This window comes from Mastigoproctus giganteus, chromosome 4, assembly GCF_048544385.1.
Source record: "Mastigoproctus giganteus isolate SK-2022 chromosome 4, ASM4854438v1, whole genome shotgun sequence".
NCBI lineage: Eukaryota > Metazoa > Arthropoda > Arachnida > Uropygi > Thelyphonidae > Mastigoproctus > Mastigoproctus giganteus.
Window position 1 is genome coordinate 18,975,566 of NC_143578.1, and position 144,179 is coordinate 19,119,744.

The following is a 144,179-nucleotide window of genomic DNA, read 5'->3' on the forward strand; positions in this document are numbered from 1 at the left end:
GAATCTTGCAAGATGATAATGCTCTGTGTCACCGGGTTATGTACAAGTCGTTCGAGGAACAGAGTGAAGATATCACCACTTTTATGGGTCTCCACGTTTGCCTTACCTCAATCAAACTGAACACCTGTGGGATGTTTTGGAACGGGAAGTGAGGCGTATGGACACGAAACCATAATCTGTTCCCGTAGTGTGGTTGCAGGTCCGTATACAGTGCTTTTTTTGTAAAACAAATAGGAGCCGAGTATTCTTTCTTTGCTATCGGAAAAATGTGGATAACGCACTTCCGCGAAATAACAGATGATTCTTTATGGGGTAAAAGAAAATCACTTTTCTAATTCTCGAACGGGGCACTTACAGTTGATTCACATGGGTGTCCAACCTACGGCCCGCCCGGAAAGTGAACTAAAACAGCATTTAAAGTTTTGTTAATTATCAAAAAATTCTCATTAAATGTTTTGTTCATTAAATGTAATTGTGTATTGTACTTAATTAAATTTTTGAATAATTTCAATTTTACATGCAATAAGATATCAGAAATGTAACGCACTAAAGAAAATTTGAATTTTTTTGAATATGGCCCCGCTACTGGAAAAGATTGGACACCACTGCAAAAGTTGCTGTTGGTATAGGTATATTTGGGTCTAACGGCTCCTGGGATTTCTCCCATCTCCGCATATGGGTGTTACCTATACAGTACTCTGGCGGGTCCTCCCACCTACTTTCCTGGGATTTCAGTGGCTTGAACCTAAAAAAAAAATAAATAAAAGTGCTGGTCGCGGTTAGTTATTAGCGTTTGTTAGAATAATTTAGAAGCTTGCGAGGGGCTATACGCTGAAATAATATTTCCTCCTAAATGGGTTGGGCAAGAAATTTTGATGTGGCTAAATTTGGACATGTGGGGCTGAAAACGCTGTGAAAATCAACAGAAAAGTGGGCGGGGGATGAAGACGGAAGACTGGAGGGGAAGTAAGGGACCGACAGAGAGGATGGCCCCGCGATTGCAGTGGAGCAGGCCCGCGCTCCACCAGAGGGGAGAGATTTGGGGAAGGGAAGGAGTGGAGGAAAACCCACAGGAAGGAAAAGAAAGCAACGTTAAAGAGAGAAACAGTGTATGTTGAGTCATATGACAACCTTGGATGTCCTTTAGTCCAAGTGCCCAACTGGGCAAGATGGAGTTCTTCTGTGGTGTCTCTGAACAAGTTGAGTCACAGTCTTGGTTGTGTTTCCCTTACTCTGGGCCATTGAGGGATGGCTGTTGTCTCGTGATTGATATTGTCCTATTCATGAATTTGTGAACTTTTGGGATCGTTGTCTTGTGAACAGACTTTGCGCAAAAAGTGTGAATGTTTTGTAGGTCTCTTCCTCTTGCAGACCGAAGTCTTCCAGGTTTCGAAGAAGGGAGTGAATCTTGGTGTATAGTTGACATCTGAGGTCCTCGTATTGGTCACACTTTTGTATACCAGGTGCTCCCAGGACTCCTCCTGTCCACAGGAGCACCTCGGAGTAGCTGAGATTCCAAAGTCATAATGTCTCTTTCTAAACGAGTCATGTCCGGTCAATAGGTAGGTGTTTTGGAGTCCGGGCGAAAAACAGGCTGGGGAGAGTGGATAAACTTGTCCGACATCCGGTATAAACTTCTTAGTAATGGAGCCTTTGTTAGTGAGGTTCCAGCGATTTTGCCATATTGATTTCGTGTGTTGTAAAATCCGTCTGTTCTCCACGGTTTTGGAATTTTTTGGCTCTGTGGTGAATCCTATATGAAAGACTATTTATCGCTTCACAGAGAGTGAACTGCAATCAACGTCGCAGCTAATAAATGTCAGATGACTAATCCCTGCGCCGGAAGGGAACACTACACATTCCACAGTACGGGTCGGTACAGTAGCTTGTCTATTGTAAGTCTATGGCAGAGGGGGAGGGGAAAACCTAGATATTCATGATTTCTTCACAAAATAGTTCAAAATAGTCAATTTTGTATCACATTCAGTCTCAAAATGTTGGGACAGTATCACAATCCAAAGTCACTCAGGTGCAAGCTCCCTCCCGAGTCAAATGCAGGATCCAAACGTGTTGACCGGAACGACTTAGTCACCCTCCCTATTTCCTTGTTGTCAGCGGCATGGTGACCTCTCTGCCAACAAAGGAAACAGGTACAAAAACGCTTGTATTCTGCTATATAACCCAGTGAATGTAAAAATAGTCTCACCTAGGAATCCGCTAATGTTTCTTTAACACTTGATACACTTTGCCTGAAACAGAAAGCACTTAAACCATATGTTAAGACACAAAATGAGGAGCTGGAAATAACGTGTCCACGCTGAACGGCTGCCATATTGGTCTCTCCTGTTGGTGTTGGTACTGGAAAAGGTTGGGCACCACACCAGTAGAAGGTGGGCCAGAGCCCATTGGGAATACCCCTTGATGTGCTCTCTCTTCACCAGCGCGACTTCTCCGTGTGTGGGACAGGTGGTCGTTTAGGTTTTATCCAGGTACCGCTAAGTTATACAATAATAATCACTTTAGCTCTCTTAATTTAGGCGATGTTATGTGGATGTTGTTTGGAACACTCATTTTAAAAGGTATGCAGTATTTCCTATTATTCATAATAGTCATTTGGTTGAAATTTTTTTTTTTTTTTTTTTTGGTAGTTGTTGGCGCATCGGTTTCTGTGGCCACAATGCACTTCTCAAGGTTTTTGTAGTACTTTGATCCAAGCCCGAGGCGGGATTCGAACCTTTGGGTTACCAGGCAGGCACTTTACCTACCGGCTAGCCCGGTCGGCATTTGGTTGTAATATGGTTTATTCTTTTTAAAAAAGTCGATCAAGAGGATATTCCGTTTTGGAACAGAAGCCGACTGTTACCAAATATGTTCAATGTTTGCGGCAACATTGAACATATTAACATCGAACACTCACATTTATTAATTTTTACGGTTTCTGTAATAAATTTTAAGGGATTACACAGGTAAAAGTCCAGAGGAGAAAGGTCTGAGGTTTACGGTGACCATTCCAACTTCCAATCCAATTTGAAGAAATCGTACATGCATCTATTTTCTGAATACTCTGCTGTAACGTGCAAATATTCTTCTTTCTGCAATCATTTGGGAACTTGCCTTGCTTATTGTTTGCAAAATCCTCAATATGGACATATGGAGATTAACGTCTCCTGTCACTATGTTTTATAAGAATAAAATCAAATCTGGATTGTTTTCGATCATTAAAATATGTTTTACCGATTAATCTCGGACCACAAATTGTAACTTCATTAGAAATCATGGTTATGCTGAAATCAAAAGTTTCTTCGGTAAGAAAAATTAATAAAATACACTCGAACAAAACAAATATTTAATTATTTATTTGTATGAGGTCGACAAAGTATTGCAATTAGATTGAACAAACGTTCCAACTGTAATCAGCACTTTGTGAAAAAAATGGCCATGACACTTAACACGTTCCACAACCACGTGCACAACGAATGAAATGATTGTATTGGACATTATAAACTCGGAAACAGTGTAATGAGTATTTCTTGATCGGCGTAAATGTGGATTGATAAATTGATGAGGGACTCATTCGACAGCTTTTTGCTTTCAAATATTCTTATTTTACCATAAGAAAATTTGAAAGTATGAGCCTCTCCCTGAGTGGAGCATTTTTGCTCCTTTCAGGGACAGGCTCATACTTTCACTCCGGGGCTCCTCAAATGTTTGTCTTGTTCTGGTTCATGTTTGCTTTTCTGATGACTGATTCCTATCGCAGTTGCCTTCTCCCTTTCTTGACAGTTTTGAGCAATGAGAAGACCATACAAACAATACCTCAACTATCAAGGGCCCTGAGAAATGAAGAAATAAAATGTGGAACTCTAATTGATTCTGCACCATCAGCTACAGTTATGGTAAGTTAATAATTATAATTCTGTTCTGGTTAGTGATCTCCATTGTTTAACCCCAGGGATCGATATTTCAATGCAGAATGCCCTCCTGGAACATTGGTTCTAAAGGCCTCTCTGACTGAATTATAAGGCAAACGGGAATTATATTCCGTAATAAAGACAGATGAAATCAAACCAGAGTATTCCTGCAGAACATTGAGCAGATAACAAACCAGTTATCAGTTTTTAAGGGAACTAATGGATGAAAAGTGATCCCTACGGCCACGAATGAATAAACATTGTAACGAACTGTTGTCTTGGTTAAAAAATAAAACGTAGTACGAGAGAAAATCACATCGGAAAAAATGTTTTGTGTCTGCAATTCAGCCCCGGCACGATAAGAACAAAAATATGACGAAAGCTTTGTGGAATAAGTGTAAACTTCAGGGATTCTGTAAGGCATTGGGTGGGAAAATTTTAGTCTTCCTGCTTATAAAGAAGCAATACGTGTTCATAAAATTCTTCAACTTCATCCTTACTATGGTGATATTTGTAGGAGGGCAAGCTCGAATAATTTCTACAGAATAACCACTCTTTAGTTCAATATCAACAGCAAGCAACTATTTTAATGCTTTCTAGTTTTATGATTGAATCGGTTGGTCTTGTGTTGATCAGGAACCCAATTCCATCGCATCGTACATTATTTCATCCTTCGCTTCTGACTCCATCTTCTGGTTTGATCAAATCTTCAAATTTTCTTTGAAACTGACATAAACGAACATGAGATTAAATAAAAACTGCGACTATAGCTTACCCGACTTCCCTGAACCAAGAATTCAAACTCATCTACAGAGATGAACGCCTGGCAGTTCAGTAAGCCAAAACCAAGGAAGGCAGCTGAGTAGAAAAGACCAGGAGCAGAGGTTTCCCAACTGCATTGGGAGGAAAGAAAAAGTAAGTCCCCCGGTATTGACTCTGTACGATAGTTAAAATACGAACAGGACTGACGATCTTAAACTCGTCTAAGGATAGCATTGAGTTAGGTAGAGTTGTTTAATAGAAAGAAAAAAAAAACAGTGTTAGACATAAAGAGAGACAGAGATGAGACAGAATGTGTTATCTTTCTATGATTCAAAGGCCTTGTGAGAACAAAGGTTTAGGAAATTTGGAATTACAGAAGGGAATCTAAGTAAGATGTAGATTATATTATGATTTTAAAATTTATATGACGAAAGAGACGATATATTATAGACATTAGCATAGGCATACGATGCAAGAAAGCAAGCTTATGCAGACTATAGATTACCCGACATACCTTATATGTACGATTTGTTCATTACTCACAGAAGGAAGTTCAAGTAAAATGCATGATATATGTTCTGATTTAATATTGATGTGATTAAGGAGAGATTATGTAAATATACACTGAGTGATCACTGAATTATGACCACTCCTTTTCAAAACTGAATGCGATCTGTTGACCACGTAAGGTACGAGAGTGCGGAGTTAGCCGACCTACATAGCATGGATACGTTGAGTGGGTCAGTAGGTAGTCAGATTCCGAGCGTGATGGATAAAAGTAAGGATTTATCGGACGTTGATAAAGGACAGATTGTGGGTTCTCGACAAGCTGGTGCCTCGATTTCATAAACGGCTAAACTGGTTGGGTGTTCGAGAGGCGCCGTAGTTAAAGTGTACCGGGACTGGCGTCGAAATGGTCAAACAACGACCCTACGGAAAAACTGGAAAGGTCAGCGAATGGTTGATGTTAGAGATGAGCGCCGGGTCCGACGACTCTTACAGGCTAAAAGTCGGATCACTGTTGAAGCGTTGACTACCTAATACAACTTGGGCCAACCGGGAACAATATCTGGCATGACCATGCAGATTATGATATTAGGGTCCCCTGTAAATGATTACATCTACACATATTTACTTTGTCTGTAAATTGCGTGTGTTCCCTGGTCGATATGCCTGCTGCTGGACGAAATAAACCTCAGTTTCTAGGGGAAAAAACCTTGCTATCTGCTTCTGAGACCGATTAACTGAGCCACAGAGTGAAAAAAGCCCACTAATATTTTCAAAAAAAGCCCACTAAGGCATGACCATGCATCGCACGCTCGCAAGTATGGGCTATATCAGCAGAAGACCCTAGGAAAAAATCTCCTAACCAAAGTTCATTTTCATAAAAGACTCGCCTGGTGCAAAGAGCATAGAAATTGGAGGTTACGAGACTGGAAGAAGGTGTGCTAGTCAGGTGAGTCACGTTATTTACTCCACACCGTGGATGGTCGTGTAGGGATTAGGCGTCAGCAACATGAGGCTCTTAATAAATCATGCATGGTATCATACAGGCCGGTAGAGGCTTTTGTATGGTGTGAGGCATGATTCACTGGCAGGAACGTGGACCCCTGGTGCATCTGGAACAACGTATCAGTGGTCTCCGCTATCATCAACTGCTTGCTAACTGTGTACACCCTGCTATGTTACACTTTTTCCCGAACGGCGATGGTGTCTTCCAAGATGACAATGCGCCTAGCCATCGTGCACTTGTTGTGTAGGAATTGTTTGTGGAGCACAGTTCTGACTTCCAGCATATCGATTGGTCTCCAAACTCCACCAATATCAATCCCATAGAGCATGGGTGAGACACTACGGAAAGGCATATCAGGCATCTGGATACACCAATCACCTCCATACCTGCATTGCTGACCGCATTGCACACAGCTTGGTTGGCCATACCTCCCGAAGTCCTCCGACATCCTGTTGAATCAATGCCATGTCGGATAGCTGCTGTACTGAGGGCAAAACGAGGATCTACGAAGTATTAGGTAGGCGGTCGTAATTCAGTGATCACTCAGTGTATATCGTTTACTTAGAATGCTGTATTAGTTCTTTGTGTAAAGTTGATATTGAAATGAACCTCTGTTATGTTTTAAATAAAAACTGTCTCTTCATTCACGAGAAGTTTACAAAGCTCTCAAGAGAATTCACTGAGAATTTACCTGATAAGGAAAATAAAAGAAACCTCATAATGTAGCATCTACTGAGAAGAAAAAGAGAAATTAAATTAAGTACAGTCAGTCAGATAGCTTGTGGGCCTTGGAGGAAATGAGGAACCAGTGTTCTCTTTTTAAGTATTATAATAACTGCCACATTGTGGTTCCAAGTTGCAGGGTTATTGAAAATTACAAAAGTATAAATAAATACGCAAACACCACAATTCCCACAGCTCATGAGTATGTACTTATTGCATAGAGAATTATACAGCACCCAACAGCGTGTACTGAAGAGCGTACACTTATTATCCTAGTTCACATGTGGGATTACGCATTCTCTTGATTTAAGCTTGGATCATTGGAAATTATTACTGGAACAATGAATGACATGTGATATTTTAACATTCTGGACAATTCCTCTCTTCCTTAAGGACATGTAACAATATGGAGAAGGCCGTTTTCTGTTTCAGATGCTCTCGCGGTTAGCACCGTGGATACAATTATTGTAGTCTGCACATCAGGTGGAAAAGGACTGGATTCAAATCCTGTTAATAACACCATTCTGTTTGTCAATCCCTGGTGTAGGTTGCATGGTTATATCTCATAACACCTTTGATCACTAAAGTTCATCCATGTCTCGAGACATTCTCAGTGATGTAAGAAAATTATTTTTCATTAATATACAACGCGTTAATATCAATAATCTTGTAGAATGATTAATAAAAGGATTAACCGAGAAACGTCGAGAACGGTTAGGTAGGAACCATAGCGAGATTAGTATACTTTACCCTCGCTAGATGGTGTTTAAAAAATATATATATACTCGGGAAATATGTAAGAATGAAGGTTGTTCTAGAAAACGGAAGTTGTATGATTAAATGAGGAAGAAGAAAAGTTGGTTCTGTTAGTTTGAAGTTGGACAGTAAAAGGATATAGACTGATTACAGCACGTTGAGAATTATAGAAACCAATTGAGAAGAACAGTGCCCATGGAAGTATCTAGGAAAAGGCTTGCAGCAGACACAGAAAGTCTATGAGTCGAAGAGTGGAGAGACTCTGATAGAGATGAGTCATTAATTAATCTAACCGCTCTCTCTTTTGAATGGAATCTAGAATCCTGAGAGAGGTTTCAGGGCACCACCATAGATTTCGGAACAATATTCTATGGTAGTTTGAATTTGCGATCTGTACAGAATGAACAGCTGTTTGGGAGAAAAGAAACATCGAGAGCGAAAAATAAACAGTTTTTAGATGCAGAGGAAGCATTATTTATGTGCTTATGTTCAAGAGAGAGAGAGGGATTAGAAGGGATGGTAATTCTCCCCCAAAAAATATGATCTTGTCTAGAAATCGGTGTGTCATTGAAGATAATCATAGGAGCAGAAGAATCCTATTGCGAGATATAAGACAGGACTGAGTTTTAGAAATAATCACCTAATTTATCTTTGTCTCACTGGAGAAATGCCTGGATATCAGCATTTAAGGAATTGGAGTGGATATTCGAGGGCCTGTAACTGTGCAGGACAAGGTTTCTGAAACTGGAAGGTACAATGCAATGTGCTATTATCAGCAAACCTATGGACAGGTTTATGGATATAAAAAAAATTCTTCTTAGGATCATAACAATTTGAGTATAAATTACATAACTACCCAAAATATTTGCGTAGGAGCTTTGCTGAACAAAAGAACACCTCTACACTGCCCTACCGTTAATATCCGAACACCCCATCATGGATGGAGAAACAGGTCCAATGCAAGCAGCACATCACAGAGCCAGCTATAAACATGCACATTGTTCTTCGAACAGACAATTGCAAAAGTTGGCATGCAAGGTGACACGTTCAACAGAATTGATCATTTCAATAGCTGAACAGAACTGATCACCTCAACAAATGCTAGTCGCCGATTAACATGGCGTAAAGAGTGGGAATCCTGTACTATAGAGCAGTGGAAAACAGTCATATGCATAGACGAGTTGAGTTTCGCACCCTTCCAGTCTGATGGCCGTTCCTGGGTGTGGCGAATTCCAGGGGAACATTCCCTTCCTGATTCTATCCTCCCAACAATGAAGTTTGGTGGAGGCAGTGTCATGGTATGGAGCTCTTTTCATGGTTTGGGCCCATTAGTCGTCATCGACAAAACCATGGACAATTATGCACTTCCAACATTAAGTTCAATACTTCGGGGAAATCCCATACCTGTTTCAGCACGTTATACTCGCCATGCCATACTGCTCGGGTCGTGCAGTATGGCATGGCGGACATGGGTGTGGAAAATTTGAATTGGCCAGCTCAGAGGATTGATCTGAACCGCATCTTTGTGATGCATTGAATCGTCGGACATGTGCAGGTCGAGATCGCCCAAAGAACAAGGCCGAATTGTTGACTGGGTTAAAGGCCGAGTGGAGAAACATATCACGTGACATTTATAAAACGCTGGTTGAGATTATGTCGCGAAGATTGAATGCAGTCATAAAAGCAAAACGTTTCAGCACAAAGTATTAAATGACATAATAAAAGCTGTTTTTTTGTCCAAAGGCAGATATCCGGATATTAATGATAGAGCAGTGTATATTACATAACTATTATTGTTTATTTATTTATAAACAAATTCCAACTTTCTAAGAGAAATTAATACCATACCGAGTCTTCCGGGATAGATCACAGCAGTCATAACTACCAGTAGTGGGGACACCACTATTGGACACCATGTGAAGTGCACAATAATGTTTTAATAGTATATTATCTTAGATTTTGTCGTATTGCAAAAATTCATGTAAATTTTATTATTTTTTTAAATCTTTTTTATTTCAGGTTAATGATTTTTAATGAACTTGGAATAACAGATCAGCTTAAAGGAAATATGTTATTCAAAGTGAAGTTAAAAGCAAAAGTTTCCAAAAACCAGTCTGAAAGTCAAATGATTCAACCCTTAAATTTGGGTCACTTGAAAATGTCAGGAGCATTGCTATTAAAAAGAATCCGGTTTATACCCATAAGATGGCAGAACCCTACATGGAACCGTCATCGTCTCAAAAGAATGGAACATATTGGTAACTTTACTTATAAAAAGATTGCTCATTTGTATTCGATTAATAAAATTCTGATAAAATTTTTTATCAATGCTGCTCCACTGTTTCATGGTATTTAAATTACTTCTTATCTGCCAAGCAATTCAGCACTGCTAATCGTTTTAATTTGTTGCTGATAATAAAAGAATCTGTTCTTGATTCTGCTTCTTTTGCAAACTAATATATTTCGAGGCATAGGACATCACTATGACTGGATGGTAATAATATTCTACCAAATGGAACCAGAATAAGTACATAAATATTATCACGTAAAGATAGGGAGGTTACATTCTCACTGTATAAGGCAATTTGAGCACAACATTTGGAACACTGGGTTCAAGTATGGAGATCACATCTACAAAGTGACATTGAGCTTCTTAAGTGTCCAAAGATAGACAACTCGCATGGTGAGATCTGAAAAAGGGCAACTGTATGAGTTGTCTTCAACTATGTGGGCTACAGAACTTGGCAACCTCACGCACCTCAGAGGTAACCTGATTGAGATTTGTAAGCCCCTCAGAAGGGTTAGAAAAATGGCGAAAGTTTCCCTAAATTCCCAATAGAGGAAGAGGTTTAGACAAGCTTGTAGAAAACGTTGATTTACTCAGCGTTGATTGCTGGAATAAGTTAACTTCGTAGCTAGTTGAGGCTCACAGTTTGAATAAATTCGTAGATCAACTGGATTGCTATCCATGTGGCTATTACTATTATCATAATCGAACCGCTCAACCCCTATACAACAAGAGACATACATCTACTATACAAGGGCGCATGAGTCACGGACTGAAAAAAAAAAAAAAAAAAAGCATGTAAACGTTCCAGGGGAATTGACAGGATTGGAACCTAGGGATTTTTTTCCGTCATGTGTGGGAGGACGGTGATTATAATCACTAGCCAGAATTTCTCAAAGTTTGGGGAAGCCCCCAACCCAAGGAAACATGTTTTTTCGGGATAACCTTGTTATTTTCATGAAGCACTTTTTTTTTAACAAAAAATGGTCAAAGCGGCCCTCAGTACTTTATTCGTAGCTATATTTTATGTCACTTATGTTTATTTGCACTTGTTCTGGAATTTTGGGGTGAATGAAATTTATGAAAACTTTTAAGGGGGCTTAAGTTATAAAACCTTGAGAATCTCTGCACTATACACCTCGCGAACACTCCTCCAGTGCGTAATTTGATAACCATTCTGCTGACCGAAGAAGTGGAAGTTGTGAAATATGTTACTAATATAAAAGTGAAAGCCTCTAGTTGTGGATGTAACCCTCTAGAAATTTAAGTAGAACCAGTATCAGAGCTTCCAAATTCCATAAAAGCTCGTATGCCAGTTGAAGAGATTGCAAAGAGGACAATTTGTAATCAAAGGTGGAAAAGGTTCCCCTTCAAACATCATATTTTGAACAATTTCGTTTTTCTTGATGATTGGTGTTCTACTGGTGCTCCCCTCTTCCGTCGATTTCTCCTTTGTGGCAATAGGCTATCGCGTTGTAAAGGCATCCACAATATGAGATACAATTAAAACGATGCATTTTACACTACATACGTAATTCAAATTTATGGGTTAACTATGGTGTATTTACGCCGATATTATATAGTTAATTACCTAATCCCATAAGGAATTATGACGTGCATTTCGTTTTCTAACACAGTTTTAATTAATGAATTCACAATAACGTGTGTTTATAAAATAGCTCTTCTCATATTTAAAAGTTGTAATAATCTTTATACCAGAAGATTAATCTTAATCATTTAGTTGATACTCTTCTAATTCTATAGTCCGTAATCGCATATTTCCATTATTGCTTAATCTTTTAATAAGCATTAGTCCTAAATCGATTAATTTTAATAGTCTCGGATCAATTTCATTGATTGAACTGTAGTGCCACTGCTCACACAACCAGTAATGTAATGGCTGTATTCACCTCTCAGCACAAAAACTACAACAAATTTTAACAACCTTCCAAATCGAAACCCAAATTTATTTATTTGGGGACAGATATGAAACTTTGTTACAAATCATACGTATTTAATGTCATGACTTCATGTGTTTTCTTTTATTTGTATCGCGTATTTAAGAAAAATCCAAAATAATTAAGGTTACATTAGAATATTTAGCGGCACAGATTAATTTTTGAACAATACAGAATTAATTTATTCACTAAATATTGAAACCTAATTACAAGGAAAAAAGAGACATTTAAATAAATGAAAGCATCAGATTTTACAGGAAATTTCTTTTTCAGATTCTTTTTTCATTCTGGGTTCTAGTCTGAGTCAAGGAGTTACAAAAATGATAGTCCAACACCATATATAGAAAGGAAAAATGGAAAATTGCAAGGAAATTCGCTTTCCATTTTGCCACTTAATATTGTGATTCTGTCATATTGTATATACATATTTATATTAAATGTAATTATTTAATAAAAATTAACTAAAATAAAATTTTTCTTTGTTGACCTAAGAAGGAATTGACTTAAAATGTTTTTTTTTTATATTACTTGTTTATCAATTTAATACAGAAGTGGTGTATGGAGTTTTGAATAATTTTGGTAACTTTTTGCGATGGCTCGTTTGACGATCTGTGTACAAATAATATTTTTGTGCCCTTTAATGGAAATATTGGAATTCCATGTATTAAGATAACTGATATTAAAATTAAATTGGTTTCTTTTATCAAACAATTCCATAGTATCAGAATGAGGCTCCTTTTGTTTCCTATTTTTCTCTTTATGTATCTAAGTTTTGAGTACAAAGTTAATTGTCCAACGAACCCTTCCTTCAAATTCGACTTTGTCTGCACACATTAATCCATTTAATTTTATTACGGCTTATTTCATTATCTTAATTTTGTCGCGAGCACTGCGTTGGAACTCTCCTATCTATTTTTACGGAAGAATTTTCTGCCTCTACACTCCTTTTTAATAATCAATTTTTTTGACTCCATTCAGTTTCCTCTTTCACATTTTTCTTCTTAACTATATGTAGGCATAGAAACTCAGTTTACTGATACATAATCAGTGAACGTGTTAAGATAATAATGGTTTGAGTAGGCTCAATGCATATGGAATCTTCCTCTTACTCATACTATGCACATGAGGAGGCATATATTTAGATTAAGAAAGGATGGTTTCAGATTACATGTGAGGAAATTTGCCTTCGGCCAGCACGTGATCAATCTTCAATATGCCGCAGTAGATGTGGGTAGTTTAAATACTGTAAGTTTAATTTTGAATAAGGATTTCTTCCGTCAAAGGACAAAAATTTTAATTAAATTTAATAACAACAAAAAATTGCTTCTCAACGCTACAAATTGAACTTATAAGAAATTGTTATCAGTTGTACAAATTGAAGTGATCGACATGTTCTTCCTCTAAATTTGTTATTTCTAATACTGTTGGTCTCTTTTCCTCGTTGGGCCATTTTTGAGACGATCATTTATGTTACAAATGTAATCCTGAATGCAATTAGTGAGTATGCAGAGCCGGACAAAGGTGGGGCCCATCCCCAACATTTTAATGGCGCAACCGACCAGTTATAGTCATGTATTTTAGAATTACTTCATTTTTTATTTAATTACAGTCGGGCTTCTGTTTAACGAATTTGTTTATAGCGAATGTTTCCGTTGAATGAAGAAAATTTCCAAACAAAGAACAAATTACGAGAGACAACTTTGTACGCATTGTTCTTACCTCTGGCCTACAGGTAATTAGAAAGAGAGAACAGAGGGTGAAAGGGATTATTGATCCACAATGTTAGTAGTGTCTGTAAAACCTATCAGTCGCAGAATATACCGAGAATTCCAACTAGTCAATATGCTTTTCATAGCCATCAGAGTATTTAACACAGCAAACTACATGACATTCTAAGATATTTATGGTACTCCAACCTTTTTAATTTTATTACATTTAATATGGAAATTATTTAGTCGAACATAGGGAAAGATGAACTATGTTCAAACGAATTTTCTTATGTTGTTGCTAAGATTTGCAAAACACATTCGTTCCCTTAAGTGTAGAGGAAGCTTGAAAACTTCAACATCCTATTCTGGATGTTGAAGTTTCTGGATCCTATTTCAACACTTGTGAACATAACCATCCTGCTAGTCTGCACGTGTAGCACAGTGGTATCGTCACTCTCCTCCCCACACCGTGTGGAAAAGGCCCGGGTTGGAATCCCAATCAGTGAAGCGAGGAACTTTAATGGGCCATTTTGACTCAGTGGCTGAGTTTGTCGATCTCCTGCGCAGACAGGAACTGGGTTTTTTTTCGTCCAGCAAAACAGGTAAATCGACAATATGCAATTTATAGACAAAATACATACATGTATATGGTTATATATTAGAAATAGTGGGTGGCCCTAATATAATAATTTGGTTTTTTGATTTGATAACCATCCTGCCGACTGAAGAATTGGAAGTCGTGAAATATGTTGCTAATATGAAAGTGAAAGCCTCTAGTTCTGGATGTAACCCTCTAGTAATTTATGTAGAACCGGTACGAGAGCTTCCAAATCCCATAAAAGTTGCCAGTTGAAGAGATTGCAAAAGGGACAATTCGTAATCAAAGGTCGAAGAGGTTCCCCCGTCAAACCTCATAGTTTCAACAATTTGGTTTTTCTTAATGATTGGTGTTCTACTGGTGCTATCCTCTTCCGTTGATTTCTCCTTTGTGACAATGGGCTATCGCGTTGTAAAGGCATCCACAATATGAGATACAATTAAAACCATGCCTTTTACACTATATATGTAGTTAAAATTTATGGGTTAACGATGGTGTATTTACACCGATATTATATAGTTAATTTCCTAAACCCATAAGGAATTATGATGTGCATTTCGTTTTCAAGTACAGTTTTAATTAATGAATTCACAATAACGTGGTTTTGAAATAGCCCTTCTGGTGTAATCTTTATACCAGACGATTAATCTTAACCATTTAGTTCATACTCTTCTAATTCCATGGGACCTTAATCGCTTATTTCCGTTAGTGCTTAATCTCTTAATCGCATTAGTCCTTAATCGCTTAATATTAATAGTCTCGGATCAAAATCATTGATTTAACTGTAGTGCCACTGCTCACACAACCAGTAATGTAATGGCTGTATTCACCTCTCACCACGAAAACTACAACAATTTTAACAACGTTTAAATAAATCAAAGCATCAGATTTTACAGGCAATTTGTACAGTGTGTTACTGCTCTTAAAACGTCTTGTAAAATGCGATCCCCTTCATCATATTCCTGGCATAAAAGTTTTGTTTATGTTGCGTTATGTAGTACATGCGTCGCTTCTTCTATGAAATCAAACAATCAGAATCAAGCTCAGCAAACGTATTTCAACTGCTGCCACCTCCAGTCGCATCTTCTGGATAAGGGATCAAATGATGATGGACAGACTAGGTTGGTGTGATTAGAAAACGGAAGCCAGCTGGAGATATGAACGTGAAAATCACCAAGGAAAATTACCTCACTCTTAGGAAAGTTGGACTGGAAAAAGTCAACTTGCAAAGAGAGGAAGTCCAAGAGCTCCAAGTGATTAGTGAATTTGGGAGAACGGTACAGACAACAGATTAATTTGAGACAATGAGATAGAGAGAGACTGTAAGCTAGAGAAGATCAAAGAGAGGAGATTCCAAATTGCCAAGTCTCTGACAGCTAATATCACAACGGACATATGCACAAGTACCACATTTGAGGCGAAAGGAATCATACATCGATTCAACTACTGCTCAATGAGATGAGCAGTAGTTGAATCAATCTATAACTGAGATTCTGTCAGTAAAAGCATATGGGGTTTGGCAGACTACAAGTGGAAATTGGCATCGTTGAGATTGGAATTGAGGCAAGGTATATTTGTGAAATTAATTAGGAAGTGCTTCGGAGGTTTAGGTCTTTTCGCAGATAAGCTTGCTGTATTAGTTTGACAATTCACGATGTATTCAATTGTAAGAAAAAGTAGGCGGGACATGCTGTATGAAGTTATGAAATTTTTGGATATGGCGTACACATGGTAAGAATATACCCAGATCCTTGAAAAAACGTGGCCTCGACAATGCTCCCCTCATATACACTACTCGGGCTCCCTACAGTCATTATCTGGCAGAGTAGTGTAGCAAGATTATACACTAGCTGATCCCGAGGCCTCGTAGAGAGTTACCAATAGGTTCGGTTCGGTGAACTAACTAGCGGCTGGCCTGCGAATACCGTTTTAGAGCTGTACCCTCGAAATGTAAGGAATATTACATTATCACCACGATGTTCATCATAACCTCAAAATCATCAATCACACTGCATGATGAAAGAGTTAGGAAATAGTTGAGCGGAACTTAGATCTAGAGACTAAACATGGGTTCCACCACTTCAAGCCTCCAATAAGCAAAGCAGTGGTATTGCACCGGTTGATGGGAGTCATCTACCATCTAGAACTGGCTGGTAACATAGAGGGCGGCATTTCTCCATATGGTGTGGACGCTACAACTCGATCCCTGCTTACGTTGGTTCACACCTTGGTGGTCACCCACCATGTACTTGTAAAAGGAGGTTGTACCCAGGATTACTAACAGTCCCACCATCGTGAAGGTACAAGCAGAGACTTTGGCTGTCTTAGACCGTCCGGACGTCGCCGAAATTGGGTCCACTTGACTTGAGTGTCACCCGAATATCAGTTCCATCAGCGTTTTAGACCCCCAGTAGCAAGTACAGCTAGTCCGGCATATCTGAGAGAATGTCTGTGACAACCTCAAGGACCACAGTTTAAGTAATTCATGTTCATCATTATCCATCCACGTTTCACTTAATATTGTAGGCATACAGTTTTTCTCTGTACTATATATATATATATATATATATATATATATATATATACAGGGTGTTTCAGTTAAACGTTTCAGAACTTCTAAGAGGGGTAGGGTACATCCTGACAACTCGAAATCATATAGCAATGTGGGGTCAGAAATGCTTTCCTGAAGCGGTGTTGTACACAGAAGCACCATAAAAAGAAAAGAGACCGTAAGTGAGAAATCGTTTTAATAATACATGAAAAGAAGCAAAAGGTACATGGATTAAAGTAAGTGTTCGAAGTTTCTTCAACCTCGTATTGCTTTCGCACAGTGGTACCTTAGAAAATGTGCTACAAATCCCCTTTTTCCTGCTGAAGTGTTGTTTTCCGATGAGGCATCCTTCACAAGGGAAGGAATTTTCAACACGCATAACGACCATATCTGGGCGGTCGAGAACCCGCATGCAATACGACGTCGTGCAGCACAGATTCGATTTTCGGTCAATGTATGGGCCGGTATTATGGGAGATCACCTCATCGGACCTTACCTGTTACCGTGTCGTCTAACCGGACCTATCTACTTGATCTTTCTGCAGCAAGTATTGCCACAACTTTTGAGAGATGAACAGATTTCTGCATCGACGCAACAGACAATGTGGTTCCAACACGATGGAGCCCCTGCCCATTATAGCGGAGATGTTCGTAACTACCTGGATGTCACATTTGGTCAACAGTGGATCGGACGTGGTGGTCCCGTGCGTTGGCCTGCTCGGTCACCCGACCTATCATGTCTTGATTTTTATTTCTGGGGTCATATGAAATCGCTAGTTTATGACACCCCTGTTGACAATGCTGAGGAGCTGGTTGCAAGAATCGCAGTAGCTGCCGAAGAAATTCGAAATTCGCCTGGAGTATTCCAGAATGTTCGGATGTCCATGCGTCGGAGATGTGAGGCGTGCATTGTAGCCCGTGGAAGAAACTTCGAACACTTACTTTAATCCATGTACCTTTTGCTTCTTTTCATGTATTATTAAAACGATTTCTCACTTACGGTCTCTTTTCTTTATGGTGCTTCTGTGTACAACACCGCTTCAGGAATGCATTTCCGACCCGACATTGCTATATGATTTCGAGTTATCAGGATGTACCCTACCCCTCTTAGAAGTTCTGAAACGTTTAACTGAAACACCCTGTATATATATATATATATAATTATTTCATTAATTTTTTTATATATTTTTACCACTTACTGTTAATTTATTTAGGTAACAATATGTTACCCTTGGGCCTATGACTGCGTATACAAATCCATGGAATTTGAGTTAGCTCGAATAGAGTGAGATAAACTGACTAATACTAAGTTAGTTGCAACAAGTTTAATATAAGGGTTCAAACTTATGTACATACATTATTGTAATTAATAATAAGGGTTAATTTCACACTAATTGTCCAGTACAAATAAACTCCACAGTGATGCACAGTTACCAAAGTTTATATTAAATCTCATTTATTCAAGAATAATTACAATTGTCAATAGTTTTAAAGAAATCAATTGATGTGTTCTCCTTCCATCTTACAGGTTAATCAAATCATTCACAGACACGAATACAGAGTACTTTATTATGTCATTCTCTTTAGTTCCAACATTACATAATTTCTCTCCCGAACTGTATCTTTGACTGGGTATAATAATGATAAAGTACTCACTGTTAATTGTCGCCTTCTCCCGGTTGGGCTAGCTCCTTGGTTTTAGGACGAGTTTCCATTATGGTCTTGATTTTCGGAATTCCTTTGTTCTGTACTTCCTCAAAACAACTCGCCGCCCAACAAATCCTTATATACCCCATTTGGTCCTAATTTCTCTCCCCCTTATTTTAATATAATCCCCGATTAATTCCTTCGTCCTTCTCCGTTTCTCTGTATACTTCTCCTAGCTAGGTCCTTCTCGAAGAATTCTGACCTGACCTTCTTTCTGTAGGTCGAAGTTCACCATCCTTCTGAGAAATTTGCCTCGCCCTTAAGCACTTTCCTAATGATTAATACCTGATCCTATTTTAATCATTCGTTTGCGTGTTCAGTTAAATGTTTACTGAATCAGTCTAATTTGTAAGAATATATTCCAATGTTATATGTATATATTATTATTATTTTTTTGTTACTAGTAAGCCAAAGCTTACAATATCAATATTTTGAATTGCTGAAGATTGTGTCCGTTTCGATATCTCGAACATGGTCCCTTAAACTTTGTACGTTCATTGACGATATATATGTACACTTTGTATGAAATTTTGCAGTTCACCCTGTAGCTTCTTATTTTTCAAGCGATCTAGTTCAGCACGAAATTCAATATTACTAGTAGCTTTGCCGTGGTCAAATGTGAACTCGTCGAGTGGATTTGTAATATATAAACCCTTGCAATGAGGTCACTCGAGATAACGAACGAATACTAGTTGCTGTTGATGAGTTTTCTCATAAATATATACAACTTTGTCGATGGTCCCTCCTCGAGATTTATGTATAACCAAAGCACAAAATAAAGCAAATTGTGCATGTCTACCTGTTAATTTCCGATTGTTCATCAATGGAATCCAGGTTGATCGTTTTATAACAGGTACGGACTGACTAGGTAAAAGTTCATCTTTCCGATATTGTTTATAACAAGATTGAAGGTTATGTCCTAATTTTTATTCAGGGAATTTCATCTATACTCCTTTAACTGTTTCGTCGTCTTCAAATTCGAAATATACTAAAGTACCAATTGCGCCATTTACCAGTCCATCGACCACATTTATATAAGAAGAAACCATGTACGGTTTTCCTTTCAATAATGGTAGTGCAGGAAAATCATATAAAATGAGACCATAAGTAAATCTAATAGTAATAAAGGTCATCTTTGTTCTTCATCTAATTAGCTCATCTAAAAGTAAATACTGCTTATTTAACTTCAAAACACAATCGTGGAGAATATCTAATAAAAAGAACATTGAAGTTTGCCAATAAGAATAGCTTACAAATTTCTGATAATGAACCGACAAAAACCCTTTTATTTGACTGATCAAATACACCGGAATGACTGAATCACTACTTCTTATATTTCTATAAAAACATAGAAAAAACATTTGAATTTTATCAGAAAATGTTTACTCGTGAAAGAATTTTGGAAAAAATTATAACTAGTATCACAGCAATTGCTAATATATTTGAATGTAGATGGCGGTTGGTTTTAGTGAAAAGCCTCTGAACCACTACAAGGTACCAACCATATCAGAGGAGTATTCTCTTTGGTTATCCAGGAGAAACCTCTCTGCATCCACAAGCATATTTTCATAGTACTCCTGGAAGCAGATAGTAAACTGACTGGATTCCTAAAGGAAAATTAATATTTCTGTGACGATGATCACACATTCAGAGGAAATCTTCAATTACTGATTATCACAAGGACAAGAATTTAAGTAAAACTTGTGAAGATATTGGTATATACAAGGGAACTGCATTCATACCTATTTCATTGTCATTTTGTTTGCTGTCTGCATCCATATACAAGGGAACTGCATTCACACTGATTTCATTGTCATTTTGTTTGCTGTCTGCATCCATTTCATTTTCAGGAGTTGCGCTAAAATCTACACAGAGGACTTCCAAAGTAGACATCGATAATTATAGCACAGATCCCTTTCTTTTGATTTCAAATCTTCATTTCTTCTTCTTCTTGTCCGAAGGGGTTAAGGAGTGTTGCTGCTTTCAGTCGAAGTTTCTTCTCCTGAGTGGTTATCAGGAATTTGAATAAATTGCCTCTTGAATTCCGGCCATTGCCCTGTAAAACGTTATTTATTTTTAAATTAATTAAAATTTTCAGAAATGAATTTAACTCTTAAATGTAATAATCGATTTAAGTATTCAATAATTTATTTTGGAAAAAAAATTGCACAAATAATTAATATAATTTATATTCATTATTTGTGCAAATAATGAATCACACTATCCAGTGTGAGAATTTGATCTATATAGTAGATATTTTATTATAATGTTCAAAAATGCCCTTCATTTTAAAGTGGCTTTTCTAAAAATTATTAGACAATAAATGACTTCTCTAATCCAAAATTTGAAAATCAAATTTTGGTTTTTTTACAGTTTCATTAATTTAATAGTGTGATTATTAATTTTCTTCGTAATCATACAAACTGTTGATAATACTCAATATTTCGTGGACAATAAAAGGAAAACATTCTACCCAAAGTGAGTTTGATATTAGAATTTAGTAAGAGATTTATAAAATGCAATATCCTTACCTCAAAGACTCCATTAAGCGGAAGTGTATTCTTACCTAAAGTGTAAAGTGTGTTTAGGGTCAAACGGCACCAGTGGTTTCCCCCATCTCCGCGTAGTTTACATTGTGGTGTGATACAGTTCACTGTAAAGGCCAGAGATTTAAAAGTATATGGATCTTGAGGTGTGTGATGCTGTGTACCGTTGTTCTTCTGGCCATTTAGCCACCGGACCCCAGCTGAGGCCCGACGTTGCCCACACTTCGCCCCGTGGAGGCAGACCAGGTACACTAGTATTACAGTTATTTACTCTGGCAGGCCCTGCCACCTAGTTTCCTGAGATTTCAGTGGCAAGGACCTTAAAAAAAAAAAAAAAAAAAAACTGTTTGCGTGGGTTGATCGCTAGATTGAAAGACCGAAATGTGAGCGAACTTAATTTGGAGCTATTAAATTTTGACCTGTGGGATATACGCTGGCGAGCAGGTAGAGAGGGAGAGGAGACTGAAGACTGGGGGGAGAAAGACAGAAGAAATGGGGTCGATAGAGGAGGCGGCCCCATTATAAGTCAGTGGGGCATGCCCATGCCCCACCAGGAGGAAATCTGGGTTGGCGAGTAGGGGAGAAGGCAGGAGGGAAAAACCTCCTGTCTCCTCCCCTACCGCCGAGGGAGGGGGAAAGAAAGATGGGTCCAGCAAGATCGCCGGCACCGATTGCCATTATGGCTGGCATATGCAGAAAGCTCTGCTGTCTCATTGGACTGATTGGAATTCAGCTGAATAGAAAGTCACTCATGAGGCTGTGTCCTGTCCGAAGGAGGTCCACATATCATATCATGGTTGTTGTTGTGGTGGTGGATGCGGGAGAGTCCGCCTTCTTGTGAAGAGGTCTTGCGCGTATTGATGAAGGCACTATAAGTATCTTTTTCAGTTAGTATCAGATATTCCTGGTCTCTTAGCATTATTTGGGTGGTGGTTATAAATCGGCAGCGGAGATCCTCGTACAGTGGGCAGTAACATCAAGTGCCCCCATGTCTCGCGTCGTCCGCAGTGGCATAGGGGGGTGTCACTCAATCCGAATCCATGGAGTTTTCCTCTTATGGCGCCATGGCCGGTCAACAGGTAGGTGGCGAGTAGTCCAGGAGAAAGCCAAGGTGGATAGTTTGGGTACACCAGTTGTAGATCAGGAATAAATTTTTTAGTTATTTCAACTTTGGTTGATGTCTGCCAGCGGGTTTGAAAGCTCTGGCTGAGATGTGTGAGGAGACGTTTGCGTTCCAATTTGTGGTCAGTTTCAGGGTCCAAATTGAAGTTCAGATGGTTAGCCTCACGTCCCTTGGAGAGTTGATATATTAGACCGCGGAAGACTATTTCAAGGTCTAGGGGAAGAGTCCTTGTCAGGGCCTGGAGGGCGTGTGTGCTTACAGTATTGCAGGCTCTTGTTATTATAAGTAATATATACCGTTGCGTGGTGTCCAGTTTTCTTCTGTTGACGGCCGTGGTAGCCTTCCGGTACCACACGCCAGCGGCATACGTTATGGCAGGCAGGAATACGGCTTTATAGAATAGCTTGAGGGTTCTCCTCCGCAGGCCCCAATCCTTGCGGGAGACCCTCATGAACAGAGCAGAGTATCTTCTGATCTTTTTCTGTACGTAGGTCAGATGGGGGGTGAATGAGAGGTTATTATCTAGGACAACCCCGAGGTGTTTTAGTTCCTTTGTCAGCTTAATTGTAGTTCCTTGGATGCGGATTTGTGGTGGTCTCCTGATGTCCAGGTTACCTTTTAACAGTATTGAGCTGGTCTTGGTTGAGGATATACGGAGATTGTTTTCGTCGGTCCACTTCTGTAGGGTGTCAATGGCGCGAGTAGCAGAAGTTTCTAGCCTGGCTCTGCTGTCCTCTCGCAGTACCAGGGTCAGGTCGTCCGCGTATGCCTGAGTTGCCACACGACCTAGGTCTAGATTTAGAAAACCGTCGAGAACCATGTTCCAGAAGAGCGGGCCCAAGATTGAGCCCTGTGGGCAGCCTCTGAAGATCTGTCTGGAAATAGAATGATATGGAGTTTCTACAACAACCATTCTGTTGTCAAAATATGTTTTGACGCATTGGTATAGGTTGGCCGGGATGTTGGCCTTCCGGAGCCTGCCGAGGACGCTTGGCCACCACAGGGTGTCAAATGCCCCGGCAAAATCTATTGCGATTACAAGTAGATATTTATCGTTTGTTGTTTAAGCAGCTCTGGTAATGTTTTCCAAGGCATCCAGAGTGGAGCAGCCCCTCCTAAAGCCAAATTGATTTTGTGATTGTAGGCCTGCAGCCATGTAGCAAGTTTCGATTCTAACTAATTGTAAGAACAAGCCCATAAGTTTGGGATGACATTTATTAAGTGAAATTTTCAAATAACTGATCTTGAAGGATGTATTTACTTCGCCGTCCCTGGTTTATTGAACAGCTCCTTTTCGATAAAACACAGCCAGTACAACGTTAGCGTTATCTGTAAAGAAAATATAAATTAATGAATGGCCTATTTCCTTCTCTTCTTTCCAAGTTTAATAAATACAAGTTGTTCAGGAAATGCAAAATTTCTTTTCCGGAATTATTAGTTTAAATGAAATATAAAAATCCATATAGATAAAATATCCAAGAATTATTGAAAACCATGCAATCTAGACATATTGACTTACCCATTCTATTCCAAAGATCTGAAGACATCATCGATCTGATTAAAGTTAAAGCAAAGTGATTTCTGAGTTACTGACCAATTTATATACGTACCATATGGCATTTAACTAGAAAAGAAGGATCTTCATTGGATGAAAGGACAATGAAGTTCATTGGATGTTACACTATCCAATGGTCTTTGATTCGTGGCATCGATAGCTATATGACGTCAGATTATTAAAGTAGTGTGAGGTTCAGTGTACACGTCCTGTTTCCACTGAGGGATATTATGTATAATCTGGGGTTCAGGGTACACTTTATTATTTTCCCTAGGGACACGGAAATTGAAGATTGTATCATAATATCTTTCTTTCCACCCCTTCAGATATAAATTGCCCATCGTATGCATATTGAATTTATCTTCCATGAACTGAAAATCTATTTTCTAACTTTACTATATTAACTGATATTCTTAGAAACTATATCTATGAATGGTAGATCCGTGAAAATATGGTATGGGTGATACCTATAATTGGTACTCATGATTGGTGTGTAGAAAATTATGCCCTCTTCAGTATTCCCACGCTGATTATGCAATCACATGCAGTCATTTGAATTATACGGTGCCTTGCCCCAGGCGCTGATAGATGGGCTACTGCATATATATGCATGTTAAGAAAAATGTGAATAGGTACAGTGGTAAGGTTTAAGCATAAAATATAGAAATGGAAAAAAATTAAAGTAATAAAACGTTACATGTAAAGAAAAGTATAAAAATAATTTTTTACCGCAATTAAAAAACCATAAAATAGTAATAAAATTAAGATGAATTAATAGTAACAGATAACGTTGTATCTGAACGAAAGGCAGGTCGGGGAATGAGAACTAATGTTGCGTGTAAAAATTAAGAGGAACATATGTAGTCAAATTGTATTGGGAAAGGGAAATAAAGCACAGTAAAATAGGACAAAAGAATTGAAGAAAAAGGAGGTGAAGAGTGAAGTTAATTAATAGCATGCACATTGCCCTGGTGTTACCCTAACAGCTCAGTGGAAAAAAAACGAAGTGTAGAAAGCGAAAAGATATAAAGAAAATAAAAGAGTTTTTATAATACTGAATTGAAATGTAAATATAATTTTAAATAATTCCCGTATGAAGCAATAAAGAAGATTATATGAGTAGAGTTAAAAGTATTAACAAAGAAACAGTTTCTAAAATAACAAGCAGAAGATGGAATATAAAAATGAAGTTAAGAAATTTATGGAATAAAGAAACAATTTAGATCGTTCAAACTGAAGTCATGTAATGTTTTTTCTCTCAAAGTAGTGGAATTACCACCATAAAATTACAACTGTATCGATACCAAATTGAAATATATTACAAACAAATGTTTGTGCGATATATGGAGAAATATTTTGACACTGAAGTTAATACGGATACTATTTTTTTATCAGTTTAGTACAGAAGTGGTGTGTGGAGTTTTGAATAATTTTGATTACTTCTTAGGTTGGCTCGTTTGACGATCTGCGCCCAAATAATATATTTGTTCCCTTTAATGGAAATAGTAGAATTCCATGTATTAAGATAAATGATATTAAAATTAAATTGGTTTCTTTTATGAAACAATTCCATTCTGTCAAAATACAAAATTTTTAATTAAATTTAATAACAACAAAAAATTGCTCCTCAACGCTACAAATTGAACTTATAAGAAATTGTTATGAGTTGTACAGATTGCAGTGATCACTTTTTCTTCCTCTAAATTTGCTAGTTGTAACACATTTGGCCGCTATTCCTCGTTGGGCCATTTTTGAGACGATTATTTATGTTACAAATGTAATCCTGAATGCAATTAGTGAGTATCGAGAGCCGGACTACGGTGGGTCGATTGGGTCTCATCCCCAGCATTTTAATGGCGCAAACGACCAGTTATAGTTATGTATTTTAGAATTACTTCATTTTTTATTTATTTACAGTCAGGCTTCTGTTTAAAGACTTTGTTTATAGCGAATGTTTCCGTTGAATGAAGAAAATTTCCATACAAAGAACAGATTACGAGACACAACTTTATACACATTGTTCTTACCTCTGGCTCTTAGGTAATTAGAAAGCGGGAATAGAGGGTGAAAGGGATTACAGTACTGTTCCACAATGTGAGTTGTGTCTGTAAAATCTATCAGTCGCATACCGAGAATTCCAGCTAGTCAATATGATCTTCATAGCAATCAGAGGATTGAACACAGCAAACTATATGACATTCCAAGATATTTATGTTACTCCAACCTTTTTAATTTTATTCCATTTAATATGGAAATTATTTAGTCGAACATAGGGAAAGATAAACTATGTTTAAACGGATTATCGTATGGTGTTCCTAAGATTTGCAAAACACAATAGTTCCCATAAGTGTAGAGGAAGCTTGAAAACTTCCACATTAAAACTGGATCCAATTCCAACACTTGTGAACATAACCATCCTGCTAGTCTGCACGTGTAGCACAGTGGTATCGTCACTGTTCTTCACACACCGTGTGGAAAAGGCCCGGGTGCGAATCCCGTCATGGACGCGAGGAAATTTAATGGGCCATTTTCACTCCTTGGCTGAGTTTGTCGGTCTCCGGCGCAGACAGCCACTCCAGAAACTGGGATATTTTTTTTGTCCAGCAATAAAGGCAAATCGACCATACGCAATTTATAGACAAAATACATACACCGCAATCGCCGTAAACTAGACTCCATACAGCGTTCTATGCTCCTTGCCGTAATAAAGGCGTGCCGTACAGTAAACACCCCAGCTCAACAGGTGCTAGCTGGATGTATACCCCTACACCTAGAGGTAACAAGAAGAGGATTATATCAACGATTGAAGAAAAGTATTCCCACCAATACAGCAGGCATCACTCTTAACCTTGATAACAACTCCAAACAGGAAAGGAAGAGAATCTCTGAAATTATGTACAGGACCTGGCAAGAGACATGGGACACCACCAACAAAGGATTGATAAACAAAAAGTTCATTGCCTCTGTGAACCTCATCAGTCCAAAGCCTCCTCCCTGGTACTCACTAGGCCTCCATACTACATTTCTATTTACAGGCCACGGACCCTTTAAAGCGAAGCTAACATCCCTAGGCCTAGAAGAAGATTCGCTGTGTCACTGCGGGGCTGAAGAAACGTGGGATCACGTGATGTATGATTGCCATGAATATGACGAGTTCCGGCTAAGATTTGCCATTAAAATGCAAGAAAATCCCCGGCATTTTGAGCACCTGATTATAATGGACGAGCAGCGCTATACTGCCTTTACAGAGTTTGCTCTGTCTGTCCACTGTGAGACGGGTTAGGCACCCAAACACCACCCATTGAAGATCAAAGTAAGAAATTCCTAGATATGACAGTCCTCTCAGGGGAAGGAAAAAAAATAACACAACATACTTCGTTCGTCCCAGAAGTGACAGAACATACACCAGCACAGCTCAGCTGCTACCTTTAGGCCTCCCTAGCCACGCTCCCTTGGGTGGCCCTTTGCCTCCACTCCCTGGCGGGAGGGGGAGTTCATCCCTAGTGTCCTCCCTCTTCGCCACCGCTCTTTTTCACTCTGATGGGGAATGGGCCTGCTGCACTGACTTGGGGTCATCTTCCCTATGGACCGGGTATCTCTATCTTTTCCCCCACTCTTCAGTCTCCCTCCCCTACTCTAACTTACAACTAGTGTCTGAATCAACTCCAAATTGCTTGAGCCTTACACCCAAAAAACTTAACATCAAATCGCCCAACTAGTACTCCCTTTGTTTTGGCTGACCCCTATCTATAGCGTTTATTTATTTATTTTTATTTAGGTCGTTGCCACTGACATCTCAGGAAGTTAGGTGGCAGGACCTGCCAGAGTAAATAACTATAATAATGGTGTACCTGGTCTGCCTCCACGGGGCGGAGTGGGGCAACGTTGGGTCCCATTAGGGGCCCAGCGGCTAAATGACCAGATGAACAACGGTACACGACACTACACAAATACAAAATCGTACACTTTTAAACCTCTGGCATTGACAGTGTTCTGTTTCACACCCACAATGTATAGCACACGGAGATGGGGGGAACCCCTGCTGCCGTTTGACACTAAACACACTCTACTACATATGGATGGGTATATATTAGAAATAATGGGTGGCCCTAATATAATAATTTGCTTTTTTGATTTGATAACCATCCTGCTGACCGAAGAAGTGGAAGTCGTGAAATATGTTCCTAATATGAAAGTGAAAGCCTCTAGTTGTGGATGTAACCATCTAGAAATTTAAGTAGAACCGGTACCAGAGCTTCCAAATTCCATAAAAGCTCATATGGCAGTGGACGAGATTGCAAACAGGACAATTCGTAATCAAAGTTCGAAGAGGTTCCCCCACAAACATCATATTTTGAACAATTTGGTTTTTCTTGATGATTGGTGTTCTACTGGTGCTACGGCCACTTTCGCTTATTTCTCCTTTGTGACAATAGGCTATCGCGTTGTAAAGGCATCCACAATATGAGATACAATTAACACGATGCCTTTTACACTAAATACGTAGTTCAATTTATGGGTTAACTATGATGTATTTACACCTATATCATATAGTTAATTACCTAAACCCATAAGGAATTATGACTTGCATTTCGTTTTCTAATCAGTCTTTATACCAGACGATTAATCTTAATCATTTAGTTCATACACTTCTACTTCAATGGGTGCTTAATCGCTTATTTCCGTTAGTGCTTAATCTCTTAATCGCATTAGTCCTTAATCGCTTAATATTAATAGTCTCAGATCAATTTCATTGATTGAATTGTAGTGCCACTGCTCACACAACCAGTAATGTAATGGCTGCATTCACCTCTCAGCAGGAAAACAACAACAATTTTAACAACATTCCAAATTAATGTTACATTAGAAAGTTTAGTGGCACAGATTAACCTTTTATATTAACGACTGAATGAACAATACAGAATTAATTTATTCACTAAATAATTTGACCTAATCACAAGGACAAAAAGAGACATTTAAATAAATGAAAACATCAGATTTTGCAGGCAATTTGTACAGAGTGTTACTGCTCTGAAAACGTCTGGTAAAAGGTGATCCCCTTCATCATATCCCTGGCATGACATTTTTGTTTATGTTGCGTTATGTAGTACATGCGTCGCTTCTTCTATGAAATCAAACAATCCGAATCAAGCTCAACAATCTTATTTCATCTGGTGCCACCTCCAGTCGCATCTTCTGGATAAGGGATCAAACGATGATGGACAGACTATAAATTGGAAAAATTCCAACATGCACATTGGTTGTTAGTTCTTTCTTCATCAGCTAGAGTAGAATCATGAATATTCAGAGCCTTGGAGGCAAAAAGAGCAGAAATTTTAAAAACCAGTTGGAAATATATCATTGCATCCCCGTCCGAAACCTCCACTAACGCACGTGCAATCAAAATAACCCACTAGATCAACATATGCAGCGGGCATAATTCTTCTTAAAAAATCCATTCCACTGATAAAATCAGAAACGGACAACATGGCAGCAGGAAAAATATCCCTTTTATTGTATAATCAAATGAAACAGTCCGCAGGTTTTATCTTCGGTATTTTATTGTTAAGAAAAAATATTAAATACAGTATACTATTGCATGTGCAATTATTTAAATTTTTCTTTCAAATGCACTAGGAAGGAAAATGGTATTGTTTCGCTAAATAATTATGGACTAAATAATCGACCAATTTTATTACAGTTCCACTCTTGAGCTGAACTCTCCGGAAAACAAATACGAAACACTTTTTACTAATTTCCTTATACCTTGGATGTTATTATTATTTCAATACTGATTTTCCACTCTAAATTTCCCATTTTCTTAAACCATGCTTGTCCTACACAAAATCTGCAACCAATTATTGATGCATTTAGCCAGATCTTTATTGAAGCGTTGTTAATGGATTCTCATGGTATACAACCACCAATTTTGGAGAAAATTCTAAAGGGAGTTTCAACACTTTTCGCCTACTAATAACCACAGTTTTGAATGTTTCTTTTGTGATTTTTCAACTTGATTTCGTTTTAGAGTAGAATGGATAAATGTCGATTTTTTTTGTTCATGAACTAACGGTGTGCAGTTACTTATTTTTTTCATGCCAAACTTTAAAGACCGTTGTATCCCTTTTCCCCATAATTGCTATTCTCGTGATAATCTTTAACCTGAAAATCTCTAGACCCTCGCGAAATTCCCGGAAGAGTTGGTCCAAAGTGAACACCAAAACAAAGACACTATTAGAGGTATAAACAATAAAAGGTAATCGGGAACCATGAGTCCCCAAGATTAAATATTTCCTAGTAGGGCTTCTCAAGTACCACATCTGAAATTCGACAGTACATGTAGGTGGAGAATATATATTTTTATTAATATTAACAACAGATGTATATGTTACAAAAAACTCTGTATATTTATGAAAATTAAATTAAGAGAATGTGAGAAAACAAAAGGAAATATTTATCTTTTAACACAAAAATACTGTCAGTATATTTTTTTTTTATGTAAACCCCAAACAGGAGAGTTTCTCTGGGGTTATTATACCCATATGCAGTACTTTGCATTTGTCAAGGTTAAACTTCAGTTGCCACTTCTTAGCCCATCTGCCCAAATTATCTAGCTCCTGTTGCAGTAGCACACTGCCATTACTGTCATTAACAACCCTGCCAACCTTTTTATCATCTGCAAACTTCGACATTAAGCGTGATATACCTTCATCAATATCATTGATGAATATACAAAAGAACAGTGGACCTAACAGCGAAACAAGTGGGACTCCACTAATAACATTAGTCCTCGAAGAGCAGCACACATTGATTACCACCCTCTGTTTTCTCCCACTTAACCTTCCTTTTATCCATTGTAGCAACTTACCCTTAATACCATTCTGCTCCAATTTGTACAATAGCCTTCCATGCGCAACAGTGTCAAAAGCTTTCCCGAAATTCAAATATATGAAATCAACATTATTTTTTGAATCCAGTTCCTTTGTAACCACATCATAATATCCTATCAAATTTGTCAGACAAGGCTTTCCCTTAACAAACCCATGCTGTGTCTGAATTATTGCTGCAGTCTTGTCTAGATGATCCTGCAATGCACCTTTAACCAGTGATTCCATTATTTTACCCGGAATTTTATCCTATCAAATTTGTCAGACAAGGCTTTCCCTTAACAAACCCATGCTGTGTCTGAATTATTGCTGCAGTCCTGTCTAGATGATCCTGCAATGCATCTTTAACCAGCGACTCCATTATTTTACCGAAAACAGAATTTAAACTAACTGGTCTGTAATTACTCGTGTCACACTTCGATCTCCCTTTGTGAATTGGGGATACATTTGCACTTCTCCAGTCCGTGGGAACCTCCCCTGAGTCCAAAGAAGTTCTCATAATTATGGCTAAGGGTTTGCTTAGTTACTTTGCCGCCTACTTAAATATAACTGGATACATCCCATCCACCCCAGGTGCTTTTCTTTATATAAGTAAAGTCCTCCAGGGCTCGCCCTGGAGGACTAGGTTACCCAAGGTTCGCCCCTCCACACCTATTTTCTCCTACAGTCCAGACCAGCTTCCCGGAGGCAGTGATAGAAAGTGGGAATGTTGGTGGCCTTCCCCAGGCTAAATGTTCAGAAGTACAACAACCCTCACAAAATAAACACCCTGCCCTTATACCGTGTAACAACGCACAGTTAGAAAAACCTCGAGTGTTGCCAGACAAAAAACACACTGTCACTATGTTATAAAGAATTCCAGAAATAGCGGTCATAATTTCAAATTACAGGTGTTCAAGTTTAGATTAGATTGTATTAAGTTTACTTTTAACCAGAAAGCCGTTGATTTCAAGAAAAAGTTACCGTTGTTTATGAAGATATGACTTGGGAAAGAATGGGAAAGAAAGATGTGACTTGGGAAAGAATTTTGGAAGAAACTATAACAAGTATCACAGCAATTGCCGATATATTTGAAGGAAGATGGCGGTTGGTTTTAGTTAAAAGCCTCTGAACCACGACAAGGTACCAACCATATCAGAGGACTATTCTCTTTGGTTTTCCAGGAGAAACCTCTCTGCATCCACGAGCATATATTTCATAGTGCTCCTGGAAGGCAGAGAGTAAAGCGACTGGATGGCTAAAAGAAAATTAATTTAGAAAATATCAATATTTCTGTGACGACGATCACGCATTCATGTTCAATTACTGATTATGACAAGGAAAAGAATTTTAAGAGAGCTTTTGGAGGTATTGGTATATACATGGGAACTGCATTCTTTGTCATTTTGTTTGCTGTCTGCATCCATTTCATCATCAGGAGTTGTGCTGAAGTCTAATTCACTGGAATACCCAAAGGACTTCAAAGGAATGGTCTTGTTGGTGATTTCAGTGGAATTACAATGTCTGAATGATTATCACGAGTGGGAATACTCTGCCTCTTGAATTGCTATCCATTACCCTATAAAACGTTAAATTTTTAAAATTAATAATATTCAGAAATGTATTTCACTCTTAAATATAATAATCAATTTTAATTGAGGAAAGACAGTTGTTGAATAGATGTGCGAACCGTTTTCGAAAACTAAATTATTTTGAAAAAAATGTGCACGACAAATGAATATAATGAAACTACGCAGTGTGAGAATTTGATCTATACAGATGATAACTTATATATAATATTCTAAAATGTTCATCATTTAAAGTGTCTTTTCTGAAAATTATTAGACAATAAATGAGTTCCCTAATTCAATCCAATTTTTCAGAACCATGCGAAAATAACCGTTACATTAATTTAAAAGTTTGATGAAACACTTGCCTACTCAATCTTCCTCGTAATCAAATGTTCACACAAACTGTTGACAATACTTAATATTTCGGGGACAATAAAAGGAAAACATGCTTCAGAAAATAATGTTGATATTAGAGTTTAGTAAGCGATTTATATAATATAATATCCTTACCTGAAAGGCTCAATCCAGCAAAAGGGTATACTAATCCTAAGAATAAGTTTCGAATGATATTTATCAAGTGATATTTTGAAATAACCGAACTCGAAGGATGTATTTACTTGTCCGTCCATGGTATATTGAACAGCTCCTTTTCGATAACACATAGCCGCTACAACTTTAGCGTTATCTGTAAAGAAAATATAAATTATATTGGCCTGTTTCCTTTAAATAAAATTCATTAAGTTAAAATAGTAATGAATTATTGAAAATCATGGAATATAGACATATTGACTTACCCATTGTATCCAAAAGATCTGAAGACATCATCGATCTGATCAAAGTTAAAGTTAAAGCAAAGTGATTTTTGAGATTCAACTGACCAGTTTATATAGGTTTCAATCGAAAAGAACATACCAGTTTATTGGTTATTACATTATCCAATGGAATTTGATTCCTGGCATCAATCTGTATATGACGTCAGATTATTAAAGTAGTATGAGGTTCAGAGTACACTTCCTGTGTCCCCTGAGGGACATAACATTTAATCTGGGGTTCAGGGTACACTTTATTATTTTCCCTAGGTATGCGACAAACAAAGATTATCATAATAGCTTCGTTTACTTTCCACCCCTTCTGATATAAATTGCCTACCATATGCACTTTACATTTATCTTCCATGAATCGAAAATTTATTTAACAACCAGCAGAAAAATATACAAATTTATCACAGTATATATTTAGGCAACTGCCTCCAACTCTTCAACAAACACAACCAGATTTTTTTGCAATACACTGTATAAAAATTAAGTAGTTTGTGTTATGTATGTATAAAATACTTTTGCTATAAAGTAATATGGGTTTATATTATTATGCCATTTGTTAATAGCTATGAAAACGGCTTTATGAAGGTTTATAGCTAATTAAAAAATGAAAAGCAAATGTTTAAAAGGTTTATAGCTATAAAATAATCTGGATATCCGTTATCAAGAAACTTAGGTCTAAATTTAATAAGCGTGTCTATTATATTATAGTCATTGTTACATATTTTACTCAGTCTAATGCATTCAGAACAGAAACTGTGATATTTCTGTGTATTCGTTTAGAAATTTTAGAATACCAGTATGTAAGTTTTTTTTGTTTTAAATCCAAATTCTTTACGTTTATCGTATACCTTAGTATACAATGTATTATAATCTATGTAGCTTTTTTTGTACTATTTTTATTAGTACACTCTATCTCTAAATCTGGAGGGTAATAGTTAATAGCTTCTGTAAGAAAGTTAGGTTTCTTTATCACTATTAAATTATCGATATAATTTTAAGTATTCAGTTAGTATTAAAGTTTTGCTCAAAATGATGCAGATAGAGGTTGGCTGCAAGGCAACAACTACAACCTCCCATTGCCATACCTATATGTTGTTTTTTTTTACTACTGCTATTAAAAATGTAACTCTTGAATCTACATAAATTTAATAGCCCTTCCCAGTAATTCTGTTTGCAAGGTAATATATTTTTATATTCTTTGTAATAATTATTAAACACTGTTTTTAAACTGTTGTGTGAAATACTGGTAAATAGATTTTTAAAGTCGAAAGTATTTATATGTTCTATTGTATTGTTATTAGTATTTCAATATTCTAATATTGGATTATTATTGAGAATTATTCTAGTCGTACCTATATTGCTTAATATAATGTTTATTAAGATTCTAGTTTTTATGTGGAAGCGTGGAATAACTATTCCTACAAGACGTAATGAATCTATATCCTATAGGAGATTTATGGAATTTAGAAGAATTTAGTTTGGGTTTATTAATTTTATTTTTTATGTATGGCTAGTATTTTCCTTATAATAGTAATTAGCTACTAATAATATACTGTATATATAAATATTCTATATATACAGTATATTTGAAGTGATCCGATGATTTCCTGATTATATTTAAATTATAGAATTTTTTCTCGCATAAGAAATGATTTAATTCGTTTTGTTTTTTAATTATTCTGTCAAGGTATTACTCTGTTGAGTAATACCTTGACAGAATGTAAAGGTATTACTCAACCTTTACATTCTGTCAAGGGTATTTTTTAGATTGATTAGCATATATTAAATTACCCTGTTATTTATTATGCAAAGACTATAATATGTAATCATTCGGGATTTGCAGGTATGAATCTTACTCCTATCCTCACTGGTCTTTTGTAGTTTCGTTGCATATTTTCTCATGAAAACTCACATATGTTTTTGAAAAGTGTAAAAATACATTTAGGCGATGTTCTATGGATGCTGTTTGGAACACTCCCTTTAAAAGGTACGCAGTATTTTCTGATATTCATAATAGTCGTTTGGTTGAAATATGTTTTTTCAAAAATTCCATCAAGAGGATATTCCGTTTTGGAACAGAAGCCGACTCTTACAAAATATGTTCAATGCGTGCGGCACCATTTAGCATCTTAACGTCAAACACTCATATTTGTTAATTTTTTTTGGTTTCTATAATAATTTTAAAGGGTTACTCAGGTAAAAGTCTAGAGAAGGAAAGTCTGAGGTTTACAGTGAGCATTCCAACTTTCAATCCAATTTGAAGAAATCATACATACATCCATTTTCTGAGTACTATGTTGTAATGAGCAAATATTCTTCTTTCTGCAATCATTTGAGAACTTCCTTGCTCGTTGTTTGCAAAATCCTCATTATGGATAAATGGAGATAGACGTCTCCTGTCACTATGTTTTATAAGAATAAAATCTAATCTGGATTGTTTTCGATCATTAAAATATGTTTTACCGATTAATCTCGGAACACAAATTGTAATTTCACGAGAAATCACGGTTATGTTGAAATCAAAATTTTCTTCGGTAAATGGGAAATTAATAAAATACACTCGAACAAAAGAAATATTTAATTATTTATTTGTGTGAGGTGGACAAAGTATTGCAATTAGATTCAAATTATATTGAACAAAATTTCCAACTGTAATGAGCACTTTGTGAAAAAAAGTGGCCATGACTCTTAACACGTGCACAAAGAAAGAAATAATTGTATTGATCTCTTCTATAAATATTATAAATACGGAAACAGTGTGTTGAGTCTTTCTTGATAGGCATAAATGAAAAAACGTATAAAAATTACTCCATTGATTTATTTATAACTGAATTATGATAAATTGATGAGGGACTCATTTGACAGTTTTTTGCTTTCAAATTTTCCTATTTTACCATAAGAAAATTTGAAAGTATGAGTCTGTCCCTGAAAGGATCAAAAATTGCTCCTTTCAGGGAGAGGCTCATATTTTCACTCCGGAGGTCCTCAAATGTTTATCTTGTTCAGGTTCATCTTTGCTTTTCTGTTGACTGCTTCCTATTGCACTTGCCTGCTCCCTTTCTTGACAGTTTTGAGAAATGAGAAGACCATACAAACAATGCCTCAACTATCAAGGGCCTGAGAAATGAAGAAATAAAACATGGAACTCTAATTGGTTATGCACCATCAGCTACAGTTATAGTAAGTTAATAATTATAATTCTATTCTGGGTAGTGATATCCATTGTCTAACCCCAGGGATGGAAATTTCAATGCAGAATGCCCTCCTGGAATATCCACTCCTGAGACATTGGTTCAAAAGGCCTCTCTTATTGAATTATAACGCAAACGGGATTTATATTCCGTAATAAAGACAGGTGAAATCAAACCAGAGTATTCCTGCAGAAAATTGAGCAGATAACAAACCAGTTATCAGTTTTTAAGGGAACTAATGGATGTAAAGTGATCATTATGGCCACGAATGACTAAACATTGTAGCGAACTCGTGTCACATCGGAAAAAATGTTTGTGTCTGCAATTCAGCCCCGGCACGATAAGAACGAAAATATGATGAAAGCTTTGTGGAATAAGTGTAAACTTCAGGAATTCTGTAAAGGCACCCACAATATGAGATACAATTAAAACGTTGCCTTTTACACTACATATGTAATTCAAATTTATGGGTTAACTATGGTGTATTTACACCGATATTATATAGTTAATTCAATAAACCCATAAGGAATTATGACGTGCATTTCTGTTTCTAATACAGTTTTAATTAATGAATTAACAATTACGTGTTTATCAAATAGCTCTTCCCATATTTAAAAGTTGTAATAATCTTTATACTAGACGATTAATCTTAATCATTTAGTACATACTCTTCTAATTCAATGGGCCCTTAAACGCTTATTTTCATTAGTCCTCAATCTCATTAGTCCTAAATCGGTTATTATTAATAGTCTCGGATCAAATTCATTAATTGAAATGTAGTGCCACTGGTAATTCCTCACACAACCAGTAATGTAATGGCTACAACAATTTTAACAACTCTCCAAATCGGAACACAAATTGATTTATTTGGGGTAGAGATATGAAACGTTTTTTACAAATCATACGTATTTAATATCATGACATCATGTGTTTCCGTTTATTTGTATCGCGTATGTAAGAAAAATCCAAAATAATTAATGTTTCATTAGAAGGTTTTGTGGCACAGATTAATTTTTGAACAATAGAGAATCAATACAACATGAACAATTCAGAATTAATTTATTCACTAAATATTGTAATCTAATTACAAGGAAAAAAGAGACATTTAAATACATGAAAGCATCGGATTTTATAGGCAATTTGTACAGTGTGTTACTGCTCTTAAAACGTGTGGTAAAAGGAGATCACCTTCATCAAATTCCTGGCATAAATGTTTATTTAATGTTGCGTTAGGTAATGCATGCGTCGCTTCTTCTATAAAATCAAAGGATGCGAATCAAGATAAACTAACTTAGCTTCATCTGGTGCCACCTCCAGTCGCATCTTCTGGATAATTGATCACATGACGATTTAGAAACTATAAATTGGAAAAATTCCAACCTTCACATTGGTTGTTAGTTCTTTGTTCATCAGCAAGAGTAGAATTGTGAACATTCAGAGCCTTGAAGACAAAAAGAGCAGAAATTTTAAAAATCTGTGGGAAGTATTTCATTGCATACTCGTCTGAAACCGCCACTAACGAACGTGCAATCAAAATAATCCACTAGATAACCATCTGCAGCAGGCATAATTCTTCTTAAAAAATCCATCCCACTGATAAAATCAGAAACGGACAACATGGTAGCAGGAAAAATATCCCTTTTATCGTATAATCAAATGAAACAGTCCCCAGATTTTAACTACAGTATTTATTGTTAAGAAAAAACATTAAATATACTATTGCATGTGCAATTATTTCAATTTTTATTTGGGATGCACTAGGAAGAAAAGTGATATTGTTTCGCTAAATAATAGACCAATTTCGTTGCAGTTTCACTCTCTTGAGTTGAAATCTCCCGGATTTCAAATTCAAAACAGTTTTTACTAATTTCCTTATAACTTGGATGTCATTATTATTTTAATACTGATTTGCCAGTCTAAATTTCCCATTTTCTTAAACCATGCTTGTCCTACACAAAAGCTGCAACCAATTATTGATGCATTTAGCCAGATCTTTATTGAAGCGTTTTTAATGGATAATCATGGTATGCAACCAGCAATTTTGGAGAAAATTCTAAATGGAATTTCCACACTTTTCACCTACTAATAACCACAGTTTTGAATGTTTCTTCTCTGTTTTTCAACTTCATTTCGTTTTAGGGCAGAATGGATTAATTTCGATTTTTTATTTCTTTTTTTGCTCAAGAACTAACGATTTGCACTTATTTATTTAGTTTTTTTCATGACAACCTTTAAGGACCATTTTATCGAAGTGTAGGGTGATGGTCGTATCAGAACAGTCACCCCTTTCCCCATAATTGCTTATCTCTTGATAATCTGTATCCTGAAATTCGCTAGACCATCGCCGAATACCAGGAAGGGTTGGTCCCAAGTGAACATCAAAACAAAGACATATCAGAGGTATAAAGAATAAAAGGTAATCGCAACCATGAGCCACCACGATTAAATATTCCGTCGCAGGGCCTGTCAGTTACCACATCTGAAATTCGACAGTACATGTAGGTGGGGAATATATATTTTTATTAATACTAACAACAGATGTATATGTTACGAAAAACTCTGTATATTGCAACAAAATTCTTGCACTACAAAATTTATATTTCTGGAGATATTTCTTGTAATATGGTTTTACTGCATGGCTTTCCAGCACGCATATTAGTTGTAATCAGGTTCACATATGAAAAGAAATATCTTCGAAAGGTGTCTTTGTCATATTTATCATTTAATTGGAAAAACATGGAAGGGATGTGATATATTACAAATAAGTGGAATTTGCATACGGTTAAAATACTCAGAAAGGCACCTAAGGCCGCGAGACAATTAATTTTATAATCGGTAAGCATTCTGATTCAATATTTTTTGCTTTATACATAAATACTTTGTAATGATATTTATTTTCATGCGCTCGAATTTCAAGAAACAGAAGTGGTTTTCTTCCATTTTTAGGCTGTTTCAAGAATATTTGTTAAACAGATAATCAGTTCATGGAAGATAAAGTTAAAATACATACAATGAACATTTTATATCTAAAACAAAGTGATTATAATAAAGCCTTTGGACGTCATGTCCACAGGGAAAATAATAAATTGTACCCTCAACCTCAGCTCCTAAATCATGTCCTTTAGTGGAAACAGGAAGTGTACCCTGAATCCCACACCACCTTTAAGCATCTGACGTCATATAGAGATTAATACCAAAAATCAGGGAAGCCCATTTGATTGGATAGTGTAACATCCAATGAAATGGATATTATGCTGTCCAATCTGCCATGTTGTGCATATATAACCTGGTCAGTTGGAACTCCGAAATCATTTTGCTTTCGATCAGATGTCTTCGGATCTCCTAAATTCAATGGGTAAGTCAATATGTCTATACTGCTTAGTTTTCAATAATTATTTACTATTTTAACTATATAGCTTTTATTTTAAGTATTAAATTTAATTTAATCTCGCCTCAAAATCTAATAATTTAACGAATTCAAAACAAAATTTGAATTTCCTGAAGCAATTGTATTCAGTAAACTTGGAAACAAGATAAGTAATCACTCCATTAATTTTATTTTCTTTGCAGATAATATTATCGTTGTACCAGCTATGCTTTATACAAAGGAATCTGTTCAATATACCAGGAACGGGGAAGTACATACATCCTTCAAGATCGGTTATTTGAAAATATCACTTGATAAACGTCATCCCAAATTTATAGGCATATTCTTGCAATTAGATGAGAACACACTTCCTCCATCTGGACTCTTTCAGGTAAGTATATTACATTTTATAAATCGCTTGCTAAACTCTAATATCAACATCACTTTCGGAAGCCTGTTTTGCTTTTATTGTCCCGGAAATATTAAGTATTGTATTAAGTATTACGAGGAAATTTGAGTAGGCAAGTGTTTCATCAAACTATTACATTAATGTAACGGTTAATTTTCGCATTGTTCTGAAAAATTGGATTGAATTAGGGAAATCATTTATTATCTAATAATTTTCATAAAAGACATTAAATTTGATAAATAATTTCGGATATTATAGATAAGTTATCTTCTGTATAGATAAAATTCTCACACTAGATAATTTCATTATATTCATTTGTCATTCACATTTTTTCAAAATAATTTAGTTTTCGAAAAACGCTTGCACATCTCTTCAACAACTGTCTTTCCTGAATTAAAATTCATTATTATATTTAAGAGTGAAATATATTTCGGAATATTATTAATTTTAAAACTTTAACGTTTTATAGGGTAATGGACAGCAATTCAAGAGGTAGAGTATTCCCATTCGTGATAATCATTCAGACATTGAAATTCCACTGAAATCACCAACAACACCATTCCTTTGAAGTCCATGGAGTATTCCAGTGTAGACTTCAGCACAACTCCTGATGATGAAATGGATGCAGACAGCAAACAAAATGACAAAGAATGCAGTTCCGGTGTATATACCAATACCTCCAAAAGCTTTCATAAAATTCTTTTCCTTGTGATAATCAGTAATTGAATCTGAATGCGTGATCATCGTCACAGAAATATTGATATCTGCTAAATCAATTTTCTTTTAGCCATCCAGTCACTTTACTCTCTGCCTTCCAGGAGCATTATGAAATATATGCTCGTGGATGCAGAGAGGTTTCTCCTGGAAAACCAAAGAGAATAGTCCTCTGATATGGTTGGTACCTTGTCGTGGTTCAGAGGCTTTTCACTAAAACCAACCGCCATCTTCATTCAAATATATCGGCGATTGCTGTGATACTTGTTATAGTTTCTTCCAAAGTTCTTTCCCGAGTACACATCTTTATAAACAACAGTAACTTTTTCCAGATATCAACGGCTTTCTGGTTAAGAGTAAACTTAACACAATCGTATCTAAACTTGAACACCTGTAGTTTGAATTTATGACCGCTATTTCTGGAATTGTTTATAATATAGTGACAGAGTGGTTTTCGTCTGGCAACACTCGGGGTTTTCTAACTCCGGGTTGTTACACTGTATAAGGTCAGGGTGTGTATTTTGTGAGGGCTGTGTTATACTTCTGAACACTTAGCCTGGGGAGGGCCACCACCAACACTCCGAGTTTCTATCACTGTCTCGGGGAGACTGGTCTAGATTGTCCGAGAAAATAGGTGTGAAGGGGCGAACCTTGGGTAGCCTAGGCCTCCAGGGCGATCTCAGAAAAAAAAAAAAATAAAAATAATTTTATTTAAACGGTAATTTGGGAGTACAGAGGAGTGGTATAAAAGAGAGGCTGTGGCAAAAGAGCCCTTCTGGTTGGAATTAGGAAGCCCATCCTGATTCAAGGACAGAATTAAAATAGAGTAGAAAGAAAAAAAAAATAATAGGGTAGTTGGTTCAGCAACCTGGAATTAAAGTCCAAGCTTTACTTGATTAACATTATCCATTTGAAGGATTCTGGACTGCTGAATAGAGATGTAAACTTATCCAAGAAGTTTCATGTAGCAGGAAGACTTATATTTAACAGAATATAATCCTTGTTTTACAAAAAGATAGTATTAGATTATTTGCAGTGGTACACCCGAATGATCTACAGAAGTTATCATTAATTGTATTTTACAGTGCCGAAACACATATTGTAATTTTTTTATTTATCATTAATATGAATTACTATTTTTGAGATTCGTTGCGTTGGTACACTGAGGAAAATTTATCGTCGAAACTAACAAAAAATTGCAGACTTCATCCAAACAAGTGAAACATTCATATTTTGATTTTACAATTAATGAGCAAATAAACTCGTGGGCTCCACAATTTCTCAATCTGTTTTTCTCCAAAATGTTTAAATATAACTAATATTTGGCATTTGTCTCTGGTATTCGAAGAAAAACATTTCACTGTTCCAGTAATATGATGGTCACATCCAGAAAGACAAAGAGACTGGATTCTTCGAAGGAAATCAACTGTACCCACAATTCCTACGTCCAATAATTTTTTTTTACATATTTTGCATATCCTTGGGCGGTAACAGAAAAGAAATTTCTCATTTTATTTTTATTAAGATTATTATAACATTTAAAAACGCTTAAGTATTATAATAATCTTAATATATTTAAATAAACTTGCAAATTTGTAAAAATGCATACAAATTATAATCAAGTTTGATTATAATTTTGTCATTTTTACAAATTTTAATCTGTAATTTTGATATCACTAAACTGTGCTTATTGTCAGTAATGTGATTTTGTGAACTGATTGTATACTTGAACTACCTAACACCTGTCTGTTCAAAGAACGCCAGTATGGATTCCGTCAGTATCGATCCTCTGGGGATATTCTGACTTGGAGCTCACATCTGGTGAGTATGGGCTTGGCACACCCTGGGTCCTGATCTGGATATCATCATTCTTCTCTTTCTTGGTGATTTCCTTCTATTTCTCTCTCTCTCTCAGGGTAACTCAAAAAAATATTTTTTTTTGGCTGGTGCAGCATAAGACTCAGGCTTCCTTGCATCATATGGCTAATAATAATAATAATAATAATTTATGGACTAATTCAATGGAAAAGTTCGGTGAAACACAAGTAGTTGCTCTTGACATTTCAGAGGCTTTCGATAGTGTTTGGCATGAAGGTCTTCTAAACAAGATTCCGTCTTATAGTTTGCCAACTATTTTTTGTAATTGGTTATTCAGTTTTCTGTCTGATCGCTCACTGAGTGTGATGGTAGTTGCCTCTCTGTCTTCTAACTTCTCCACTAATGCCGGTGTCCCCCAAGGTTCAGTTCTTTCCCCCAATCTTTTCCTCTTGTATATTAATGACCTTCTTCCATTGACTGGAAATCCTATCCATAGTTTTGCCGATGATAGCACATTGCATTCCACTTTCCATTTTGATAAACCTTGCCCTGCTCAATCAGCTTCAACTTCTCAAAATTCTGCTACCAATTCCTTAAAACCGATCTCCAGGTATTTCCCCAGTGGGGCAAAGACAACGTAGTTGATTTCAATCCTTCTAAAACTAAGTCTTGTGTTATATCTCGCAAAAAGCATTCTTCTGCTCCTATTCTTGTCTTCGGCGACACTTCGATTCCTAGGCAAAATGATATAACTCTTTTGGGGGTTACCCTGACTTCTAATCTCTCTTGGCACAAGCACATTACAAATACTGTTTCCTCTGCATCTAAAAAAACTTGGTTTTCTCTTTCGCTCTCGGCGTTACTTTTCATCCAAACAGTTGCTCACTCTGTATAATTCGCAAATCCGCCCTGCCGTGGAATATTGTTCCCACATCTGGGGTGCTACCCCCAAAACGTCCCTCAGGCTTCTTGATTGCATTCAGAAGAGGGCAGTTAGGCTAATTAATGATTCATCTCTAACGGAGACTCTCCACTCGCTTTCTCATAGACGTACTGTTTCTGCTGCATGCCTCTTCTACAGATACTTCCATGGGCACTGTTCTTTTGAATTGGCTTCTATAATTCCCGCTATCTCTTTAAAAACAGTCCGAACAGGTGTCACCAACATCCATTTACTGTCCAACGTTTTATCTTCCTCGTTTATTCATTCAACTGCCGTTTTCTGGAACAACCTTCCTTCATAGGTATTTCCTGAAAACTACAGTATACAGAAGTTCAAGTCTAATATCAACTAATATCTTCTTTAATCTTCTCAAACTAAGCACGGTACCAAGTACTATAGGCTCTAATACCTCTCGTGTTTGGTGTTTACATAAAAAAGATATATACAGTTAGTATTTATGTGTTAAAAAATAAACATTTCTCTTATTATAATTTTCATAAATATACAGAGTTTTTCGTAACATATAAATCTGTTGTTAATATTAATAAAAATATATATTCCCCACCTACATGTACTGTCGAATTTCAGATGTGGTACCTGCCAGGCCCTGCGACGGAATATTTAATCTTGGTGGCTCATGGTTGCCGATTACCTTTTATTCTTTATACATCTAATATGTCTTATGTCTTTGTTTTGATGTTCACTTTGGACCAACTCTTCCTGGTATTCGGCGAGGGTCTAGCGAATTTCAGGTTAAAGATTATCAAGTGAGAAGCAATTGTGGGGAAAAGGATGACTGTTCTGATACGACCATCACACTGCACTTCGATAAAATGGTCCTTAAAGGTTGTCATGAAAAAAACGAAATAAATAACTGCAAATCGTTATTTCTTGAGCAAAAAAAGAAACAAAAAAATTGAAATTAATCCATTCTGCTCTAAAACGAATTCAAGTTGACAAACACAGAAGAAACATTCAGAACTGTGGTTATTAGTAGGTGAAAAGTGTGGAAACTCCATTTAGAATTTTCTCCAAATTGGAGGTTGCATACCATGAGAGAATCCATTAACAACGCTTCAATAAAGATCTGGCTAAATGCATCAATAATTGGTTGCAGCCTTTGTGTAGGACAAGCATGGTTTAAGAAAATGGGAAATTTAGACTGGCAAATCAGTATTAAAATAATAATGACATCCAAGGTGTACGGAAATTAGTAAAAATTGTTTTGCGTTTGAATACCGGGAGATTTCAACTCAAGAGTGAAACTGCAACGAAATTGATAGATTATTTAGCGAAACAATATCATTTTCCTTCCTTGTGCATCTGAAATAAAAATTTAAATAATTGCACATGCAATAGTATATTTAATTTTTTTTTCTTAACATAAATACTGTAGTTAAAACCTGGGGACTGTTTCATTTGATTATACGATTAAAGGGAGATTTTTCCTGCTACCATGTTGTCCGTTTCTGATTTTATCAGTGGGATGGATTTTTTAAGAAGAATTATGCCTGCTGCAGATGGTTATCTAGTGGATTATTTTGATTGCACGTTCGTTAGTGGCGGTTTCAGACGAGTATGCAATGGTATACTTCCCATTTTTAAAATTTCTGCTCTTTTTGTCTCCAAGGCTCTAAATGTTCACGATTCTACTCTTGCTGATGAACAATGAACTAACAACCAATGTGAAGGTTGGAATTTTTCCAATTTATAGTTTCTCCATCATCATTTGATCCCTTATCCAGAAGATGCGACTGTGGGTGGCACCAGATGAAGCTAAGTTAGCTTATCTTGATTCGGATTCTTTGATTTTACAGAAGAAGCGATGCATGTATTACATAACGCAACATAAACTAAACTTTTATGCCAGGAATTTGATGAAGGCGATCGCCTTTTACAAGACGTTTTAAGAGCAGTAACACACTGTACAAATTGCCTGTAAAATCTGATGCTTTCATTTATTTAAATGTCTCTTTTGTCCTGGTAATTAGGTCAAAATATTTAGTGAATAAATTAATTCTGTATTGTTTATGGGTTCATTCAGTCGATAATATCAAAAATTAATCTGTGCCACTAAACTCTCTAATGAAACATTAATTATTTTGGATTTTTCTTACATACGAGATACAAATAAAAGAAAACACATGAAGTTATGACATTAAATACGTATGATTTGTAAAAAAGTTTCATATCTGTCCCCCAAATAAATCAATTTGTGTTCCGATTTGGAACGTTGTTAAAATTGTTGTAGTACAACAATTACACAACAATCCTGATTGTGTGTGCAATGACCAGTGGCACTACAGTTCAATTAATAAATTTGATCCGAGTGTATTAATAATAACCGATTTAGGATTAAGAGATTAAGCACTAATGGAAATAAGCGTTTAAGGGCCAATGGGATTAGAAGAGTATGTACTAAATGATTAAGATTAATCGTCTAATATAAAGATTATTACAACTTTTAAATATGAGAAGAGCTATCTGATAAACTCGTAATTGTGAATTCATTAATTAAAACTTTATTAGAAAACGAAATGCACGTCATAATTCCTTATGGGTTTAGGTAATTAACTGTATAATATCGGTGTAAATACACCAAAGTTAACCCATAAATTTGAATTACATATGTAGTGTAAAAGGCAACGTTTTAATTGTATCTTATATCGTGGGGTGCCTTTACAGAATTACTGAAGTTTACACTTATTCCACAAAGCTTTCATCATATTTTCGTTTATATCGTGCTGGGGCTGAATGGCAGACAGAAAACATTTTTTCCGATGTGACACCAGTTCGTTACAATGTTTAGTCATTCGTGGCCATAGAAATCACTTTACTTCCATCAGTTCCCTTACAAACTGATAACTGGTTTGTTAACTGCTCAATTTTCTGCAGGAATACTCTGATTTGATTTCATCTGTCATTATTATGGAATATAATTCCCGTTTGCCTTACCTGCAAATCGTAAGTGATTAAATTAAACTCCATTTATCTTGACTCTTTTTTTATCTCTATTTAGCATGTAAACATTTGTTGTAAACCGGCAGAAAATAGTTTTGGGCAGATTTTCTCCTTATCGGACGCCTTTTTCTATGTGGATCTGAAATTCATCATTCATAACTGACCTGTAATGATGCTGTTGCCATTAATAAATAAAATATTAAAGATGCTATTTTGATGATGTATGTAAAGATGCTGCTGTTGCCTTTAATATATTTATAAAATATTGACATATGCTCTGTCTGTACCTTGGTTGATTAGGGTAGACATTCCCACCTGTTGTTCCGCAGAAGGATTAACGGTGTGCCGCGAGAGATACAATTTTATAAAATGATGATAGTTATAAAAATTCAAAGCCAATTAGTACAACCGTGAGAAATTTTATTGGTTTGTAATTTTATTATACGAAAATTTATCAGTTTAATTGGAATGAATTCTGTAATCGCTAACCTGGTATAGCTCTTTGCGATTCCCACCAATCTGATTAACTTTTGTTGGAAAAATAAAAATCATGTTTGCTTTCAAACACTACTCGGGATGAAATAATCAAAGTGGTAAAGGAATTGTGGGGGTGGCGTTTTAATGATGAAACAATCTATCTCTATTTATCCCTGGCTGGGTCGCCAATTGTGGGGGTGGGGTTTCTATCTTATATATATTTTTATATTACCTTTTATTTTGTTATTATTTGTTATTTATATTCCCCACTTTGCATCTGACTTGTTTGTTCTCAGAAGATTACCTGACTCGTAGGGGACCTTAATTACTTTAAGTATTTCTCCACAGGATTGGCTGAGTTTCGGAATGACAGACTCCAACACATGAATGAAAAATAAAACAATGTTTATTAACATATCATACAGAAACTAATAATAGTGACTTGTTATTTCATTAACCTTTATATGTGTAAATATTTTGTTCAAACTCCAATGTTTTATCATCAGATATCCTATTCTAATACACATTATTATTCATTATGCAATGGTGTCTCTTCGTGTTCTTTACAGGGACTTGGATAGGTCGTGGTATTCACTTCACATAGATTCTTCCAACTCTTCTTCTGAACAGTCTATATAATACACCAACAACTACCAGCCAATGAACTGGCTCACAAAAACCTTCAGAGTTCGTGTCTCAATTTGTAAGAAAATTTCATTTATTCAATTAGACACCCTTTCTGCAATCAGGTTAACAGGAAATATTAATCAATTCAATTTAACATTACCCTTCAGGACCGTTAATCCCCTATACCTTTATATATATCACTTTTAATTAGCCCCTACTCAAATCAGAAATACTCTCCACAAATCAACTCATTATAAATCAAAATTCCAACCTTTAACTTCATATATAATATAAAAACCTTTCCCAACTTTAAACAATTCTCAGTTATCTATTATACCCTCTCCTTCCATCAAGCATTTATATGAGGGGCTTCATTTCAAATTTAGGCTACGTCTGTTTTAAATACATTACACCTTTATACATATATTCATTGCTTAAATCTCCCTCCTTAACTATATATATACTTATTTCTCCTAAAGTCCTCTCCTTAATAAATTAGGTACACCTATTTCGGTAAACTCTATAGCACTTACATGTTTGGCCTGGAACTTTCCTCTCTGCTCGGCTTCCTTTCATATCGGTCATTCAGGTACTGGAATGCGGGGGCGCTCATTTGGGGGTCTCGGTGATTTATGGTGTCTCCCTACCGGATACTGCGTGGCTGGAATCAATCAGGGTCGTATATTCTTTACCGGTCAGCATTTCTTCTTCCGTGGATAGAGGAGTTGTCTAGTAGGTCAATGGTTCGACCACTCATTAGACTGGCTTTGCCTATATAATTTTCAGGATGTGATTCTTCCTTGCTACGGCTTCCATGCTTACAGGTGAACATTCCTACGGGCTGTCGGGATATGCAGAATTTCTATCACTGCTTCCATCTACCTCAGGTCTGCAGCTATCACCCAAACTAGACTGCTGCTCTGCTTTGTATCGTTCTCCAACTCCTTCCAATCATTCTCCAGACCGCTTCGAGAACTTCTTCCGACTCCCCCGAAGACTTCTCCCGAATCCTCCGAAAACGTCTTCCGAATCCCACGAAACTTCTTCCGAATGCCACGAAAGCTTCTCTCTGAATGCCACGAAAACTTCTTCCTAATCTCCCTCTCAAAATTCCCTCCACTTTCTTCCTGGCCAATAGGAGATCTGCGCATCCCTTTTCCTGTGCTCTCATTTGTCTCCTCTCATCTTCTGTGGGCGGGTCTTCTTCCCAACTTCCGTGGCCTAGAATATACGAGAACCATCTAGAACGAGAGGCGGAAGTTCAGGTTAACTGAGAAACGTCACAGCTCTTCCCGTGACCTCACGCGCGCACACCTGGTGACGTCGCCCACCTCTAATGGCGTTTCACCGTGAAATTTCTAAGAGAGCCAACTTAAGTGCTCTTGGCCCTTACTATGGTGCATCTGCCTCTGTCTTAATGGGGATTTGTCACGGTTATTTACTTTTACTGACTCGTCAAAGAATTTCCATACAAACAAACTACAACTAAACAGGGAGTGACTGGAAGGTATTTTTGAATTCCAGTGCTACTTAACTGATGTTGTTTTTACCAGAAAACCACTATTCATATTACAGTTAAATTCTCATAATATTTAACAATTTTTATTAATTAATGTAAGGACGGGTCCTTACATAGCATTCCTCTTCCCCTAAAAAAAATTTATATTCCATATATAAATTTTTTTCCTTTCTGTCCTCAGACGGATATGACCTTATCCCAGATCCACTTTATCGACAGCCAATCTCCTCTAATTGCCTTTCTATATTTTCTAATTACACTTATATACCAGACATTACTTAAACTTATATTAAGCTTCATTAACTACTCCCATCCCATATTTTCGTCGAATACTGCTCCTAGATACATTTGCTGCATCCTGTTTATTTCCTTTAGTTTGTGTGCCTTCTCCTCACTGGAAGCTTCAGTTCTGTAATTTCCTAATCCTTCGATTCCTTTAATTTCTGTTGCTCCATTTAATTTACGATCCTTCTCATCACAGCCATTCTCTCCCCCTTCATGTGTTTTCTCTCCCGAATGTAAACCGACCCTTTCTCTCGTTTCCAAAATTCCTACGTGTAACACCCTCCCCTTCTCTTGGCACCTTCCCTCATTATTCCTATTTGTTTTGGTGTTCTTATTTAATTTCCATTTGTTTTGTGTAACCAGAACTTTATTATCTGTGCTTGCCTTACACCCTTCTAATTCTTCCCCACTAGCTTCCTTTGGAGTTTCCCCTTTCTCTGGCTCATACTGGGCTCTGACGCCTGCCTTTCGCCTCCTGTCTACCTTTGGACTCGCCTGGGTATTACTGCCGAAGGTAATGCGGCCATTTCTCACATCTATTCTGGCTCTTAATTTCCTTAGTAGGTCCGTGCCTAGTATTGCGTCGTGTCGACGACTGTTTATTCTGTTTGCCACAAAATATGAATGGGCCACCAAGTTATCACACCCCTGTATTCTTACCTTGTCTCTGACAATATAATCGGTGTGAATTTCTTCAGCACCTACCCCCTCCAGAAGAAAATCGCGGCAACATCTTATATCTCCCTTTTTCGGCCTTTTGCAGTATTTAATGAGGTAGTCCCACATTAAAATAGACCTCGAGGCTCCTGTGTCCACCAGAAACTTACCTGGTACCCCTCCTAAGCTGCCTCTCACATATAATAGGTCGTTTCTACTGCCATTAGCACTTACCGCACCTAAAGATATGGCCTTTCCTTTGGCGGTGTTTAAGTGTAATGATGGCCTCCCGCAGCGGGCTTGTCTAAAGGATCCATGTCTCTTGACTACGGCATTGTTAATGCGCTCACGTTCATTCCGATACCCCCCTTGTTTTGCGCAATGCCTTTCCTCCCTGTGCTTGTCCACGTTTCTGGGGTTTTTTACGTGTGGGTACCTGTCTCGTTCCCAATACTCTTCCCTTTCCCAGCTTTCTTTAGCACTCTGTTTCACTTTGCAGTAGCGGGTCCAATGGTCTGAGTTCTGGCACTTATAACACCATTTTCGACTGCTATCCTTGTCTCCCCCCTCGTTTGTTCGTGAAACTATACCCAATCTTTGTTTTACTTCCGTTTGTTGCTGATTTTCTCTAGCATCATTGCTTAAAGAGAGCCTTTCCATCATCCACTCCATCTTTCTTTCGATGCTATTTAAATGTTTAGCTAACCCTTCGATTTCGCTCCCCCACTCCCTCGATTCCTTTCCTGTTTCAGGCTGCTTTCTGTCGGTTATCGCGTTTATCTCCTTTGCCCCCGTATTTCTACTAAAGTTTTCAAGTCTTTCTTCCTCTAATGAGTGTGAGTACGCTTCTGTTAATGTTTCTGGGTTTTTCCTTAGTACTTCTTTTTTAAAACTGTGCCTGAGCCCTGTGATGAACTGCCCAGTTAGTATTTTTTCGAATGCCTGTTTCTCCGATTCCGATGTTTCTGTGTTTAGTTTTAAATTTAGGAGGCGCTGGTGGAATTCGCTTACTGTTTCGCGAGTGGTTTGCGTGTATCCTCCCAACTTTCCTACGCTTGTTAACAAGTCATTCTTTTTCCCAAATAATTTTCTTAATGTCTCAGCGAATCTGTGGAGCGTTACTATTTCTTCTGCCACTGTAGCCTGCCTGTATTTTTCTAATGCCTGTCCTTCTAATTTAAATTCCCCTATAGTTATGACATCCATATCGCTTAGCTCTTCCTTATCCTTAATTAACTTTAACTTATTAATAAATTTTTCCACTCTTTCACCTGATTCCCCCTTGAATGGTTTCAAATACTTGCTGTATTTGATTTGTCCTGACCCCCTTGCTACTCCGCTTACCATTCTCACCTCAGGTTTTTCTTGGCCTTCATGTTCGTCACTGTGGCCCCCAAAATTTTCGCAGTCCTCGCCGCGTTTCCTACCCTTTCTTGGCATTTTTTTTTTTTATATCTATTAATCTCTAGCTATCAACTTTAACTAATCAATATGTCTGCCGATTAATCTTTCTACAATTCTTTAACTATATTAGATAATCCAATTCAATCTATCATTAACATTTACCTGATTGGTCAATAATCAATTAGTAAAAGTTCAACACCCAATAATTATAAAACTCCTTAAGTTTTACCTATCTATCCTTGAAGTTTCCCTGTTCGGTCTCACTAATTAATTCAATTGTACATAAATAATAATTTCCAGTTCAACACTAAATCAATACTTGCCTCTAAAATCCACCATTATTTACTTGTTCAATCTAAATTCATTCAACAATAATCAACTCAGTAATACATATATAATTCTAACTTACGCTTTCTGGCTCGCCAGCTGAATTTTACAGTTTCAGCAACTGATTACATATATATATACATGTATGTATATTTTCCTGTCGTTCTGAACTCAGCCTTCCATTGTGCAGAATTATCCTGGCTTTCGCTCGCCAATTGTGGGGGTGGCGTTTTAATGATGAAACAATCTATCTCTATTTATCCCTGGCTGGGTCGCCAATTGTGGGGGTGGGGTTTCTATCTTATATATATTTTTATATTACCTTTTATTTTGTTATTATTTGTTATTTATATTCCCCACTTTGCATCTGACTTGTTTGTTCTCAGAAGATTACCTGACTCGTAGGGGACCTTAATTACTTTAAGTATTTCTCCACAGGATTGGCTGAGTTTCGGAATGACAGACTCCAACACATGAATGAAAAATAAAACAATGTTTATTAACATATCATACAGAAACTAATAATAGTGACTTGTTATTTCATTAACCTTTATATGTGTAAATATTTTGTTCAAACTCCAATGTTTTATCATCAGATATCCTATTCTAATACACATTATTATTCATTATGCAATGGTGTCTCTTCGTGTTCTTTACAGGGACTTGGATAGGTCGTGGTATTCACTTCACATAGATTCTTCCAACTCTTCTTCTGAACAGTCTATATAATACACCAACAACTACCAGCCAATGAACTGGCTCACAAAAACCTTCAGAGTTCGTGTCTCAATTTGTAAGAAAATTTCATTTATTCAATTAGACACCCTTTCTGCAATCAGGTTAACAGGAAATATTAATCAATTCAATTTAACATTACCCTTCAGGACCGTTAATCCCCTATACCTTTATATATATCACTTTTAATTAGCCCCTACTCAAATCAGAAATACTCTCCACAAATCAACTCATTATAAATCAAAATTCCAACCTTTAACTTCATATATAATATAAAAACCTTTCCCAACTTTAAACAATTCTCAGTTATCTATTATACCCTCTCCTTCCATCAAGCATTTATATGAGGGGCTTCATTTCAAATTTAGGCTACGTCTGTTTTAAATACATTACACCTTTATACATATATTCATTGCTTAAATCTCCCTCCTTAACTATATATATACTTATTTCTCCTAAAGTCCTCTCCTTAATAAATTAGGTACACCTATTTCGGTAAACTCTATAGCACTTACATGTTTGGCCTGGAACTTTCCTCTCTGCTCGGCTTCCTTTCATATCGGTCATTCAGGTACTGGAATGCGGGGGCGCTCATTTGGGGGTCTCGGTGATTTATGGTGTCTCCCTACCGGATACTGCGTGGCTGGAATCAATCAGGGTCGTATATTCTTTACCGGTCAGCATTTCTTCTTCCGTGGATAGAGGAGTTGTCTAGTAGGTCAATGGTTCGACCACTCATTAGACTGGCTTTGCCTATATAATTTTCAGGATGTGATTCTTCCTTGCTACGGCTTCCATGCTTACAGGTGAACATTCCTACGGGCTGTCGGGATATGCAGAATTTCTATCACTGCTTCCATCTACCTCAGGTCTGCAGCTATCACCCAAACTAGACTGCTGCTCTGCTTTGTATCGTTCTCCAACTCCTTCCAATCATTCTCCAGACCGCTTCGAGAACTTCTTCCGACTCCCCCGAAGACTTCTCCCGAATCCTCCGAAAACGTCTTCCGAATCCCACGAAACTTCTTCCGAATGCCACGAAAGCTTCTCTCTGAATGCCACGAAAACTTCTTCCTAATCTCCCTCTCAAAATTCCCTCCACTTTCTTCCTGGCCAATAGGAGATCTGCGCATCCCTTTTCCTGTGCTCTCATTTGTCTCCTCTCATCTTCTGTGGGCGGGTCTTCTTCCCAACTTCCGTGGCCTAGAATATACGAGAACCATCTAGAACGAGAGGCGGAAGTTCAGGTTAACTGAGAAACGTCACAGCTCTTCCCGTGACCTCACGCGCGCACACCTGGTGACGTCGCCCACCTCTAATGGCGTTTCACCGTGAAATTTCTAAGAGAGCCAACTTAAGTGCTCTTGGCCCTTACTATGGTGCATCTGCCTCTGTCTTAATGGGGATTTGTCACGGTTATTTACTTTTACTGACTCGTCAAAGAATTTCCATACAAACAAACTACAACTAAACAGGGAGTGACTGGAAGGTATTTTTGAATTCCAGTGCTACTTAACTGATGTTGTTTTTACCAGAAAACCACTATTCATATTACAGTTAAATTCTCATAATATTTAACAATTTTTATTAATTAATGTAAGGACGGGTCCTTACAGAATATTTTGAGACAAATAAGATGTCGTGGAAAGATTGCTTAAGCTGGTACACAGCTGCAATGACCGAAAGAGTTAAAGGATTTACATCAAGAGTTCCTTCTGGTAATCCAGTGCTTTATCATATTGTCACGATATTATAAAGAATTTAATAAAATCCAAGTCATTAAAATCAACAGTTTATTTGCTAAGAGTTGAAATTTTTTTGCGAATAATTCTTACTTGGTAGATTTAATGAAGGATAGTAAAGCCTTGGGGTCCCTCTCTTCTGTTGCCGCCGGTTGGTTGCCCCTGGTCTACCTTCCCGTGGTGGTGGTGGCGCATTTCCGACCTGCTGACTCCGGGTAGCCAAACAGCCAGTTCACTTATGGCCATTTCTGCAGAATCCTCTAATTTAAAAGTGAAACGAGGCGGAGATGAACTAACTTTCCAGGTGCCGCCCAAGACAAATACATACAGTGACTCACCAAATTTCAAGGCACGAGCCATGACACTGCTCAGAAACGCATCCACAACAGATATCTGCGTAATGTATATCCCGCTGGTACCCACAATTGATATCATTACTGAAGCAGCCAACTGGGCAATCCCCCACTTTCATCCCTCAACTCACCATATGGCCATCGGAGATTTCAACCTCCCTCCACAGCTCACTGCCCACAAAAAGATCCTTGTTGACTACATGAAGTCAGCAAATATACACCTCATCGATCACTGCCCTACTAGAGTAGAAAACCATCTTGATTTGCTATTTACCTCCTTAACATGTATGATTGAAGAACCACCTGAGACACACTACAAATATGATCACGACCCAATCTACGCAAAAGTAATTATTCCTGCTCGTGGACCAACAGCCCGAAAAAACGTTCAAACCGACGTCATCGTCAACACAAAGCTCCATAACATCCAAAAATGCCTGCAAGCCGCCACCCTTATACCTTGGCATGTCCTTGAAACGTATGACGTCTCGCTTGTTGTAACACTATTGACAAACTGGATGAACACGATTGAACAATATTCCAAATCAAAGAAGATAAAGATCTTATCTTCTTCCAAAGCCTGGAGGAATCCAAATGTACTCATGGTCTTTCTGTTAAAGCAGCAGCTACACCAGATCTGGAAAAGAACTCAAGAGACTTCCGACCTGATACCTTATTCAAGAGCACGAGCGCAATTCAATAGGGAGAATTCACGATCTATAACAGCACACCTGGGCGCCCAACTTCAAAAAGGGAAAATCCTATACCGCTTCAGATCCCATAGCTTTCCTAGTCAGCTGGACCCAGCTCAATGGGTCATATCACCAGATTCAACACGCCTCCAGATCAACTAAACTCTCGTTTATGTCCCGACAATGAATGACAACAAGACATCTTGCATTCCATCACCATCTCTACACACCAGCTGACAGATGCGATAAACTCCCTTCCAGCGACAGCAACCGCGGGGCCCGACAAAATGCCACAATTCGTGGTAAAATGCCTCAGTCTGTTCATCCTCCAACCGCTCAAGTCTATCTTCAACGGAATTGTAACCACAAGAAATTTTCCTAAAGCCTGGAATAGGTTCCTTTTCAGACCACATCCAAAACTTTGAAACCCCACTCTACACAGGCACTGTCGGCAGATATCTAACTCTTCAACGCTCCTGAAAATCCTGGAAAAGACTAGGCTGCCCACCTTAATGAATCAGATTCTTGGAGATAAGCCGCCACAGATGTACTACGGAATCCGAAACCGATGCACAGTGACGAACCTCCTTGCAACCGCATGTAATATATTGTCCGCCGTTGAACAACAAGAGGAACTCGCAATCACGGACCTGGATATTAAAGCTGCCTTTGACGCCATCAACGTGTCGGCGCTCCTCCGCTTACTGGAAGACCACTATCTAATCCAAGGTAATATTCTCTGGTTCATAGCATCACTCCTCTATGATAGGTTACTGCAAGTCGGTGCCTATGGACAATCGCACAAAAAGGCAATTTCTGCTGCTGTTCCGCATGGAGGAATCCTATCTGGCTTATTATTTAAAGCTACCATTGTGCCTCTTGTCCGTAACAATGAGAAAATCATCACGTATGCAGATGATATAAAAATTCTAACGCCTATTGCTTCAGACAATTACCTTGAAGTTACAGCAAGCATTAATAATGTGTAAATACTGTCTATATACTATACAGGGTGTTTCAGTTAAAAGTTTCAGAACTTCTAAGAGGGGTAGGGTACATCCTGACAACTCGAAATCATATAGCAATGTGGGGTCGGAAATGCTTTCCTGAAGCGGTGTTGTACACAGAAGCACCATAAAAAGGAAAGAGACCGTAAGTGAGAAATCGTTTTAATAATACATGAAAAGAAGCAAAAGGTACATGGATTAAAGTAAGTGTTCGAAGTTTCTTCCACGGGCTACAATGCACGCCTCACATCTCCGACGCATGGACATCCGAACATTCGGGAATACTCCAGGCGAATTTCGAATTTCTTGAACAAGAACGCCAAGTTAGTAGGATGGGTGATTACACGAACGCAGAGTTAGCCGATATGCATTTGGCGTACGGGGCTGCAAATTGTAGTGGGCCAGCCGCACAGCGTTTGTACGCGGAACGATATCCGACGAGGCGTATTCCCAGTCATAATTTCTTTGCAAGACTGCACCAGAAGTTAGCTGAGAGAGGTTCATTTGAAAGAGCTGACAGGGACAGGGTGAGAACAGCACGGACTCCAGCCATCGAACAGAATGTACTGCAGCATGTACAGGGGAATCCAAGAACGAGTACACGAAGTCTAGCAAACGCAGTCGGGGTTTCCCATTGCAGCGTCTGGAGGATTCTCCGAGAACAATACATGCATCCGTTTCACGTGCAGCGTGTCCAGACACAGTAACCGGAGGATTATGCACCTCGTATTGCTTTGGCACAGTGGTACCTTGGAAAATGTGCTACAAATCCCCTTTTTCCTGCTGAAGTGTTGTTTTCCGATGAGGCATCCTTCACAAGGGGAGGAATTTTCAACACGCATAACGACCATATCTGGGCGGTCGAGAACCCGCATGCAATACGACGTCGTGCAGCACAGATTCGATTTTCGGTCAATGTATGGGCCGGTATTATGGGAGATCACCTCATCGGACCTTACCTGTTACCGTGTCGTCTAACCGGACCTATCTACTTGATCTTTCTGCAGCAAGTATTGCCACAACTTTTGAGAGATGAACAGATTTCTGCATCGACGCAACAGACAATGTGGTTCCAACACGATGGAGCCCCTGCCCATTATAGCGGAGATGTTCGTAACTACCTGGATGTCACATTTGGTCAACAGTGGATCGGACGTGGTGGTCCCGTGCGTTGGCCTGCTCGGTCACCCGACCTATCATGTCTTGATTTTTATTTCTGGGGTCATAGGAAATCGCTAGTTTATGACGCCCCTGTTGACAATGCTGAGGAGCTGGTTGCAAGAATCGCAGTAGCTGCCGAAGAAATTCGAAATTCGCCTGGAGTATTCCAGAATGTTCGGATGTCCATGCGTCGGAGATGTGAGGCGTGCATTGTAGCCCGTGGAAGAAACTTCGAACACTTACTTTAATCCATGTACCTTTTGCTTCTTTTCATGTATTATTAAAACGATTTCTCACTTACGGTCTCTTTTCTTTATGGTGTGTCTGTGTACAAAACCGCTTCAGGAAAGCATTTCCGACCCCACATTGCTATATGATTTCGAGTTGTCAGGATGTACCCTACCCCTCTTAGAAGTTCTGAAACGTTTAACTGAAACACCCTGTATAAACACAACTGCTGAAATGGCGAGTTGCAATGCCCTTCCATTGCAATCCGAAGACATATCAGTTGATCGCTGTGTATCCACGCAGCACGTATCCGACACAACAATAAATTTACTACACTGCTCGACAAAATTAACAGAACAAAGGTTTTCAGGAGTATTTTATTGTGAACAGGGTCGGCTAAAGCGAATATTTGATATAATAGGCGTCCTGTATTTAATAGGAATCAGTCGACCAGTTTACAGAGCCGCACACTATGCAAATTATTCATTCCTATAAATACATGGGTTGCTACCGTATCCTTCCTTTCATTCCAGTTTTATGACTTTCTCAGTGGGATAGCCACATATCCGGTACTCAGGATGACAAGCTACCGTTGTTCAGATAATTCTTTGAGATGGCGAGTCGTTGGACAACTTGAAGCCGGGCAGTCTCAGGCGGAGGTAGCACGTTGGCTTAATGTGTCCAGCAGTGCCATCTCGGCACTATGAAACCAGTTTCTTTTGTCCAGGCAGCAAAGCAGGAAAGTCGACCAGAGAACACGCGCAATTTACAGACAAAATACACACGGGTAAAAACTATTCATTAGGGTCACCCGGAAAGTCATTTCATCTACCCATATTTATTGTGTCAGTAAACTGCGTGTGTTCTCTGGTTGATTTGCCTGCTTTACTTTAAAAAAAACTCTGATTACTGAGGGAAATAAAATCATGCTTTTTACTTCTGAGACTGACTAACTCAGCCACGAAGTGAAAAAAGTCCATAGAAGTTCCTAGCGTCATCGACAGAATTCGAACTTAGGTCTTTTCCATACGGAGTGAGGATGCCGATGATCCTGCCAACTGTGCTACTCATGAGGGTCTCAAGTGGTGGAGGAATATCTCGAAAGTGAAGATTTCCAACGATTGGCGTGGCCAGCCGTCGTCACCGTAATAATATCGTTACAGTGGCTACGGGCCAGCACGTTGCCTAGACTTAAATCCGATCGAACATGTGTGCAACGCCCATGGGCGTCGCATTGCCCGTAAACAGGTAACTCTTTGGTGAATTGGTGAGCTAAGGTCTGCGCTTGTTGAATAATGGGATTTCTTGCCAAAGAATGTTATAGACACCCTTATATCACGGAAGGTTCACCGCTGTCAGGCCTGTATAGACGTATATACGTTGGAGAGGAGTATAAGCCATACTGATGTCATGGGGCATATTTTCGAGCATCTTGTATCGACTTCTTTAATGTGAACTTTTTGATTATTCTTATACAACCCCTATAAATGTCCCTTATAATTGTCCGAAATTTCTCGCTGTCCCTTCATCTCATCTTTATTCTATGGTACACCAATCTAACAAATTTTGTCCGGCTTCATCGCAAGCTGCACGAGTTACACCACGTTTTCTATGTGTTCTGTTAATTTCCTCGAGCAGTGTAGTAGACAATCGAGGAGAAAGTAGTAAAACTGTGAATGCATGATTCCGCTATTGACGAAGTTAACATACTTCCAGTTTGGAGTGATTTTGGGGTTCCGAATAAGCAATCGAGCTGTAGGTAACATTAACACAGAACGAAATATTCTTAGGTCGACTATTCGTTATTCGATCGACAAACTGAAGCGGACTGCAATTAAAACCGTCACGAAACAACCTGGCAAACTTCAGAAATTGGAGGAATGTGACAGAAGAGCCATGCAATTGAGCCTATCGGAACGCAGGTGGAATTTTCGAAGCAAACACATGAAACACAGAAACCTTCAGTGAAACTATTGGGACACTCATGCCACCACAAGTACAGTGTGCAGGACGCAATGTAATAGGGATTGACGCGGGCGTTTTCCGTCCATAAGGCACTAATCACCTTTGATAAAGTTAGACGAATGCTAGCTTGGTGTATGGCCTTCCATTCTTGAACCACAGACCAACCGAAATATGGGCTTTGGAGTGCCGATTCATAGCACATGTTCTACTAGTTTGAAAGTCATAAATTGGAATGCGAATGTCAGGAGAAAGTAGTAGTAGTGGCATGTGATGCAAGAAAGCAAGTATATGAGCTTATGCAGCACCAGCCAAAAAATCACACCATTCCATCCAAATGCCTGTCCAGTTCCTCCTTAAATTTATTCAAACTATCAACTTCCACAACGACAGATGGAAGTTTGCGCCAGCAATTAAACAACCGCTTGCTAAAGGCAAATTTCCGCACATCTATTCTACATCTGTCTTTTCTTAATTTGAATTTATGCCCCCTTAGGTTCGTAATCTGAACAAGTGGAAGGATCCCATCAGAATTCAGCGTGCTCAACTCATTCAAGGCCTTATACACCTCAATCAGATCACCGCGCAGGTGCTTAGTCTCCAGCCACTGCAATTTGCAGAATTTAAGCTTCTCTTTTTAAGAGGATCCCTTCATCAATCTTGTTGCCCTTCTCTGTACACGCTCAAGTAAATCTACATCCTTCCTAAAATGAGGCCTCCAGACCTGTACGCAGTACTCAAGGCGTGGCCTGACCATTGCCTTATACAGAGGGACAATCACCTCCTTCTTCCTGCTAGCAAAATTCCTATATATCATTGACAAAACCCCATGACCTGGCCTGGCAGCCTGTCTGCTTGCTCAGAAAACTTCATATCTGCCTGCACAATTACTCCCAGGTCTTTTTCATTTTCTACCACCTTAAGTGTAGTACCACACAGTTGGTACGTTTCTCTGAGGTTATTTCTACCCATATGAAGTACTTTGCAATTGTCAAGGTTAAACTTCAGTTGCCACTTCTTAGCCTATCTGCCCAAATTATCTAGATCCTGTTGCAGTAGCACACTGCCATTACTGTCATTAACAACCCTGCCAACCTTTGTATCATCTGCAAACTTCTACATTAAGCCTAATATACCTTCATCAATGTCATTAATAAATACACAAAACAGTGGACCCAACACCGAGCCCTGTGGGACTCCACTAATAACATTAGTCCTCGAAGAGCAGCACCCATTGATTACCACCCTCTGTCTTCTCCCACTTAACCTTCCTTTTGTCCATTGTAGCAACTTACCCTTAATACCATTCTGCTCCAATTTGTACAATAGTGTTCCATGCGCAACAGTGTCAAAAGCGTTCCTGAAATCCAAATAGATGATATCAAAATTATTTTTTGTATCCAGTTCCTTTGTAACCACATCATATTATCCTATCAAATTTGTCAGACATGACTTTCCCTTAACAAACCCATGCTGTGTCTGAATTATTGCTGCAGTCTTGTCTAGATGATCCTGCAATGCACCTTTAACCAGTGATTCCATTATTTTACCCGGAACAGAAGTTGAACTAACTGGTCTGTAATTATTCGTGTCACCCTTCGATCCCCCTTTGTGAATTGGGGATACATTTGCACATCTCCAGTCCGTGGGAACCTCCCCTGAGTCCAAGGATGCTCTCATAATTATGGCTATGGGTTTGCTTAGTTGCTTTGCCGCCTCCTTTAATATAACTGGGTAGATCCCATCCACCCAGGTGCTTTTCTTACGTTTAAGTTCAACAATTGCTCTCAGTTATTACAAAATGATTAAGTATCCTGCTACAATTTTATAACCTTCTGCCATTTTCAAACCTTAATAATTCCTCACGTGATAATGTAGATGCAAAATACTAATTTAGATTTTTTTGCTACCTGAGCATGATCATCAACAGTCGAACCATCGGTGTCAAGTGGACCAATCAGATTCAACCCCTTCCTTTTAGAGTTTATATAAGTAAAGGAATCCTTGCTGTTTTTCTTAGCATCTTTTGCCAAGGATTTCTCGTAATCTGCCTTCGCCTGCCTAACCTGTTTTCTGATCTGATTACAGACAAGCTTATATCTGCCATAGGCTTCTGAGTCGCTTGATAATTTATAAGCATCCCATGCATTTTTCTTCTCTGTTACGAGTCTCATTAGTTCATTTGACAACCATTTAGGCCTAAACCTTGAACAATATTTCTTAAAAGGTATGAAACTTTTAGTAGCATCCATGATTAATTCCTTGAATGCTTCCCACTTAGAATTTACTGTTGGTAACATCGTCAGTTGATCCCACTGTACAGAATTTAAAAACTGTCGGAGACCACTCTACTCGCCTTTACGGAAGCAAAACCCCCTTCCTTTACCCCTGATGGTAATTAAATCTTTAAGTAAATCCCTCATCAGTACACTGTGATCACTGCCACCTAGTGGTTCCTTTATCTGCAAATTCTTAATACACGAATGATCACTGCTGATAACCAGATCAAGAGTATTACTTTCTCTGGTTGCCTCTCGAACATGCTGCTGTAGAAAACAATCATCCAATAAATCCACAAAACCTTGCTAGTGTGTAAGTGACCAACCCATCAGTTCCAGTCAATATCTGGGAAGTTAAAATCCCCCATTATAAGACATTCAGATTTACTAGCCCACTCTATTTCTCTGTACAATTGTTCATTGTACTAATTCAAGTCATTAGGCCTATAACACACTCCCACTGTCAATTTTGATCTTCCAATGCTTATGTCACACCAAAATGACTCACCAGTGCACTGTTCATCAATATCAACTGGATGCACTTGTTTTGATTTTATGTTTTTCTTAATTAGCAGCATAACACCTCCTCCCTTTCTATCCTGTGTATCGTCGTATCAATATAAGTTTTAACAGACTTTGCAAACTAGGCCAGACTTGGAGTAGTGTCACATTTGTGTATTTCATGTATTTTGTGTTGTTGATATGTGCTGGACTCTTGGCTACCTAGAAGCAGCGATCACCGGGAAGGCTGCTTCCAGATATTCATCCACACCATGGGAAGGTGGGACAGTTGCAGTAGACGGGAACCACTGGAATTTGCTTCAGAAACGTCACCTCAGGAAAAAATAACTTTGTCACCCTTCCCCTAGCTCCAGTGTCCCATCTCAGTTGCCATAGGTTAAATACGTTAACCGAAAAAATGATAAATTATCATCAAATAAAATAGTTATGTATTTCACTTATGATTTGAAAGGAATTTGTTTCCCACTAGTTTTTAATTTAGGTAGCCTTCCTATAATCCAGCTTGCATTTTAACACCATCACAACTGTCTTGGTATCCGACATCATAGGTATGTTTAAAGGCAACACTAAATTAAATCTTGTACTACCTCTCCCATCCTTTGTGCATTAAGACACTAAATAACTCAAAAAAATGTAAATTCTATTAATTTAAATCCAAAACTCAATCATTGAGAATATTACTTAGATAATTCTTTTATATCGTTGTCTATGAATAGCTTCGATATTTTCGATAATGAACCGAAATAAACCTTTTATTTGATTGAAAAAAATCACTACTTATATTTCTATTAGAAAAGGGCAGAACGTGGATCACACACTATCTGATTCTCAGAGAATAAATATCATTTGAATTTTATTCGAAAAAGTGTAAAATACGTACTCGGGAGAGGATCTTTGAAAAACAAAATAATGGTGACAAATATCACTGTAATTGTGATATATTTGAATATAGATGGCGGTTGGGTTTAGTGAAAAGCCTCTGAACCACGGCAAGGTACCAACCATATCAGAGGGATATTCTCTTTGATTAACCAGGAGAAACCTCTCCGCATCCACCAGCACATTTTTCATAATATTCCTGGTAGTACAGAGAGTAAAAAGACTGGATTCCTAAAAGATAATTTTATTGAACAAGATTAAAATAAAATTCATTTCCTTTTCTAAAAAGGTCAATTTCTTTTTCTCTTTCTTGTCCAGAAGTCTTAAAGGAATGGTACTTGTTGCTTATTTCAGTGGAATTCCAATGTCAATAGTTATCAAGCCCCACTTAGGAAGACATTTTTCAAGTGAAATTTTCAAATAAGCATTCTTGAAGGATGTATTTACTTCGTCGTGCTTGGAATATTGAACAACTCCTTTTAAGTAAAGCACAGCCGGTACAACGTTATTGCTATCTGTAAAGAAAATACAAATTAATAATCTTCAAAATGAAATTAAAAATGTCTTTTTCAATATTTTAAATTAATGAATTCAGATTAAATGAAAGTTATTCGGAAATCATTTAATATTCTAAAAAAAGAAAATCTACAATAAAATTCTTACACTTCAAATAGTAAAGAATTATTGGAAATCATTCATATACAAACTGTTAAACAAACTTACCCATTGTATTCAAGATAGATGAAGACATAATCGATCTAATCAAAATCAAGCTGAAACCTAAATGATTTAATAGTTACAACTGACCAACTTATATAGGTACCAAATGGCATTTCATTGGATATTATAATATCCAATGAAATGGTCTTATGTTGATTCCTGGCATCAATCTGTATGTGATGTGTATTATTGTAGGCAGTCTGAGGTTCAGGGTACATTCCTCTTTCCACTGAGTGACATCGTTTTGAATCTGGGGTTCAGGTTTCACTTTATTATTGTGCCTGAGGACATATCTAGCAAAGGAAGATTAGACATATTTTATTTCTTCCAGTCTGGTATATTTTTTACTTTATCTTCCTTGAACTGATAATCCATTTAATAATGAAAAGCAAATCATGTTCACTTCTGACGTAATGTGTTCTGAGAAAGATATTTGTGGAATAATATACAACTGGGTTCAGCGTACTTTTCTGTTTAATTATTCAGCAGAAAAATTAATGTAATTACAAATTATTTATGTATAGAGCGACAAATATTGAATGAAAATGCTTACTGAATATCATATACGTCATCTCGCGGTCCTGGCTTACTTTACGTTTATTCTAACCATATGCTCATTCCACTTATTTGTAATATCATGTCGTAGAACTTTCATGTGTTTCCAGATAAGTGACAAAATATGACTTTGAAACATTTCAAAGATATTTCCTTTCATAAGTTAACCTGACAACGACTAATTTTAATGGTGAACAGAGAGTCAATAAAATCCTATTGTAATACATATATCTAGAAATATAAATTACACAGTAGAATAATTTTGGTGCAATAACATTGAAAACCGCTTTAAAAACTACTTTCGAATATTCTTTTATGGTTTCTCTGGCTATTTTATATCATAGTGAAGTTTGTTTTATGCTTTATTCTGAACACTGATTTCCAAATGCTAATTAACAAATAAAATAATAGAAACTTAACATTTACAAAATTAATTGATATTCTATGAATCGTAAATAATATAAAAATAATGTCCGTTGTTAGAATGGAAAATGAAGCACTTTCCTTCAGGGAAAAGGACAAAATGAAAAGGGGTTGAATTGAAGGAATGAAGAACTTTCTAACACAATTTCAAAGTAACTCTGAATAGAATGTTTTTATTCAATTAAATTTTAATTATAAATCCTGATATTTACGTTCTTTCAATTTTTTCTGAAATGTAATTTAAACATTTTTCTTAAAGATTGAATTTAATATGTTTCTTTTTCTCAAGAGAAACACTACTTCACGCTAATAACGGTAGCAGAAAAAAAGAGAATAAATATAGAAATTCAGAATAAAAATAAATCAGATAATGGGACGCCAACAAAGTAAATATAATTGTAAAATATATATCAGGTATGTGTTGCATCATTAAATTTTCACAGACTGCTAAAATTCGATCTCCCACAAAAGAATTCTTGTATATTTTGCATCCATGAGATTCTAACGGTGTGCTGGTTTCTTCTGTTTTTCCAGAAAACAAGATGAAATGTTTGCTATAGGATTTGAAAAATAAGAGAGAGAGAGAAAACAAAGATGACCAGACACAGGAACTGTGAGGACAGTTCATTTTCTTCAAAGAATCCAGTTTCTTTTCTCTCTCTTTGCCTTCTTGGATTTTACCATCAGATTTTCTGGAGGACACTGAAAGCTTTTCTTAGACAACCAAAGTGCAAACATACCTCTCATATGGTTGAAGTGGTTCAGAGGATTTTCACTAAAACCAACCGACTGCCTAATAAAGAAGTCCCCAATCTTGGACATATAAAAGTTGATTTTACTAGATCGACTTCGGAATTTGATATAGGAATTATAAGGAACTGGAAATCAATTTAGAAAAAATGCAAATTTAAATTATTTTATAAAATCGTTATATTTCATAATTTTAGAAAAACAATGTACAAACTTTACTAAATCTAGTTAATTGACTGATTTTCGTGGCACTCCGCATACTTGTTTTTAAGAAAGTTTTTTTTTTGCATTTTAAAGCAAAATAAATAGCTTGTATCTTGAGATTCTGATTCCAAATTTGCAATTGATTTTTCCCTATCGTCAATGTTTAGTACATATTCTGAAATACAGAAGGTGTGAAATCTTCCAGCATCGAGCTGTTCCGTTTTGTGATTTTCTTGGAATTGGAACCTCTTCATTGTGGATGTCATAACGAACTGTCGATTTTATACTGTGCTCTGGAATATTGCACAGACACAGAAATAACAGTGTAATATTATGCATTACAGCACACCAGGAATACAGGCCTAATTTCACTGTATTCAAAAGGGTTGGGGAAAAAATAAATGGAGAAAATGTGGAACCCATGAGTTGCCTTTTCTCATTAATTTTAATATCGAAATATGCATGTTAAACTTTCTTGTAAAATCTGTAATTTTTTTTTTGTTTATTTCGGAGGCTGATTTTCTTCAGTTGTAGCAGGAGAAATAAGGACTGTTGTCCTGCAGAAGCCACGATATTATCTGAAAAACAGTAAAATGATAAATGAAAAATAAAAATTACAATACCTTTTTCAACTCTATAAAATGCAATTACTGATAAATTCTGTACATCAACTGGGCGCACTGTAGGAAATGATCTAATACTATCTTTTGTAAAACTAAGGTTGTATAAAAGATAGATCATTTCCTGCATGCATTCTGTTATATACAAGTCACCAACAAAAGGAAACCTTTTGAAGAAATTTATATCTCCATTCAGCGGACCAGAATATTTATACCGGATTGTGTCAATCAAGTAAAGCTTGGACTGCATTCCTAGCCTATTAATAACATTCTTTCTCTTGCTTAGATTACACATATGAGGGGACATAAATTCAAATTGAGGAAGTACGGTTGCAGGACTGATGTGCTGAAATTTACCTTCAGTCAACAGGTGGTTGAGTCTTGCAACAAACTTTCATATATTGTTGTGGAACTGGGTAGTTTAAATAAAATAAAGGAAGAAATAGTCACATTATTGGACTGGATGGATCGTGATATGGGAAAGATTTTTTTTGTTGTTGTTTTCTTTTGGCTGATGCTTTATAAGCATGCTTTTTAGCATCTTTTGCCAGTACTAACTCTAATACTAATGTCACGTTCAATGGCTTCCACCTGAAAGAGCACCCATCACTACTCAGTCTAGAACGCCATTCGGCCTTCAAACGACTCGACTACAATGAGCAGAAGTGATGTGAACTGGTTCAATGGGAATAGAATTTGCAACCATCTTCCAGCAACCCACTGCGTTGGGCGCGATAACATTCCTTATCTGGTCAGAACTGGCTGTCCTTTTCACTAAATATATCCTTCAGATACGCCGATCCTGCCATTGAACAGTGTTCCATTTCATGGCCATCGAATAATTGCCTTCCTCTTTCTGCTTTGACCAATAGAACTACTTTTTTCTCTCTGTCGTAGGCTGAAAACACCTTATTTCTCTCCAATTTCATCACTTTTACATAAGACACAATTTTCTTCTCTGCGTTATTAAAGGAATTCAACATATTCATTCTATATAATTTTACTACGTGTACGCGACATTCTCCTGCATCATCTGAGATACTGGTTGGAGTTACTTCTTTCCATAAGTGAGAAAATGATTGTAGAGGCCAATGTTGCTCCGAATGACACTTGGTTTTTGTTTTTCGAATGGAGAAATAAATATTCTGAAATATTTATCAAAGTGATAAAAATTCTAGCACAAAACAAATCAATAAAGAAACAGGTGAATATGAACTGAGCCGTGAATTCAGAAGCAGTTCTGGTTGTTAAGGAAAACAAAATGAAACAATCGAAAATCTTACAGGTACACTTCTTTTATAATGTAATGTGTATTTTGTCAGTAAATAAAATTGAGCAAGCAATTCTGGTCAGTTAATAACTTTTATTCACTAAACTTCTGGAAAAAATTGCAGCAAAACACAACATACAAACAAACCGAAATATGCAACGCCCAACAAACACAAACTGGAGCAATGCAGGGATAAAATAATTAGAAATAAAGTGTCCTATTGATTTTGTGCGTGTTGGGAGCTGCCCTTGTACGTAACAGGGCACACACAGATCTCATAGAACGAAGCTATGCGTCATGCAAGTTGAATATATGAAAAGATGCCCAGAAATCGCATAGTTTTAGAGAAAGACTCCGGTATTAAGAAATGTCAGTAAGAGTGATTAGTGTCTGTTTACTCCTCATTTCTATCAGTTTCACACATAGTTCAAAGAGTGATGACCAGTGTCTCGGTAAGTACATATTTTAATTTACTAGCACAACACGAAAGCTCTTTCTTTTTAGTGTCATTAATATATATTTCAAGTATCCCTAGTTATAGTCTTGTACACGTTAATATTCTTAAATTATTTTTAAAATGCCTTAAGCGTTATAAATCACAAGCGTGATTATTATCAATACATGCCTTTGTATTTAATTGAAAAACAGTTAAAGAATATGATAAAGAGACTAAATTCGCCAGACCTTGAATTTCTTTATAATAAGAATAACATTGCAATAAATATTTAATGGTCAAAAAATTAGACACTTTTATTCAATAAAGGTCCTTTAGCAGGGCCACCTTTTGCCGACACATTGTCCGTACTCGACACATAATTCCATTATAAATCTAAGAGAGTCTAGCTTCCAATTTTGTCATACTTCCATCAGGATGTTTTTGTCAGGTGCTGTACTATGGTCGTTATAGAACGAAGAATGCGAATAGCCCTTTCCTTCATATTTCCGATATTCCCAATAGATTCAGATCTGGAGAATGAGGCGGACAGGGTAGATGTTTGAAAATCTTGGGAATGCGCCTCAAATGATTCAGACACATTTTTGCACGGTGAATAGTTGCGTTGTCGCCTTGAAAGAAACCTTTGCAATCCAGGTAGAAATGAAGGGTGAAGTTGGTCCAATGAAATAGAAATATATTTCTTTGGAGGAAACACGATGTTCTAATGGTATAAGCAGACCCAGTCCTTACCAACAGAACATGTCCCATACCATATATCATGTCCAGCTGCTTGAGTGGTGGATGCGAGTGACTGGGAAAAATGGCTTCATGAAATGCAAAAAAAAAAAAGGACAAGTATTCAGACGACATTATTTTCCGCTGTCCGTGGGCGGTTGTTGAAGGTTCCAGTCCACAATTGCATCTTTCAGTTTTTTGTAGATAGAAGAAATAAGAGTCTTTTCAAATCCCAGAAGGTCTAACTTCCACAGCATAGTTCGGATAAAAATGTGTTTTTCATTATCTGAATGATTTTTTTTCATCCTTTTGTGCTCTCTATTCTGATGCAAAATTCGCTTTAAATTCCTGAGGTCTCGTTCTTTGAGTATAAAACTTATACAATGATCGTAATGTGGCCAAGTTCGTTTGTTTCTGAGGAGAGAGTTACACAGTCTCCTCCACTCATCAAGAGGTTAGAATGATGCTATCTGATAGAGGCAATATTGTTTTTCGTTAAATTTGTATATATGATCACTGACATAGTAGTAGTAGTAGTAGTAGTAGTAGTAGTAGCGGCATGTTATGCAACAAAGCAAGTGTATGAGCTTATGCAGCGTCAGCCAAAAAAAAAATATCACACCATTCCCTCCAAATGCCTGTCCAGTTCCTCCTTAAATTTATTCAACCTATCAACTTCCACAATGACAGATGGAAGTTTGTTCCAGCAATTAACCACCCGCTGGCTAAAGGCAAATTTCCGCACATCTATTCTACATCTGTCCTTTCTTAATTTGAATTTATGCCCCCTTAGGTTCGTAATCTGAACAAGTGGAAGGATCCCATCAGAATTCAGCGTGCTCAACCCATTCAAGGCCTTATACACCTCAATCGGATCACCGCGCAGGTGCCTAGGCTCCAGCCAATGCAATTTGCAGAACTTAAGCCTCTCTTGGTAAGAGGATTCCTTCATTCCCCTCACCAATCTTGTTGCCCTTCTCTGTACACGCTCAAGTAAATCTACATCTTTCCTAAAATGAGGCCTCCAGACCTGTACCCAGTAATCAAGGCATGGTCTGACCATTTCCTTATACAGAGAGATAATCAACTCCTTTTCCCTGCTAGAAAAATTCCTATATATCATTGACAAAACCCCATGACCTGCCTTGGCAGCCTGGCTGCAGTGCTCATAAAACTTCATATCTGACTGCACAATTACTCCCAGGTCTTTTTCATTTTCTACCACCTTAAGTGTAGTACCACACAGTTGATACGTTTCTCTGGGGTTACTTCTACACATATGCAGTACTTTGCATTTGTCAAGGTTAAACTTCAGTGGCCATTCTTAGCCCATCTTCCCAAATTATCTAGATCCTGTTGCAGTAGCACACTGCCATTACTGTCATTAACAACCCTGCCAACCTTTTTATCATCTGCAAACTTCGACATTAAGCCTGATATACCTTCATCAATATCATTGATAAATATACAAAACAACAGAGGACCCAACACTGAACCCTGTGGGACTCCACTAATAACATTAATCCAAGAAGAGCAGCACCCATTGATTACCACCCTCTGTCTTCTCTCACTTAACCATCCTTTTATCCATTGTAGCAACTTACCCTTAATACCATTCTGCTCCAATTTGTACAATAGTCTTCCATGCGCAGCAGTGTCAAAAGCTTTCCTGAAATCGAAATATATGATATCAAATTATTTTTTGCATCCAGTTCCTTTGTAACCACATTATAATATCCTATCAAATTTAAATTTGATAGGATATTATCAAATTTTATTTGGAGATTTTCTGTCACCAAAACGAAACTGAAACTAGGTTTCGAACAAAGAGAAATACAGTGCATCACAATGACAGTAGTACTCAATAGACTAATCGGTCTCCTTGTGTTACGTTTTTAGAATGTTTTATCTACTAAAAATATTATTTTACATCAGAATTAAAAATAGATCAATGAGCTGTCTGATAGTTTTTTTTTAAATATCGGTTTCCTCTTTTGTTTTCAGATAAAATGATACTTGATTTTGATCAATGTGCCTTAAAAATGTTGTTTTATACAGATCCACGTGGGAAGGAATCACTGAAAATGTGGAAATGTTCAGCTGTACCAAAGCTTCTAGAAGATCTCTATCATGGAGATTTATCTGTTGGAAGTGATATAGTTATTATCTACGCTGAAGAATCAGGCAATTACTATTCCTTAAAATATATAAATAATTATTTTCTGTTTGAAATATCTGTATGATTATTTACAACAAAACATATTCCTAAAAATAGACAGTCAGTATTTTATACATAAAGTCGTAAATTCATACAACTAGAAGCAAAGAAAACTGAATACATAATAAAATATCATGAAATGAATTAGACATTAAATATCATTATCAATTCATAACTAATTGTTAAATTTTACCAACAAACATGTTACGAATCATTTATGAATAAAATCGATTTTTAAAATATTTTGTAAGCATATATAAAGGATGAGCAATTATTAGTCATCATCAATAAAACATCAACAGTTAATAACAATAAAAATAAATCAAAGAATATGTAATGTATTGCAATTATGAACCCAGGCTTTACCGGAGACCCCTCACAAAAACTATCCTGGAAACGAGCCATAATAATGGACAAGACAATCCCTCACAATAGACCAGACATAACCCACATCGACACAACTGGCCAACACCAGCAACATCCAGAAAAGAGAAACAGAGGTAAAGATCAGGAAGTACACAGACTTAAGACAGGAAGTCAAGAATGTGGCAAGTAGAACAAGTAATTAATGTTAGTAAAGGCATATGATTCAAGAAAGCAAGTTTATACAGACTAAACCAAAAAAAAAAAAAAGTTTTCCATTTCACCCATCAGTTTGCTCCAAACGTTTGTCTTGTTCTGCCGTGAATTTATTTAAGTTGTCAACTTCCCCAACGACAAATGGAAGCTTGTTCCAGCAACTAACCACCCGCTTGCTAAAAGCAAAGCGGTAGTTGAAGCTGCGATCATCTCGATCACAATGTCTACCATCAACATGATGCTCAATAGCCTCTATAAGAAACTATCAGTAGAACGACTCCCAGAGAACGCTTACATTGAATCTAAAAAGCCGTGATTCTGGACACCTATAGGATAATTAGAGTTCCTCGAACAATAGTAAAACCGGATATAATAACCACGGTTTACACTTGTTAAAAGTTCCCTTCCCAGGGTGGAAATTCCCCTCCAAGTGGAAGAAATATAATAATAATGATAAGGTTTAATTATTTTTACTTGTTTTTCCTATTCAGAGTTAATATTTTTGCAAGATTAAGTGATTTAGATGGCAGTGTTCTCGAATATAAAGTTAATTTGTTATCGATATTTAATCATATTGGATTTTTGTTCTGTTCGAATATATTTATTGTTCCAAGTAATAAAAATCGCCATTTCATTTTCTGCAGATCCTGCCATGGTGTCGTGTACAGCTGCAGCGTTATCCATGCGAGGATATTCCCACACACTGTTTAGTATTGAAAGAGGACTAAAGATGATTTTAGAAATTTATGATTTTTATAATCCTGTAAAGCGTTATTCTTACAATATTGATAAATTGTTCATAATATTTCTGGCTGAATGTGAAAACACTGCTGTGGAGGTTTTAAATAAGGTAAGGTTTCATGTTAATATGCTATGGTGTGTGCAGTATATTGTATCTGTAATTGTGTGAATTCTTTTGTCTTTTATTTTCCGGAATAAAAATACAGGGTTAGGGGAGAAAAAATCAATGAGATCCACAATATGTAATGCATTTGTTTGCCTAAAAATTGTATAAAATATTTCGTATATGCCTTTCTTTCTTATACTTTATAGTTTATTTTTAGGTTCCTGTTTATATTAAATATTTCATCAGATGGTTTGTTTTCGTGAAGGTCAGGGATCATGTTGACAGGTTACCGATGAATTTTACACAGAGTATGCCTGGGATCTACTACGTTGTATTCGTTTCGTTTAATTCTCGCATGATCAAAGGTGGGAATGTAAGTAATTCAAAGTAATTCCATAACCGTAATGGAAAATAAAACAGTCTATAATTTTAATAATTCTTTTAATTACACTCTATTAGAAAATATGAAACCGCAAAATCGAATACGATGGTATTCCTTCATACCGCCATTTTGTATTTCCTGTTTCAAATATGAGTTGTAATAATATAGTGTAATTCTATATTATACAGTATATTACAAAATACATATATATAGATAAATTGACTACACGTTTAATGTTTCAGGCGTCAGAATCTAAAAGTGGTATCAAATTTATAAAGAGTTACTTCATCGAGATATTCAGAAGACCTTGTTTCCCATCGAACACAGTGGAGGTTGGCAAAGAAGTTCACATTGCAATGGATTTTCGCTCGTTAAAATCATCGCTCTTCTACAATTGTAAAAATTTAAAGGAGGTTGAGCTGAATGCAGCTTCGGTAATTGTGATTATAACGAATATTCCATTCACGGTAATTATTTGAATTTCGAAGGCTGTAAGAAATTAACCCCAAAGCCGAAACGTGTTTGAGCTATTTATAAGTTTGACTATTTATAAGTTAGAATTATAAATATTGGTTAAATATCATTATTTTATCATAAAATCGATTGCAATATATTTCATTTCGTTTAAGCTTCCCTACATGTTTGAGATATTTCGCAACAAAAATGGGAAGTTGATTAAAACTAGGGGAGAAGATGCGATTGCGATGATGACTTTAGCAAACATCTTAAACTTCATGTAAGCAGCACCTACAATCAGAAGGTATTACGTATTGCATCAATGAAACACTTTCCAGTGATTATGTTAATTATTTTTGTCTTTAACGATACATAAAAATAAAAACATTAACACAGTACACAGTCTTTGACGGAAATTATGAGGTTTCGAAGATTGTTTGCTTATTCGAAAAGCCGATACAACACAGAAAATATTCCATAAGTAATATATGTTGAAAATGGAGATAATCAAGGTGTAACACTAACGAAAAGGAATATATTGTTTTAGCGGAGTTCTATTATAAGCTAACTAAGCAAGATATTCACTTTCACAGGTATGGCTCAATATCACAATAGAAATCAATTAAAATAGACCAGATTTCTAATGCTTTCAAAATTCTTCTTTGAATGCTTCCGTAAACCAAGAACAAAACTTCCAGCAAAGTGTCAAAAACAAGATCACCGAAAATTGTTAATACAAACAGCTTTAAATTTTCATCAATATAAACTTCTGGTTTTCAATTCTAAGGAATCAAAGAATTGTTTTAACAATCTTCAAAATACATATTTAAAATTTAGCCTTTGCTAGCTCCGAGAACATATTTTTATATTTTAAAAGACGAGGAGACAAAAGCAGAGACATCGTCATCATCAGCCATTTTCAATCCACTGCAGGATGAAGCCCTCTCCAGCAACTTTCCAGTTCCTTCTGTTTTGTGCAATGGCTATCCATTTACTACTCATAGACTCATGAATTTCATCTATCCATCTCCATCGTCGTCTTCCAGGTTTTCTTCTAGCTCCTCTCGGGTACCATTCAGTTATTTTCTTAGCAAATCTGTCATCATATCTTCGAGATATGTGTCCTGCGCAAGACCATTTTACTTCTTTAGTTTTGATAAGAATTTCCTTGACTTGAGTTTACTGCCTAATCCATGTGTTTCTATTCTTATCTAGCAGTCTGAATACCAAAATAATTTGTTCCATTCTTCACTGTGTCGTTCTCACATTCTCTTCTATTTTTTGGGCGAGTGCTCAAGTCTCACTTCCATAAATCATGGTGGGGAGTATGCATTGGTTCATTATTTTGCGTTTCAGACAAATTGGGATAGAAACACATGGATTGGGATAGAAACACACATATATTTCCTGAATGTATCCATCCAAAATTTATTCTTCTCTTGACTTCCAGCCACTTATCATTATTATAGCTGATGACTTGTCCCAGATAAATATATGACTCTTCTTTTTCAATTACTTCTGCTAAAATTATTATATCCCTTTCTGTGACATACTTGTTCATCATTACTTCTGTTTTAGCCTCATTCATCTTTAGTCCAAAATCCTTACTAACTCAGCATAACTGACTCAGATTTTCATCCAATTCTTTGGGATCGTGGCTTATGACCACAATGTAATTTGTATATCGTAAACGGTTTAGGTACTCTCCATTCACATTGACTTCTTTCTGCGATCAGTCTAATCTTCTGAAAGTTTCCTCAAGGGCAGGAATAAAAACTTCGGAGATATTGTGTCTCCTTGTCGAACTCCTTTCTGAATTTTAAATTTCCTACTGTCTTTGTCTAGTCTTATAAATAAGGTAGCATTCTCATATATTTTCTTCAAAATCATAATATCTGGGGTATCTATGCCTTGTCTTTCCAGTGCCCGAAACATTGCCTTATGCTGTATGGAGTCAAATGCCTTTTCATAATTCACAAATGCCAGGAATAATGGTGTTTTATATTCATCTGTTTTCTCCATTAGGTGTGATATTACGTGAAGGTGATTCGTAGTTGAGAATCCTGTCCTAAAGCCAGCTTACTCTTTCGGTTGTTTCTCATCAAGTGTTCTTTCTAATCTGTTTGTAATGACCCTTGTGAACAACTTGTAGATGTGGGATAACAAGCTAATTGGTCCATAATTTCCAATTGCTGATTTATCTCCTTTCTTATGCAGCAAAACTATGATTGTATTATTCCACCACATAGGCGTCGCATCTTTTCTAATGCATTTTGTGAAGAGTCTTGCCAGTTTTTGTGGCATGTCTCTTCCTCCCAATTTTAACAACTCTACGGTAACTTCATCTTCCCCGGGGCTTTCCGATTTCTTCATTTTCTTCAACGCACATTCCTCATTAAGAAGGATATCGGGGATGTTGCATGTGTTACTAATTTGCGATCCATCTTCCCCACTGCTGGCATCATTTCTACGTTCATTGTATAAATCCTTATAGTAGTCTTCTGCTATTTGAATTATGCCTTCTCTGCTATTTATAAGTACACCATCGCTATTCTTCAGTTTCAGTATCATTTGTTTTTCTGTGTTATTGCCCATGGCTGCTGATTTAAGTCCTTTCTCTTCTCTTAATGCCTGTTCCACTTTTCCTGTTTTAAATCTTCTTATATCCTCTCTAAGTCTCTTTCTAATGGCTAAATCAGAGACATTACTCAGTAAATCGTATCGATGGCTTTTTATGTACCAGAACATAAAACCGGCTTGCGAAAACACGAGTTCGTTAAATGTCACTAACAAAAGTACAATCAAACAGAATAAAATACGTTGTGAATTAAAAGCACTTTAGTTTGACACTGGATATTATCCATCATTTAATAATGTCCACTTAATGGGCAAAGTTAATAAATATAACCTAGCAATGCAAAAGAAGGTATTTGCGGTTTACTTAAAATAAATTAATTAAACAAAACGGCCTGACTACAGCTGCTTTAGTTCGGTCAGGATAAATTTATACTCAGAGAGTACAGTTCGAAGCAATGAATGAAAATCAATTTTAATAATTTTTAGTTGTATAATTTAACGTATAATTATTTTAATTAAAATGATTTATTTTATAGATATAAAGTACTGAAACCTACAGTGGGAACTATGGCAGGCATAGAAAATAACAGTTTTGTGGGAATCAGTAATATGTTGTATAACCAGGTACGTATTATTATTACCTTACACGAACAAACAGCGAAGATTTAGCTCTATAAATAAACAAATGTTGATTCTCATTACTGATAACCCTCCATACACATGTGTTTTATTCGTATTAAAAATGTATGCTACAACTTGAGTCAATCTGACAAAATGTAAGACGCAGGTATTTCGTAGTCAGACGCATGATTTCTAATTAGATATAAATATATACTTATAATACTTACTATTTAAATATAAACCCTTCTGATCATATATGTACAATATATTTCAGAAATAATATCTCACCAAATGCTATTGTTTTACATTTCATTATTAATTAATTAATTAAACTATTGATAGCTACATCTTATAATTAAAGAATATAATTATACCCATATTTTTTAGGAAGCTGATATTTCGATCCTCACATTGGCTTTAACCTATGATAGAAGTTTGGCAGCTGAGATCCGTTTTCCAATTCACATTACTTCTCTTGCATTCGTGACCAGGAGTTCCCAAAAAAAACTCTCAACAAATGCAATTTTTCAACCTTTTTCCTTGACAGTGAGTCCTAAATTAGTCTTTAATACGAAATAATACTTATAATTGTACCCATAATATTAATAATTTTAATTGATAATGAACATTACGATTTTAAGACAATAATATAATTTTAAGAATCGTAATAGTAGTTTTCTGATTGCGATTTATTTTATTTTAAATCAATATTGCATTGGACATGAATAATTTTAAATTATGGCGGAACTTCCCAACACACGTACATATAATTTTATTAATTAAAATGTAATGAAAACAAAAGGGAGATTCCAATGGAAGTGTTGCAGCATGAGTTGGAATTGTCTGCAAGGTGGTCTTCTTGCCTATACTTTTGTATCGCGACTAACGCTAAATGAATACTTCTTTATTCATCAATGGTGATAATTCAGTTTAAATCCAAAACAAGTGAAGTGTTTCCATCATCCTGGATAAAAAGTGGAGGTGACAATTTCAGCGACTTCTTTATTATTTAACGTCTTTGTTCCTCTTAAATTATAAAAGCCAAAATAGTAATAAAACTGAGATTCTTTTATATGACCTAATTATACCGTTTAATGTTTCCAGGTATGGGCTTTCCTCCTAACCGCTTTGGCAGTTAGCAGTGTATTGGGCTATTTCATTCTGACAATTTCATTTCACCTTCGTAGAGGTCAAAAGAAGACTTTACTTGAAATCTTTTGGATGCTATTTTCCACTCTAACATCAAAAGGTAAGTGGTCTCTCTTTGGTAATCATGGCGGTTATTATGAAATATCTGACAATATTTAAAGAAAATTATAAAGATATTTTTTCCTCCTTATTTTCGTATATGACATATTGGTTTCTTGTTGGAGAAATTTGATTTCAGATAAAAGGTAATATAACTGTTAAAGTTTGAGTGACTTCCTCTCATACTTGGGTGTATAACAGAAAGTCTTGGTATTTTCTAAAAAAAAGTATGAAATAGGCATCTAAGATAATGAATCTTATTGCCAAAAGGGCGATAAGATTCATTCTTTTTCAATGGGATTTTACAAGTCCCATTGATAAAGAAACTTTGTGGAATCATTCTAGTAATTGATACAAGCTTCCGAGATTATTGCGTTGACTAAGTATGTTAACGCCTAAAAGTTTTAAATACTACTAATGTTTAGGGTATAACTTTGAAAGTAGTTTCCATCTAGTACAATTAACTGAATTGTGACCGGAAAGAGATGATCACAGATCAGCCCTCTCCCATTGAGTTATGTCTGAACACATTGGCTAAATACTATTCGGTAATTGGACCAGTCTCGGTAAATCCGAGACACAGTGGTAAGTTTCAACTACAGCAGGGTGGCAATGTCTGAGATATTCGTTATAGCATTTCTTGGGGGCGACTGTCCTACCGCATCTGAAATAATTTAAGTTTTTCATCTTGCCCATTGCCGAATTGATTTGGATTAGATAATCAATTCGGCATTCAATTGATTTGGATTAGAAAGAGCTGAAAGAGTTCAGTCCATAATCGCTGCTGTCCATAAAGACAAACTGAAACTCAATCTATTATATTAGGGCCACCAGCAATTTCTTACCTATACCCATAAATGTATTATGCTGTAAATTGTGTGTGTTCTCTGGTCGAATTGCCTGTTTTGCTGAACGAAAAAAAATTCAGTTTCTCTGGCAAAACATTTTGGCTATGTAGACCTGTGTCCATGACGACAGACTGCAGGCAGAGACGTTAAATGTTCCGGTTCGTAACAGGGTGGAGCAATTTTAATGGAAACGTAGACACGTGAAACACACCAACCTGTGGAGAAGGTAGATTAAAGTAGAATTCGGAAAGTCACTAAAAATCTGATAAGTTAACAACCTAGATTCTAAAACATGCACTTTTCCTAAATTTCTCCTGGATACACCAATCCACACAATTAATAATACTTACAAATAGTCGAAATACTATTTTAATTATAAATTGCACGCTTTTTCAATTATTTGAAATTCAAGTTATTTGCATTAAAAAAAAATGCTTAAATATATTCAGTTCAGTTAATAATCTGACGCATATTAGCGCTGTCTAAAACGAGAAATTTTATAACCGTTCAAAATGCAAATCCTCCAGTTTAAATACTTTTGTTTCACAGTCATTTTCTCTTTCAGGGATGAAGACATTCTTTCACTCTCTAGCCTTTCAGATTTTTGCCTTATTCTGGTTGATTTTTGCTTTTATAATGACAGAATCATACAGCGGTTGTCTTTTGTCATTCTTAACGATTTTGCACGACGAGAAACCCATAGAAACCATACCTGAACTTGAGAGAGCGCTGAGCAAAAATGAAATGAGCTGTGGCACCTTTCAATATGGTTTCTTAATTAACTCCGTCATGGTAAGTCAAGTTTGCTCTGAGCCCATTATTTTGTAATATACAAGTAGAGTGGTACTTAAAAATGTAAGAATAAATAAGAAAAAATCATGTAAATAAATCCAAACGTTTTATTATATATTGAAATATATCAAGGATACCATTGATGTGGATTTTCACTAGAAACACCTACCTAATACCTCATGAGCAACATTTACCCTTAATATAACCCTATAATTCTTGTCATTGACTCCACAAGTGTTTGAACAAGTTGTGGCACTCTGCTGTGACACAACTTGTTCAGAAATAAGGTCTTAAAGTATATGGCATCACTGAATTTGAATCTACTACATTGGTAGAAAGAAAATGATTTATCTCATCAAACTAGTACAAAGCAGATTTTGTATATTTGCAGCTTCGTTTGCAAATATGCAAGATTGTATTGGTTAAATACACTTGTCGAATATCTGTACAAGAAGAGATATTCACATACGTCACCATATTAAAACGCTATTATGGTCCCATTCATTTTGAAAACGTAGTGCACGCCTGGATAGTAACCATAAATAGTAACCATTATTCTCCAAGAAATATTGGTACATTTTTTGAATTTCTTTTATTTATTTTTTTTCAGCGTTCTACCAGTAGTGTTTTCAAATTAATCCGAAGTAAAATTGAACGTGATCCGTCATTAAATGTTCCAAGACCAAAGGACTGTATTCAAAAAATTTTGAATGAGAATTATTGTTGCATTGCGATAAGACGTTTTGTAGAATATTCTGTTCAAGAAAATGGGCCGGAAAACATTTGCTTATCAAAAAGACAGCTTTTATACTATTCCTCTGGGTTACTACATTCCAAAAGCCTATTCTTGTTTGGAGACATTTTCAATTACGTAAGAATAATACTTTTCTTAGTATTCACTAGTTTTGAAATTTATAACTAAATTAATATGAACAGAATAAATTTTTCTCTATTATTTTATTTCTCCAAAAAATATTCAATATTCAGCAAAAATTTTGAAGCACGATAGTTTACTGCCACAAAGATAATACAGGCTTTAAATTTCTCATGTTGTGAAACCAATGTTTTCTGAATTTGCAGGATAATGCGGCTACAAGGTTCTGGAGTGATACAACAGATAGTAAGGATCAATCAGTTTAAAGTACAGCTGAAAGGAAGAAGAAAAAACACCAATATTCAGGAAGGAAACAAGAGACTCCAAGCTTTAAATTTAAGTCATCTTCAAATGGCAATGGGTTTATTAATATCAGGATATATAATTTCATTAATTTCTCTTCTGCCTGAAATCATATGCTTTAAAATATTATCTCAACTGAAAAGTAAAATATAATACTTAAAATTTTTCAATTGAAGCCTTGAAATTTTTAATTACCACAGTATAATGTAATTCTAATTATAACGTTTTAATTTAAATTTCATGAAAATGGGATACGTTTACAAGTGGGTATTAATCAGAAGAAAGAATAAAGGGGTCTATAAAAACTGAGGATTTTAACTAATTATGTGTTTTAACAGATAATAAAATGACTTATACAGATCCATTAAAAATGACTCTTTGGTTTTTGTAATACTTAGCAAATAGTAATTTGATTCGATATTATAGAACATGGAAAACCTGAGAATATATTTACAGTCCCTCGTGGCCCAAAATTCCGGACGTAATTGCGCACGGAATTTTGAGTATTGCGTACCAATTATATTAAGGAAGGCAGCAAAGAAGGCAAGCAAACCGTTAGCCCTAATTATGAAAGAATCCTTGGAATTAGGGAAAGTCCCTTTGGAACGGAGATGTGCGAATATATCCCCAAATCACAAAGAGGGAGGGATCAAAAGAGTGACATGAGTACTACAGACCTGTTTCCCTGGAAGTCCTTAACTTATACTCCAGGGAAAATAATAAAGTCACTGGTTAACACAAGGTGATATAGACCGGAGTGCAATTATACTTTAGCCACAGCGTGGGCTAGTCATGGGGAAATTTTGTCAGACTAATTTGACTGAATACTATGATGCAGTAACAAAAAACTGGATACAAAAAATAATTTGGATATTATATAGTTCGATTTCAAAAAAGCTTTTGATACTGTTGCACCTATTAGACTGCTGTACAAATTGCAGCATTGTGGCATTGAGGGCAAGTTCCTCTTTTGAATAAAGAGTCAGTTGAGTGGGAGAAGACAGAGTTGTTACCATTGGACAATACTCTTCATAGGCTAATATTATCAATAGAGTCCGCGAAGGTTTTTTGCTGTGCCCACTGTTGTTTCTGCATTAATGTTATTTATGGAGGTATGTGAGGGTTAATATCTAAGTGTGCAGATGATACAAATGTTGGTAGGGTTGTTAATGACAATAATTATGTTATCCTGCTGTAAAAAGATCTATAAAAATTAGGAAGTTGGACTAAAAAATAGCAATTGAGATTTAAGAGAAGTTAATAATTGTCAGTGAAGAACACAATCTGTACTTAATATGCATACTGGTGCCATACTTCTCAAAAATCATATGGTTTAGTATTTAAAAATCAAGTGATTTTCGCTGGCCATGCTTTAGTGCCTGAACCTAAATCGGATATTGTTGTTCTAAACAAGAAACTAGATATTAGTCATCTCAAGCCTGTGTCATCAGTATTCTTGTAACCGCATCGTCTTTTTCTTTCTACATTATATCCCTGCACTACCCTCTTTTGCAGACTTGAATTCTTCGTTAGTGTACTTCGAAATACAGTACCTCTTCGTTACTGTACTTCTGAAAACCTTCGAAACGTTCGGAACTGCCAATTTATTAATAACAACAGACTCAAATTCCAAATCACATTTAAGGCAGAGTGGTGTATTGAACAACCAAGAAAGATTATTTAAGAGTTCATCTTTGAACACAATCTGACTATTCATAATTTTCCATATTTTCTCCAATATCTGGGAGAATGTAATATAGACCTAACTTGTCTACAAACGGCATTCATCTCTCAAAAAAGTGCAGACTGGAAAGTAAATGCTGACCTTACAAATAATGTTCACAGTCCTATTACTTTTAACATCTCTTTTGGGACATTATCACCGTGGGTAGCACAGTTGGTAGGATCGCCGTTCTCTCCGCACTGGGTAGAAAAGACCTGAGTTCGAATCTCGTCAATGACGTGAGGAATTTTTATGGGCCTTTTTCACAACGTGGCTGAGTTATTTGATCTAAGGTGGGTGTAGCATAGTTTCTTCTCCCGGAAACTTAGGTTTTCCTTCCAGCAAACAGGAAATTGACCTCAGAACATATGCAGCTTTTTTACAGACAGTACACACAGAGAAATATTGCCCAGAAGTATATAAAAAAAACAAAAAAACAGGGAAAGCCAGCTTCAAATCCAAAAGCCTACAGACTAATTTCGTTGATAGCAAATTACGGAAAATTATTTGAAAGACTACTTGCTCTAAGAATTATAAACCTCTTCGAAAACAGTAAACTAAATTGTTACAAACAGGTCAGGTTAAGAAAAAAAAATATTGGGAAGATGCCCTCGTGGATCTCGTTTATCACATTGAGACCTCTCAGGCTAATTATGATTTAGCCATTTTTATTGACTTCGTGGTCGCTCTCGACTCCTTGTAATGAGTAGTATTCTGGATAGACTCCTCAAGGCCAATTGCTCCCAATGACTGTTCTACGTAATTAGAAGCTACATTCAAGATATCGCAGTCATCTCAAAACAACAGTCTCTAACCAGAAAAGTCTCAAGAGGGTATCCCCAGGTTCTATCTTTGGACCCTCATTTCGAATATAGTCCTAGGCAGTTGGTTACTTTTTAGTTTTGGGAAATGCCGAAGGTTTGACTCTCATCTTCACAGGCAAATCTCGCTCGGATCTCGAATCCCACGATAACATAGTCCTATCTGTTTTTGCTTGTTTGTCTTATTAGTCCAAGAAAGATCAGATAGGAGGACGTCGGCGAGAGATTCGAGATTCGAAATTTTATACCCATAACACCCATCAATGATGGGTGAATCCTATATTGATGTGACTGCCTCTACTGGTTCACTGCTGAGGATGGAGGAGAACTGGCGGGTAAATAATGGTGAAACAACAAGTGACCACAGATTGATCACTTTTGAATTGAATTTAGAGACTCCAGTTAGGAGATGGATTCAACCAAAAAAATTTCGCAATGTGTGGGTAGACTGGACGAGATTCCTTGCCCTGTGGCAGACTATGATAAATCAGACTGATTCGTCACGTATGACTGCTAATGAGAAGGCCGAACAAATAACTGTAACTATGCAACGCGTGTGTGAACTGGGTCTTTGAAGGAGGAGACAACTGCAGCGACCAGTGCCTTGGTGGTCTTCAGAGCTTTCCTCAATGAAGAGAGAACTTCATCCAGCTCGAAAGAGTTATCAGAGGCAGAGGAGGAATTTTTCTGCTAATGATATTGAAGGACTAAAAAGACAGTACCAATCCTTAGAAAAGTTGTATAGCAAGAAAATTGTTGAAAATAAGGCCACCTGGCAAGAATTTGTTAGGGAGAAGGGGTCCACAGATCCGTGGTCTCCAATATATAAGCTTATCACTGAAAAAATACATAAGGTTAAATTGTCTATGATTGTGGATTTAAATGGGGATACCACGGGCTGGCAGTACTCTGTCTCCTAAATTGTTAATAGTCTGCTCCTTCTGGATGTGGAGGATAGTGAGCGACAATTAATAATGAAACAACAAAATGAGATGTATAGTACTGTTGGAAGCGAGCCTCCTTTCTGTCTCGTCGAGCTCCATCTCGCGGTTCAAAGTACTAAAGAGGGAAAAGCCACAGGACTGGACTTTATTGAGACGATAATGATCAGGAAAATATGTCAGATGAGTTCTGACATATTACTAGACCTGTATAATTCTTGTCTTACTGGAGGTGTTTTTCCAGATGTCTGGAAGGGGGACAATGTTGAGAATGATCCTCGAAACCCCTGAAGGCCCATGAATGACCCTGACACTTACCGTTCTATAGTCCTGCTCCCTGTGATGGGGAAACTGCTGGAGAGGATGGTTCTTGGCCGTTTATGGCCCACTATTCTGCTCAGAGCCTGGACTCTCAAAGGCAGTATGGCTTTAAGGCGGGCTCCTCCTCGGAGACTGCAATTGCCAAGTTGATAACTTGGGTTAGTGAACAGACAGGGTGGTACATCTTGGGCTTGTTCGTGGACTTCAAGAGGCGTTCGAAGTCTTGTGTTGGGACTCTGTCCTCTGCAGGGCTCAGCTGCTCTCTGTCTGGGGAACGTATTCTCAATTTTGAGAGACTACTTCTGTCGAAGACAGATTGTGGTTAGAACCTCCAATACTGACTTCACAGGACCAGTTAATAGGGGATGCCCGCAGGGTTCAGTTTTGGGACCAACACTCTGGAACTGGGTGTTGGACGAGTACTTGCACTTGTACTCTGTGGAAGATACAGAACTGATAGCTTATGTTGATGACCTCGTTGTCCTGGTGAGTGCCGACTCCCAAAGACAATTATAGGAAAGAGTTGACACCTGTCTAACTCAATTGTTAGATTGGGCAGATAAGCACAAACTACAGGTATCGTGACAAAAGGCTGTTGCTGTACTGTTGAGGGGAGGCCTCAGCTGGACAAGACCACCAGTTTGTAGATCTGGAGACTTATCAGTAAGAGATGTCAAGAAAACGATGTACCTGGGGGTATGCCTGGGAGAGCGATTGAGCTTTCTGCCTCATGCTCAATATATAAGGAATAAATTAAAAAGATTGTACGCCAAGTTCCACGAGTAACATGCGTAGATTGGGGCATAAAGGGGGCTACACTCCACCTTCTTTTCGACAATGTCTTCGTCCAAATCCTGACTTACGCGGCTGGGGCTGTGGGTAGATCGCGTAGATCATTCGCATGTAAGACGACTGTTAATATCGGCACAGCGTTTTGCTCTCTTGGGCATTGCCAGAGATGCCGCACGGTAGCTTCAGAGGCGCTGTGTGTCTGGCAGGAAAACTGCCTTCAATATTTGCAGGTAGCAAAGAGCTGCTTAAGGTATGCAATAAAAAGAGGCTTATCATTCCAGGTTTTTGGTGAGCAGTCTTACCCGGTGGGTCAGGTGGGGCAGCAGCATACTTTGACATCAGAACAGAAGGGAGTTAATGATGAACTTGATTTAATTCGGCAAACACAATGGACGACATCTGAAAGAGAGAGACATTTGTTTGCCTTTATGCCTTCTGTTCATATTGTAAGTCGAGGAAGACGTTCTTGTCTGCAGTTTGGGTTGCAGTCCTGCTGAGTACTCACTATACATGGCTTAAAATGAAGATTGTACCAGCTGGGGCTCTCTGATACTAATAGATATGCTTGCGGAGAGCCAGAGACGGGCCTCCATATAGTCCTTGAGTGGACATTATATATGGACTTGAGAGCTCGGTTGGAGCAAGGGACGCTGGCTCTTGATCCTTTAGGATTGAGTGAGTTAATAGAAATCAGTGATAACTATAGCTATTTTATAGAATACATTAAATCTGTATTCACTTGAAGGGCAATGTCTTGATAGTAGCGCCCTACCTCCCCGTAGTGGTGACGGCAACTCTTGGAGGATATGTCATTGCTCCATCTCCTCCATGAGGCCAAATGGTCTGAAATAGAATAAATAATTCACTGTTATTTGGTTGACCAGTTGGTCTTGTTTTATTATAAAATAATCTACTAACAAATTGTAATTATTTAAAACAATGAGAACTGTGTCGCATATGGGAGAGACCCAGGAGGCAACATAGGATAAGAGCTCCCCAAATAACAAATGACCACTTGAGACCTGCGTGAGTAGAACAGTTGGTAGGATCGCCATCCTCCCAACCCAGTGTTGAAAATACTTGAGTTGGAATCCTGTCGATGACGCGAGGAACTTTTACAGGCTTTATTTTTCATTACTTGGCTGAGTTAGTCGCTCTCAGAGGTAAACACCATGGTTTTTTCCCTCAGGAATCAGGTTTTTGTCAGGCAAAGCAGGCAAATCGACCAGAGAACACACACAATAAACATGGGTTGATAAAATGACTTTCCGGGTGACCCTAATGAATAGTTTTTACCAATGTGCATTGTGTTTGTAAATCGCGTGTTCTCTGGTGCATTTGCTTGCTTTGCTGGACAAAACAACTACTTTCATAGTGTCGAGACGGCACAGTGTGACACATTAACCCAGAGGTTCCAAACTTTCTCGGTTCACGGCGCCCTTACAGTCCCAGTAATTTTTTCACGTCGCTCCTACGCCAAAAGAAATACCTAACACCGTGGTTTAGGACCTTTTAATATATAGCTCTATAATAATTTTATTCTTTATATAGAGGTACTAAATAAAGATCAATTATAGATCACCATAAAATTAAAAAGAACCTTTATATATTGTACCATTTTTATAAAGAAATAAATACATAAATTTCGAAACATAATAATAATAACTTTAAGTAAATTAAATCCAAATTACACGGCGCTCTAAAAAATGTTGCGTGATCCCGGTTGAAAACCACTGCATTAAGCCAACCTGCTACCTTCGCCTGCGACTGGCCTGCTTCAAGTCGTCCAATGACCTGCAATCTCAAACGATTATCTGTACAACAATGGCTTGCCATCCCGAGTATCAGAGATGTGGCTGTCCCACTGACAAGCCATAAAACTAAAGTGAAATGAAATGATAGCAACCCATGTTTTTATAGGCATGAATAATTTGCATACTGTGCGGCTCTGTAAGGTGGTTGACCGATTCCGATGGGATATTCGGAATTCGCATTACAGGACGCCTATTATATCAGATATTCGCTTTCGCTGCACCTGTTCACACTAAAATATTCCTGAAAAACCTCTGTTCTGTTAATTTTGTCGAGTAGTGTTGTTTATTTATCGTTATTTGTCATTCGTGTTGATTGAATATAAAGCGATCGATATGCCTTCGGATAACAATGGAAGGGCATTGTAATTCGCCATTTCAGCTGTTTATTTAGAGTAGTACTTGTGTTTATTTATTTAGAGCGGTGTTTAAATAAATAATACTCTAATATTTAGTGTGGTGTTTAAATAATACTCTAAATAAATAAACAGGTGGTGTTTATTTAGATTAGGTGACTCTCATCAACCGGTGCAATACCACCACTTTGCTTATTGGAGTGGTGAAGTACGTATTGCTTGAAGTGGTGGAACCCATGTTTAGTCTCTAGAGCTTAGTTCCAGTCAACCCCTCCCCATCTCTTCCATCATGCAGTATGATTGATGACTTTTAAGGTTATGATGAACGTCGTGGCGAGATCCAATATTCCTTACATTTCGAGGGTACAGCTCTAAAACGGTGTTCGCAGACCGGCCGCTAGTTAGTACACCGGACCGAACCTATTGGTAACTCTCTAGGAGGCTTCCGGATCAGCTAGTGTATAATCTCACTGCTTCAACTCTGCCAGATAGTGACTGGAGGGAATCCGAGTAGTGTGTATGCGGGGAGCATTGTCGAGGCCACGTTATGTCAAGGATCTGGGTATATTCTTACCACGTGTACGCCATATCCAAAAATCAGTCCTCAATGGATTGAAAGCTCGGAGTCATATCTGATTCTCCAGGCTTTCGCTCCAGGCGTATTTCTTCGAAGGCGTTCAGTGTCGAGAGATCTCAACAGGATGCAGCACAATGGTCCTGTTGATGCACAGCTGGTTAGATCTCTTTTAATATCCTCAAGAAGTGAAATTTTCTCGTTTTGTTTTTTTTTTTTTTTATAGCAGCATCACTACTTTCTTTCTTTTATGTATTTATTTATTAAATTATTTTTTTTTTATGAGCCCCACTTCTTTCTTTTTTTATTTTTGTTTACTATTACAGTCGATTCCGGTTATTTGGGACACATCGGGACTAGTGCATTTTGGCGCAATTATCCGACGTTTCACGTAAAAAAAGTTAAAAATACAATGGACCCGCACTTTCCAATTGGTTCACTGTACAATCAAATCACGTTACGATGGAGTCAACACAGTAAAATTCCGTTCACCTTACGATGTGTAGTAAGCGCCGGTCATTGTGATCACGTTTGTGAATTGAATTTTAATTCTACTAAACAACGATTCTAATTAGCGAAAATCGGAGGAATATTATCCACAGGCTATAAAATTAAATATATATTAAGCACAAATTTACCCTTTATTACCTTACCCATTAAAAAATTAAATGATAAGATAATCGGAATATTTAATACGCACTGGAATATGTACTAACTAGTTGACATTTCTGTTCACTGATATTTATGGGTTAAAATTTAAAACAGTAATAAGTTAAGCAATCAATAACAAAGAACATGGCACACACAAATTTCAAGTAACACAATAGGCGCAGGTGAGAACGGAGTAGAAGGGTGAACACATTTCACCATAATGACCCACAGAATTCCAGCTGTCGGTATTATCACAAATTCAATAAGATCGAATTTACTATCAGTTTATGATAGATTTCACTAACAGAAAAGCCCAATAAACAGGTGACTGCTAATTGTTTTTATTTTTTTATGGTTGTGACCTCCAGAAATCCAACCAAACCACGTGGTACGGTCCGGGACAATCATAGGGTAATCTTTAGTGCTCCGATCTCCTGTCCCGATTAAACTGCATATTGTCCCGATTAAGCGAAATAAGCCCTGGATATTTTCTCGATTGGTTTTTGTTTTTTTAAGATTTGCCCCAAATAAACGGCTGCCGTTTATTTGGGACACTAATGACCCTGCACAGATTGTTCATTCACCTACAAGAATACCGGACAATCCTAATCATACAGCCAATACGCTTGATCTTTTTCTCACAAATAACGCTTCTACGTACAGGTTGGAAGTGAGAGGTCCTTTAGGCACTTCAGATCACAACTTGGTGATTGTCTCTTCTCCAATGGAACCTTTATCTCATGGCTATTCCCAACCTCGTGTTGTTTGGCGGCTCCGTAGCCAGGTGGGAAAGAGCAGCAGCAGTGTGTAGCACACGCTTCTTGATTAGACCGGGGTTCGAGCCCGTGACCACCAAATACGGAGGATGTGGAAAGGTCAGGGAATGACCGCCGCATATCATGGAGCAATATGGCCTTAGTTGCTAAATGCTCCTAAAAAACAAATAACAACAACGTGTTGTTTGGCATTACAAGAATGCAAAATGGGATGACCTGCGAGATTTCTTTTCTTCTTTTCCTTGATCTGATTATTGTTTCAAAACTTCTGATGTCAACGTTTGCTCAGAACGTGTCAGTGAAATTATTCTTGCAGGAATGGAATCCTTTATCCCACACTCCACTTTAAAATCTCGTCCTTTATCTAAATCTTGGTTTTGCAATAAATGTGCTAAGGCTGTCCAAGAGAAGAATGTTGCATATCGTAATTGGCTTGTTTCTAATTCTTCAGTTTCATTTTCTGCCTACACCAATGCTCGCAACAATTGTAAAGCAATTATTAATCAGTTAAACAGGCTAAGAGTAGAATTAAACAGGCTAAGAGTAGAAAACTTGCTTCTTGCCCTAACGGTAGCCGAGCATTCTGGTCTCTTGCCAAAGCTATTGGCCGCAACTTTTGCCCATCTCTGCTCCCACCTCTGTCCAAACCAGATGGTTCTGTTGTCACTTCAGCCAAGGATAAAGCTGACCTGCTAGCATCCCATTTTTCTTCCAGCTCATGTATTAATGATCTTGGTAAAACACCTCCCACCATTCCCAACACGCTCCATTTAATGCTTCCTGTGGTCTTCCGTCAAAAGGATATCAGAAGGATTTTGATGAATCTTGATGCTAATAAAGCTCCAGGTCCTGATGGTATTTCTCCACTTGTTCTCAAAACCTGTGCTCCTGAACGTACTCCTATTCTTTGCCGCCTTTTTTCACTTTCTTATTCCAAAGGTGTTTTTCCTTCTGCTTGGAAATTTGCTCATATCCAGCCAGTTCCTGAAAAGGGTGACAAATCCCTTCAATCCAGTTATCGTCCCATTGCAATTCCTCCTACTCTTTCTAAAGTAATGGAGAAATCAATTAACCGCCAACACTTAAACCACCTAGAAACCTTCCGTCTGATCAACGATTGCCAGTATGGATTCAGTCAGTGTCGATTCACTGGTGATATTCTGGCTTATGTTACTCATTTGTGAACAAATTCAATGGAAATGTTCGGTGAAACACAAGTAGTTGCTCTTGACATTACAAAGGCTTTTGATCTTGTTGGGCATAAAGTTCTTCTAAACAAGCTTCCATCTTATGGTTTGCAACTGTTTTTAGTAATTGGTTATCCAGTTTTCTTACTGATTGCTCACTGAGGCTGATGGTAGATGGCTCTCTGTCTTCTAACTTCTCCACTAATGCCGGTGTCCCCCAAGGTTCCGTTCTTTCCCCCTCTCTTTTCTTCTTGTATATTAATGACCTTCTTCCATTGACTGGAAATACTATCCATAGTTTTGCCGATGATAGCACATTGCATTCCCCTTTCCATTTTGAGAAACCTTGTCCTGCTCAATCAGCTTCAACTTCTTGAAAATCTGCTACCAATTCCTTAAATGCCGATCTTCAGGTAATTCTCGAGTGGGGCAAAAACCACTTAGTTGATTTCAACCCTTCTAAAACTCAGTCTGTTCTTATATCTTGCAAAAAGGATTCTTCTGCTCCTATGCTTATCTTTAATGACACTCCGATTTCTAGGCAAATTGATATATCTCTTTTGGGGATTACCCTGACTTCTAATCTCTCTTGGCACAAGCACATTAGAAATATTGCTTCCTCTGCATCTAAAAAACTTGGTTTTCTCTTTCGCTCTCGGCGTTACTTTTCTTCCAAACAGCTGCTCACTTTGTATAAATCGCAAATGCGCCCTGCCGTGGAATATTGTTCCCACATCTGGGTTCGTGCCCCCAAAACCTCTCTCAAGCTTCTTGATTCCATTCAGAAGAGGGCAGTTAGGTTAATTAATGATTCATCTCTAACAGAGTTTCTCCACTCGCTTTCTCATTGACGCACTGTTTCTGCTGCATGCCTCTTCTACAGATACTTCCATGGGCACTTTTCTTCTGAATTGGCTTCTATAATTCCCGCTCTCTCTTTCAAAACAGTCGAAACACGTGCCTCCACCAGCCAACATCCATTTACTGTCCAACTTGAAACCCACAGGACCAACGTTTCATCTTCTTCATTTATTCATTCAACTGCCGTTTTTGGAACAACCTTCCTTCATACGTATTTCCTGAAAATTACAGTCTACAGAAGTTCAAGTCCAATGTCAACAAATATCTTCTTTCGTCTTCTCAACCTTCAACCCAAGCACAGTACAAAGTACTATAGGTTCTAATACCTCTCGTGTTTGGGGTTCACATAAAAAAAAAAAAAAAAAAACCGGTGGCTGAAGTAACCATAATCCACTGTATTTTTATTTATTTATTAATTTTTTTAGCAGCACTTCTTCCATTTTACTTATTTTTTTATTATTTTATTATTATTTTTTAATTAATTTATTTATTTTTATTTTTTTGTATTATTATTATTATACATGTTTTAATTTATTTTCTTCTGCTTCATTTATTATTTCATTTTTATTCTTGATCATTTTTTCCCTCTGGAATTGGCCCCCCAGAGGATCCTGGCCTGCCTTCTGGCAACATCAGGTGGGTCAGAGTCTCTCTTGAGGCAGTCCGTGTTTTGCTGGGACTAGCCCACCTTCTCGTGGTGTGGACGAGTACCCAGAATCATCTGTCCAGGTGACTCACGCTTCTGGGTAGTCAAGCGGATTTGCAAGAGCAGAGCTTTTCAGAGGCTGATATTGGGGTTGTTGAATAGCTGGATGGTGTTTGCTGGAAAGAATCTTCCGAGGCTATCCAACTGCTTAAATGCCGCTTTGAGTTGCGGTTCATTATCTGCAACTCGTCTTGGTTTTTCGCCGGGTATTATTATCCACTCTCGGGCTTTCGATGCATTTAGCCGTCCCGTTAAAAGCTGAGCGAGCGTCATTATGTTTCTTGACGTGATTATTTGTTTCCAGGGAGTGACCTCGAAATTGGAGAATAGTACAGCTCTTGAGATGGTAAAAGGCTTAGCTGAAGTTGTTGAATAGCTGGATGGTGTTTGCTGGAAAGAATCTTCCGAGGCTATCCAACTGCTTAAATGCCGCTTTGAGTTGCGGTTCATTATCTGCAACTCGTCTTGGTTTTTCGCCGGGTATTATTATCCACTCTCGGGCTTTCGATGCATTTAGCCGTCCCGTTAAAAGCTGAGCGAGCGTCATTATGTTTCTTGACGTGATTATTTGTTTCCAGGGAGTGACCTCGAAATTGGAGAATAGTACAGCTCTTGAGATGGTAAAAGGCTTAGCTGAAGTTCTGTTTAGCCATCTCAAGAGCCAGTATTCGAGTCCTGGAAAGGCTTTGATACTGCTTTCGGGAGTTAAGGGTTGAAGTCGAAGGAGAATTTTTTTTTTTTTGGTTCAGAGTTCACAAATCGTGGTAGAGAGATGAACTTAAAAAAATTTGGTTCGTTGGTGTGTGCGCGTGGTTCCTGAGCTGAAAAAAGAAGGGACAGGAATAAAAAATGAAGTACAATAGGAAGTAAATATATAAGTTATAAGAAAGGAAGAAAAAAGACAAAAGGGATTCATGAGAGAAAGAATCCTAGAATGCAAATCTGGGAGGGAAAGAGTAAAGGAAATCAAGAGTAGATCAACAGTAAAGGAAGGAAAGAAATCCAGCCGAGTGGGATATATGTCCAATCAAGAAGAAATCCAAACAGATGGGAATACATACGCAAACAGAGGATCGGAACCGGTCAAAGCTTCCCAGCAGTGTATGAGTTTTGAAAATGTTTCTATTGCTGTGTATGAATCCTGCGAGTCCAGTACTAGAGTGCGGAATGCATCCGGCAAAAAAAGACCACGTCATATGAGAATCTGATCGCACTGTGGAACTATGGTGGAAAAAAAGGGAAATGAAAAGTTTGCCAAAAAGAAATCCCGACCTTAGCGACCAAAAAAGTGAGCCACCAGGCGAGAAAGTAAGTCCGAACCAATTTATTTAACTTTTATTGTTGAGTGCCGTATAAAGGAGAAATTAAGAGAACATCCCGAGCAAAAGGAACTCTCCGCGTAATTGAAATTTTATAAATATTTCTGTTTAATGCTTTGTTACCCAGAAATAAGTTAATACGTACCACTCACTGCTGAGAGTTATCAATGCAAATTGGGTAGAAAATTTCATGCCTAATAAATTTTTAATGTTTATGTTAGATGCCTTTGTAAGATGTAGGTCTTACAAATTGAAACGAAAATATTTGCTTTGCTAAATAAATCCAGAACGGGCGATGGAAAGTGAGAATTAGCATTAATGCCCGAGTATTAAGTTAAAGATGGTAAATATTAAGATTGGATATTTAGTTTTAATGCAAATAAGGTTAAAGTTTGATGGAACAGTGGATTTAGGAATGCTTCAGACGTGGGAATTAAAATAGTGGCTAAAAGGTAAACAAGTAATTTAAATAATACATGCGCACAAACAGAGCGTAATGGTTAGAGAACTGTGGCATTTGAGAACTGGGTAAAAGGGTTGCTAAGGGCCACAACAAGGGACCGTGAAATCGGATTACAAAGCGTCTTTTTTGATCTAAGCCACTGTTAGGAAGTCAACAGGAAATCCGTGGACGACCAGTGTTTATACCAGTTGAGGTGTAAAGAGAAAGAAATTTTATTAATAGAGAAACCTCAAGAGTAAGGAGGGATGACTAAGAATGTAACTAGAGAATAACTAAGGTAGAATGGGTGATCTATATTGAATATTATTGAGGTAAGGGGACACCAGTTATAATACATTTCATGTGTTAAATGCTAGAAACAAATATACAAAAAGGGCAATGAGAGTTGAAATGAGTTTACTGATGTAAGTGATAAAAATTGGTAATGTAAGAGAATTATTGAGTAATTATCGAGGATTCATTTTTAGTAAAATAAAACTGATGGTAATAATTCGAAAATTGAGAATAGTTGATCAGAGAGTGAAGTGTAGTGTACTGTAGAATGGTTCGAATGTATGGAAATTGGTATGTAATTATTTGTTTCTTTTATGGAAATGCTGTGTATAATGTTCATTAAAGGTTTGTAAATATTTTGTAAATAAATGTGTCTTTAATGTTCAGCTAACAGCCGCTATACACACCCTACAATCTAGAACTTTCTGTGAATTGCAGAGAGATTTGCGCTTGTGGGGTGGGATTGAAATTTCGGTAGGGTGGATGTCAAAACAAATCGAAACTAAAAAAAACAGAAGACAAATAATAACATTTTATTTTTTTATTAGTCATGCAATAGTCATTGTCTCCAAGTAGTCATGAAAATTAGGAGATAAATATGTTATTTGGAGTGGCAATCCGGATAAAATGAAGCATTGCAGGGTGAAGCTGGTCCGACACGACAGAAAGATATTCATTGCAGGTAACACAAATTTCTAACGGTATGAGAGAACCCGGCCCATGGAAACAGAACACACCTCATACAATGATACCCCTCCATCTTCTCGAGTGATACGACAGTTTGGATGCAAGGCTTCATGAGTTTCACGCCCCACATTCATCTTGCCATTCGTGCAAAAAGGAGTAAATCGAGAGTCATTAGACCGCATGATCTTTTCCACTGTTCATCTCTCCAGTCTTGGCGTTGGTGGCAGCACTCTAATCGAAGTGTTCATATTTTACAGAACAAAGTCACTTTCGTGTAGGACACCAAAACTAAATCTCGCATTCTTCACCTCCCGCCCATAGTTCGGTTGGGCCTTTCTTTGTCTAAATTGAATGTTTTTTTAGTCATTTGCTGCCCTGGACTCTCTATTCTGATGCACAATTTCCTTTAAATAGCTACGGTTTCGTTCTCGTAGTACCAATTTTCTGCAAGATCTTTTTCTTTTGCAGCTCAGTTCTTCTTTCCGTTTCCACTCATTGTATATTTTTGAGATGATCACTTTTGATAAACCAGTGGTTTCTTTCGTTTTGTCAATTGTGGTTCGTGCTAAACCTGCTCCAACAGTAATCATTTCTGAAAATCTGAAAAAATCACCTGCCTTCCCCATTACCGGACCGATGTAGAACCCACAGAAGAGCGTACACTATCTACTTGGTACCAAGGACGTTGTGATCGTAGCATGTGACACCTTACATACCAAACATTTGCACATCTTGAGTTTAATTATCTGTTTATGTCAATTGCGAAAGGTTTCTGACTTTTGATTTTGTCCAGTGAGCGTGTAAGTTTAGTATTCTTTTCGAAAAATCCATATGGGAGGTAGTACGAGTACTCCGGAAACAGTAAATAACATTCGTATTCGTGAACACTCATTGCATTTCGAAAGCCTAACCGAAATGAAAAGAATGTTTTTAATTAAATTGAAGAAGACAAACGTTGAATATTCACACGCAAAATTATCATTATATTTTCAAAATATGCGGCGATGTCTCATGTGCATGGTTGGTTTTGTTTTTATAACGCCAGTAAAACTAATGGAAATCAATATATGTAGATATAAATGAATGATTCATGTACAGTTTCACTTTGGAACTTGAATACGAAGCTAGATTAATTCTATGAGTGATCATCTCTCGAATGTAAATCGCCTGTAAAGACAATGATGGAACCGATAGTCATTTCACTCATATGCTTAGTCTCAATTATATTTCGCTGCACTAGCTTAGAAGGTAAGCCCCAATGTTCTAATCCTGCATTATTTCATTCATCTTTGCACATAAATATTGAAAAGAGTTAAAAAAATTATATTTTAAAAATAAGAGGAATATGTGCAGGGGATATGGGTACTTTTACACGCGGAAAACAAAACAGATTTCTTAAAACGGTCAGTTTAATTTTGAGGAATCGCGATCAACTTTGGAATGAACAGCACCTAGTCCCTACAAAGGCAAGATTAAGGGATGAACCATATCGGTTCGTTCCCTCTAGCGTTAACGTAAGCAAACAATTCATTCTTTCCTGCTATTCTTTGCATTTTGAACCAGTGACTTCTCAAAGTCTGCCTTATTTGGCTTTACCTCCTAATGACCTGATTGCAGACCAGTCTGTGCTTACTGTTGGTTCCTGTGTCCTCCCGATAATTTATAATTATCCCATGCAGTTTTGTTCTCTGTCACTGGTCTCAGATCACCTGATATCCATTTAGGACTAAACCTTAAACAAAAATGCTTAATGGTATTTGTGATTACGCCCCGGAATTCTTCTCATTTTGAATTTGCCACAAAATATCGATGTACACGGTAGGCAGAACTGCATGTCATAAATTCGCCAGTGGCTTCCTAAAGACAAAATAATCGAAACTTTTCTTCGATTGATTCTTCTGGGAGCATTAAGCTAGTTGCAAATTTTCCTAGGACGAAAGGACAAACGGGCGGGGTCCATCCATCCTCACGCAGGAATTCCAACGACGCGCGTTGCCAATTTCTTCTCACCTTTCTTTCGTTTTCTGTTGCATAGGTTAGATTGTTTGTAATTCCAATTTGAGGAGGAGGGAAAAGTATCCCGCCATTAAATTTGCGTATGCTTGCAACTGATAAGGCATTTTTTTATTCTTTAATTCACCTCACGCCCTCCATTTTATAAAATATGTAAGCTAAGTGTTTATGTAAGCTTTAAATAAACAATGTTAAATGAGGTTAAGCATAATAATAAATTAATGCATTCTTCACTTCGTTTGTCTTAAATAAATAATTATAAAACTGTTTAATCTATAAAAACTTATACTTCAATAATTTATTATTTAATAATTTGCACCACACTCAGCTTGTTCTTTTGTACAGTTATTTTTGAAAAAGAATCCAACGAACTTTGGAAGTGCTCAGCTGTGGCAAAGCTCTTAAAAGACATCTATCATGGGAAAGAAGCTATTGAGAACAGTATAGCAATCTTCTATTCCGCGAAATCAGGTAAATAAATATGCTATTTAATTAAATGATATTATTTGAAGTCTCATTCTTCTACATTGCCATTTGGTAGCAAAATAAAAGCATTGCAAATTGAGATTAAAGAATCATTTTCAAAGCTGGAAACGGAAATTTCTTCCTTTGTTAGAATGTTGGATAACTGTTTCAGTTTTAATATATTTTTGATAATGTATGTCATGATGTGCTTCAAATAAGATTCCCCAAATTTCATGAAACTTAATTAATTAAGTACTTAAATTTTTCACATCGTATGAGCCGTACTTTCAGAATGGTTTCAGGCTGGAAACAGTTGAAAAAAGTTGATATAAAGATCCATCCAATCCTGAACGATTACGCGGTTATGGTTGCTTGAATTTAAAAAAAAAAAATGATGGACTTTTTAATGGTAAAAATATTAAATACTCCAGAGCCAATTTTTAAAATTAATAGCGATAACCGGTCACAGTGAAAGTACATGTTTATAATATATTTTTTTATTGTTCTCAGGTCCTAATTCCATCATAAAAGTACGGCCCGCACATTATGTGACTGTGTGTATTATATACTATAAAAACCAAAACAGCGAAATTACGTTTAAAATAAAAACCAAAGATATAAGGAAAAGTATTTAACAGAGACGTTTGAGTGGAGGAAGAAAATAGCCTAAGAGAGCTATGTTGGGTCAATGAATTCTTAGAAATTTGGGCCATAAATGAGTAGCTATCATTGATATCAGTATCTAATACTATTATCACGAAATTTTCCCCATTCTGTGGGAAAAAGAACATCATAATACGGGTACTGGCAAAAAGTGCACAGGCTGTTGCTACATCCGGCTATTATTTTATTATTTTACTTTTCTACTTTAAGGGATTTTATTTCTACCCTATTATGGGTTCTGCTACCAACAGCATGTAGTGTTTGGTTGCGTCCACTTCCGATTATTATTATTATTATTTCCGGTTGGTCGAAGAAATCTTTGACTATCTGGATTCCATATCAGTGTTTTCTGGGGGGCCTATTGCTGTTAGGCTCTTGGGTCGATATTTGTCACCATGCTGGTGGTTGACGAAATTATCGCGATGGTCGTTCCTTTTTACGTATGCCAGATTTCTTTCACTTCTTTTCCTCGTTGGTTTTCTGGAGATTGCTGGTGTTGGACACCGCTATTTGGATCAGATATTTTCCTACTTGTGGATGAGAGTTATGTCTCATCTGATGTGCAGGACCACCTTGTTCCTTATTATGGAACGGTACCAGTATAGTTTGTGAGTAGGAATCTCATGTATGGCCTGCAGTTCGTATTTGTACATGTAATACGGTACATTTTCTTTTGTCAACGACTATTTTTTATCTAGATTCTAATCCTGTCGATCTAATCGTGTCCACGAGTGTACACCGTCTGTGTTTTCAGATGGAGTACAGCAGAGCATCCTACGATGATGTGCTGGATTATTACCGTTACTGGGGCCAAGTGGCATTGTCGACATGTGTCATCTGTCACTATGGGGGTCCTTGGTATTTCCGTAGTTTCTTGTGTTGGTTATCTCGTGTTGAATGACGCGCATGAATCCTACAGTCTCGAAGAAGGGCCTCTCGCTCATCAGTCATCTAATAGAGGCTAGCTTATCTATGTAGACTTGAACATCTGTAAGATATGAAATCTTACAAGAAAAAAATTTTATACACGCGAGAGATTAATTAAAATAAAGCTTCTGGTATAACAATATGGGGCGGCGAAACCTTACCAGTCACAAATATTATTTAAGATAATGGGTCACTCGCTACGGATTAAATTAGACAAGGTTACAAGAAGGGAGGGGTAAGCATGAGAAAGACTAGTAGCAGACGGGTACACTTCGGCTCCTAGTACACGAGAATAACCCAAAACAACGGGAACAGGTAGCAGCGCCTGTTGGGGAATAGGTGTGAAAACGGGTAGCTCTGGAGAAACAATAGTGAGGACCGTATTGTCGGATCATTCCTTTCATCGGTAACACCGGGAGACGAGACAAGACGAGCAGTAAATACTTGACAAATGCTCGGATTAAAATTAAGACTGGCCTCTGGCTGTCCGTGATGGCAAGTTTTGTGGATCTTGTGAAGTAAAGGTGCTAAGTAGAACCAGTTGGTTGTGGAAGTGGTCGTCCGACTTCAAAGGGACAGACAGCCTGGAAATATTTTAAATTTATCAAAATGAGAAGATGGATCGAGCATTGAAGGGACAGCATGGGAAAGGATAACATGGGTGAATAGGACAGAGAGAAAGGTTTCAGAGAATGAGAAGATTGGTCAAGACACGGAACAAGGTTCGGCTTGAAATATAGGGGCGGTACGGAATTGAGACGAACCAAAATAGAGAACTGAAGTGAGAGAAGCGCCCTCTGACATTTCCTTCTTGTGAATCAGTTTTTAAAGAAAAGCTGGAGCGGAGAAGTGGGAGAGAGAGAAAGGTAATGGAGAAAATAAGGGAATGGAATGATAGAAATCAGCGAAGGCAAAAGTGACTGCAAACGGAGGAAGCCCCTTTCGATGAAGGCACCGAGTTCCGATGTCCCAGACGGTATGAAGCAGCCCCTGCATCAAAACTAACAGGCAGTGAAGGCAAAGTGCCAGCCCGATCAGATGGAACGAAGCCGCGGAATTAGAAGCCCGAATAAACGGAGCGAAGCCGCGAATGGAAAGTAGCCCGATCAGACGGAGAAAGACCACAGAAGGAAAGAGTCCCCATAATGACGGAGTAGGACCGTACGTCAAAGAGCTAGCCCACACCAGATGGAACAGTGAGTTTAAGCAGAGTAGCAGAACTCTGACCCACACGAAAATGCTCTGGAAGTCCTGAGATGAATGCCCTTGGCAAACGATGATGACAGTCCCAAACAAGGAGCGGAAGGCCCCAAAACAGAGAAGTTCGGTTCGTAAAAATTAAGTAAGTGACTAGTTATATAGTATTCTCACTTACCTATAAAGGACTGTAGGAACCCTAATATCAGATTAGTAGAAGTTTAGAAAGATACTAAGGGAAGGATGTAAAAAAAGATAAATATATATACATAAATATAGGGATAAGTCAGATGATAGTTATGGTTTTGATTAAGGTATTATTAGACATATGTAGAAAGGCAAAGGACAGAAATTTGATATTTCTTATTAGTTATTGTCTACCATATACAGGGTGATTCCTACCAGCGCGACAAACTTGCAGGAGGTGTAGGGGGCACAAAGACGAATCGGAATCACATAGCATTGCAGGGTCCGAAATGCCTTCGTCATGCAGCAGAGGACGTTGAACGGGAGGTCGCGTGAACAGCGATCCCGCTGGAAGTCAGCATTTGCGAACCGGTTCCCGAGGCAGTAGGATGGACGAGTATTCAAACGTTGAACTGTCCGACATGCACCTCGCGTATGGAGCTGCAAACGGGCGCGCCGATCTGCGCTTGTACCAGGAACGTTTCCCGCACAGGAGTGCTCCACATCATACGATTTTCGCACGTGTGCACAGAAGGTTACATGAGACTGGTTGTTTCACGAGAGGTACCATGAATCGAGAGCGAACAACGAGGACCCCAGACAATGAGGAGAATGTCCTGCGTCTTTCAGAAGGCAATCCGAGTACGAGTACTCGAGCGATTGGCCAACGATTGGGTATTTCCCAATCCACTGTATGGAGGATACTGTCAACGAACCAAATAAGTTCATACCATCTGCAACGCGTCCAATCATTGGAGCCTGCGGATTATCCACTATGGAGGACTTTTACTACTTGGTTTCTTCAACAGAAACGGTTCGCAAATGCTGACTTTTAGCGGGATCGCTGTTCACGCGACCTCCCGTTCAATGTCCTCTACCGCATGACGAGGCATTTCGGACCCTGCAATGCTATGTGATTCCGATTCGGCTTTGTGCCCCCTACACATCCTGCAAGTTTGTCGCACAGGTAGTAAATCACCCTGTATGCATGATAAATTTTGGAAGGCAAGGCTCGAGAAATACAGAGAAAGGAATAGTCTTCTTAATGTAGATAACCCTTGGGACAAACACTAGTCCAGAAATTGATGACAAATATACGATTTATCTTTATTAGAGATAGTTTGTGAAGCTATATTCCCACAGACGAGATAAGGGCACTAACTAAATGAGAAGTTAAGAGTGAAATTCCTAAATCAATTTATAAAGTAAGAATTTGACTAACATAGGAGAAAGGGTGTTAACTAAACCTCTTAAGTATTTATTAATCATGTGTGAAGAAAGAAGAAACTTTAGCAGTTTTCTTTAGGGATATTAATTATGTTGTGTAGAAAGAAATAACCCTTCTAGTGTAAACCAAATGTACTTAATTGCATATATCTGATAGGCAAATTTGGATAATATTAGTATGTGCCTGAGTTTTGATCAATTTATCATGTTGTATATATATATGTAAATAAACTATGTTATTTAGTAATTGGTGTGTTTGTTATTTTTGAACACTCAGCCTTTCCGGAGGTAATTTTATATAATTGAGAAGTTCCCTTGAACCTGAAATTCTCCTGTTAATCCAAAGTCAGATGTGTAAGTGGGGATATAATCCAAGGGGTCTATATATTTATTAGGGAACAAAACAAGATATTTAATATTAACATTAAATAAATCAAAAAAGTAGAAGAAAAGATAACCCCCACACATCATTACAATGTCTGCCATGGAGTGCCTTATTCGCCCAATTTTTTCTATGATTCGCCAATGTTCTGCCATTCAGCTTTGAATTCAGCAGGCTCGTCATTCTCTGATGGTATTAATCTCCTTGTGTTCTAATTGGTAAGCCTGCATCATCCCAGATATTCGTAGGTTTCTCCCTCTGCCATGGCGTCAATCTCTTCAGCCGTTTTCAGCTGATAATTTCGGCCGACTGGATTTCCCTGATGCAATCCATCTGTTTGCATTTGTCTAGGCCAAATGACGTCCTGATATCAATGTATCAATGATATCAAGTCCTGAACTGTTCAGTGATTAGGTGAAAAACAGGAGATGAGAGACGAGAAAAGACCAATTCAAATAAGAGAAACATAAGCCGAACGCTCAACCTTAGAAACACGCAAAACCAGTAAAAACAAAGAACATGATCTGTAGATGTGATTCGAGGAATACTGTCATAAATTCCTATCTTCAATGATGATAAGGATTTTTATCGGTTTTTTATTGGCTGAGTAAGGTAGATCCATATAATGGTTGCACTATCTTTCGCCCTGTAACTTTTGTTTTTCATCCAAAAAAAAAAAACTATTACATCAGGGTCTCCCAGAAAGTGAATTTATATACCCATATGTTATTGTGTCTGTAAATTGCATGTGTTCTCTGGTCGATTTACCTGATTTCTTAAACGAAACAAACCGAGTTTCTGGAGGTAAAAACCTTGTTATCTACGCCGGAGACCGACTAACCCAGCCACGGAATGAATATGCCCAACAAAAAAGTTCCTCGTTTTATCGACTGGATTAAAACTCGAACCTTCTTCACCCTGTGTAGGGAAGACCGTGGTGATTCCACTGTACTACTACACGCGTAGAGGGATTTTTTCCAGCAAGTATCAAACGACCAAAGTTACAGACACAATATAGCCTCACCTCATATAGCTTTAGTGGTTTTTGCACACTCTGACCGCGAACCTAGCCATTATTTTCGAAACTTTAATAAAATTGGTCTGTTTCGTTTCCACAGATCCCACAACGCTTTCATGTACAGCGGCTGTGTTATCCAAGCAGGGTCATCCACATATGCTTTTCAGAATGGACGAGGGACTTGTGAGTTTCATCGACATTTATAACCCATTCAATGTTCAGCAGCGGTACTTTTTAAATATTCATAAAGTATTGGTAATCCTTCTTTCGGACACTAAAGACAATACTTTGGAATTTCTAAATATGGTAAGTTTAATTCGAATTTCAATCTGTCATACATTTTCTTAAACGTTTAGGAGTGTCATTTTTGTGTGTTTGTTTTTTGTCAATTTTTTTTACTCTTTATACCAAAATAAAATGAGGGAAGTAATACAAAAAAAGTTTTCTTAAATGTGTAAATGTAACCTTATTTTGTTTTTAATATTAATATGGTTAATGCAGAAAATGATAGAAAATTGGATGTCTATATTTGAAATGTTACGTGCAAACTTCTAACCATTTTCCAGGACATAATTGCATTAATTCAGTCATCTACTTGGATCAGCTGACCTAGACAAACTCTAGTCAGAAAACGTCCTTACTGATTTATTATATCATACGAATACTAAATGTTTAATTGAAATCCCAAATTTATAACGTCATGAATTTAAAGCGAATCTGAAAATCTTACATTTAAATCACGCCAAGAGCAGATTAGCAAAATCGTAAAATGGCGATTCCCTGAAGACGTCATTACTTTCAAAATAGGCAGAGCGGCCATCTGAAGACCTAGCAAATGGAATGCTGTGTCTCAGTCGCTGGAAGGTATAAACAGAACAGACGTCAACCTATAGGTGACACCATATTGATCTGGAATAAAGACGTCAATAAAATGGACTGAATTTCCTGTCCAAACTGATTTTGGACACCCTGAATCTTCTCGCTTTGAATGGCCAACATTGTACTCATTGAAATTTCTAGAGCTTTACTATTATGATCAACTATAAAATTAACTTTATACATTTTGTTGGGGCACCCTGTATTTTAAGAGAAATACTACACACAAGGTCCCTTCCAACAATCTATAAGCAATACACTGCGAAGCCAATCCAACTGGTCAAGAACCGAAATTCCCAAAACGATTTTATAGCCATTTTAATAACCTCCATCGTGCTAAAATTTCTTGAAAAAGGGCTATACGTCTCAATATTCAAAAGTGCTTTTATCAAACTCCATAAAAATTCTACAGAACGAAAAACGGACAATAATCAATCTTTTGGACACGTTAATCAGAATTTCCTTATGAGCACATCACTTCGACGAGTCCAAAAAGGAAGGATTCTCTCTGCTGCGATGTTTACCTCGCATTTGCGTGACGGAGTAATCTCGATATGTCATCATGGATATGTTTATCCATTCTGATCACCTACGACAAGTCCCCACAAATCTTTGCTAGTACGAGTACTTTAATTCAACTGCCCTGAAATTTAACCACAGCAGCGCAGCCCAAATGTCATTTAGAAAGATAAAACAGAAGGAATGAGGTTACATTAAAAGTTTTCAACGCTAAAATTCAAACAAAAGTCAAATCGAAAAAAAGACAAATCAAAAAATTACTGCTCACTATTAAGGCGAATTAAGAAGTAGCATCTTCAAGATTCCACACGTCACTCATGTAGAAATTTCTGGGAGTTATGCTTCTTGATTTGTTGTGAGTGAGACAGGGACCTGGCAATGGTGGGGGATTTTGCAGGTACAGATGACACGCAGGCTGGACTCTATTACTTCTCAGGAGCACTTTATCGGGAATTCTTATCAGTGTTAATGAATCAACGATTGGATCTTCATATATTATTTGTTGGCAACTGTCAGATCTCTCGGGAGCTGAGGATTGGTTGTCGTTGAACTGAATCTCAAGATCTATGAACTTGAAATGCAAATATCGTAAAACTGCAAAACACTACATTAAACTGTGGTGTGCGGGTTCAGTGAAAGGCCACGTAGCTGAATTTGGAGGGTTAATTTGTATGTCATAGTTTGAAAGATAACATTCCAAATTTGTAGGCACTTCATACTGAGAGTGGCAGTTCTCTCCCATTTAGCCTTTAGTATAATTATCGTGAGATCCTTTTCTGTTATCAGCATAGGTTACCACAGCGTTACCAAAACGTCAGCACACATTGGGTCACCTTACAGAAGATTTTGCATTCCTCCAATCACTTCATAAGAGAGGAAATGGTCATTAGTTTTGATAATTAGCTCTTGATCATCATCATCAGCCGTTTTCAATCCACTGCAGGATCAAAGCCACTCCAGCAACTTTCCAGTTCCTTCTGTTTTGAGCACTGGCTATCCATATACTACCCAGAAACTCATGAATTTCATCTATTCATCTGCGCGTTTGTGTTCCAGGTTTTCTTCAAGCTCCTCTTGGGTACCATTCTGTTATTTGCTTAGTCCATCTGTCATCATGTCTTTGAGATATGTGCCCTGTCAAAGACCATTTTAGTTCTTTTGTTTTGATAAGAATGCCCTTTACTTGAGTTTTCTGCATAATCCATCTGTTTCCCTTCTTATCTAACAGTCGGATTCCCAGTATAATTCGTTCCATTCTTCGCTGTGTAGTTCTCAGCTTCTCTTCCATTCTTTGGTGAGTGCCCAAGATTCACTTCCATAAGTCATGGTGGGGGGTATACATTGGTTCATTATTTTACGTTTCAGACAAACTAGGATATTGCTCTTCAGTCAGTGACTATATTTCCTGAATGCTAACCATCCAAAATGTATTCTTCTCTTGACTTCCAGCCATTTATCATTATTGCAGCTAATAACTTGTCCCAGATAACTATATGACTCCACCTTTTCAACTACTGCTCATTCAATCATTATTTCCCTTTCTGCGGCATACTTTTTCATCAGTACCTTTGTTTTAGCCATATTCATCTCTTGCCAAAAATCCTTACTAACTCTGCATATCTGATTAAGATTTTCCTCTAATTCTTTGGGATCGTGGCTTATGACCACAATGTCATCTGCAAATCGTAAATGGTTTAGGTACTCTCCGTTCACATTGACTCCCTTCTGCGACCAGTCTAATCTTCTGAAAGCTTCCTCAAGGGCAGCAGTAAACAACTTCGGAGATATTGTGTCTCCTTGTCGAACACCTTTCTCGATTTTAAATTTGCTACTGTCTTTGTCTAGTCTAATAAAGGATGTAGCGTTCTCATATATTTTCTTGAAAATCATAATATATGGGGTATCTATGCCTTGTCTTTCCAGTGCCCGAACCATTGCCTTATGCTGTATGGAGTCAAATGACTTTTCATAATCCCCAAATGCCAGGCATAATGGTGTTTGTTATTCATTTGCTTTCTCCATTAGCTGTGATATTATGTGAAGGTGATTCCATAGTTGAGAATCCTGTCCTAAAGCCAGCTTGCTCTTTTGGTTGATTCTCATCAAGTATTCTTTCTAATCTGTTAGTAATGGCCCTTGTGAACAATTTGTACATGTGCGATAACAAACTAACTTGTCTCTAATTTCTGATTTATCTCCTTTCTTATGCAGAAAACGATGATTGCATTATTCCACTGCTTAGGCGTCACACCTTTTTTAATGCACTTTGTGAAGAGTCTTGCCATTTTTTGTGTTATGTCTCTTCCTCCCAACTTTAACAACTCTACAGTAACTTCATCTTCCCCCGGGGCTTTCTGATTCTTCATTTCCTTCAATGCATGTTCTACCTCACCAGGAAGAATATCGGGTATGTCATATGTGTTGCTAATTTGCAATCCATCTTCCCCACTGCTGGCATCATTCCCTCGCTCCTTGTATAATTCTCTATAGTAGACTTCTTCTATTTGAATTATGCCTTCTCTGCTCTTTATAAGTACACCATTGCTATTCTTCAGTTTCAGTATCATTTGTCTTTCTGTATTACTGCTCATGGCTGCTGATTTACATCCTTTAGTTTCCCTTAATGCTTCTTCTACTTTTCTTGTGTTAAATCTTCTTATGTCCTCTCTGAGTCTCTTTCTAATGGCTTTGCATAACTCAGTATATTCAATTTTCTCCTTGTCAGTGTTTATCTTTCTCTTCATTTTTCGCCTTCGATTCATCACGACAAGTGTTTCTTGACGAATTTTTTTCTTCTTTGGATTTCGTTTTCCTCTATAGGTTTCTTGGGCTTTATCACTTTCAGAAATATGTAATATTCCTCATCGATATCTTGGTCCTAAGCAGACTGCAGAAGCTCAAACACGTTCTTAAGTTCCAGTACATATTGCTTTTTCTCCTCTTCTGTTATCTCAAAGACCTTTGTATTATTTACTCGAGTCAGTTTTTTCCTTTCCTTTCCTACATCTATATCAAGTGTTCATCTTACCATTCTGTGATAAATTCCAACATTTACCTTATTCAGGATGGTAACATCATTCACAATATATCTTATGTTAGTGAGGATGAAGTCGATTTCATTAGTCGTTAATCCATTTGGACTTTTCCATGTACACTTTCTGTTCACCCTTTTTTTGAAAAAAGTGGTCATGACTGACAATCCTTGGGATTCTGTAAATTCCACAAGTCTTTCGCCTCTTTCATTTCTTTCACCAATTCCAAAATTTCCTATAGTTCCCATTTCTGCGCTGTTTTGTCTTTTCCAACCTTAGCATTGAAGTGCCCCATAATAATAGTGTAGTGAGTTTTCTTCTCAACTAGAAGATTCTCAATTTCGGTGTACATTTCTTCAACCTCTTCATCATCCTGGCTCGATGTTGGTGCATAAATAATTATAACCTTTAGTTTGTACCTGTTAGGAATCTTGAGTATTTGTCTCAACACCCTTGGTGATGTACTTTTGAATTCCAAAATGTTGTTTTTTAAATCTTTTGGACCAGAAACCCAACTCCACCTTCACTACTTTCGCAGGTTCCATTGTTGTACAGCAGATTTACACTTGATAAACTTTAAGAGATTTATTTTTTCTTCTTGTTTCGGTATAACCGATGATATTCCAATTCACATTTTCTAATTCCTTTTCCAGTTCTAATATCCTGTCTTCACCGATGCGTGATTTTACGTTGTAACAGGCTAAGATCAGTTTCCGTGCAAGTCAGCCTGGTCGTACCCAGAGATTCTTAGCATCCTCTGCTTCCACTCTGATCCTCTCGCTGCCGTAAGAGGGGGAGTGAAAGCCGCTGGGGACTGAGGGCCATTTGTTTTGTCGTGTTGTCATATGCTGGAGGGTTTGGTCTTTTCCTCTTCACACTGACCAGGCATCTTGAAGAGAACCACTCTACACGTTCGTTGCCACCTAAGTGACATAACAGAGCTTACCATCGAGAAGGTGAGCATGAGTGTATTTTAGGGAGGGACGCCAACCGGACTTCTCCTAAATCATCTGTAATAGAAAGATATTGGATTCATCAGTGTTTTAGACTGAGTGTCTGATAAAACATAGAATACCTGTTCCCCTCTAAGCTCTCACCAAACCTAATCACGTGAATCCTTTCCATGATCCTTTGCACAATCATCTCTAAGGACTTTGATGTTTTTGTCTTCCCATGATGCTTTGCGCTCAACGAATTTCGTTATTTTTTATTTTATTTTAAATTTTCCTGCTCGATGGCAGCACATCTATATTTTAAAAACAATTTTATGGTATTTGAACCCAATTTTTAAATGAGAAGACTATTTTACGCAACATGTTGATGTTACTTTTTGCTAATAAATTAATTAGTGCTATTTTGAATTGTTCTTTTTATTTTAAAGTATTCATGAACAAATGAATGGTATTATTTCAACATAATTAAAGTAATCATGAGCAATATTTTTAAACAATGGTATTTTTTCAGTTGAAAGTGATTTTCAATATAATTTTTAATGAAGACAGAATTATAATGAATGAGGTCTTTTATGGAACACTGTTAACAAAATTATTTACAAGGGAATCATTATTCTGAATAAATCTTGACACATCTTTCTTTTCAAGGAGAGTCAACAATTCTCCAATTACGAAAATTATGAAAAGTACTATAAAGGTAAATATCTTCTGTCCCAGGGTTAGTGTTGTTTTACCTGCAAGAAAGAGAACATGTTAGAAGATTATTATAATCCTACTGTGGTGGGGAACTTTGCTAGTGTTAATGCTTCACAAAAACATACAAAATTACCCAAACATAATATAAAAGAATGGTTATCAGGGCAGCCACATATGTGAGGCACAGCCAGTAGCGAAGAAATTTTCCTCGTAACCAGATAAAAGTTTTAAACTTGGGTTCGGAACCCAAGTTTAAAGTCGGTGACCATGTCGTTCTTAGTGATGATGGCCATAATTTTCGAAAAGCATTCAGAGGGTCTGAGGAGGTGGTTTTCATAGCTCAGGTAATCAAAGCACCCTGTAGTATATAAGGTTAAAGAGAGAGATGGTGAGGTGACAGAATGTACATTTTATGAGCATCAGCTGCAGAGAGTCAGTTTTGATAACGAGGTACCTGAAAATGTGTATTTGATTGAAAAGGTACTTGGGAAGCATACAGTGCATGGCCAGAGACAGTTACTTGTGAAGTGGCTTGGATACCCTGCACCCTACAATACGTGAGTACAAATCAAAGTTGTTTTACCTAACCTTACCAAGTAATGCTAGTATGGACTTGTATCCTGATAATACCCAATCACGTTTTAAAGTTCAATTACCCAGGGAAATTAAACTGAGTGGGAAGTGGGAGGTGGCACTTTTTGAAATCTATATGCCTGGAGTGTTGAACAATATCACAAAATGATTTGATTAATTTCATGTACTTCTTGATGATTCTGACTCTGATCAAATTTTATATGTGCTTTCTTTAAATTATAAAGATTGCCAACATCTTTTAGATGAATTGTACAGTGTTCATCCCCTTGTTTCATTTATAGTACACACAAATACTGCAACAAAATATCAATTTTCAGTGAATGTGCATGGAAAAGGCAAAATACAATTGCCTGAGGAATTAGTAAAATTATTTGGACTTCAAAAAGGAGGTGTACGCGGAAAAGGCTGCCGTGTATTTACAGAATCATATGTAGGTGAGAGTGTATTACCTATCAAAGGTCAAATTTCTTTCGCCCCAAGTGCAAGAAATGTTTTTACTTTTGTTACTGGTGGAATTACCCGATGTGTGTGCTTCCACATGGAAGCTATAAATCCCTCTCTAGTATTCTTGATGCAATGTTGAGTGTCTGCCCAAGTTTAAGTGGGAATATTAATTCAGACGATACCCTGACTTTACAAATACCAGAAAACGTTTCATTAGTGATTTCGCCAGATTTCCCTGGTTTAGGTCTTATGCTCGGCTTTCACCAGATTGGCACTAAATTGAGTGGAGCTCTCAGCTGGAAGTACCCTGCAGATATAAAACGGAGTGTCTCAGCGTATATTGTTCATGCCAACCTGATTCGGGACCAGATAATAGGCGATACGTGCACTCCGCTGTTACGTGTTGTTCCCTGTATTGAAAGAACACATTTACATACGGAAACCTAGACTACTACCCCCCTTTTGAGACACCGGTTTCGCACCGTGTCCATCAGTATCTGTACAGACAGAGGACAGTTTCTAGTGTTTAGAAGTGAGAAGACTTTAGTGAAGCTGCATTTTCGCAAAGATGAGTTAATATATTGATTACTACATGGAACAAGCAGGAGATTGCAATGCATTTGTCAGACAACGTTTGCAGCGTGGGTACGGACTAGGAAGCATTTTTCGTTCAGCATTCTATTTTCTAACACCACTTTTGAAACCCGCAGCCTGGTTTGTGGCTAAGCATGTTTTAAAAGCAGAGCAAAACGTGATTTGCAATGTTTTGCAGGGGGTGCCCCTCACACAATTCTTTATAAACAGAGCATCGGAAGTTGGTTGGTCAGACCATTTCAAACAAGGTGCTGAACCAAAAAGAAGAGGAAAAAAGGGAAGTGCAGAGATATTTTATAAACATGGAGCTTATGATGTCGGAACTAGACCTATTTCAAAAACCTGCTATTAACCTATTTATCGAACGTTCATCTTATGCGAATTTTCAACCACCAAGCAGTGTAGATAATGGTGGTTCCATTGAATTTGTTATTCCAGGTACTTCAGAAGTATATTTAGATTTTGAAAAAAAATTTTACGTCTGAAAGTTCGTGTTACACATTGTGACGGGAAAGCGATAGATGCCAGTTCTGTGAGTGTGGTGAACATTTTTTTTCATTCCCTTTTCAGTCAGGTGGATCTGTTTTTACAAGATAAATTAATCAATGCATTGCCAGATACTTATCCCTACAGAGCATATTTAGAAAAATTTCTGAATGACGATCGCAGTGCCAAATGTACCCAATTAACAACACCACTGTAACATTCTTGGGTAGGTGAGCAAAGAATTTCAATTCTATACCTACACTTCCTCGGTGATGAGTGTTGAAGTGTTCGCCCACGGCATTATGGTCAAGAGAGAGGTCAAATCCATACAACACGTTACCTTCTAGGTATTCTTTATACGAAATATCATTTCCCACATCACGTGTCCACTTGTTTAGTGATTTGAAGAGAGAGAGAGAGGTATGATCTCGTGAAGTGACCCTCTCTATAATTAGGTGTGAGAGGTTGACTTGGATGTCGAATACTATCAGCTGTCACTACCAGATAACATAAATTGAAGTGGGCAAAATTGAATGAATTGCGACTGCACGGACCATTGAATGCTTCACTTGCAACTAGACCTATAACTAATCGAGGTGGAATGTTACCCAGATAGATGTTGTGTCTTGTAGAGTCACTCATACCTTTAGGAATCGAGTAATAGCTGACTTGCACCGTGTTTATGGGATAGTGAATAGGATTTTTTCAAGCACAGTCAAGTGGGCTAACAGAAGTTTCGGATTTAATCTTACTGTGTGCAGAAAGTGGGTTGTTTCCTGAATATGAACTCTGCATTTCATGTCTCTAGTGATGGCCAATAAAGAGAATTCTGGGTTACTTCGCACTAGATGAATATGTAGTGACATATTATTAACAATATATCTTGCTGGTGACATGAATCCAGATGAATCACCCCAGAAATTCAACACTCCTTGATTTTGCTATTGTTCCTGCTGTTTACACATCCGACATTCTGTCTTGGTAAATATTTCACTGACTTCCGCAACATCATCTTTCACAATAGAGTTCTGTTGTTAATTGGGCACATTTGGCACCGCGATCGTAATTCAGAAGTTTTTCTAAATATGCCCTGTAGGGATAAGTATCAGATGATGCACTGATAATTTATCTTGTAAAAACAGATCCACCTGACTGAAAAGGGAATGAAAAAAAAATTGTTCATCACACTCACAGATCTGGCATCTATCTCTTTCCTGTCACTATGTGTAACAGGAACTTTCAGACGAAAAAATGTTTTTTCAAAATCTGAATATTCTTCTGAAGTACCTGGAATAAAACATTCAAAGGGGGCACCACTATCTACACTGCCTAGTGTTTGAAAAGTTACATAAGATGAACGTTCGATAAATAGGTTAATAGCAGGTTTTTGAAATAGGTCTAGTTCTGACATCATGTGCTCCATGTTTATAAAATATCTCTGCACTTACTGTTCTTCCCTCTTCCTTTCTGGTTCAGAACCTTCTTTGAAATGGTCTGACCAACTTCCGATGCTCTGTTTAGAAATAAACGTGTGAGGGGCACCCATCCAAAGCATCGCCAATCACGTTTTCACCTGCTCTTAAAACATGCTTAGCCACAAACCAGGCTGCGGGTTTCAAAAGTGGTGTTAGAAAATAGAATGCTGCACGAAAAATGCTTCCTAGTCCGTACCCACGCTGCAAACGTTGTCTGACAAATGCATTGCAATCTCCTGCTTGTTCCATGTAGTAATCAATATATTAACTCATCTTTGCGAAAATGCAGCTTCACTAAAGTCTTCTCACTTCTAAACACTAGAAACTGTCCTCTGTCTGTACAGATACTGATGGACACGGTGCGAAACCGGTGTCTCAAAAGGGGGGTAGTAGTCTAGGTTTCCGTATGTAAATGTGTTCTTTCAATACAGGGAACAACACGTAACAGCGGAGTGCACGTATCGCCTATTATCTGGTCCCGAATCAGGTTGGCATGAACAATATACGCTGAGACACTCCGTTTTATATCTGCAGGGTAGTTCCCGCTGAGAGCTAGACTCAATTTAGTGCCAATCTGGTGAAAGCCGAGCATAAGCCCTAAACGTGGGGAATCTGCTGGAAACACTAATGAAAAGGTTTCTGGTATATGTAAAGTCAGGGTATCGTCTCAATTAACATTTCCACTTAAACTTGGGCAGACACTCAACATTGAATAAAGAATACTAGAGATGGATTTATAGCTTCCATGTGGAAGCACACACATCTGGTAATTTCCACCGGTAAGAATAGTAAAAACAACATTTCTTGCACTTGGGACAAAAGAAATTTGACCTTTGATAGGTAATACACTCTCACCTACAGATGTATCTGTAAATACACGCAGCCTTTTCTCCGTACACCTCCTTTTTTGAAGTCCAAATAATTTTACTAATTTCTCAGGCAATTGTATTTTGCCTTTTCCATGCACTTCACTGAAAACTGATGTGTTTCAGAAGTCTTTGTGTGTACTGTAAATGAAACAAGGGGATGAACACTTTTCAACTCATCTAAAAGATGTTGATAATCTTTATACATTAAAGAAAGCAGATGAAAAATTTGTTCAGAGTCATAATCATCACCAAGTAGTGTACATGATTTTCATCATATCCTTTTGTGATATTGTTCCACACTCCAGGCATATGGATTGCTGAAAGTGCCACCTCCCACTTCCCAGTCAGTTTAATTTCCCAAGGTAACTGAACTTTGAAACATCATTGGGTGTTATCAGGATACAAGTCCATACTGGCCTTACTTGGTAGGGTTAGGTAAAACAATTTTGCTTTGTACTCAAGTATTGTAGGGTGCAGGGTATCCAAGCCACTTCACAAGTAACTGTCTTTGGCCTTGCACTGTACGCTTGCGAAGTACGTTTTCAATCAGATACACGTTTTCTGGTAGCTTTTTTTATCAAAACTGACTCTCTGCAGCTGATTCTCATAAAATGTACCTTCTATCACCTCGCCATCTCTCTCTTTAACCTTATATATTACAGGGTGCCTTTTGATTACCTGAGCTATGAAAACAACCTCCTCGGAACAATTCCCTCTGAACGCTTTTCGAAAATTATGGCCATCATCACTAAGAACAACATGGTCACCGACTTTAAACTTGGGTTCTGAAACTTTTGGATGGGCTCTATACAATTTAGTATTCACTATTTCTTCATTATGCATGGTGACATCTGCAGGGGCCATACCAATAGATTTGTGTGCAATTTCATTATAAGTTTGCACTAATTTTTGCAGCATATGAATATATTTATCATTTTTTGAATATGTAACCCATTTATAAATTTTGCTTTCAATGTACGAATAAATCTTTCTGCCATAGAAGCTTTCTTTTCACTTCTTGTAGTGTAAAAGTAGATATTTGTAGATTTGAATAATGCACGCACTTGTTTATTAGTAAATTCCTTTCCTTGGTCACTATTAATATTAAACTCTTCTTCTTTAAAAATAGATTTGAAAGCTTTAACTACTTCTTGGTCAATTTTAATGGTCTTACCCAACCATATCGTGAAAAGCAATCAATACACACAAGAAGAAAATGAACATCGTTATTTGCTTTAGCAAGACTTGAATTTCGACTAAATCACATTGAAATGTATGGTGAAGACCAGGAACTTTCATCTGGTTACGAGGAAAATTTCTTCGCTGCTGTCTGTGTCTCTAATATGTGGGCTGTCCTGATAACCATTCTTTCACAGTATGTCTGGGTAATTTTTTTTGTAAAGCATTAACACTAGCAAAGCTCTCCACCACAGTAGGATTATAATAACCTTCTGACATGTTCTCTTTCTTTCAGGTAAAACAACACTAAACCTGGAACAGAAGATATCTTTATAGTCGTTTTCATACTTTTCGTAATTGGAGAATTGTGGACTATCCTTGAAAAGAGAGCTGTGTCAAGATTTTATCAGAATAATGATTCCTTTGTAAATAATTTTGTTAACAGTGTTCAATAAAAGACTTCGTTCATTATAATTCTGTCTTCATTAAAAATTATACTGAAAATCACTTTTAACTGACAAAATACCATTGGTTAAAAAATTGCTCATGAATACTTTAATTATGTTCAAATAATACCATTGAATATGGTATTATTCATGAATACTTTAAAATAAAAAAAAAACAATTCAAAACAGCATTAACTAATTTATGGTCTGAAAATAACATTAATGCGTTGCTTAAAATAGTCTTCTAATTAAAAAAATTGGGTTCAAATACCATTAAGATTCCTTTTAAATATATGTGTGCTGCCATCCGGCAGCAAAATTTAAAATAAAATAAAAAATTAACGAAATTCGGTGAGCGAAAAGGATCATGGGAAGGATTCATGTGATTGGTGACGTGATCATCTTCAAAGTTTCGACGGTGGTGTGACGAAACCTGTGTGCGATGGTGGTGCCGCCTAGTGGCAGCAATCCCAATTAAAATCGGTTCAAAGTGTTTCAATGGGTGCGCTCTCTAGCGGTGGGGAGAGTGTGCAGGTGGTAGACTACCTGCTATGAAATTCTGTTCAAATTGTTTCGACAGCAGCGCCCTATAGCAGTGGGGAGGGTTGGTAGACTGCGCCCTGCTCAGTTTGGTTCAAAGTGTTTGGATGGCAGTGTCACCTAGTGGGGAATCAGCCAGGTTATGAAAAAACCCATAAAAATACCTCATGTCATCAATGAGATCAAAGTCAGCTCTTTTCAAGCCAGTGTCAGTGGCCCAGTGCTACCAACGAGGACTCATCAAGGTGTCAGCTTGTGAATCTGTCTATTGAACAATATTATAATTGGAACAGCACAGGCACTGAAGCTTTTAACCGTGATCAATTTTAACTGTCCCACATTATTTTTTTATCGTATGATGTGAGCAATGCATGAAGGAACCCGTTTTTTCCTGCTTCCTTCGCGTATCGTGGCTGTTAGGTCCAACCGGATAGTATGGCACCATCGTAGTATCCAAGCCCGAGGCGGGATTCAAACCCGTGACCTTTGGTTTGCAAGGCAGGCACTTTACCCACCTGGTCAGCCCAGTCGGCATTGTCCCACTAGATCCTCAACACACACACACACACACACACACACACACACACACACACACACACACACACACACACACACACACAGAAAGTTTGTTAAGGATCTAGTTGGAATTCTTTGGAAAACCAGCATTGCACGAAGATGCAGTCACCATTTAGTATCATCCCTTACTTTTTATTTTAACTTTTATAAGGTTTTTCCACCGTTAGCTTCAGCAGCTCTTTTTGAAATGTTTTTTTTTTTTTATGCAATGTTTAACTTATTTGTAGGTTCCTGTTCCTCTGAAGTATTTCCTCAAATGGTTCGTTTTCCTGGATAGAGAACAGGATATAAAGAAGTTAACAAGCTTTTCAAATATTATGACGGGGATTCAATATGTTGTCTTCGTTTCCCATAATTCCTCCATGGCAGAAAGTAGTAATGTAAGTAATCAAGGAAATTGTAAAACAGTTTGCACACCTTTTATGTTTGCCAATAATATTGATTTCATTATTGATAATGGAATATATATGTACACATCAAATACTGAATGAGTACAAAAATTCGTTATGCTGATTATTTTAATTTCACCCATTTCTGGTTGCAAAAGATCTTTTCCATCTCATTAATCTGCAGACATTCGTTCTATTTTATCTAATCTAACTTAAAGGAAACTTATTTGAAATCCAAAAATATATTTTTTAAATTGAGAAGGATCAACATTCACTTGCTTAAAGACTCAATCTTTGTAATTACACAATTGCTCTAGATCAGCGCTTCTGAAACTCCTACTGAGATTCACGGACTCCAAAAATCAAAACAAGTTTGCAGACCCCTATATATTTGGCATAAAAAAATTGACCGAAATTGACATACCCTACAGTGTTGGTGTTTAGAGTCCCCAAAGGTTACACTAAGGAAGATATTCTCGAAGATCTCCATGTTAAGAACCTCAAGGACTTTGGGGTCTCAGGAGAGGTGGTTTCTCGAGAGACAACTTTCCGATTTAACTCTGGAATTGAAACACGTGTTACCAAATGGATGATTGAGTTCAGCCCTCTCATTTTAAGATATTTAATGCAATCAAACAGAAGATAACTTGGATTCACCTCTCATCGTTTTCGCAAATTTACAGTAGTAAATAAATGTGTCCGCTGCCTTGCGTACGGTCACTCCGCGAACAATTTTGTGCGTACACTCTGCACGTGTTTGCAGAGTGTACGCACAAAGAAGATCCTGCACAGTGCGTAAACTGTAAGCGTAGGAATAAAGATAGTAACCACTCAGTGCGGAACAGCAAGTACCCGGAATATTTTAGAGCTGGGGAGTTGTCAAAAATAAAAACGATAAATGAACAACCCAAAATACTGCAACTATCTGTTTGAGTACGTCTCTTGTGGAAATAAAGATTTTACAAATTACGGGCAAAGATCTCGTGTAGCAGCAGATGAAATCCGGGCATCTGCAGTTGAATACAGTTACGATGTAGAATGCATACAGGAGCCTTTCTTTTCAGCGCAGGCCCACAAGATCATGGGCTTTCCAACTTCTGCCAGGGTAATTTCAACGAGTGAAGTCCCTCCAAAGACTGCAGTGTTTAACAGTGAAATAGTCATTACATCAATTACTGGACTGTGCTCCACCAACATCACTTATATTCAATTTTCTTCTAGGGGTTTTTCTTTTTATCTTGCTTCTTTATACTGCCCACCATCAGAAAATATAGAAAATGCTATACATGAGCTTGACAAAAGCTGTTCTAAATTCGCAGCAAACAATCTTGTAATCACGGCCGGCCTGAATGCAAAATCCCTTTTCTGGCACAGTGGTCGTACGAATGCCAGAGGTGCTTTATTCGAGGACATAATTTTGGCATACAATTTTTTAATTCAAAACCTTGCAGGAAAACCTGTCACCTTTTCAACGGTAAACGTGCAATCAAACATCGATGTTACTATGTCTTCATTTAAATTTGTAGATAAAATACGTAAGTGGAACGTAAAACCGTAATTAGTTAACAACGATCACTGTGCCATCACGTTTTGTGTTGGGGCGGAGAATACCAATGAAGAATTGCCTGTGCATGATCCAAGGAGATTCTGCATGAACAAAATGAGATGGGATAAATTTAAAGCCCATCTAGGAACGATCTCTGTTTCACAGGACTTAATGAAACTAAACAACATCACCGCTCTTGAGCATGTCAACTTTGTACAGTACCATTTATTTGTTGCAATTTCGCACTCCACCAGGAGAAACCAGATCAAAAAACCTTCGGTCCCATGGTGGACACCAGAGTTGACCACTTTGAGTGTTCAAGTACAGAATATGAGAAAGGACTACCAACGAGGGAGGCAATTGTTGGAACAAGATATACAACAACTTAAAGATTATTATAGATTAAATAGAAGAAATTTTCACAAGAACATAGAGGAGAGCAAGACTAGATGTTACAAGATTTAGTGAAACATGTTGGTATTATGGAGCCATGGGGTCTGGTTTATAAATTAATGAGAAATAAATTAATTAGTGGGGATGTTTACAATACTGTTGTTGATAACAACCAGGAAACCACGGACTAGAAATCAATCGTAGAATCGATTGTTAGAAATCTTTTTTCCCTTGTATTCTGCAGATCTGCATTCACCTGAACAGGCTGCAATTCGTGTGAAGAATGAGAGATATACTGGATCCACGGATATTGAGCTTTTCAACATGATTGAATTAGGGGCTGCAATTTCAAAATTAAATTCGAAAAAATGCCCTGGACAATATTTAATAGAAAATCAAATTATAGTCAAATTTTTTGAACTCTTTCCAAATGTATTACTTAATCTGTACAACAAGTGTTTATGGAGGGAACTTTCCCCAGAGTTTGGAAACAAGCATTTTTGAAGATTCTCCCTAAACCAGGTAAACCCAAAACAAATCCCAGCTCTTATAGACCCATTTCTCTTTTGGCCAACATGGGAAAACTATTTGAGCGACTTTAGTCCCCTAGATTCACTAATATGCTCATGGAAAACCACCGCTCTTCGGATTGGCAGCATGGCTTTAAGAAGGGGCATTCGACAGAGGATGCAATTATCACAGTGTTAAATTATATTTCTGACTCACCATGTAAGTACGTATCGATGGTTTTCGTGGATTTTGAGGGCGCTTTCGACTCTTTTTGGTGGGAGAGTCCCTCAGGTCCCTCAGGATGGCCCACTGTAATAACTACATTTATAAAGTACTGCGATCATATTTCATCGACATTTCAATACAGGTTCAAGCCAAACATTTTTATACAGTACTTCCTTCCTTGTCCAGAAGATGCCCACAGCGTTCTGTTCTGAGGTCTCTCCTCTGGAACGCGGTTCTGGACCAGTGGCTGCAGAAGGAAAGTGAAATTTACATGGAAGTGGCTTATGCCGATGACCTGGTGGTCGGAGTATCAGGTCGGTCCAGGAGCGTTCTTGAGGATAAAATTCAATCAGTGTTGGATGACTTTCAAAACTGTTCAAAATTAAATAAGTTCAAAATATCTGTAAATAAAACCATCTTTATGGTTTTTAAATCACATTTTTATTATGACTGACCGCCTAAAGTATTATTGGAAGGCACGCTAGTACCCTATGTTTCCAACACTAAGTATTTGGGTATCATTCTCGATGATAGGCTGGGCTTCCAGGTCCACGTAAATAAATTTAAGGAAAACGTTAAGGAATTTACTGCGGCAATTATTCGGCTTTCCTGTAAAGATTGGGGTTTAGGTAAAAAAAAAGTGTTATTTTTTATTACAAGACAATTTTTATTCCCATTATTGGTTAAGCATGTGGAATTTAGTTTCAAGCTGTGTCTAAGGTTAAGATCAAATCAAAATTAATAGCCCTACAGAGATCTATTTTATTAACCATCATAAAAGTCTCCAGAACAATTTCAAATAATGCCCTGCAAGTGTTGGCAGGAATTATACCTCTGGACCTCTATATACAATATCGAGGAATGGCTTACAAATTAAAAAAGGGGTTTTTAGTGAGTTGTCTAAATATTGTCTCTGATCCGGCTAACAACTTTAAACAGAAAAAAAACAGGATTTGGAAGTTTTTTTAATAGAGCAATGGCAGAGAAGATGGGATGTAAGCGTATTTGGGGAAGTTACTAAAAAATTCTTTCTGCGGGTTGAATTTGCAGCTAAAGGAAAAGTATTTCGTTGGTTTTACTCTACAATGTTTACTTCATTCTTGTTATCAGGACATGATTCAATTAGATCCAAGTTATATCAAATGGGGCTGGAACCAGATCCTTTGTGCACTTGCGGAGAGGACGAAACATGGTTGCATATGTTGTTACATTGCATAGAATACGAAAATATCAGAGCTACCTTGCTATACAACCTACCCAACCTACCGTATACCTTTTAGTTGATGATCCTGAAAGCTTTGCGGTTCTCTAGAACTTCTCCTTCTTGGTGTTTACCAGAAGGAGAGAACTTAGAGCAGCTTTGAGAAGAAACGAGTAAGTTTTATGTATATAATCTATTTGATATGTTAGAAAATTGATATACAATATTCACATTTATTTACATCCGTGGTGGTAGCAAAATGTTGGTTAGTGCTGCCTCAATCATTCTCTCAGCGCAAGTCAGTATTGATAGAAGAAATTTGTAATTGGATCAATTTAGGGCGTGAATTTGGTGATTGTTTTTCCTTTACCTTTGGATCGGTGGTCTTCTGCTGGTGGATTAATTTATATATATGAATAAATGTTCATTTTCTGAATCATCTAGTCTCCGGCTGGCTGATTCTGAGGACCTGGAAATCTAAATATAACTTTTTCAGAAGTAGTTTACTTGTTCGTCTGGACTCTTGAAGTGAACCTGGATAGGTACATCATTGCTACAGCGAGGACAGTGGAAATGATACCTCTTATAGTTTTTCATGATAGAAAAATATACATACATGTTTTATGTAATTATTATGAAATTTCAGAATTGGGACAGTTTTAACAGTCAGTAACTCCACTTGCACAGGTTCTGTGATCTCAAACTTTTGATCGGATGTATATTAGGGACACATTTAATTTTCTGGTTTTTTTTGCCTCCCTCTGGTAATTAGTTCGAGAGTTATGGATTTTCAAATATTAACATTTTTGAGAGTAATTGTCTTGGGAAAATTTGTTTTTCCTAGAATAACTTGACCAAGTTGTGATTGTAATCTGGGAGAAAATTTTAATATGTTATGTACAATACAGTTCCTCTTTCTATTGTGGATGAATATTTCAAGTTCAATTTCAAGGCCTTGCATGGCAAGTGTGCTATGGAGTATCATGGATCAGGAAAATGTATGTAATATTTAACTGCCACTGAGGATGAAAATTTCAATCTTGAATTTATATGGCATTTTGTGCTCCAGAGGATCTTTGGACTTTGAAAATGTGGTTGGTATATGCCAAATCAAATCTTAAGTGTATTCTGCACAAAGTGTGACATTGACTACTGGAAAACTTCCATGGTCAAGTTCCAGTGGTTAACAACTAGAAGATACCAGCGATCAGACAGAACGAGTATAGGTTGAGTGAACAGTTATTTGACGTTCATGAAGATTGAGAAGACTTCCAGAAAATAACTGTCGGACTATTTAGGCTGCAAAGGGAAGTGGTCTTATGTGGCTCCCTGCTCGCAGCGACAGGTTCTGTTCGAAGGGCAAGACAAATTGTCAACAGTTGAACTGACAAACTGTCAGGATGAGTTTGGTGCAAAAGCACCTTTTGTTATGTTTTGTTCTTACGTACTTATTATTATTATTTTATTATTATTATTATTATTATTATTATTATTATTATTATTATCATTTTATAATTTTATTTTATTTTTTGTTGGCTCCCAGGGAGCGGGATTGCTGGTACCTGCCGGTAATGCACTACATCCGGCGGATGCAGGATGTTAGAGCGCTGAGCACTAACAGTGAATAATGGACCCAAATCTGGCTCAACTGTGTTCTGCACATAAGTTGCCACGCCATATGCCTGTTGATAAATTGCATCAATGACATCATATCCTAGTATTTTACATTTTGATCAGAGTTGGTCTTCACCGATAGCATAAGTCTTCTCAATGGCAACCGCACATAAGTTGCCACGCCATATGCCTGTTGATAAATTGCATCAATAACATCATATCCTAGTATTTTACATTTTGATCAGAGTTGGTCTTCACCGATAGCATAAGTCTTCTCAATGGCAACCGTGCCAATTTTCTTATCAGACAGAACTTTTCATCGGCATTGGCATTGGCATTTGGTTCTAGTTATACCTTTCATATTAAGATGACAAATTCGAAGGGTACTTTTTAAGGTTTCTAGTCGTTTGAGCCTCAAAAGATCCTTCCATTTCGATGTGTGACAGCCAGGAGATCTAGAGATAATCGGAAGATAGTCGCCGCCAATTGTGCTACTTGATTTAGTGTTGTGCAGGGTGTCACGAGGAAGCGAACTAGTTTTTACATCCCCAGAAGTTTGTGATATGCGGGCATATGAATCACTTGACCGATATGGGCAAGGGATGTGATCTGACAGACTTTGCAAAAAAAGAAAATTGTTGCGTATGAATTGAATGGTGGCAATATAACGGAAACTACGAATAATTTGGGTCAGTTGCAAAGTTTTGCAGCTGAGATGTTTCAAGAGTTGCTGGATTGCGAACAGGGCAGCAGTCGCCGGGTCAATGGGGAGCCCACACGAAGGTCGTGATGAATGTAAGCTGTACCGCCTGATGTGAGCCGATAGACGGAAAACGGTGGAACGGCTGACCATGGATTTATTTATTTCTTTTTGCGGAAATGCCAAGCACGTGAGATAATAGAACCTGTAGGAAGAAGAAAGGTTGTTTCTGTGAGTTTGAAATTGGGCAGTAAATAGACTGCTAACTGGTTGTGGCACGTGTTGGACTGGTTTGGAAGAGAGAGCGAGAATCATAGACGTCACATCAGAACACTGCCCATGGAATTAGCTATAGAAAAAGCATGCAACAGAAACAGTACGTCTATGAGACAGAGACTGGAAAGACTCTGTTAAAGATTAATCTTTAATTAACTTAATTGCTCTCCATTGAATGGAATCTAGAAGGCTTAGAGTGGTTTTGGAAATACTACCGCAGATGTTGGACAATATTCCATGGTATGGCTGATTTTCGATTTCTACACAGCAAATAGCTGTTTGGAAGAAAAGTAACGCCGAGAGCAAAAGAGAACACCCAGTTTTTTGTTTGTTTTTTTTTTTTTGATGCAGAGAAAGCAATATTTGTGATGATTTATGCAAGAGTGACTAGACATCAGGGTAATCCCTAATAGGGATATGGTATTTTGTCTAAAAATCTTATTGTCATCGAAGATAAGAATAGGAGAAGAAGAGTTTTTTCCGAGGTATAAGGCAAGACTGAGAAGAATTAAAATCAACTAAGTTATCTTTGCCACATTGGAGAATTTATGGAGATCAGCATTTAAGGAATTGGTAGTGGATATTCGGGGTGTTGAAGGTATTTGTACAGGGATAGGTTTTTCTTAGAGAATCCCAATTATCGCTTGAATCAACCGATAATTTCAGAAAATCTCAGAAAATGTAAGTGGTAGGCTGGAAGTGGAAATGGATATCATTTAGCTTGGAATTGAGGCCACGTATATTTGTGTAACGATGGTAGGTTTAGCTCTCTTTTGCAGATAGGTTTGTTCTATTACTTTTGCTATTCATGAAGAATTCAGTAATAAGAAACTGTGGGAAAAAGAATAATGAATTTTTTTGATATCGTGTACACATGGCAAGAATATACTCAGCTCTTTGATATAACATCGCCTCGACAATGGGTCCTCACAAACATACCACTCGGAATCCATCCAGTAAGTTGGATCGTGACTAGATATAGATACCAATACGTTGAGTCAATAGACTATGTAGCAAACTCCCTCAGAATACCGTTTATAGCTGTAACCTCGAAATATGAGGAAGATTGGATTGCTCCATGACGTTCATCATAACCTCAAAATACATCGATCACACTGCATGAGGGAAGTGATAAGGTGTTGCAGTACTTTTTCACTGGAGACTATAATGGGTTCCAACACTTTAAGCCTCCAATAAGCAAAGTGGCAATATTGCACCGATTGATGAGTGTCATCTACAACCTATTGGGCTTTAAATAGGGGCCGAATAGCAGTGTTTCGAAATCCTGGACGCCACGAATCCACCGATGTATGGATCTCCGGCATAGGCGTTCGGCAAAGGTACCTATTCTAATACCATCCATTGCTAAAAATGCCTAAAATTTCCATCTTAACAGCGTCGTTGGACTATTGACGACTAGAAAAACTTATCTTTTCCGATGAACGATGAATCACATTTCTTGCTAGGCAGTGAGGGCGATTGATAGATGTCGCGGTCTAGTTCAACAGAAACAAGCAAGAAGCAGCAGTGTTTTGTTATTGAAGATGTTTTCTTGATGACCTTTTGGAGTCCCCTCATACCCATCAACCTCACTCTAAATAATTAAATTTGCCTATCCATGTTGTCTGTTCAGGTGGATTCCAGGAGGATAATGAGCCTTGCCAAGATGCCGGTATTGTTTGAAAGTGACTCTCTGAACACGGATTTGGCCCCCAATTTCGTGGGATTTGACTCCCATACATCTCTGTGATTACATGGATCGACAGATCTGGGTGTTTGGGTCTTCTGTGGACTATTGCTGATCTACAAGCCACAATCCTGGAGATATGGTACAGTATACCTCCTACAACGTTCAGGGAATTATATAGCCCATGTTTTGCCGTTTGGCTACGATATTAATGGCAAGATGAATAAATTCCAACTATTAGGTCATTCTGTTTTGACTGGACGGCTTGTTCCTATCTACCTGTCTCTAATAAATCGTGAAGCTCGTAATTGCTTAAATTACATACTAGTACTTTCATTTCATTCTTTAAGTATAATACCTTCGAAGACTGCAAATTTTAATTCCGTAAACAATTGCTGTTAATGTTTGATTTACGTGAATAAAATTCGCTAGTTTTCACCCCACTATCAAATATATTCTTCTGATTTAAAATAGTCATATTAGATCAATATCTCACAGAAGTGAACTGACACGAGTATCCATGTTGGGGGTTACCAGACCAGTAATACAACGAAGGGTATACGTCAACAATAATAAGATGATATTGCTGAAAAGAATGCTATTTATTTAAAATAATTTGCATATAGTTGTGTCCTAATAGTCCTTACTTTGATTGACAAATTTTATAACTGAAAAAAACTGAGAAAAGTGAAATTTTCAACTGGATTTTTTCCGGACTCAAATCAATGTTTATTTTTGATGCAGTTACTCTTGGATTTTACATTTCAATTAATGAGCAGTGTAATTTTGTGTTTTAAAATTCAAACTACATTATTTCTTTTAATATTTTGCAGGTGTCAGCAATTAATAATAGTCCGCTTGTTAAAAATAAAAAGGCTTTATATAATTTAAAACATTACTTGATTCGTAAGTTCAGAAAACCCTGTTTTTCCTCAAATACAAAGGAGGTTGAAGAAGAGCTGTACATGGCAAGAAACTTTCGTTCACTGAAATCATCCATGATTTACAAGTGTAATAATTTGAATAACATTGAGCTAAATATTACATTCTTCGAGGTAAGTATAAAAGTAATCTTTCTCTAAAATCTATTGTATAAATTTAAGTAGCAATTACACTGTTCAACACTTTCAATGCTACGAAAATAAAAATACTCAATCTTGACTAATGTTACGCTGCTGAATACGAAAATCACATTAAAATTTGTCGATTGGCTCTCGTTTTCGAATTACAGTTGGGGTCTCATATTAGCGAGTTACTCTACGTTATCAGCTACAGCTCTGGGCAAAACAATTTGTCCAAACCTTTATCCTTCTCAACCACATAAGATCACACAAAGTTAGCTTAATGACCTCTTCAAGGATCTCGAACAGTCAAAGAATAAGGCAGAGCTTTTGGCCTCGAGGATACAACAGTGGAATCCTCTAGATCATTCTGTGAAAGTGACAACATTTCGCACTTGCAATGAAGAATATGATAAATTCTATCAAACAGAAGGCGAACTCAATATTTGTAATTATGTTGATGGTCTAATGGCAGCATTCAATATGAGGCATGTTCCCGAAGAATGGTGACTATTTATAGACACTTCTAAGGTTTAAATATCTTTATTGCAAGCAGTGATTGGTTACATGATTGCCTGATGCAATAATACCCACAACAGCGACAATGCTAGGGGTTTAACATTCAATAACTTATACAACAAAAATTACTTAAAACATATATTAGGACATAAAACGTATATTTACATATTTTACATATAAGATTAATATTAAAATGTGAAATGAAGGCCCAGGAAAAGCGATGAAAGGACGATGGCAGTCACTCGGTTGAAGACGAAAGCTGGTCCCTGATGATGCGTCTTCTGTACGATTTGTCCTCTATGAACTTTTTGTAGTCCACATCTATCTCCTGGACGTTGCGGAGCATCTCCGTGGGCAGGAATCTATCCCCTATTCTGAGCTTCCACGCTACAGACTGCAGAGAGGGAAGGGCTCTTCAGGGTTTTGTGGGGATCCTTCAATTGCACATATGCCAAAAATTTGGCGTATTGACTTCACCCGCTATCATTTTAAATGACACAAGCAAGCGGAGGGCAAATATCCGTTTGGAGACTTTTCTGTAATTTAGAAGTTGGGTGATATCTGAAGTATGTATGAGTGGTGGCAGTTTATGCTTGAAGAGGACCCACCGAAGAAGCCAGTACTCATCAGATGCAATGGTTTTTAGCGTGGTTTCCGTTGCCGACGCCCAGATTTCTGAACCGTAGATGATGACTGGCTGCAGAAACCGGTATATGTATTGGAGCGTGTACTCAGGCTGTGTGACATGAAGGTGGTGTTGTTCGGCAAGCCATCTTGATCTGCAGACCTTGTTGTGAATGTCAGCAACATGGTGTAATAACACGGCCATAAGGTTAGCCTTAAGGCTGTGTTACACAATGGAAATATGCTGCCTTCAATACCTCTTGAGTGTACCGTCCACAAAAAAGAAACATACGTAAAAATGGAGAACAACCTCAAAGATGAACACTATCAGAAGTATGAGTGGTAAATATGTGGTGTTTTAAAGTTAATTGCCATTTCAGTAGGGCTAAAAAAGGTTCACACTAAATATTCTTACTTTCTCTGCGATTTGGATAGTTGTGCCGAGGATATGTACTATGAGAAGAGGAGTTGGCCTCAACGAAAATCATTAACACCTGGAATGAAAAACGTAGCATTTGAAACTCAGGTAGATCCAAATAAAGTTTTGCTTCCTCCACTTCACGTTTAACTGGGGCTCCGAAATATTTCGTGAAGTCATTGCAAGTAAACTGTCCTGCGTTCACATACTTGCAAGAGAAATTCTCAAGACTTATTACAGACAAGATTAAGGCATGCGCTTTCATTAGTCCACAAATAAGGCAATGTTTCAAAGATGAACAGTTCGAATGTGTCCTCAGCGATAGCGTGGAAATCCTTTCGAAATGATTCGACTGCTTTTCTAGGAAATGTTAAGGCCGGCAATGAGAGGTAGCTTGTGGAAGATCGCATTACTTCTTACGAAAAACTGGGGTCCAACATGTCATCGAAGATGCATTTCTTACGCTCACTCCTGGGTTTCTTTCCGCCAACTCTGGTGCTGTTAACGACGAACATGGTGAGCCATTCCATCAAGATATCGTAGCGATGGAAGCAAGATACAAAAGAAAATGAAGGGAAAAGGGATGGTCCCAAAGCTAAAGAAACAAGCGAAAGGCGAAAAGGTCCGTGGTTGATGCAGATATGAGATATGTTCCTAGCTGCTTGTTTCTGCCAAATAAATAAAAATACTTTGTATAAATAATTAAACAAACTGCTGTTTATCGATAACAAGAGCCAATCTGCCATTTTTAAGCAATATTTCCGTGTTAAGCACCCCAAAATCTGCAAAGTTAACTTACTTTCATGCCGTAACCCAAAGACATGACCCAAAATTTGTTGTTCAGTGTTATCTCAAGAGTGTTTAATGTTTTTGAGTATGGTTATTGGATACAAATATGTTCCTTTTATAATTGTTTTCTGTTCATATATCCATCTGAAAAAAACGATAAGGAACACCAATACTTGTTTTCATGTTCAAACACGCATGATAAGAGACAAGTGTTACAGATTATAAGAAATATTAAGATAATGCAATCGACTAGTCAAGTCGAAGTAGAGTGCATGCGCATTACCGTATTTTCGACATGTTTGCTACTATTTAATATTTTCTCAGCTGTATAATGAACATTTCAATGGAAAATATATGCTTGGGTCTGCGTGTATTCCATAGGTTTTGCGTGGTTTGCTGGATGAAATTTAAAATCATAGGAGTCACCGTACTATTCCCATGCAGACCTTCCCTGGAAGAGCTGTCTGGGAGAGTTCAGAACACCTACTTCAGAGGAGACTATCTTATGGTCATATTTGAGAGAAATCATAAAGACTTCCTTTCGTAAAACGTGATTTTATAGCTTGCAGATCTTCAGTAGAGTTTATATCCAGAGATACCAGCTGTAGGGGGCTTAAGAGAGGGGGAGAACATTTTGTCATGAATCTCTGGGGAAATTCATGACAAAATGCTGTAAGTGCGTTCTTTGGCCCAATACACAGCAGCCGTTTGAATTGGTGGGTATATTGTGTCAACTAAATCAAGAATAGATATTGACCATGGTTGACGTCCAAGTGTCGAAGTAAAATTGTCAGTTGGCTTCTAGATGCATTAAACACATTACAAACTTACAAATTCCCATACTTTATATAAACACCTTATAAAGGACTTAACCCTTACTGAAATTATTCACCAGATTTTTATTAATGTTTGGACTTTTTTCTTAAATACCCTTTGTGTACGACCACTAAAATATCAGAATAAAAGTTCATTTTTAACACTGACATCATTGATAATCATTCTAAGAGAATATTTGCCCGCCCCTACTGCAGTTCAACTACCATGTTGTAGAGAGCATAAATTGTCTAAAAACGTTAAGGTAGGTGTTGGCACGTATGGCATCCTTCACAGCAATCAGAAATCCCCTCTCGAAATCAGTTATTTTGGTTCTACGTGCAGTGAAAAGAAGTTACTTGTTCGACACATATTACTGCCTCTCACAGGGGTACGAATTATTTGTTTTTCCTGGAGGGCCCAATGGACTGTGAGAACAAGGAAGTCTATATATTTTTAGAGGGCATTGTATATTTGCCACGAACTGGTCGTTATAACAGACTTTGGATTTAGGTAAAATTTTGTCCAAATATTTTTAATTTAATGAAATCTTTTTTATCTTTTAAGCTTCCAAATTTCTTCGAGGTGTCTGTGAACCAGTACGGTAAACAGATTATAAGTGGAGGGATAGATGGGTTCACAATACAAACGCTTTCAAAGTTCTTAAACTTCAGGTAAGTAAATTGTCATCCTAATTTGATTGTAAACGTTAGAAGTAGACAATATTTCAAATATGGGCTCTCAATTCTCTTTTAAATATAGTTATATTTGTAAGTGAAAAACCTCACTTTTAGGCTGATCGCAAAATTTCGATCAGCCTAAAAAGGTGAGGCCTGCGCTTCTTGTTATTCAGAAGACAATGAGTGTCTTTAATTTTGTTAAGGGTTGGTAACATCTGTTTTACAAATCTCGTATTAGGGCGCCCCAACAGCTATATTATCTGCCATTGTGTATTATACTTATAAATTAAATGTTCTCTGGTCAATCTTCCTAATTTGCTAAACCCACTCAAAGAAAGGAGGACCAACTAACTCAACCATGGAGCGAATAAAGCCCATAAAATTTCCTCAAGTTATTGATGGGATTCTAAACAGGGCTTTATCCACCCAGAGTGAGAGGACGATGATTATAATCACTGTGCTAACTCTACGCTGATAGCGCAGAGACTCTCTTGTACAGATTGTTTTTTGTAGAAATATCATCAAACACCTGAGACGGAATAACTCGGCCACGTTGATAAAAAAAATCAATAAACTTTCCCCTCCTCAGTGGCGGAATTCGAACTCAGGCTTTTACTACCTCCCGTCTGTTTTTTGCATTATCCTTTGTATATAATTTATAAAATTCTTCACGAAGCACTAGTGAAAAAGGTAGAAGACAGACACCCATCTCTCATCACCACCACCAGCGCGTGTTCAGAGAGAAAACTGGACAGTCAATTATAAAAAAGTCGGTAATCTATAAGATGGAATCTTATTTAGAAGATCTGTATACTAAACGAGATCAAAAGTTTTCGAAATATCAAGAGCAACTCCATGTGTTTCACCAAACTTACTTTTCCATTGAATTTGTCCACAGATGGGTAACATAAGCCAGCGAATCCACAATGATGGAATCCCTATTGAAGATTTAACTTCATCACTAGGCTACACATCGAAATATTAGGAGCTAAAATATGTGCTCAACTTTTCCATTATATTGGGATATGCAGATTTCTCGTGGATAAAATTCAGCAAAATTAAAATGTATTTGTATTTATAGGTATCGGTTACTGAGTGTTCAGTTTGAGAATTTGGCAGGTATAAAGAACCACACGTTTATAGGCATAGATGGAATGCTATACAATCAGGTATTTTTAGTACTTTTCTCTTATATTTTCAAAATGACTTTTCTTCTTAACTATATTTCGAAATATCACCTTGTTTGGATTATGACTTTGATACCAATTTTTGCAGTCAGCTGATATCAATGGCGTTTCTATGGAATTTAGCGCTGACAGAGATCTCTCGGCCGACTTGCTGTTCCCTACCTACGTTAATTCTATTGTTTTCATGACCCAAAGCCCAAGAAAAGTATTCTCACCCAATGCAATATTTCAGCCTTTTTCATTGATGGTAAGTCATATATGGGTAATATTTACAAAATTAAAGATTGATGTAATTTACTGAAAATAAAAATGAAGTACGGTAAAAGAAAAACAACATGAAGGTATCAGAACTTATAGTACCTACTTTGTGTATCGGTTGAAGGCTGGGAAGGCATTTGCGATGCATTTTGCCAAGGGAGAGTGGAAATCAGGATAATCCCTAATAGATAAATCTGAGTGTCTTAAGAAGCAGTACGCTTTTTGCAAAAAATAAGAGACTCAGATTTAGAAGGATTGAAGTTACGTTTTTTTTCTTCCATTGGAGAATTTCCTGAGGATTGGCATTAGAGGAATTAATGGCGGATATTCGAGAAGTTTAAGGTCTTTCTGGACTGAAATATTTGATAAACATCGTGATGTAATGCAGTGCGGTATCATCAGCAAATCTATGGATAACATTTCCAGTAAGGAAAAAAGCTATTAATATAAAAGGGGAAGAGTCTGAGAAAGAACTGAACTTTTCGAAATACCAGCATTAGGGAAGAAGTTAGAAGACAGCTAGCCATTTACCATCACCACACCAGTAAGTGATCAGAGAGTAAACTGGACACCCAATTGCAAAACAGTCGACAAACCATAGGGGGGAAACTTATTTAGAAGACATGTATAGCAAACACGACCAAAACCTTTGAAATCTCAGAAGAAACTGCTTGAGTTTCGCCAAACTTTTCCTTTGAATTTGTCCATAGATGGGAAACACGAGTCAGTACATCACCAGTGAATACACACTGATGGAATCCATAATGGCGATTACTCATAAAACGATTTCAAGATCTTTTAAAAGTTAGGTTATATGAGGGAACATCCTTTTATCAAAAGATAATCGCATTCAATGTATTCGTCATACTCAAAAATTACACAAATTTCGTTTGTTATTCAATGCGAACCTGTTCGTCAAGATATAACTGATCATTTCCTCTGGCTATCGTTAGACATAAGTTGCCGATGCATTTGGCAGGTTTGTAATGAAGCGTATTGTGCGAATTTGTATTCTGAAAAAGAAAAGATTTCTCAAAATTAGAGGTGGAATGTAGTGTGCTATCATCAACAAAACTGTGGATAGGATTTTCCAGTCATTGGAAGAAAGTCATTAATATACAATTGGAAAAGTGGACGGAAAGGAACTGAATCTTGAGGAACATCAATTTATGCGAGAGGGGTGGTGAATCAATAGGTGGAAAACGAAGAAGCAAGGGACAAAAAAATACCTGTTTATTCTTTGGCATGACTGCATAGATCAGAGACCTTAATATCTAAACCTCTAAAAAGAATGTTTTCCTTATCCATAACTGGCGGCCACGTGGTTTGAAATACGATCAGTTGAAACGCGTGCATTCTTGGACACACACACACACACACACACACACACACACACACACACACACACACACACACACACACACACACACACACACACACACACACACACACACACACACACACACACAATATATGTGAAATTCTGCGGGGCATCAAAAAGTTCGTAACTGACCTAGATAGAACATCAGCGTATAGTGAGAATTGTCCATTTTATGACACTGTAAAAATGTGGAGACCGGAGATCTAGTGGGGTCATGCAAGTGTCTTTGACGAGCCAAGAGAGGGAAGGCCATCAACATCCAGAGACAGTGAGACGGTTGCAAAGATTGAGCAGGTGGTACTGAGTGACAGACGTGTGACAATTTATTTCATCGCAAATGCAATGGGAATTAGTTATGGATCTGCTCAAAGCATTTTACATGACCATCTGCACATTTCTATGGTCTCTGCACGATGGGTTACAAGATTGCTGACGCCTTTGAAGAAGCAATGTCGAATGCAATGTTCTCGCCAACAGTTAGATTTGTGTAATGCGGATGTTGAGAACTTTTTTGAAAGGTTGGTGACAAATGACGAATGCTGGGTGTACCTGTATGATCCCGAGACTAAAAGTATGTCAAAGTAGTAGAGGGAAGTGGTCTCAGGAAGTCACCAATGAAGTGGAATCGTGGTTTTAGTCAAAAAGTGCGGACTTCTATCATTAAGGCATTAAACAACTGATCCAAAGATGGAAGAAATGTGTTACTATACATGGAGAGTACATAGAAAAGGATTAAAGTTCCTGTGAAGTTTCACCTTTCCAAGGATATTATTTCTAGGTAAGGGTACGAACTTTTTGATACCCCCTCGTATATGTGGGAAAATCAGTTCATGTCTGAGATAGAAAGTGAATTCCCGCTCCTGCTGAATCCGCTTTTGATGTTAGAAACTGAACAATGAAACATTGCACTAAAATATTACCCGTTGTTCTTCAGCAAGGTTGGCACCAATACCTAAATTTACAACGACATTGATGAGAGATTTAAATTTATAAGGTCGAAATCAACTTTGATCTGACATATTTGTATATGTGTCACACATTTATATAAAATAAAAATAAAAATAGTATTCTTAGAATTCAAGGTTAATCATTACTCATTCAAATACCTTGGTTATATTTCAGATACTAAAATGTGTTAATTGAAACCTTTCTGGATTTTCAGGTATGGGTATTAATCATTTCCTCACTGGTTACATGCGCTTTCTTGGCATATTTTCTTATGAAATTTTCAAGATATTCTAAAAATGTAAAGATGCATTTATTCGATGTTTTCTGGGAATTGTTTGGAACACTCACTTTACAAGGTATGTTTTGTATCATATTTACTGTATATTGTTCATACGTTTATGTATTTACTGATTTAAATGTCTTATTTTATGGTTCTTCCGAAATCTACAGGGTGTACCAATGCCTCAAACCATAAAAATTGTTACCAAACATGGTTTAACGTGTGCACCATTCGAATAATAAAACATTCAAATCTCTTTGCCTATCAAGGCAAACAACGCTTTGAGATTTATTCTAACTGTATATAATGACAATCCCTCATTTAAACTGTTGCGTACATTAATAATTCTTACCTTGGATTTGAGATGGTCTAAGTTTAAAAAAAAATCGAACCCAGATTTTTTTCAAAGGTATGTGGAGGATGATAATTATAACCACTGTAGTATACGCGCAGACCCAGTCCCATGTAAAATCCCAAAGGTGTGAAGCCAGAGTATCGTAGTAACCATCAATTTGTACTCAACACCGAATTCTATATGACAAATGTCCGATTTAACTAAAAGCTAAGAGTTTTTACCAGATAAGGATCGATTATGGAACGACGGCCTAAACGATTTAATACAGACGTTAAAAAGTACCCACAAAGAAACGCACAGCGGCTGCAGTGGCAGACCACATTAGGATAAAGGCCAATGAAGAAACTATTCACATTCTAATCTTGCAAGAGCCTTATACCCATTCCAAGCTAGTCACGGGCTGCCCACATGACATACAAGATCATCCAAGGGCAGCGATTGCAGTGAGGAACTCTGACCTCACAGCAACAAAAATCCCCAACTTGTGCACACCGTGGGCTACATGCACCCATATCGTTAGCTCCTTTGGACTCTTTTATGTCATAGCCTTATACTGCAGGACGGCGAAAACATCCTATTTTACATAAGGTACCTGGATACTGTCCTTGCAGCGCTACAAAATGGAAATATCATTATAGGAACTGATGTTAATTACAGATCGCCTGCTTGGTTTAGCAGAACTGCTGACTAGCCAGGATGCAGGAAAACTAGCGGCTAGAAGAATTTTTTCTCATCAGTGCGCAAATCACAGTTTTCATTAGGCCCAATATCCTCGCCACATTTTGTAACACGTTGTGTGGGAGTCCACTGTAGATGATACCCTTGCTACTAGGACGATGGAAAGCAACATCTTGGCCTGGATGATCTGCGATTCCTGGACCACTTCAGATCATAGGGCCATTCTTCCATATGGTAAGATCTTCCATTAGAACCGTCGCCTCCAGAGTTTTGCTAAATATATATGCCCTCAAAAAGAAAAAACTGGGACCTATTCAGGATAACGTTCGAATCCTCTGTTCAACAACTAAACTCTGAAGACTTTTATCAAGTTGACTCAGACTTGCACCAGAAAAAAAGTCATTTCTGCCATCACAACAGCTTGTAATTTGGTGGGGCCCGGAGCTCCAAAACGAAGGAAGTTAACTCCCTAAGGAAATCCTTTCAGCGTTCCAGGAAATCATGGCCTGTCCTACAGGTAGAACACCTCAGACAAAGATACAGGAAAATAAAAAGCCTAATATGCATCTGCATTCAGAAATCCCAAAAGAAAATCATGTGAGCACTGGGCCTCCACCGGACGGAACACCGATCCCTGGGGTGTTGTGTACAAGTTCACAACTAACAAACTCCCCAGAAGGTAAGTCAAGGTCAAAACTAACAAACTCGTGAATTAGAAAAAAAAAACGTGAATTAGGGTTGAATTTGAAAGTGTCTGCAATTCTGCCCAGACACGATAGGAGCGAGTATGTGATTAGAGCCCTTTCGATCAATTCGGCCCTGGAAAGATTGTGCAGGGCTCAAGGGGTAGAATTTTTTTCAGCCTAGTCTGTACTTGTTAACAGGGAAGACTGCTTCTACAGGGATGGGATACACTTAAATAGAAAGGGTGCAAGAATGTTTGCTGATGCTATCGAGGCAGTGTTAGATGGGTCGGAAAAACTGCTAGACTGGGGGGATACAAGAACTATTAGATTAACAGTAGCCACTGGCAGGGGAGAAAGTGATTCTTGCACTGCTTCTATTGGAATGAGCAGCAGCCTGGAAAATAAGATGCAGGATTTTTCAGAGACTGCTGGGAATCATGGGGGTACAAGTAAACACATGGGTTGTGTTAGGGTGGCTAAGAGGAAGAGCAGGTGCATGTATACTTGCGTGTACACCAATGCTAGGAATTTAGTAAATAAACTTGATGAATTTGAGGAATTGCTCAAAATATCAAAAGCAGATATTGTTGGGATATCAGAGACGTGGTGTCACACAGATATAAGGAATGCAGAACTGGAATTTGGGGAGTACAATGTCAACAGAAAGGATAGGAAGGGAGGAGGGGTTATGCTATTAGTTAAGAAATACATAAAATCCAAGGAAGTGAAGCCAGTCGTCATTGCTGGACAGTGGAGTGTCGAGTCAGTTTGGTGTGACATAAGCATTGGGAGATCAAAATTGAGAGTAGGAGTGTGCTATAGGCCTAATGACTCTGATGAGTATAATAAGAAACTGTACAGGGAAATAGAGTGGGCCAGTAAATCAGAGAGTCTTATAATGGGGGATTTTAATTTCCCAGATATTGACTGGAATTTGGGAGCTGGTTACTCACACACTAGCAGGGCTTTTGTGGATTTATTGGATGATTGTTTTCTATATCAGCATGTTCGGGAGGCAACTAGAGGGAGGAATACTCTTGATTTGATTATTAGTAGTGATTCTTCATGCATTAAGAATCTGCAGATAAATGAACCACTAGGTGGCAGTGATCACAGTGTTCTGCAGTGGGATTTACTCAAAGAGGTAACTACCATTAGGGGTAAAGGGAAGGGTTATTGCTTCCGTAAAGGCGACAACGATGGACTGAGACAGTATTTAAATTCTATACAGTGGGACCAACTGATGATGTTACCAAGAGCAAATTCAAAATGGGAAGCATTCAAAGAACCTATCTTGCAAGCTACTAGGCTTTACATACCAACTAAGGAATATTGTTCAAGGTTTAGGCCTAATTGGATGTTAGATGAACTAATGAGACATATGGCAGAGAAGAAAAATGCATGGGATACATACAAATTAACACGTGACACAGAAGCCTATGATAGATACAGGTTGATCTGTAACCAAGTTACAAAGGAGGTTAGGCAGGCGAAGGCAGATTAAGAGAAATCCTTGGCAAGGGATGCGAAGAAAAACAGCAAAGAGTTCTTTACTTATGTAAATTCTAGAAGGAAGGGGATGAATCAGATTGGTCCACTTGATATCGATGGGTCAACTGTTGATGATCCTGCTCAGGTAGCTAACAAACTAAATGAATATTTTGCATCGACATTTACACATGAGGAGTTATTCAGCGAGGGGAATGCCAGAGGTGTATTCAACTCTGTCAGTAAGCTAGAGAATTTTGTAATAATTGAGAGTAAAATGGAGGAGAAATTGTTGAAGATAAACACAAGAACGGCACCTGGGGTGGATGGGATCTATCTAGTTATATTAAAGGAGGCAGCAAAGGAAGTAAGCAAACCCTTAGCCATAATTATGAGAGCTTTCTTGGACTCAGGGGAGGTACCCATGGACTGGAGATGTGCAAATGTGACCCCAATTCACAAAGGAGGATCAAAGGCTGACACAAGTAATTATAGACCTGTGAGTTTAACTTCTGTTCCCGGAAAATTAATGGAGGCACTGGTTAAAGAAGCACTGCAGGATCATCTAGACAAGACTTCAGTTATAGCTCGGACACAGCATGGTTTTGTTAAGGGGACGCCTTGCCTGACCAATTTGATTGGATACTATGATGCAGTCACAAAGGACCTGGATGCAGGGAATAACTTTGATATTATATACTTGGATCTTAGAAAGGCTTTTGATACTGTTGCACATGGAAGACTGCTGCACAAATTGGAGCAGTGTGGCATTGGAGGCAAATTGCTGCTATGGATAAAGGGGTGGTTGAGGGGGAGAAGACAGAGAGTGGTAATCAATGGACACTGCTCATCGTGGACTAATGTTATTAGTGGAGTCCCTCAGGGTTCAGTATTGGGTCTTTTATTGTTTTCTGTATTTATAAATGATATTGATGATGGTATATCAAGCTTAATGTCCAAGTTTGCAGACGATACGAAGGTTGGCAGGGTTGTCAAGGACACTACTGACACTATGCTGCTGCAACAGGATCTGGAAAGGTTGATTATTCCCTTGTATAAGGCAATGGTCAGGCCACACCTAGAGTACTGTATTCAGGCCTGGAGGCCTCATTTCAAGAAGGATGTAGAGCTGCTGGAACGAGTACAGAGAAAGGCAACAAGATTAGTGAATGGAACAAAGGGGTGCTCTTACGAAGAATGGCTTAAGTTTTGCGAATTACAGTGTCTGGACACTAGGCACCAGCGAGGTGATCTGATAGAGGTGTACAAAGCCGTGAATGGTTTGAGCATGCTCAATGCTGATGGGATTCTTCCTCTTGCTCAGTATAATCACCTGAGAGGGCATAAATTCAAATTGAGGAAAGACAGATGTAGGATAGATGTGCGGAAATTTGCCTTTAGCCAGCAGGTGGTTGGTAGGTGGAACAGACTTCCATCCCTTGTCGTGGAAGTTGATAGCCTAAATAAGTTTAAGGCTCAGCTGGACAGGTATTTCGAACGAACAGAGGGGTGAAGTGGAAGTGGTTATTTTTTATTTATTTATTTTACTTTATTTTTTTTTTTGACTGATGCTGCATAAGCTTGCTTTCTTGCGTCAAATGCCTCTACTAATGCTAACTCTCCGGATGAACTACAGACTTCAGGACGAAAAATTCCGAAAAAATTCCAAAAAAAAAAAAAAAAAAACAAACCTGCTCCTAATCCTGACGAACCAATCAAAACCTCCAGAATCCCCCACATCCTATCGACAGATTTCACTGTTATCCATTCTGAGCAAGTTCATGAACGCATCATCTGCATCAGAATTAAAGCCCAATATAAGAGAGCAAACCATACTTCACAAAATTATGCCTTCAAACAGGGATGCTCCACGGTCGATACTCTGCAAACCCTCATCACAGCTGCTTCAAATGCTACCAGGAAATATTTCCTTGTGGTTTCCATAGACTTGGCAAGTGCATTCGACTCACTTTGGTGGCCCAGCGTCCACAGCCGCCTACGAAGAGCAAAATACCTGGCAATCTCTACAGAACCATCCAATGCTCCGCACAGGCTGCTGAGCCACTGTAAATATCCCATACCATAGATTCACCCTTCTGGTCCATAGGGACTGGGGCCACTCCAGTTGAATATATTGTACTCGACTAAGTCCTTAATATTGACCTTGGCGCCGTCACCTCACAGGCCTATGCGGATGATCTGGTTCTGGCGTGGCTGCGGATTTCAGTGCTCAGCTCGAGAGACCATACAAAGAGGGCACTGCTACTCCTGCAGGAATGGGTTAATCACCATAACCCCCAGATTTCCCCAGCTAATTCAGATTCCATTCTCCTAAAAAGAACACTCAATCTGAGAAGACTCGCACAGATAAAGATTGAGGGAACCACGATCACGCTCACCTCAGACCTAAAATACATTGGCATAGTGCTGGACTCAGATCTCAACTTCATTAAATTGGAAACTACACCGCGTTGCTAGCCAGAGGTATTCGCAGGGATTCGGACCTCAATCGTCGAACGCTCTCCTTCTTCTACAAGGCATTTTGTGCTATTGAGGTGCTCTTACAACCATCAGGAAAAAGCTAGATACTATCCAGGGATCCAATCTGCATACCATCACGCAGGCCTGCTGTACAGTGATCACACATGCACTGCAGGTGCTGGCTGGCCTGGCCCCCTCCCACTGGAGCAGGATGTGGTCCGATGGGGGCCTTTTTACCATCGTCCACCCCGTACCGGATGGAAATGGTGCGGGTTTGAATCCCCTCCGGACTTGGTTGTCACAATGATTGCTTCACTTTGCTTTGATTTTGGCGTTTGCTGTGCAATTGGAACCTACACTGGCTCTGTGTATTTGGTATCCTTGCATTGTAAATATAGTGATGAAATCGGGCCGTATACAGGGTGATTCACTACCAGTGCGACAAACTTGCAGGAGGTGTAGGGGGCACAAAGACGAATCGTAATCACATAGCATTGCAGGGTCCCAAATGCCTTCGTCATGCGGTAGAGGACGTTGAACGGGAGGTCGCGTGAAAAGCGATCCCGCTGGAAGTCAGCATTTGCGAACCGGTTCCCGAGGCAGTAGGATGGACGAGTATTCAAACATTGAACTGGCCGACATGCACCTTGCGTATGGAGCTGTGGACTGTAACGGGCGCGCCGCTCTGCGCTTGTACCAGGAACGTTTCCCGCACAGGCGTGTTCCTCATCATACGATTTTAATCGTATGATGAGATGGTTACGTGAGACTGGTTGTTTCACGAGAGGTACCATGAATCGAGAGCGAACGACGAGGACGCCAGAGAATGAGGAGAATGTCCCACGTTTTGCAGAAGGCAATCCGAGTACGAGTACGCGAGCGATAGGCCAACGATTAGGTATTTCCCAATCCACTGTATGGAGGATACTGTCAACAAACCAAATGAGTTAATACCATCTGCAACGCGTCCAATCATTGGAGCCTGCGGATTATCCACTCCGGAGGACTTTTGCTACTTGGTTTCTTCAACAGAAACGGTTCGCAAATGCTTACTTCCAGCGGGATCGCTGTTCACGCGACCTCCCGTTCAACGTCCTCTACCGCATGACGTAGGCATTTCGGACCCTGCAATGCTATGTGATTCCGATTCGTCTTTGTGCCCCCTACACTTCCTGCAAGTTTGTCGCACGGGTAGTGAATCACCCTGTATAAGTTATCATAAATGGTTTGACGCTATTCTGAATGGTAAATCGGTGGTTGTTGCTGCAGATTCAAATGCTTTCTCCATGTTCTGGGGGTTTTGGCTTCCAATGACATGGGATTAATTCTGGAGTTATTCCTTTCTTCTTCGGGGTGGGGAGTAGCGAATGACCCGCAGCAGCTTCCCACTTTCTCCACTGTCAGGGGAGGATCTTATATAGATGGAACTCTGTTTTCCAGTGCGGTTGGCAATAAATTGGTTGATTGGAAGGTTTGGGGGGCTCTGATCACCAGTGAACACACATGTAACTCGTTCAAATACTGTGTCACAGGTGTTACCCGAACGAGGCAGGAGATAGACAGGTTTGCCATTAAAACTGTTAAATGGACTGTGTTTGAAGAATCTGTCAGGTGGAGGATCCAGAGTATAGCAGATAGGGGTGAATTAGGCGTGGTGAACCAAGTCGGGACACATTACTAAAATACTACATAAAGCTAGTAATAAATCAATGAAGACAAGGAAAAAATGTTCTCGAAATGTTCCATGGTGGAATCTGGCTTTAAATGATCTTAGAAAAACGTTTACGTGTTGATCGGGAGCAGTACCAAATGGCCCACAGAGTCGCTAATCCTGTTGTGGTGGAGTATTTTAAAAATATATATTATAGTCTAAGGTCGTTGTACTTCAGGGAAATAAAAAAATGTAAGCGATATGCTTTGGAAAGTTTTGTGGAGAAAGTTGGAAATGTAGATCCCTGGAGTAAAACTTACAAGATTGTCACTGACAAAATTTTTGTTGGTGATGTTATGTACAGTGTTTAGAAGGAATGGGTGGGTGAAACGACAACCTGATCAGGGACCGTCAGAATTATATTTAACTGACGGTTTTAATTTAAATACTGTAGACCAGAAGGGAGTTTTGGAAGAGAATAGGTTATATAATACGAATGAAAATGATCCTCTATTTGCGAGATATGAATTGGATGTGGCCATGTCTCTTGTTAAAGGTGGTAGGGCGGCGGGTTTGGACTTCTTGGAGACACAGATAATTAAAAAATTCTATATAATGTATCCGGACATTTTACTTCGATATTTATAATTCATGTTTAGACCAAAATTTGTTCCCTAACATTTGGAAAACTGCTGTCCTTAGAGTGATCCTAAAAAATCCGGAGAAGTCCTTGAGCGAACCGTCTTCATATCGTCCGATTGCATTGTTACCTATATTGGAAAAAAAATATATGAACGAGTAATTATAAGTAGATACAATGTATGGTATGTAGCTTCGTGCTTAATTTCAGAAAAACAGTACGATTTTAAAAAGGCAGGTCCACAGAAGACGCCTTCCGAAAATTAATGGACACTCTGCATAAAGATTCTCGGCGATACGTCCTCGGTTTGTTCGTGGACTTTAAGTGCGTGTTTAATGCTATTTGGTGGGGTAGTATCCTCAGCAGTGCTAGAGCCGCTCTGTGTCTCAGTAATTTATACATCTTGAAGGATTACTTTTCGGACCGCAGTGTTCTTGTCCAGTCAAAATGTGATGAAATAACATATAAAGTTCAAGGAAGTTGTCCCCAGGGATCCATACACGGCTCCCGATATGTGGACAACGGTGATGGATGAATTCTTAGAGGGTGACTTGGGGGACGCTACCGCCATTGCCTATGTCGATGACATGGTATTGGTTGTGGCGGGTGACTCCAGGAAAGAAATTGAGGAGAAAGGTAGTATAACCTTGAGCAAATTGTTAGATTATTTATATTTATTTATAATTCCATTTATTACATATGCTTCACCCCTGAACAGCCTTCAGCTAGGAGGGTGCTTAAATACATTTGTACATTACAACTTAGAGAGCAAACATAGAAATCGTACATAAATTACGCATATTATTATTATTTCTATTTTATAGAAACATTAGTTTCTATATAATATTATAAACATAAGTTTCTATATTTCAACATATAACATCTAAAGTGAGCAAATAAAACAGATACAAATATATACAGTGACACAAGCAAAAGGTAGAGACATATAAACACATACGCGTCCTAATATATACAAAACACATAATGATTTAAAACAAATTATTTCTTCAGCAAAGTAGAGTTGATGGGAGATTCCATCCTGAAGGAGATAATCAGGAAACTTCTACAGTTGTATGTGATGGTACATGTCCTGTATCTTCTCAGATCTGTATGCTTTGTCATCACAGAACTTGTGAGGATCAATTTTCAGGGTGTTGTACATTTGGAGGATGTTAGACGGAAAATATCTTCTAAGCATAGTTAAATTCTATAATAAGCTTCTTAGGGGAATCCATGCACTATTGCAAAGGATGCGGGAAAGCCTAGGGCCTGCAACCAGATTATGGACATTTGGAGCGTCAAAGCGATTGGTGAGGAATTGACAGAGTTTACGCAGATTTCCTGTAATGAGCAACTGATTCCAAGGGGTGCAACCAAGGTTAACCTACTTGATTGATCTCGAGATGGTGAAAGGGTGGCCAGTAAGACGGTTCAACCAGCTTAAAATCTAGTACTTCATACCCATGAATTTTTTGATGTTAGTGAGGGAAGCAGAGGACCAGATCGTCGAGGCATACATGGGAATCGGAACAAGACGTTTGTATGTAGTGAGTGGCAAGTTTTTGGTTGTTTATTCCAGTAAGTTCCTGTCTTATCGCCCACATTGCTGACAGAGGTTTTGCTTTACTGTTGGCAAAGTGCTGTTGGAAGGTCAGGCCTTCATCCCAGGTGAGCCCTAAATCAGTGTGATGAGAAACCTTTTGGACTTTAATACCGTTGATGTAGATGTCTATGTTCATCTTCTTCTTCAAGTTGGTGAAAGACATTTGTGCTGACTTGGTCGGATTTATGGATAGGCCAATATTCTCAAGATAATGGTCAAGTTCTTCTATTAGGGCAGTGGCTGGGCGTGCCCGTCACAAGCACGCCATTTCTAAAGAAAAAACTGTGGCCTTGTTATTGAAGGGTAGGGTAAGCCATTCTAGGCCGCCAGTTATTAGAAGTGAAGGTGTCTCTTTGCGGAACGTCTTAAATGTTCAGTACATGGGTTTGCACCTGGAAGAGCATCTCTTTTTCATAGAGCATGTAAAATATTTGAAAGCATTGGTCCTTGAGGTTGTCACAGATATTCTCTCAGATATGCCAGACAAGCTGTACTTGCTACCTGGGAGTCTAAAACGCTGATGGAACTGATATTCTGGGAACACTCAAGCCAAGTGGACCCAATTTCGGCGAAGTCCGGACGGTCTGTGACAACGAAATCCTCTGCTTGCACCTTCACGATGGTGGGACTGTTAGTAATCCTGGGTATAACCTCCATGCACAAGTACATGGTGGGTTACCACCCGGGTGTGAACCAACGTAAGCAGGGGTCGGCGTTGTGTGCGCCCACACCACATGGAGGAACGCCGCCCCTCTATGTTAACAGGCAGTACTACGTGCTAGATGACTCTCATCAACCGGTGAAAT